The sequence below is a fragment of the Tachyglossus aculeatus genome, chromosome X2 (genome assembly GCF_015852505.1).
Source record: "Tachyglossus aculeatus isolate mTacAcu1 chromosome X2, mTacAcu1.pri, whole genome shotgun sequence".
In the NCBI taxonomy this organism is placed as follows: Eukaryota; Metazoa; Chordata; class Mammalia; order Monotremata; family Tachyglossidae; genus Tachyglossus; species Tachyglossus aculeatus.
In genome coordinates this window covers 1,355,503-1,495,946 of record NC_052100.1, presented here as the reverse complement: position 1 = coordinate 1,495,946, position 140,444 = coordinate 1,355,503, and the positions used below count along the sequence as shown (strand labels likewise).

General features: G+C 52.9%; 4 protein-coding genes and 1 long non-coding RNA gene across 10 annotated transcripts; 3 read left to right on the top strand and 2 right to left on the bottom strand.

The window, feature by feature from the left end:
• Nucleotides 1-11,019: 11,019 nt before the first annotated feature.
• On the bottom strand, nt 11,020-34,190 carry SH3TC2 (SH3 domain and tetratricopeptide repeats 2). The gene is made up of 16 exons (XM_038771249.1): nt 34,138-34,190; nt 27,574-27,663; nt 25,863-25,990; nt 24,327-24,432; nt 23,342-23,485; nt 21,879-22,080; nt 20,517-20,590; nt 19,845-20,040; nt 19,133-19,710; nt 17,018-18,697; nt 16,377-16,551; nt 15,708-15,858; nt 15,111-15,233; nt 13,376-13,526; nt 12,509-12,705; nt 11,020-12,025 (listed from the first exon to the last, which is right to left on the bottom strand). Exons 1-16 carry the CDS (start codon nt 34,142-34,144, stop codon nt 11,834-11,836), a joined length of 4,194 nt encoding a protein of 1,397 aa, XP_038627177.1. The 5' UTR covers nt 34,145-34,190; the 3' UTR covers nt 11,020-11,833.
• Nucleotides 34,191-45,455: 11,265 nt separating this feature from the next.
• On the top strand, nt 45,456-83,319 carry ABLIM3 (actin binding LIM protein family member 3). 6 transcript variants are annotated; one of them, XR_005457172.1, is made up of 23 exons: nt 45,456-45,735; nt 54,503-54,640; nt 56,919-57,102; nt 57,476-57,588; nt 59,876-60,002; nt 60,248-60,341; nt 62,723-62,810; nt 64,658-64,716; nt 67,141-67,212; nt 67,981-68,136; nt 68,777-68,806; nt 69,499-69,628; nt 70,591-70,689; nt 72,625-72,675; nt 74,124-74,243; nt 74,593-74,657; nt 75,367-75,514; nt 75,765-75,794; nt 76,365-76,423; nt 78,191-78,251; nt 78,724-78,731; nt 79,821-79,938; nt 82,118-82,136. XR_005457172.1 is itself a non-coding variant. In XM_038770620.1 (23 exons), the coding sequence occupies exons 1-23, from the start codon at nt 45,723-45,725 to the stop codon at nt 82,229-82,231; spliced, it is 2,007 nt and encodes a 668-aa protein (XP_038626548.1). In that variant the 5' UTR covers nt 45,456-45,722; the 3' UTR covers nt 82,232-83,319. The 6 variants fall into 6 exon arrangements, 5 of the variants coding, with proteins under 5 accessions (XP_038626548.1, XP_038626547.1, XP_038626549.1 ...); XM_038770620.1 differs by having other exon boundaries at nt 75,400-75,514; nt 79,858-79,938; nt 82,118-83,319; XM_038770619.1 differs by having other exon boundaries at nt 79,858-79,938; nt 82,118-83,319.
• A 5,509-nt stretch (nt 83,320-88,828) lies between these two features.
• Nucleotides 88,829-120,883, top strand: AFAP1L1 (actin filament associated protein 1 like 1). The gene is made up of 19 exons (XM_038771085.1): nt 88,829-88,895; nt 104,395-104,523; nt 105,840-105,923; nt 106,673-106,761; nt 107,932-108,043; nt 108,472-108,570; nt 109,144-109,355; nt 109,801-109,980; nt 110,594-110,683; nt 111,205-111,298; nt 112,202-112,354; nt 113,025-113,236; nt 114,261-114,406; nt 115,291-115,363; nt 115,670-115,781; nt 116,658-116,822; nt 117,424-117,602; nt 119,085-119,213; nt 120,608-120,883. The coding sequence occupies exons 1-19, from the start codon at nt 88,880-88,882 to the stop codon at nt 120,629-120,631; spliced, it is 2,298 nt and encodes a 765-aa protein (XP_038627013.1). The 5' UTR covers nt 88,829-88,879; the 3' UTR covers nt 120,632-120,883.
• Nucleotides 120,884-128,279: 7,396 nt separating this feature from the next.
• LOC119949683 lies at nt 128,280-131,457 on the top strand. Its single transcript, XR_005457239.1, has 3 exons — nt 128,280-128,736; nt 129,456-129,694; nt 131,182-131,457. It is a non-coding gene; the product is annotated as an uncharacterized LOC119949683 (long non-coding RNA).
• Nucleotides 131,458-133,128: 1,671 nt separating this feature from the next.
• On the bottom strand, nt 133,129-133,977 carry LOC119949199 (defensin-A4-like). The gene is made up of 2 exons (XM_038770749.1): nt 133,788-133,977; nt 133,129-133,238 (listed from the first exon to the last, which is right to left on the bottom strand). Exons 1-2 carry the CDS (start codon nt 133,975-133,977, stop codon nt 133,129-133,131), a joined length of 300 nt encoding a protein of 99 aa, XP_038626677.1.
• Nucleotides 133,978-140,444: the final 6,467 nt, after the last annotated feature.

Below are 140,444 nucleotides of genomic sequence, written 5' to 3'. Positions count from 1 at the left end.
ATGGCCCAGCCTCACAGCCCAGCTGATTCAGGGCCTTGGTTTCAACGGGGGCTCTGGGATGTAGGGAGGAACTGGTTGTTGGTCACCCTCCTGGACATCAACCAGAAATGGACTATCCTACACCCCTGCTTCTCCCTTTTCCATCCCTGATTCTCTCCCAGTGACCTAGCAGGGACCATCCCACACACCCTGGCTCTCCTCTCTCCATCCCTGACTCTCCCCCAGTGATCCAATACGGACCATCTCACACCCCTGATTCTCCTTTTTCCTTATCCCCCACCTCAGCGACCCAGCACAGATCATCCCATCTCCTTGACTCTCCCCTGTCCGTCACCAACTCTTCCTCTGGTGACTCAGTATGGACATTCATCTATAGACATGTCCAATTCCCTTTGGATTTGCTCTTGTTTCTGGCTCCAGGGGTGCTTATCACTCGCCTGGGGTCAAGATGGCATTATAATAGTAATGGAATTTGTTAATTGCTTACTCTGTACCAAAGCCTTTTCTAAGAGCTGGGATAGATATGTGATAAGCAGGTGGGACACAGAACCCGTCCCACATGGGTTCACAGTGTAACTAGGAAAGAAAACAGGAATTGACTCCCCATTTTACAGATGTTGGAAACTGAGGCTCAGAGAAGTTGTCACTTCTCCAAATTCACACAGCAGGGTGGGATAAGAACCTAGGTTCTCTGCATCCCAGGCCTGGTTTCTTTCCACTAGGCCACACGCGTAATAATGATAATAATAATAATAATGGTATTTGTTAAGCGCTTATGGTGGTGTTGCTAATTAACCAGTAATACTGACGGAGGGCTTACTGTGTGCAGAGCACTTTTCTGAGTGTTTGGGAGAGTGTATTAGCCACTGTAGACATGGTCTCTTTCCTCAAGGAGCTTATAGTCTAGCAGGGGAGTTACTCAAGTTGTTGCTAGCAGGGTAGTGCTGAAATGGCAGTTATGGGGAAACAGAACTGGGAGATGAGAGATTAATCAGGGAAGGCCCCCTGGAGGAGATGAGATTTCAGAAGGGCTTTGAAGATGGGGAGAGCTGTGTTATTGTTATTAGTAACAAAAACTAGAATTTATTGAGTGCCTGTGTGCAGAGAACTGTTCTAAGCACTTGAATAATAATGTCCTTACTCTGTATGTGTGACTGGGGGTAGAGGTGGAATAAGGAAGAGGTCTTCTCTTTTCCCCTTCCCCTTTCCATCGAGAATGGGGCTACATGCCCACCCTGCTCCTCCCCTACAGCCCTAAACAGCCATGGATCTCTTAGCTAGAGGGTGGATGTGGAACTATACTTCACGCTGCTGCCCGGATCATCTTTGTGCAGAAACGCTCTGGGCATGTTACTCCCCTCCTAAAAAATCTTCAGTGGCTGCCAGTCAACCTACACATCAAGCAAAAACTCCTCACTCTTGGCTTCAAGGCTGTCCATCACCTCTCCCCCTCCTACCTCACCTACCTTCTCTCCTTCTACAGCCCAGCCCACACCCTCCACTTCTCTGCCGCTAACCTCCTCACTGGGCCTCGTTCTCGTTCTCGCCTGTCCTGCCATCGACCCCCGGCCCACATCCTCCCCCTGGCCTGGAATGCCCTCCCTCTGCATATCCTCCAAGTTAGCTCTCTTCCTCCCTTCAAAGCCCTACTGAGAGCTCACCTCCTCCAGGGGGCCTTCCCAGACTGAGCCCCCTTTTTCCTCTCCTCCTCCCCATCCCCCCCACCCTACCTTCTTCCCCTCCCCACAGCACCTGTATATATGTTTGTACAGATTTATTACTCTATTTATTTTACTTGTACATATTTACTATTCTATTTATTTGGTTAATGATGTGCATCTAGCTTTATTTCTATTTATTCTGATGACTTAACACCTGTCCGCATGTTTTGTTTTGTTATCCGTCTCCCCCTTCTAGACTGTGAGCCCGTTGCTGGGTAGGGACCGTCTCTATATGTTGCCAACTTGTACTTCCCAAGCGCTTAGTACAGTGCTCTGCACACAGTAAGTGCTCAATAAATGCGATTGAATTGAATTGAAATGGAGCCTGGGGAGGAAGTGATGAAGCCAGGGATGGGGAAGAGGGAGCTGGAGGAGATTGAACCAGGGAGGATGTGCCGGAACTGGGTAGGAAGTGAAAGAACTGGAGAAGGGGTAATCCCGGCTCTGCCACTTGTCTGCTGTGTGACCTTGGGCAAGTCATTTAACTTCTCTGTGCCTCAGTTACCTCATCTGTAAAATGGGGATTAAAACTTTGAAGCCTGTGTGGGACAGGAACTGAGTTCAACCTGATTCTCTTGTATCTACCTCAGTGCTTAGTACAGTGTCTGGCACAAAGTAAATGCTTAACAAATACCACAATTACTATTATTATTATTATTAGCAGGAGAAGCAGAGTGGCCAAGCTAAAAGAGCAGTGGCCTGGGAATCAGAGGACCTGGGTTCTAATCCCTGCTCTGCCATTTGTCTGCTTTGACAAGTCACTTGGGCAAGTCCCTTAATTTCTTTGTGACTCAGTTATCTCATCTGTAAAATGGGGATTAATACTGTGAGCACCATGGGGGACATTGATTTTGCCCAACCTGATATCTTGCATCTATCCCAGCATTTAATACAGTGCCTGGCACATAGTAAGTGCTTAACAAATACCATAATAATAATAAAAACCTTAACTTTTCTGTGCCTCAATTAACTCGTCTGTAAAATGGGGATTGAGATGAGTGCCCCATGTGGAACAGGACCTGTGTCCGACCCGATTTACTTGTCTCCACCCCAGGTCTTAGTACAGTGCCTGGCACACAGTAAGTGCTTAACAAATGCCACAACTATTATTATTACTATAGTTTTGTTTTGTTATCTGTCTCCCCCTTCTAGGCTGTAAGCCCGTTGTTGGGTAGGGACTGTCTCTATATGTTGCCGACTTGTACTTCCCAAGCGCTTAGTACAGTGCTCTGCCCACAGTAAGCGCTCAATAAATATGATTGAATGAATGAATGAATATGTTAGTTATTATTTGTTTATATCAATGTCTATCTCCCCCTCTAGATTGTGAGCTCATTGTGGGCAGGAATGTGTCTGTTGTTATATTGTACTCTCCTAAGTACTTTAAACAGTGTTTTGCACACAGTAAGAGCTCAGTAAGTATGATTGAATGAATGAATGGTACGCAGTAAATGCTTACATGACCTGGGACAAGTCACTTTACTTCTCTGAGCCTCAGAACCCTCATCTGTCAAATGGGGATGGAGACTGTGAGCCCCACACGGGCCAGGGACTGTGTCCAACCCGATTTGCTTGTATCCATCACAGCTGTTAGTACAGCGCCTACCACATAGTAAGGGCTTAACAAATGCCTTAATTATTAGCAAATGCCACTGAAGGAAAAAAGAGGGGGAGGGAGGGAATGCAGGAGCCGGGCGGTTGTAAGGCTAGAGAAGAGGGAGGAGGCCAGTTGGCCGGCACTGAGTCAGCCGGGAGCTGCTGAAAGCGGGGGCGGGGGGGCCGTTAGACGGTTGGGGCGGGGGGGGGGGGGGGAGAAGGAAAGGGAGGGGCGAGGCGGGAGGTTCTGCCCAGCCGCGGCTCTAGAGACCAGCCAATGAGCAGCCTCCCTGGGCCCTTTTCAAATTTCCAAAAAGCTGCGCTCCCCATGGGGACCATCTCCTCAAAGCATCAACCTCCCCGGCCTAACGGGAAGCAGAGCTCCTGCCCAGGCCTGGCTCTTTGGGAGACCCCCAATCCTCCCTCTAGCCTCCCCCTCCCCTTGCACCAGTGTTTGGGGGCGGAGGGGAGGGTCCCCTATTTAATAATAATAATGTTGGTATTTGTTAAACGCTTACTATGCGTCAAGCACTGTTCTAAGCACTGGGGCAGATCCAAGGTAAACAGGTTGTCCCGCTTGGGGCTCACAGTCTTCATCCCCATTTTACAGATGAGGTCACTGAGGCATAGAGAAGTTACGTGATTTGCCCAAAGTCACACAGCTAAGTGGCGGAGTCGGAATTAGAACCCACTTCCTGTGACTCCCAAGCCCGGGCTCTTTCCACTAAGCCACGCTGCTTCTCTTAACGAAGCGTGACAATCCTTCCTCCACGCCAGTTGGCATGTAAAGGATGGATCAACTGATTTCTGTGTGCCGAGCACTCGACTGGCTTCTCCTACGTGCAGGGAAGCTGTACTGGCCGCTCAGGAGCCTGTCCAGGAGTAGGGGAAGACGGACCCTGACCTTCAGGTGCCGTCGGGGTAGTGGGGCGAAGGAGACAGTGCACACGTGTAAATGTGATTAATTGATTGGGAAAATGTAGATCAAGTGTGTCCGCTCTACACCTTCTCCCCCCACCCCCCATCATAGAGGTACGAACCCAGGTCCCCGCCCCTCCTTCAGCTCTCCCTTCCCCCATCCTTTGAGAAACAGCGTGGCCTAATGGATAGAGCACAGGCTTGGGAGTCAGAGGTCGTGGGTTCTAATCCTGACTCCGCCACTTGTCTGCTGTGTGACTTCGTTTCTCTGTGCCTCAGTTATCTCATCTGTAAATTGGAGGTTAAGACTGTGAGCCCCATGTGGGACATGGACTGCGTCCAGCCTGATTAGCTTGTATCTGCCCCCAGCGCTTAGTACAGTGCCTGGCACACAGTAAGCACTTAATACCATTAAAAAAAGCTCTCCCTTTTTCTCCCCCTGGCCCTTCCACCCCTCTTCCATTCCGAACTGCTAAGGGCAGGGAGACGGATGGGAAAGGTGTCTACGGGCTGGGAAGGGCAGACCCTGTTGCCTGTATGCTGGGAGAGTCCAAGCGGGTCCCGCCCCGTGCTGACCAGCCGGAGTCCGGTAGGTTGGGCCGGAGGGCGGCCGTTTCCGATGGTTGTTTCGATTGCTTTTGCAGGCGGGGATTCCGGTCGGGGCCTCTGGGTCCGGGATGGGGTGGCGAGCGTGGCGTGGGAAAGCGGCCGGTCCTGGGGTCGCTGGGCCTAGGCTTGTAGGATCCCAGTTTCGTTCCCCGGGATAGCCGGGAAAACATCCCCAGTTCCTCCCAGCCTCCGCCGTCTCCTTCCCCAAGCTCCCCTCTCTCCCCTCCACTTGATAAGCGCTTAACAAACACCATTATTATTATTGATTGGCTCACGAACTAACTGTGGCATTGGCGAAGCTCTGAGGCCCAGAGAGGGTAACGGACTTATCGGATGTCACAGAGCAGGCCAGGGGCAGAGCTGGGATTAATAATAATAATTGTTAAACACTTACTCTGGGCCAACCACTGAACTAAGCTCTGGGATGGTTACAAACAACGTGGCTCAGTGGAAAGAGCACGGGCTGTGGAGTCAGAGGTCATGAGTTCAAATCCCCGCTCCACCAACTGTCAGCTGTGTGACTTTGGGCAAGTCACTTCACTTCTCTGGGCTTGTTACCTCACTGTAAAATGGGGATGAAGACTGTGAGCCCCCTGTGGGACAACCTGTTCACCATGTAACCTCCCCAGTGCTTAGAACAGTGCTTTGCACATAGTAAGCACTGAATAAATGTCATCATTATTATTATTATTGAGAAGCAGCGTGGCTCAGTGGAAAGAGCATGGGCTTTGTAGCCAAAGGTCATGGGTTCAAGTCCCTGCTCCACCAATTGTCAGCTGTGTGACTTTGGGCAAGTCACTTAACTTCTCTGTGCCTCAGTGACCTCATCTGTAAAATGGGGATTAAGCCTGTGAGCCCCCCATGGGACAACCTGTTCACCATGTAACCTCCCCAGCGCTTAGAACAGTGCTTTGCACATAGTAAGTGCTTAATAAATGCTACTATTATTATTATTATTATCTGATCCCTGTCCCACATGAGGCAAACAGTCTCAGTCCCCATTTTAAAGTGACTTGTAAAAGCAGCATGGCCTAGTGGAAAGAGCGTGGGCTTGGGAGTCAGAGGATGTGGGTTCTAATCTTGGCTCTGCCACTTGTCTGCTGTGTATCCTTGGGCAAGCCGCTTCACTTCTGTGTGCCTCAGTGACCTCATCTGTAAAATGGGGATTAAGACTGTGAGCATCTCAATTACCTTGTATCTACCCCGGGGTTTAGAACAGTGCTTGGCACATAGTAAGCATTTAACAAATACTGTTGTATTACTTGCCCAAGGTCACACAGCAGACCTGTGGTGGAGCCGGGATTAGAACCCGTGATCTTCTGATTCCCAAACCCGCGCCCTATCCACAGGCCAAATCTGAACTCTTCTTCCCATATTTTATAACAATGGCATTCAGGAAGCGCTCTGCACACATCAGTGATCCAGTACAGTGCTCTGCACAGAGGACTCTAGGACCCTTCCCTCCCTGGTCCTGCTCAGGCCAAGCCTCCCCCCCCCCCCACAACCCCTTCAAGGTCCGGTTAGCCCGAAGCCCCTGACTCGCCCCCTCCTCCCCCTCCCCTCCCCTTAGTGCTCAAGACCAGAGAGCAAAGTCGGGGGAGACCGCGTTAATGGAGAGAGAGACCGCGTTAATGGAGAGACCGCAATGATTGAGCCCGCGGAGGAGGGGCGAGGCGGGGGCTCCTCCGTCCCAGAGCGGGAAGAGGAGAGCTCAGCCCCCTCAGTTGAGTTTTGGGCGGCCGGTACAGGGGCAGCTGAACAGGCCGAGGGGGGCCCTGCCTTTGTTCATCCCGAACGACATCTCAGACTCTGTCTCATCCTGGACTGAAGTGTCTTGGGTCGAGTCCTGATTCCCGGGGACGGCCTGCAGAAGGCTGCACATGGGAGGAGGGTCTGAGTCAGGCTGCATCCCCTCCCTCCCTCACCTCCCTTCACCCTCCCTCCTCTCCCCTCACCTTCCCTTCCTTCCACCCTTCCACCCCTCCCTCTATTAATCATAACTATGGTATTTGTTACTGTTTGTCAAACACTGTTATAAGCATTACTAAATAATTCTCTGGAAATATTTCAGTATTTATCTCCTCCTGTAAGCCGCTAGTGAGCAGGGATCATGACTGCTGTGGAACTGTGCTCTTCCAAGTGCTTAGTACAGAGCTCTGCACACAGTAAACACTAAGTGAATACAATTAATAATTGACTGACTCATTCTTCAGCACCTCAGACTCTCCTCTCCCTACCCCTGACTCTCCCACTGACCCAACTTAGACCCAACAACCATGACTTTTCCCCTCCATCCCTCACTCTTGCTGTTCCTCCAACCTGGAAATTTGCCCTCCACTCCAAACCCACCAAGACCACAGCTCTTCCTAATTTCAAAATGCCACCTCTCCTCTTAAGCGTTTCCCCATTAGTTCTCAGCATCCCTTAGCACATAGACATGTAGTATATATGAACTTTCACTTTTTAAAACATGGTATTTAAGTGCTTATTGGGTGTCAAAAACTGTTCTAAACATGGGGGTAAGTACAAGTTAATTAGGTGGGCCACTGCCACTGTTTCATAAGGGTTTCACAGTCCAAGTGGGAGGGAAAACAGGTATTGAATCCCCATGTTACAATTGAAGAAACTGAAGCATCAAGAAATTGAGTGATTTGCCCAAGGTCACACAACGAGCAATTGGCAGAGCCAGGATTAGAACTCAGGTCCACTGAGTCCTAAGCCTGTGCTATTTCCATTAGGCCATAGTGCCTCTCACTTATTTCTTCCATCTAGTCCATTTTACTGCTTCCACTTATTTTCTTGTTCCTCTCCAGCTCTATTTAGTTATTAATAATTTCTGCCTGTCTCTGTTCCCATTGTGTCCCCCTCACATTAGATGATAAGGTCTTTGAGGGCAGGAACTATTTCTGTTTCCTGTACTATGCTCTCCCAAGTGCCTGGTGCAGTGCTCCTTTGAGCACAGCAGATGCCCAGTAAATCTCCCGGATGGATAGAAGATGAATGGACAGATGGAAGGCAAGAAGGATGGATGGATGGACAGAGGGCCAGGGGGCATGGTTCTCACCTGGCCGCCAGGTCACCCTGGAATCCACCTTCCCGCCCTAAGGTTTCAGACACAGCCATCATGGTGCCCAGTGCAGAAGTGGCCTCACTGGTGTTAGTCCAGGACCCCAGAATGGGCCTCTGGGGCTGCATGATGGCCTTCACCAACACGGCAAGCAGCAGGACCAGGGCGGCCAGCAGCCACAACCACATCCCGCATGTCCACTGCTGAGGCTGGAGCAGGTACTCGTAGCTCTCCTGGACACTCATTGGGCTCGGCCATCTGCCCCCTCCCTCCTGGGGCCTCCCTCTTGCATTGTGACCCCATGTGACCTCACAAAGGGGCCCATGGAGAGTGGATAGGAGTGGGGCGCAGGGGTGACAGGACAGGGTGGAATTCCTGCTGGGTCCACCAATAATAATAATGATAGTGGTATTTTGTCAAGTATAGTGCCAAGCACTATACTAATTGCCAGGGTATACACAAGGTAATCAGTTCGGATAACAGCCCATGCCCCACAGAAGTTCCCAGTCCAAGGGGGAATGAGGACAGGTATTGCCCCCCATTAAACCGGGGCTGCCCCTCGAGGCGGGGCTTGGGAAATGGCCTTGGACACCCTCACCAAGGACACAACCTGCTTCCATAATAATAATAATGCTGGTATTTGTTAAGCACTTACTATGCACAAAGCACTGTTCTAAGCACTGGGGAGGATACAAGGTGATCACGTTGTCCCACATGGGGCTCACAGTCTTAATCTCCATTTTACAGATGAGGTAACTGAGGCACGGAGAAGTTAAGTGACTTGCCCAAAGTCACACAACTGACAGTTGGCAGAGCTGGGATTTGAACCCATGAACTCTGACTCCAAAGCCCGAGCTCTTTCCACTGAGCCATGCTGCTTCCATGCTTCCAGACCTTTTCAGGGAGAACTCGGTGATGGCGTCCTAAACAGGTCCCGGCCTGATGGTCCCAGCAGCTGGAGGAAAATTCGACCCTATATCAGTCAATCAATCTTATTTAGTGAGTGCTTACTGTGTGCAGTGCACTGCACTAAGCACTTGGGAGAGTACAAAGCAACAAAGTTGGTATCTCCAGGGCCAAGACGTTGCCCTCATCATCCTCTTCCAAAGAATTTATTGAGTGACCACGGTGTGCCAGCCACCTGTAGTGCCCAGGGCGCTGTGTCGGGTGTCCGCCACTTGTCAGCTGTGTGCCTTTGGGCAAGTCACTTAACTTCTCTGGGCCTCAGTTCCCTCATCTGTAAAATGGGGATGAAGATTGTGAGCCCCACGTGGGACAACCTGATCTCCTTGTATCCCCCCAGCGCTTAGAACAGTGCCTTGCACATAGTAAGCGCTTAAAATTATTATTATTATTATTATTATTATTATTATTATTATTATTATTTCTGTGTGCTGGGCGCCAAGCGTATTCTAAAGGCCGCGCACGATCCTTCACTGCCCTCTAGCGGTGAGAGGGGGCGGGGCTGGAGCTACTGAACTGCGAAAGGGGTCGTTCGGGTTTGGGTTCTAATCCCAACTGCCACTTTTCTGCTGCGAGACTTTGGCCAAATCACTTCATTTCTCTGGGCCCTTAGTTCCCTCATCTGCAAAATGGGGATTCAATACCCAATCTCCCTTTTACTTAGACTGTGAGCCCTATGCGGGACCTGATAATCCAGAGTTTAGTAATACTAATACTAATACTAATGGCATTACACGCTTACTATGTGCAAAGCACTGTTCTAAGCGCTGGGGAGGTTACAAGGTGATCAGGTTGTCCCACCTGGAGCTCACAGTCTTAATCTCCATTTTACAGATGAGGTCCCTGAAGCACAGAGAAGTTAAGTGACTTGCCCAAAGTCACACAGCTGACAATTGGCAGAGCTGGGGTTTGAACCCATGACCTCTGACTCCTTCTAATCCCTATTCTGCCACTTCTCTGCTGTGAGACTTTGGTCAAATCACTTCATTTCTCTGGGCCTCAGTTCCCTCATCTGCAAAATGGGGATTCAGTGCCCATTCTCCCTTTTACTTAGACTGTGAGCCCCATGTGGGACCTGATAATCCAGAGTTTAGTAATAATAATAATAATGGCATATATTAAGTGCTTACTATGTGCAAAGCACTGTTCTAAGCACTGGGGAGGTTTACAAGGTGATCAGGTTGTCCCACATGGGGCTCACAGTCTTAATCCCCATTTTACAGATGAGGGAACTGAGGCACAGAGAAGTTAAGTGACTTGCCCAAAGTCACACATCTGACAATTGGTGGAGCCGGTATTTGAACTCATGACCTCTGACTCCAGAGCCCTGGCTCTTTCCACTGAGCCACGCTGCTTCTCTCAAGTACAGTGCTTAGCACATAGTAAGTGCTTAACCATTCTTATTCTTACTGTCTGCTGTGTGACCTAGGGCAAGACATTTAACTTCTTTGTGCCTCAGTTACCTCATCTGTAAAATGGGGATAAAGACTGTGAGCTCCACGAGCCACAGGGACTATGTCCAACATGATTCGCTTGTATCTACCTCGATGCTTAGTACAATGCCTGACACATAGTAAGCACAAAACAAATATCGTTAAAAAAAAGAGTTGGTGTGTTGGATGGTCCATGTTGGGTCACTGGGGAGAGTCAGGGGTGTGGGATAGTCTGTGCTGGATCACTGGGGGAGATTAAGGGTGTTTTGGGTGGCCTATCCTGAGTCATAGTTCTGATGGCATTTATTAAATTCTTTCTATTTTCTAAAATAGATATTATGAGATTGGACATAGTCCCATGTCCACTTGGGGCTCACAATCTAATTTATCCACATTGCAGGCAAGGAGACTGAAACCTAAAGTGACTTGCCCAAAGGCACACAGCAGGCCAGTGGCAGACCCAGAACTCCATCTTGGTCTCCTGATTCTCTGCCCTGTGCCATTTCCATTAGGCTACAGTACCTCCAGGTGATTGAGGGCTGGAGGGCAACCAGTACATGAGTCCCCTTGGGTTTCGGTGGAGAGGGTCCATACCCCTCCTCAGACTCCCCAGTGACCCAATGGTTCGTATATCACGACCCCACTCCCAGCAAGCTTGAAGAACGTGAAACACAGACAATGGAGAGAGACAGTTATATTTTCCAGTCGTGTCTTGAGTTGCTCGTTTTAAAATCTTTACATGATTCTCTCCTCCTGGAGAGCCGAATGATCTCAGATTAAGAAAGTGGGCCGTGTTTTGATTCGCTAGAATGTGGCCCTACTACCAGCTTTCTTCAGGGCCCCCGGCCTCCCACCTCCTCCAATGAGCTTCCCCCGGCTAATCTCCCAGCAACCCCAAACCACATTCTTAAAACACACCAGAGCTAAGGAGGGGGTATGTGTCAGCTCAATTTACAACTCAAACTGTAAGCATTTTCATGTCTGTCTTCCCCTTTAGATTGTGGCGTATCTACCCTGGCACTTTGCATGCAGAGGGAATGAGTCACTTGCTTATTCTGTACTTTCCAAATGCCGAGTACAGTGCACCATACCAAGTGAACACTTAATGCTACTACTATTATTGCTGCTACTGCTACTATTACTAGTACTAATACCAGTTGCTGGCCTACCCCAGTGATCCTGCCCATCTTGGGCTATGAGGAGAGGACTCAGAGGGGCTTTTGTGGCCAGGGCTATGAGGCAGGGGGACGATCCAGCTTCCTTCACTCCTTTGACTTTGTCCGGAGGTGGTTGGGTTCCAACCTGGCTTCCCCAGGGAGGGGTTGGGGCTGGAGCCTGGGGACCCCCACCCTGAACTGACTTTCACACAGATTTGGAGTCAGGGATGGGGGCGAACAGGGGATCCTAGGGACCAGAAGGCATGGTGATGTCCATTCTGGTGGGGGTGTCTAGGCAGAAGGGGGAATCTATCCCGAGGAAGGGTCAGTGAATGCCGGGAAGACCCCAGGTGCTGGTGACTCCATGGCTCAGATAGCACGTCCTCCCTGGCTTAGCCATCTGGCCCGCTCGGCCGACCGTCCCCCGGAGGCCTCTTCCCACAGCGGAGATCTCTGGATGGCCCCCAGCCTGGCCCGGATGGCCGCCTGCAGCTCCTCATCCCCCAGCTCCATGGCAGCGGCCAGGGCCAACCAGAAGTAGCCAGCAGCATCATGGGCATCCTGACCAGGAGACGGGAAAAAAGAGGGACGAGGGTTATCCTTGGTCCTCTGGTGCGGGGAGCGGGGGAACGTTCCTAGTCTGAGCTAGTCAGAACGAGGAAGGCGAGGCAGTGGGCTGGTTGGTCTTGGTAGAAATGTGGGGGTCGAGGCCTAGGAATCACTGGAGGGTGGGGGTGGGGGGAGTGTCAGGGTCCTTGGCCCACCGCCAGAGGGAAGGGAAAGGAGGTCAGCATATGCAGAAGATAATGGAGTTGTCTTCTGACCCTAAAGCCCAAAGCCCAGGGAATGATGGAACCACAGACTCAGGGGCCCCCAGAGCCCGCGAGTGACAGCTGGTACAAGACCCCAACTCTCCCTAAAGACATCTGGGGACAAGCCCCCCATCACCCCCAGGGCCACCCCTTTCACTATCTGTCCAAATCCCCACCCACAAGGGCCAGTCACCCCCCGGGGGGCATGGGGAGTAGGGGGCAAGCTCTGTACCTTCAGCTGGTGATAGGTCAGTGTCCCCAGACGGCAGTACACTTTGGCGTAGAACATGGCCTCTTGGGCACCCTGCAGGATTGGGGGGCAGAGGGCCAGAGTTTTCAGGTAGCAATCCTCAGCCAGCTCATACATCTGCAGGAAATAGTACACTGTAGCCAGGCGGTGGAAGGCCACCAACTCCTGCTGCTGGTCCCCTAGGAAAGGAAGGGTCAACAGTGACATTGGGGTTGTGGGCGGACACCCTGGGATTGCCCCTCAATGCCTCCCACCCCTTCTGGATACGGGAGGACATTGTGTGGGCACATGGAGAGGGCAGGATTGGGAATCACAGAACCCGCCCCCAACTTGGGTTTGGGTGTCATGGAACCCCCAGGGAGTCGGGTTTCATGGACCATCTATTGAACTGGGTGTCATAGAATCCCCACTGAGTTTTTTTTAATGGTATTTATTTGATGCTTACTACGTGCCCGGCACTGTACTAAGTACTGTTAGATACAAAATAATCAGGTTGGGCATAGTCCATGTCCCACACGGGGCTCACGATCTTAATCCCCACTTTACAGATGAGGGAACTGAGGTACAGAGAAGTGAAGTGACGCCCAGGGTCACACATCATGCCTGTGGTGGAGCTGGAATTAGAACCCAGGTCCTCTGATTCCCAGGTCCTTGCTCTTTCCACTAGGCCATGCTGCCTCTCTGTGGGGTGGGTGTCAGGGAACCCCCAGGAGATTGGGTGTCACGGAGCCCCCATTGGGTTGAACATCTGGGGGGGCTGGTCCCCCATACGCCCTGTCCTCTCTATAGAGTTGTTTTCCCCCAACTTCCATCTCTCCCGCGGCCACCCCACTGGGTCCCCTCACTCACCTACGATGGTGCTGAGCCTGGCAGCCAGGGTGGCAACCTCCAGCGCCTTCTCGAAGGCCCCGAGGCTGATCTGTAGCTCTGTCAGCTTGTTGAAGAGCCGGAGTTCAGTGTTGGTGGCCTTAGCCCGGCGGGCTAATGGAACTGCCCCTTCCTGGAAAGGAGACCATGGGCATCAGAGTGCCCTTACTCCCACCATTGCCCTGAAAGTTCCACCACTTCCCTAGCCAGCTTCTGGCTTCAGTGGATTAGTATCCTTGCCAAGTGCTTTGCAAACTCGTCTCTGGCCTTGCCTAATTTCCTGATTATGCTTGGCTGTTCACAACATAGATTTTCCAGTTATCCACACTCCGATGAGCTCTCCTGGTAGAAACAATCTATCAGTAGTATTTATTGAGCACTTCCTGTGTGCAGAACACTGTACTAAGTGCTTGGAAAAGCCCAGTAGTGTCAGTAGGCACGATCCTTACCATCAGGTATCTAATAGTCTTCTGGGGAAGAGAGGCACTAAAATAATTAGTGAAATGATCTTATCCCTTTAGTGACCTCTTTAACCCTGCTGGTTAGCCCTGCAGGGTTTCGGATTGGCTACCTGTAGGTTTTTGCTGCTGTAGTGTGGCACATATAATAATAATAATAACAGTAATAATAATAATAATAATGGCATTTGTTAAGTGCTCACTATGTGCAAAGCACTGTTCTAAGCTCTGGGGAGGTTACAAGGTGATCAGGTTGTCCCTCATGGGGCTCACAATCTTCATCCCCATTTTACAGATGAGGTAACTGAGGCCCAGAGAAGTTAAGTGACTTGCCCAAAGTCACACAGCTGACAATTGGTGGAGCAGGGACTTGAACCCATGACCTCTGACTCCAAAGCCCGTGCTCTTTCCACCGAGCCACGCTGCTTCTCTGATATGTGACTTGAGTCTCCAAGATGGTGTTTAGAAAGGCCTCTGGGCTTCTAGAAAATGCCTTGTGACTGGAGCTAACCCTTTCAAATTCTTCCTAAGGAAGAACTGCTTTTCTGTTCCTACAATGGACTATCCTCATGCTGGTTCCTTTTGATGTCCTCTCTTTCCTTCTCCAGCAAGAAAATTAAATTTTAATGAGTCATGTTTTACTAATACAGAGTGTCCTTCCACCTTCTATCTTCTGCACAGGTCTGGCATACAGAAGACACCCAGTACAGTATTCTGCAAACAGAAGGTAAGGCGCTCTTTATACAGCAGGCCCCATATACCATTCTTTAATAATAGTAATAATAATAATAATAATAATAATGATGGTATTTGTTAAGCACTTATACTATGTGCCAAGCACTGTTCTAAGCACTGGGGGAGATACAAGTTAATCAGGTTGTCCCGCTTGGGGCTCACAGTCTTCATCCCCATTTTCCAGATGAGGTAACTGAGACACAGAGAAGTTAAATGACTTGTCCAAAGTCACACAGCTGACAAGTGGCAGAGCCAGAATTAGAACCCACGACCTCTGACTCCCAAGCCCATACTCTCTCCAGTAAGCCACGCTGTTTACCCCAGAAAGCACCCAGTACAGTGCTCAGGACAAAGGCAGGTACCCAGTACAGTGCTTTGCACACATCAGGCATCCAGTCTAGCACTCAGCACACAACGGGCACCCAAGATAATGCTCTGTATACAGCAGACACCCAATACAGTGTCCTGCACATAGCAGGCATCCGGCCTGTGCTACTGGGAGAGCAGGATGATCCAGTGGTTACCCGATAGAACTCTGCTGCTCGGTGCCGGTGGTGACACCCATCGAAGAAGACGTCTCCGGCCTCCTCATAGAGGTTCAGGATCAGGCCAGGCTCCTCAGTGGTCAGCGCTGTGCGGATGGCAGCCTGGTGGTGGGGGAAAGGGCAGGGAGGGGTGGAGCAGGGGAGGGGGCCAACCCTGGAGGGCAGAGCCTTAGCTCCTGGTGAGCCCCTCCTCAGGGAGAAACCCCAGGACCCTGGCCTGATCTGGGTCTGATAATTGTTATCATCATCATCATCACTGGTATTTATTGAGCACTAACTACATGCAGAGCACTATACTAAGCACTGGAGCACTGTACTGATCCATTGGCGGGGCAGAGGTGAGCGGTCGCTCCCTCCTCCTGCACCCATAACAGCAAGAAGGGATGTCCCCTAGGGAAGTTGGGGGGGAGTCTTCAGGGAGGAAGAGGCCGTTAATGGGGGGCAGTGTCCCCAAGGGAAGAGACTGGAATTGGGGGGAACAAGGGGAGGAAGCTGGGGTGGGGGTGTCCCTGGGGAGGAGGCCAGAGGAGGTGGGAAGGAGTGGCAGTCTAGTCAGAGAACTCGGCTGGCTCCTACCTGCAGGTACAGGTCGACCAGTTCATCATGGTGCAGGAGGTAGTGGAGCCGGCCGGCCGCTAGCCAGGCTCGGGCCGCCCCGGCCCGGTCCTCCAGATCGATGAGGATTTTGAGGCGCTGCTTTGTGAACCCCAGTGCGAGCTGCAGGGCCCTGGGGGATAACGGGGTAGGGGGGGGGCGGTGGGGACAACCAGAGTGGGAGGAGCCCAGAGCACTCATCTGCCCCTGCTCCCCGTCTTCCCTAAATTCAGTGCGTCCTGGCCCGGGGAAGTCTGAGCTGATGCTCCCCAGGGGTGGGCATTAGCTCTCCTTTCTTTGCGACTGATGGGCAGCACAGCTCAGCCTGGTGGAACAAACCCAGGCCTGGCAGTCATAAGATCTGGATTCTAGTCCTGCCTCCACAACAGTCCCACTGCGTGACTTGGGGTGAGTCACTTAACCTCCCTCCCTGAACCTTAGTTTCCTCCTCTGCCTGGGTGAAAAATTGGGAGGGAGAGGCTAGGACCCCAAAGGGGAGAGAAGGAGGATGAGTGAGAGGGATGGAGGACCCCGAGGACACAGAGACCCTCACCCTTGGCTTCCCGCCTTCCCACCAACCCTTCCAGGGGTGACCAGCCACGTGGCACAGGGCCTCCCACCCGCAGGGGGCTGGCAGGGGCTGGGCCTCACCTGGGGGAGCCCCAGCTTTGGTACAGCTGACTCAGGGTCCCGAGGACCTGTGCCTCCAGCCCCCGGTCCCCGAGCCGCCGGGCCACTACCAAACGGTGTTCATGGTAGACAGTCGGGGGGCCGGGGCCTGCAGCACCGGGCATCTCACAGAGGGATTCCACTGCCAGGAGCTGGGCTAGGGTGCAGGGAGGAGAAGATGGGCAGGGCTGGGGGTCCGAAGTCCCTTCCCCGGCCCCACTTTCCCAGACCCAGGCCCCACCAATGCCCTTCCTGGCATTGACACCACTTTCCCTAGTGACACCTGCACCCTCCCCAGCCCTGGCACTGCCTTCCCCACTCTGCCACCACCTTCCCTGACCACACCTCCACCCAGCCCCGGGCCCATCACCACCTTCCCTGGCCAAGTCTACACCTTCCCTGGTCCTGCCGCCACCTTTCCCGGCCACGTCTCAACCCTCCCCAGTCCTCACCCCACCTACACCCTCTAGGGCTCTGCCACTGCCTTCCTTGGCTATGTTTATACCCTCCCTGGTCATTCTTCTGCCCTCCCAGACCCGCCTTCTGCAGCCCCACTTCTATTCCCACAACCACCTCTGTCCTCTCCAGCCCCAATCCCGCCCTCTCCGGCCCACCCTGCTTACTCTCCAGGTGATCCGACTCCAGACCGAGGAGCAGTGCCATCTCATACCACATCCGGCCGGCAGCCAGCTGATGGCAGTCCACGAGGGCCCTGCCCAGCCACAACAAGACCCGCCCCGCCTCCGACCCGGCCCCGCCCGGGAGCCTGAGGAATCCCCGGGCGGCTCGCAGAAGAAAGTGGGTGGCCAAGCCCGGGGCCCGTCTGGTCAGTGCCAGGTGGCCGAGGTTAGCCAGGGCCACCGCCTGGTTTTCTCCATGTCCAGCCTCCTGGGCTGCACTCAGGGCCAGGGCAAAGTGACGACCTGCTGCCCGCACCTGCCCAGCCCGCTGCAGGGCCAGCGCCAGCAGGTTGAGCATCGCCCCATACTGGATGTGGCCGCCAGCCCCCTGTGGTGACCGAACAAGGGGCCCAAGGACATCCAGGGCCTGCCCCACCTGCCCAGCCATCACACAGGCCCAGCCCAGGCACAGCGTGGACTCGAACACTTCTGCCTCGCCCACCCTCTGGGCCAGCACCACAGCCTGAGACAGGCAGCGGAAGGCCCCTGATGGACAGCCATGCTGGAGGTGAGCCCGGGCCAGTGCCAGGCACAGTGTCCGCTGCCACCCTATGTCCTCCCGGGCCCGGGCATCTGCCAGAGCCCCCCGGAGGGCGGGGCATGCCAGGGGGGAGATGTGGCCCCATCCCGGGACCCCACGGGGGGCAGACAGCCTGGTGGTGCTGCGGAGAACCAGGCCAAGCCACCAGCCAGGCAGAGGGGCCACAGTGGGGCCTCGGGGCCGGGCAGCGGCCAGTGCCAGGTGTGGCAGGTACTTCCTGTCATAGAGGAGAGGCAGGGCTGTGGCGATGGGGTCACTGGGGGCTGGGGCGAGGGCGGGGGGCAGGCCGGGGGCAGGGGTAAGCAGCTGCAGCCGCTCTACGAAGGGCAAGGCCTCGTCCCCTCGGCCTAGCCGCACGAGGAGTCGGGCGGCCAGGAAGCAAGCGCGGCTCTCCAGGGGGGCACTGCCCGCCACAATGCCCTCCCGCAGGGCGTACATGATGACGGCCAGCTCGTCCTCGGCTCCGGGGCCCCCACAGACTGGCTGCCCCACCAGCAGGGCGGCGGCCTTCCCCAACAAGGCGGCACCCCTGGGTCCCACCTTCTGGCACAGGTAGACGGCAGCCAGGTGGGTGTGAAGGGCAGCAGCCAGGGGGAGGTCCGCGAATCCAGAGGGCAGCACCCTCAGGGCCTCCTCGAAATACACCCGGGCCTGGGACAGCTTGAGCCTGCTGCGGCTGAGCCGGCCCAGCAGGAAACAGAGCCGGGCACGAGCCCAGGGCAGGTGGTGGTGGGTGGCCCCGGCCCGGGCAGCCTCCAGGGCAGCGGTCAGCTCGCCCTCATCCGAGGCCCCAGGGAAGGCGGCCGGGAGGGCGCAGGCCGCAAGGTCATACAGGGCCCGGAAGGGCTCCGGGCCCCCGTCCTGGTTCAGGAAGGTCAAGACCGGGTCGAGGGAGCCGGCCGCCGGCACCACACGGGTCACACCCGCGTCCACCTCACCGAAGTCTTCGGGTAAGGGTAGACTGGCCGGGCGGTGTCGCTCCTCCGCTAGGCCGGTTGTGTCCGAGGAGCCAGACCTACTGGAGGTGAGGGTGGGGTCTTCATCCAAAGCCCCCCCGAGGAGGCTGTCGCTGGACCCTGGATCTGGGTGGGTGGGCAGAAGACAGGTCAAGTGTGAGACAGAGAAAACAAATTTGACTTCCCCAGCTCCCTGAGCCCATTGTCTGCAACCCATTTAAGGTGTCCACCCCCCTCCCCGAGTCCATGTCCCCAACAGTCTGTGACACCTGCCCCCAACCCCCCTCCTCAGCCCAGCCCAACCCTGAAACCAATCCCCCATCCCCTCCTCAACCTGCACGTGGCCCTCCACCTTCCCTCCATAAGCCAGTTAGGGCCCCTCTACCCCTCTTCCCTCCTCGACCCCCCGGAGCCCCCCACTTCCTCCCTTTTCTACTCATCCGGGGACCCCCACCCTCTCCCTCCTGAACCCGGCCGGGGTCTCCCCACCCACCCTGCTCCTCAACCTGGCTGGTGCCCTGGGCTGCCAATATCTCTCCTCAGTCCAGTGAAAGTCCTCACCATCCAGCATGGAACTCTGGGATCTTGGTCTTTGGGAGCTGGAACTCTGGCTCCGGAGTCTCTGACTCTGAGGTCTCTGACTCCGGGACCCCCGGCTTTGGGAGCTCTGGCTCCGGGGTCTCGGTGTCTGGAAGCTTGAGCTCTGGGTCTGGGGTCTCTGACTCTGAGGTCTCCTGCTTTGGGGGCTCTGGCTCTCGGGTCTTGGGCTCTGGGGTCTCAAGCTCCGTGATCTCTGGGTCTGGGAGCTCTGGCTCCAGGATCTCTGGCTCCGACTCCGGGGTCTCTGGCACCGGGGTCTCCGGCTCCGGGGTTTCCGTCTCCGGGGTCTCATCCTCTGGGAGCTCAGGCTCTGGGAGCTTTGGCTCCAGGATCTCCTGCTCCAGCTCTCAGGTCTCTGGCACTGGGGTCTCTGGATCTGGGGTTTTGGGGCTGAGAAAGGATCCAGGGGGCCGTCGCTGAGCCGGTAGACAGTGGCAATGTCAGTGTGGGTGAGGGCGCTCAGGTGGGCACTCCCATCATCCTCTCTGACCCCTGGGAAGAGGGGTTCATCCTCGCCAAGAAACATGGAGAGCTGACCCCTGGACCAAGCCAGAGAGAGCTGGTCACCCCAAGACCCAGCCCCTCCCTTCCCTTCCATCCCCAGAGCCCCCAATGCCTGTCCATGCCCACCCCCACAACCCCACCCTTGTGCAGATCGTGGCCATGTGCCTACAGTGGTTTGCAGGAGCTGAGGTCCACGTGCTCTGTGCGGACGAAGCCCACGTCCCCAGTGAGGCTGGATTTTCCCAGAAACCACTGCAGCCCAGGAACGAGCAGGCCAACGACCTGGATGGTGTCTCCCTGGCAGAAGCTCAGCTCGTCCGGACCTTCCCCTGGACAATCATCCACAGCCCGGCATTGCCCGCTCCCTGTGGACACAGACAAGCTGACACGCCCAGAGATGATCCCAGAGACACCAAGAGACAAAACCACACAGACAATGAGAGATAGAGATACCTACAGACCCTGAGACCCAGACACCAAAGGACAGGAACAGAGACACACGGAGAGAGACCCTTAGACAGAGAGATGCCCAAAGAGAGAGATCTCTGGGGACAGATACAGAAGCAGAGACCCAGTCAGAGACATTTGGATGAAGAGATAGTGACAAGTGAGACAATGGCAGAGAGAGGCCGGGGCCCTGAGGAGGCTGCTCACCCCTGTGAAACGGACTGTTGAACTGGGTGGACTCAAGACAGATATCACTTGGAGGTTCTGCCTGGCCCTCTGTCCTGTGGGATTCCAACCGACCCCAAGGCTCAGGTGACACAGAAATGGGGTGGTCAAGGAGGGCGCGGTTGGATACACTCCCCCCAAACCCCGCCCGACCTGGACTGTCACTCACGGATCTGTTGGGGCCCCACAGGCCCACCATGCCAGGCGACTCGACAGCTCACCGGGTGGGTCCTCAGAAACCACCTGCTGGCACAATACGAGGTCACACAGGGGCTCCTGGCCTGAGCATCTCCTTCCCCCTGAAACCAGCTGTGCCCCACCCCCGAGAGCTGTCCTGGAGGTGGGGGCAGGGGGCAACTTGAAGCAACTATCAGAGAAAGAGCAGGGCAGGAACCGTCATAGTGGATGTTGTTTGTGGGAAAGTTCCTCCTTTTTACAGTAGTTGTTAAGAACTTATGATGTGCCAGGTATTGTACTAAGTGCTTTGGTAGATATAATCAGGTTGGACAGTCTCTTGTTCCTGCTGTACTTCCCCAAGTGCTCAGTAAATACACTGCACCCAGTGAGGAGGGCTCAGTAGGTAGCATAATGGGTAATGACTCCCACTTCCTGCTGATGGGGTTTTGGGGAAGATGGCAATGGGCCAGTCATTGCAGGACTTCTTTACAGCAGTGCCAATCAACCGATCGGCCAATGGTATTTATTGAGTGTCCATTGAGTTAATAATAATAATAATAATGGTATTTGTGAAGCATTTACTATGTGCCAGGCACTGTTCAAAGTGCTGGGGTGGATACAAGCAAAATCGGGTTGAACACGGTCCCTGTCCCAGGTGGGGCTCACAGTCTCAATCCCCATTTTTCAGATGAGGTAACCGAGGCCCAGAGAAGTGAAGTGACTTGCCTACGGTCACCCAGCAGACAAGTGGTGCAGCCAGGACTAGAACCCATGATCTTCTGATTCTCAGGCCCAGGCTCTATTCACTATGCCGTGCTGCTTCAGAGAACTGAGTTCAGAGCACTGATCCTGCACACCCCAGAGCACAGCTGGACAGAGGTGAGAGCTTTTCACTGTGAGTACAGGGCTGGGAAGGGGGCAGGGATTTTAGGGACGGGGATGGGGAGGGGTCAGGCTTCAAAGAGCACCCAAGGCCAGAAGGCCACCATTTTGGACTTGGAGACTCTCAAGTGTGGTCAGAGAGCTGGGACAAACGAGCCCGGGGTTCCAGCTCCGACCACGTGGGACCAATTGCCCCCACCACCCCTGATAGATGCAAGGAGCTGGAGGCAGGGGAATTAAGGATGCAAGCAGTGATGAGGTGGGACGGGGGGAATGTGAGCCAGGGTACAGTGGGAGGGAGGACTAGACATTCCCCTGTATCCACCACAGTGTCTCCCCAGCTCCCCGTGTCCACGTGCTCTCTACTCTCAAAGCAGAAAGGCTTGACTGCTCTAAATTATGTATCCGAGCCAGCCTCACCCCTGACCCGTGGGACTTTCCCCTGCCCCTCCACTTCCCCATGGCTACTCACTGTTGAAATGGGTTGGGCAGTGGCTGGACCGCGCTCCTGGGCACCAGGCCCCGCCGCCCTGTGGACAAGGACACCACCTCCCACGTTGGCCCAGTACCCGGGCTCTGCACACAGACCATCTCCCCCGAGCGGAGCTCCAGACCCTCTGCTTCCTCCCCAGCAGCCGGGCGGATGGGGCCCAGTGCTCTGGCAAAGAAATGACCTATGGATGGAGAACAAAATGGACATCACTGCCTAGGGACCCAATTGGCTCCCCATGGAGGGTCTGGATGGGGAGAGAAGATGTTTGGAGGATCCCAGGAGGAAGAGAGAGGTACTGGGGGGGGAGGGGGCAGGAATCCTGGGGAGGTGGGGAAGGGTCTGGGGGCATGAAAGAGATCACAATAATAATAATAATTGTATTTAAGTGCTTACTATGTGCCAAGCACTGTTCTAGGCACTGGGGTAGCTACAAGGTTATCAGGTTGGACACAGTTCCTGTCCCACATGGGGCTCACAGTCTAGGTAGAAGGGAGTAGGATTTAATCCCCCTTTTACAGATGAGGAAACTGAAGCATATAGAAGTTAAGTGACTTGCCCAAATAATAATAATAATGGCATTTATTAAGTGCTTACTACGTGCAAAGCACTGTTCTAAGCACTGGGGAGGTTACAAGGTGATCAGGTTGTCCCACGTGGGGCTCACAGTCTTCATCCCCATTTTACAGATGAGGGAACTGAGGCCCAGAGAAGTTAAGTGACTTGCCCAAAGTCACACAGCTGACAATTGGTGGAGCCGGAATTTGAACCCAAGACCTCTGACTCCAAAGCCCGTGCTCTTTTCCACTGAGCCACGCTGATTCTCAAAGTCACCCAAAGTCTTCACCCATCAGACAGTGGTGGAGCTGGGATTAGAACCCAGGTCCTTTGACTCCCAGGCTCTTGATCTTTCCACTAGGCCATGCTGCTTCTCATGATAAGTAGTTAGGGAATGAGCCTGAGAGAAGGGGTACAGGGGGTTGGAAATAATAATAATAATGATGGTATTTGTTAAGTGCTTACTGTGTGCCAAGCATTGTTCTAAGCGCTGGGGAATATACAAGGTAATCAGGTTGTCCCATGTGGGGCTCACAGTCTTCATCCCCATTTTACATATGAGGTAACTGAGGCACAGAGAATTGAACTGACTTGCCCAAGTCACACAGCAGACAAGTGGTGGAGTCGGGATTAGAACCCTCATCCTCTGACTCCCAAGCCCGGGCTCTTTCCACTAAGCCAAGCTGCTTCTCATGGAATAGAGATGGTGAAGGATTAGAGGATTAGAGCGGTGAAGGGAGAGTGTGAGGGTCTTGAGGAAAGGGCCTAGGAGAGTGGGGAGAAAAGTTTTCAACCCAACCATTATCCTGAGCCCCTTCCCTTTACTCCAAGACTCAGAATAAGGGCTGGGCCAGGGGGATGGGTGGGGGGGATTCCCCATCACTCACCCTCCTGCAGCAGGAGGTCCAGGTACATGGCCGCCAGCTCCGCCTCCCCCACTTCCACCCGCACTTCGGTGTCGTCCACCAAGGCGGTGTCCAGCCAGAATGACCCATCCAGGAGCAGGTGCTCCAGACAGGAGGCCACGAGCCCTAAGATGGAAACTCCAGTCACAGTGGGCACCAGCAAAGACAGTTCCCCTTCTCATGTGCCCCTGCAGCCCGGGCCCGGTGAGCCCCATAGCCCACAAAGGGGAGAGAGAGTCTGACAACATCCTCACCATTCGCAGTCTGAGGCCAAAGCCCAGGGTAGCTCTGTGACCTGCCTGAGGTCAGATAGCCCGACCCAGTGGAATGAGTACAGGACTTGGAGACAGAAGACTCGGGTTCTAGTCCTGGCTCTACCACTGGCTTGCTGGGTGATATTGGGGAAGTCATTTACCCTCTCTGGGTATCAGTTTCCTCCTCTGTAAAACAGGATCCCTGTTCCTCTTTCCTTTTGAACTAGAAGTTCCATATGGAAACCAGGACCTCTTCCTCCCACTCCTCCCCATTCTCCTCCCTCCCTCTTTTCCTCCTCTCCCTTCTCCCTCTCCTCTACTCCTCCTCTTCCTCCTCCTCCCTCTCCTCTCCTCTTCTTTATCTCTCTTCCTTATCATTGTCCTTCTCGTTCCCTTCTCCTCTTCTTCTCCCCTCTTCCTCCTTCTCCTCCTTCTCCTTTTCCCTCTCCTTCCCTCCTCCTCTCCTCCTCCTCTTCCTTCTCCTCCTCTTCTCCCTTTCCTCCTCCTCCTCCTCTCCTTCTCTACTCTTCTTCCTCCTTATCCTTCTCTGCCTCCTCCTCTCCCTTCTCCTCCTCCCCTTCTCCTCTCTTTCTCCCCTCCTCCTCTTCCCCTCCTTCTCCTTCACATACTTCCCCTCCTCCTTTTCTCCTCTCCTTCTCTCCTCTTCCTTCTCCCACCCACGTATCATTTCCCTCCCTGCTGCAGGTATCTACCCAAATTCAAGTAGGTGGAAAACTTCCATATTTCATCAACAGTCTTGAAAGTGATGAGAAACTGGTCCTTCTGGGTCTGGATGGACAGCAGCCGGGCAGACAGCTCCTGGAGGAGGAGGCCGAGAGGAGTAGACAGGTCTTAAGGAAAGCTCTGGGGAAGAGAGGACAGGAGTAGAGAGAGACAGAGACAGGGAGATAAGGTGGGAGACATGCAGAAAGACGAGGCTGCAAAGAAGATCAGAAAGTGAGAAGCAGTGTGGCCTAGTCAAAAGATTACAGACTTTGGAGTCAGAAGGACCTGGGTTCTAATCCTGACCCTGCCACTTGTCTGCTGTGTGACCTTGGGCTAGTCACTTCACTTCTCTATGCCTCAGTTACCTCATCTGTAAAATGTAATTATCTTTAAATTACATTACCTGTGTATTTATCTTTAAATTATATATTATATTTATTCATACTAATGTTTATCTCCCCCCTCTAGACTGTAAACTTGTTATGGGCAGGAGATGTGTCTGCTAATTCTGTTGTACTATATTGCTGTATATATCTTAAGCACTCAATGAGTATGATTGATTGATTGATAAAATGGGGATTAAGACTGTGAGCCACTTGTCGGGCAGGGACTGTGTCCAACCTGTTTAGCTTGTATTCATTCATTCAATCGTATTTATTGAGCGCTTACTGTGTGCAGAGCACTGTACTAAGCGCTTGGGAAGTACAAGTTGGCAACATATAGAGACGGTCCCTACCCAACAACGGGCTCACAGTCTAGAAGGGGGAGACAGACAACAAAACAAAACATGTGGACAGGTGTCAAGTCATCAGAATAAATAGAAATAAAGCTAGATGCACATCATTAACAAAATAAATAGAATAGTAAATATGTACAAGTAAAATTAATAGAGTAATCTGTACAAACATATATACAGGTGCTGTGGGGAGGGGAAGGAGGTAAGGCAGGAGCATGGGGAGGGAGAGAGGAAGGAGGGGGCTCAGTCTGGGAAGGCCTCCTGGAGGAAGTGATCTCTCAGTAGGGCTTTGAAGGGAGGAAGAGAGCTAGCTTGGCAGATGTGCGGAGGGAGGGCATTCCAGGCCAGAGGGAGGATGTGGGCCAGGGTGTCGATGGCAGGACAGGCGAGAACGAGGCACAGTGAGGAGGTTAGCGGCAGAGGAGCGGAGGGTGCGGGCTGGGCTGTAGAAGGAAAGAAGGGAGGTGAGATAGGAGGGGGCGAGGTGATGGAGAGCCTTGAAGCCGAGAGTGAGAAGTTTTTGCCTGATGCGTAGGTTGACTGGTAGCCACTGGAGATTTTTGTTTCTATCCCAGATCCCAGAACAGTGCTTAGCACATAGTAAGCTCTTAACGAATACTATTAAAAAATGTCTGTACCATTGTTAGAGCCACCAGGGGATGAATTTGTTGAATGGGGTCCAGAGGGTGGTGGAAGAAAGAGGGAACCCAGAAGGAGGCAAGTATGATGGAGTGATCTTTTTGCTTTCCCACCACTCCACCCCAGAGCTGCATGGCAGGGCACTCACCTTGAACAGGATTTCCACCTCTTGGCTGTCATTCTCCAGGGACCACAGGCGAGTCCTCGCTGCCGCCTGCAACCTGTCATTGACACGGCCAGTCGAGCGGCTCTCCACTGAGAAGCCCAGGGCCACTCCTCCAGAAGGAATCAATCAGTGAATCAATCAGTGGTATTTATTGAGCGCTTAAAATGCAGAGCACTGTACTAAGCACTTGGAAGAGTTACAGTACAACAGAATTAGCAGATACGTTCCCTGCCCATAATAAGCTTACAGTCTACAGAAGAAGCAGAGACCTCAGCTATTGGGGGAGCGTGAATCTGGGGGAAGCTAAGTGAATCAAGCCCCTCACCCAGCTCTCCCCTTCTTGGCCTCTCCCTATGTGGCTCCTACCCCTGAAAAGTCACAGATCCGGGGTTCCAGAGGGGGATCTGAAGTCCAATGGAACTGGAGGGGGTGTAGGAAACCTATTCTTGCTGGACTGCTGCCCAGGAGCTACACTATCCAGAGCCTGGAGGACAATGGTTCCCAGAACCATTGGCTCTGGGAATGAGAGTCAATCAGCAGGGCAAGCCTTAAAATTCAGGAGAGGGGCCTGTTGCGGGGTCATCCTGCCAGCCGGGTCAAAACCTTGGAAGCTTTGCTAAATGTCCTATTCTCTGTGCTGTTGTTGTGTAGCTAAGGGGTTGTGCTGGTGTATTGTGGTAGTGTGTGTCTGTTTTGCATCTTGTGTAGTCAGTGTTGTGTGAGCCTTTGGCCTGGGGCATTCCCCCACATCCTAGAGCTTGAGCAGTGCCAGGAGGCCCCAAGACGGACCCTGGTTCCTTTACCCCTGCCCCTGGAAGACTGAAAGGAGCCAGTGGGAGAGTGATGGTCGACTTCTGGTCTGGAACCTGGGTCCAAGATGAAATTCATTCATTCCATCATATTTATTGAGCGCTTACTGTGTGCAGAGCACTATACTAAGTGCTTGGGAAGTACCAGTTGGCAACATATAGAGACGGTCCCTACCCAACAACGGGCTCACAGTCTAAAAGGCCCAATCAGAGGCCAGGGCCCAATCCCTGGATAACCCAGGGAGCATCACCCTAAACCCCACCAACAGGGGGGCTCCACTGCCACTCTCACAAGCAAGAAATGCGCCACCCCATTCACCCCAGTACAGGATTCTCCACCACCATCCCTGCAAGCATGAGATGCACCCCTCCACGCACTCCATTCATTCATTCAATCGTATTTATTGAGCGCTTACTGTGTGCAGAGCACTGTACTAAGAACTCCAGCAAGAGCTACTCCACTATCGTCCCGGGGAGCAGGAGATGTGCTCCTCTATCCATCCCAGCAGGGACCATCCTACTGAGCAGGAAATGCACCCCTCCGTCCTGCCACAGATCAGGCCCTCAGTGAGCATGCAACTCCTGCGAGATGTTTTCCCCTTGTTTCCTCTAGGGTGACTGCCTGGAAGGGGCAGAGCAGTGACCCTTCACCCTCACTGATGGGATCAAGACCCTGACTCCTCACTGGTGGGGTTGCGCCCCTTGGCTGGGGTGGTTGGGGGGAGCTGGACACCGGAAGCTTCCCAGGGGTCAGAGCGGATGGACTTTACTGGAGCGAACTAATGCTTCCGCCTCCAGTGGGGAGAGAGGTGGAGGCGACAGGATGGGAAATCGGATGTGGCTGGGGCATGTCCACACCCTGAGCAGCTCTGGATGTCCATTACCTGATGCCACGGCCGGCGAAGACAGCGTCTGGATACATTGTTCTGGGGCTTCAGCCGTGGATGTCGGGGCACAGGAAGGCGGGTCTTTACCTAAATGAGTGCAGTAGAAGGAGAACAAATTAGGAGGGGCAGGACTGGAATTGACTATCCAGCTGCCATCTGAGGATGATAACCCCTGAGCGATGCCCTCCCAGAGGGGAGGGAGACCCCAGCCGACCCAGACCAGGGCTCTATCTCCGAGCAACCGTATGGTGGTCGCCCTCCTGGAAATAGGCCCTCGTGATTAGGGATGGAGAGAAGAGAGTCAGGGTGACCGATGGTCCGTGCTGGGTCACTGAGGGAGAGACAGGGATGGAGAGGGGGAGGGTCAGGGATATTGGGTGGTCTGTCCTAACCTTGAGGGTGGGTGCTCAGGAGGGTGACCAGCACATGGACCCCTCCAGCGTCCTGGTTGTCCTTGTTGCCCCATCGGAGACAGAGTCCTGGGCTGGATGGGCCTTGGGGACCGACCCCAGGAATCTGTGGCAAACCCCAAATCAGCTCCAACCCCAGGAACACCTGAATCTAGGCTAAAGCTGGTTTTATCTTCATGGCCTCACACCCTCTGATCCCTTTTCTATCTAAGCCAAGCCAGGTCTCTCCAGCCTATATCTCCAGACCCCCGTCTAAGCCAGGCCCAGGTCTCTCCAGCAGAGACCTCCAGACCCCCGCCAACCTCTTCACCTCCTGGACTTCTGCTAGCCGAAGGGCCGCGCGGGGAGGGGCATTGCCTCCCGCGGGGGGTCTCGGGGGATACTCACCCGAGCACTTGCACAGCTTCCTCACCTGGGGTATGCAGAAACAGCAACCCATGGATCCCCGGAGTCTCCCAGACCTGCAGCCCCTCTCGCCCCCCGCGGCCCCAGCTCTCTCCTCCCGGACCGGGGACTCTGAGCCGGCCGGACACAATGCTCCCTTTGATGTCCGGCATCGGGGGCGGGGCCGGGGAAGGGGCCCCCTTTAGCCTGGGGAGGCCCCTGCCCATTGCCGGCCAGCCGTGTTTGTGGCCCGGCGTCCCTGCCCACCCTCTCGCTGGATTACTCGCAGGGCTCGCCAGCAGAGACACATTCTTCGCATTCTGGGCTCTGGGCAAGACGACCCACCCGTGCCCCGGGGAGGGAGGTGGCGGGAAAGCAAGTGAATGAGTCCTCTATCTGCCCCCCAGCAGCCCTTGCCCACATACGCTCACACACATGACCCCTGGGCCTCAGTTTCCTCATCCGTACAATGGGGAGAATGATCAACCCCTGCCCCTCTCTGCCTCCAGTCAACCAATCAAGCAATAGTATTTACTGAGTGCTTAATGTGTGCAGAGCACTGTATCAAGTGCTTGTGAGTGAACAATATAACACAGTTGGTAGACTTGATCTCTGCCCATAAGGACCTTACAGTAATAATGATGGTATTTGTTAAGCACTTACTAAGTGCCAAGCACCGCTGGGGTGGATACAAGGTAATCAGGTTGCCTCAGGTGGGGCTCACAGTCTTAATCCCTATTTTCCAGATGAGGTAACTGAGGCACAGAGAAGTTAAGTGTCTTGCCCAAGTTCACACAGCAAACAAGTGGCCTAGTGGGGATTAGAACCCACTTCCCCTGACTCCCAAGCCTGTGCTCTTTATACTGGGAGACATTCGTTAGAATACATTACAGATATGGACGTAAGTGTTGAGGGAATGGGGATGGGAGTGAATATCAAGTGCTTAAAGGGTTTAGATATTTGTCCATAGGTGACACAGAAGGGAGAGGGAGTAGTAGAAAAGAGGGCTTAGCCAGGGAAGGCCTCTGGGAGGAGATGTCATTTTAGGAGGCTTTGAATATGGGGAGAATGGTGGACTGTCAGATATGAAGGGGGAGGGAATTCCAGGCAAGAGGGAAAACATAGGCAAGGCTTCAGTGGAGAGATGGATGAAATAGAGGAATCGGAGGAGTGAAGTGTGAGGGCTGGGTAGGATTTTGTAGAAAACCAGCAAGGAAAAATGGAAGGGGAGAGCTGATTGATTTTAAGGGCCTTAAAGTCAATGGTAAGGAGTTTCTGTTGGATGTGGAGGTGAATAGGTAGCCACTGGAGCTTCTGGAGGATAGGGGAGACCTAGACTGAATTTTTTTTAGAAAAATGATCCAGACAACAGAATGAAGTGAGAACTGACTTGGAGAGTGGGCAGAGAGGTCAGCAAGGAGGCTGATACAGTCGTCAAGGTGGGACATGATAAATGCTTGGGTATCCAATCTGTTTACCTTGCACCTTGGATAAACCACGGGCCTGGGAATCAGATGGATCTGGGTTCTAATCCCAGCTCTGCCACTTGTCTGCTGTTTGACCTTGGGCAAGTCACTTAACTTCTCTGGGCCTCAGTTCCCTCATCTGTAAAATGGGGATTAAGACAGTGAGCCCTGTGTGGGACAGGGCTCCAACCCGATTATCTTGTATCTACCCCAGTGCTTAGAACAGTGCTTGGCACATAGTAAGTGCTTAACAAATAGCATTATTATTATTAATATTATTACCCTCTGCCTCCACTTCCTCTCCTCCAGTTCTCTACTTGACCCCCTGCAATCTGGATTCTGTCCCTTTCACTACACAGAAACAGCCCTCTTTAAAGTCACTGATGACTTCCCTTTTGCCAAATCCAACACCCTTTACTCCATCCTAATCCTCCTTGTCCTTTCAGCCACCTTCGACACTGTTGACCACTCCCTTCTCCGGGAAACAATACCCAACCTCGGCTTCACTGATGCCATACTCTCCCAGTTCTCTCTCCTATCTTTCTGGCTGCTCCTTCTCAGTCTCTTTCAAGGGCTCCTCCTCTGTGTTCCATTCCCTAACTGTAGAAGTCCCTCAAGGCTCAGTTCTGAATCCCGTTCTAATTCTCCATCTACACCCCTCATCCTTGGAGAACAAATTTGCTCCCATGCCTTCAACTCCCATCTGTATGTGAATGATTCCCAAATCTACCGAAGCTGCATGGCTTAGCGGAAAGAACACGGACTTGAGAGTCAGAGGTCGTGGGTTCTAATCCCGGCTCCGCCACTTGTCTGCTGTGTGACCTTGGGCAAGCCACTTAACTTCTCTGTGCCTCAGTTACCTCATCTGTAAAACGAGGAGTAAAACTGTAAGCCCTACACAGGACAACCTGATTACCTTGTCTTTACCCCAGCAATTAGAACAGTGCTTGGCACATAGAAAGTGTTTAACAAATACCATAATAATTATTATTATTATTACAGCTCCAGCCCTGACTTCCTTCTCTGCAGTCTTGCGTTTCCTGTTGCCTTCAGGACATCTCTACTTGGATCTCTGGGGCTCAAAGGCAGGAAGTGTGAGCCAGGGTATGAGGAAAAATCAAAGAGCCGAGACATAGCTACAGTCCGATTACACTTACAACCAAGGCCTGGAGTGTCTGCTCCAGGGGAAAGTAAATGCCTGAGAGGCTTCAGTGTACCCTAATGGAAAGAGCTCAGACCCGGGCGTCAGATGGGCCTGGGTTCTAATCCCTGCTGCTTCTCTTCCCTGCTGTGTGGCCTTGGGCAAGTCAGTTAACTTCTCTGTGCCCCAGTCAACCATTCAGTCAATCAATGGTATTGACCGAGTGCTTTCTGTGTGCAGAGCACTGTACTAAGTGCTTGGGAGAGTCCAGTAGAGTTGGTAGACATGATCCCTGCCCACAAGGCCAGAAGGAAGAGTTTACAGTAAATGGGAATTCAATACCTGTTCTTCCTTTGCCTTAAGACTATGAGCACTATGTGGGAGAGGGATTCTGTCTGATTTGATTATCCTGTGTTCACCCCTGCACTGAGCACAGTGCTTAGCATGTAGCAAGTGCTTAATGAATACCATCATTATGATTATTATCATTATTATTATCGTGCTTTACAGTTCCTAAGTACCAAGGGAACTTTTCTCTGCCCTTATCACAGGAGGAGGGGGGAGAGGAAGGTGGACAAGGGATGGGTGGGACCCCACCCCAGATATCAAAGGCAATTTCTAGAGCCTGGCCTCCCCCCATCTCCCTCCCTCTGCATCCCCCTACGCCAGCCCCTCATTCTGGAGGGCGGGAATGGCCCGGGGGGTGGGGAGGGGGCAATTATGCTTGTTCTCAAGTTTCAGGCCGTGGGGGTCCCCCCTGCAGGGGGGGGGGTGGTTTTGGAGGGGGCATCCACAATTTCTCAGGGACTTCCAGCCAGGGTGGGAAATTTCCTAGGAGTGGGGTTCTGGTTGAAGCTGGCCCTCCCCTTCCTCATTTGTCCTCCCCTCCTCTCCTTTCCCATCTCCAAATCACCTCCAGCTAGCCCTGCCTCTCATCCCCCTCCCCATTATCGAATGGAGCAGAGACTGGGGGTGAGCATTGGAGGGGAGGGGGAGATAAAAATCACCTGATAAGTCTTTGGGTCTCTAATTCTGTCTCGGATCTCTGCCAGAGTCTCTTTGGGTCTCTCGATCTTTTTTTTATGTCTGTCTCTAGATCTGTTTGTCTCAGTCTCTCTAGGAGTCTGTCTATATCCCTGTGTGTTTCTGTCTCTGTCTCATTCTCCGTTTCTGTCCATCTTCTCTATCTGCCTTTCTTTGCCTTTCTCTGTTCCTCTGCCTCTTTGCTTCTGTCTCTCTGACTACTCCTTTCCTTGGTATTTCGGTCTCTGCTCTCTCCATCTCTGACTCTGTCTCTGTAGCTCGGTATCTCTGTCTCTGCCCCACTCTGTATCTACTCATTACTCAGTACTAAGCCCTTGGGAAGTACTCCATCTCTGTCCCTCAGGATCTCTGTCTCTGGGTGCTCTCTCTCTCTCTCTCTCTCTCTCTCTCTCTCTCTCTCTCCCCCCCCCCCCCATCAAGATGTCTATCTCTACTCTCTCTGACACTGTCTCTGTTCCTCTGTCTGCCTTTACCTCTCTCTCTGACTCAATCTCTTTCCCTCAGTCTATCCGTGTCTGTCTCTGACTAGGCTGTGACGGAGGGGACTGAATCGGTTCCTTGAAGCCAGATTGTTCTCCTTTCTGTTCCCCCTGGGCCTCCCCCCAGACCTTTGCGGAGCATCTGACGTCCGACATCCATCCTCCGCACACGCGGTTTTGGGGTGCTGGAGCCCGACCTCAAGACCGGGGGGTGGCTGCATCTCAGGTCTCCATCGCTGGCGCCCCCATCCCGACTTCTGGGGGTGAAGGGGCTCCCGCAACGGACTCGGCTGGAAAGAGCACGGGCTTGGGAGTCAGAGGATGTGGGTTCTAATCCTGCAATGCCACTTATAGCTGTGTGACCTTGGACAAACCACGTAACTTCTCTGTGCCTGTTACCTCATCTGTAAAATGGGGATTAAGACTGTGAGCACCATGTAGGACACCTGATTACCTTGTATCTACCCCAGCGCTGAGAACAGTGCTTGGCAAATAGTAAGTGCTTAACAAATACCATCAGTATTCTTATCCTTCCTCCTCCCCATCCCCCCCGCCCTAACTCCTTCCCCTCCCCACAGCACTTGTATATATATTTGTACAGATTTATTACCCTATTTATTTTACTTGTACATATTTACTATTCTATTTATTTTGTTAATGATGTGCATATAGCTTTAATTCTATTTGTTCTGACGACTTTGACACCTGTCTACATGTTTTGTTTTGTTGTCTGTCTCCCCCTTCTAGACTGTGAGCCCGTTTTTGGGTAGGGACCGTATTTATATGTTGCCAACTTGTACTTCCCAAGCGCTTAGTACAGTGCTCTGCACACAGTAAGCGCTCAATAAATACAGTTGAATGAATGAACGGAGCCCCCTGATTCCCAGTGTCCCTGTGCCGCTGTTTGTGGCCGCCAGGGGGCGACGGCGACCGCGAAGGGCCTAAGCCCGGCCGACTCGCCCGGAGAAAGAAAGGGGCGTCCACACAGCTGACGACATCGCGGCGAAGGTTGTTTTATCGAGCTCCATGGGGGCTTGTGGAGGGCGAGTCGGGGGCCAGAGATCAAAGTTGGGCCCCGGAAGAGCTCAGGGTCAGAGATGGAGAAGGGAGAATCAGGTGTTTGGGATGGTCCGGGCTGGGCCATTAGGGAAAGTCAGGGATGGAGAGGGGGAGAGTCAGTGGGGTTGGATGATCCGTGCTGGGTCACTGGGGAGAGTGAGGGATGGAGAGGGGACAGTCAGATGTGTGGGATGGTCCCTGCTGGATCACTGGGGAGAGTCTGGGATTCATTCATTCATTCAATAGTATTTATTGAGCGCTTACTGTGTGCAGAGCACTGTACTAAGCGCTTGGGAGATACAAGTTGGCAACATATAGAGACAGTCCCTACCCAACAGTGGGCTCACAGAGGGATGCAGAGGGGAGAGTCAGGGGTGTCTGATGGTCCATGCTGGGTCACTGGGGAGAGTCAGGGATGTAAAGGGGAGAGTCAGGGGTGTGGGATGGTCCTGGCTGAGTCCCTGGAGGAAGGCGCTGGCCCCGAAGATGGTCCGGGTTTCCCAACCCTCCAGCCCAGCAGAGACACAAGTGACTCCAAGGTGACAAGTCCCATAGAACAGGAGCGCTTAGCCACTTACCCGTCATTGGGGCCTCCAGGCCCGTCGACAGGGTGGGCCCGGTTGCCCCGGCTCTGCAGGCCAGGGAGCTCGGATCCATTAGCCCCCAGACCCGTGATTCCTGCCCGCCATGTCCACGGAAGTCGAGGAGGGGCAGCTCACCAGAAAAGATGGGGAAGTGGGAGTGAAACAGGAGCTTCGAGCCTCGGTCACGTGCTGCACGGGGTAGATGTCACTGTCACCCTGACAGGGCTGGTGGGTCCTGAGACCTCAGATCTGCAATCTGCACTGCGCCTTGGGATGTGGCCTAAAAACAACTTCGTGGATCACTGTCATCCTCATCAATGTGAATCGGGGGCTGTACTGGGAGTCTACTCTGTGCAAAGCACTGAGCCGGGCACCTACAGTGTGCACAGGAGCGATAGGGTTCAGCAATAATAATACTGATAATTGTGGTATTGTTAAGCACTCACTATGCTTAAAAGCAACATGGCTCAGTGGAAAGAGCACAGGCTTTGGAGTCAGTGGTCATAGGTTCAAATCCCTGCTCCACCAATTGTCAGCTGTGTGACTTTGGGCAAGTCACTTAACTTCTCTGTGCCTCAGTTACCTCATCTGCAAAATGGGGATTGACTGTGAGCCCCCGTGGGACAATCTGATCACCTTGTATCCCCCCAGTGCTTAGAACAGTGCTTTGCACATAGTAAGTGCTTAATAAATGCCATTATTATTATTATTATTATTATTATTATTATTATTATTATTATTATGTACTAGGCACTGTGGTAGATACAAGCTAATCAGGTTGGACACAGTCCATATTCATTCATTCATTCAATTGTATTTATTGAGTGCTTACTGTGTGCAAAGCACTGTACTAAGCACTTGGGAAGTAAAAGTTTGCAACATATAGAGGCAGTCCCTACCCAACAGCAGGCTCACAGTCTAGAAGGGGGAGACAGACAACAAAACAAAACATATAAACCAAATAAAATAAATAGAATAAATATGTACAAGTAAATAAATAGAGTAATAATACATATATACAGGTGCCATGGGGAGGGGAAGGAGGTAAGGCGGGGGGGATGGGGAGGGGGAGAAAGGGGAGAGGAAGGAGGGGGCTCAGTCTGGGAAGGCCTCCTGGAGGAGGTGAGCTCTCAGTAGGGCTTTGAAGGGAGGAAGAGAGCTAGCTTGGCGGATGTGCGGAGAGAGGGCATTCCAGGCCAGGGCGAGGACGTGGGCCGGGGGTCGATGGTGGGGCAGGCGAGAACGAGTCCCGGTGAGGAGATTAGCGGCAGAGGAGCGGAGGGTGCGGGCTGGGCTGGAGAAGGAGAGAAGGGAGGTGAGGTAGGAGGGGGCGAGGTGATGGAGAGCCTTGAAGCCGAGGGTGAGGAGTTTTTGCCTGATGCGTAGGTTGATTGGTAGCCACTGGAGATTTTTCAGGAGGGGAGTAACATGCCCAGAGCGTTTCTGCACAAAGACGATCCGGGCAGCGGCATGAAGTACGGATTGAAGTGGGGAGAGACAGGAGGATGGGAGATCGGAGAGGAGGCTGATGCAGTAATCCAGTCGGGATAGGTTGAGAGATTCAATCTTAATCCCCACTTTACAGATGAGGTAACTGGGGCATAGAGAAGTGAAGTGACTTGCCTAAGGTCACACGGCAGACAAGTGGCAGAGTTAGGATTAGAACCCAGGTCTTTCTGACTACCAGGCCTGAGCTCTAACCATTAGGCCATGCTGCTTCTGAAGGCCAGACAGGGGATGAGAATCTGGGTGGTGGGGGCAGATGGGTCAGAGGTTGCCTACGAAGAGAGAAAGAAGGGAATCTGTGCCACAATGTGGACGGACGCAGCCCCCCCCCGGGGGGGGGGGGGGGGGGACCTTGGGGCGACGGTGTCCACGAGGAGGGTTCTCAGTCATGACCCCCACCGAGGGATGGAACATGGTGATGGCAGGTCAACGGGAAGTGCCACCACCAGCTAATTATTATTATTATTATGGCATTTGTTAAGCGCTTACTATGTGCCAGGCACTGTACTAAGCACTGGGGTAGATACAAGCAAATCGGGTTGGATGCAGTCCCTGTCCCATGTGGGGGTCACAATCTCAATCCCCATTATACAGATGACATAACAGGCACAGTGCCTGGCACATAGTAAGCACTTAACAAACACCATTATTATTATTATTATTAACAAATATCCTAGGGTGACACCCTGAAGTCCCTCTAGCCCCAGATTGAGCCCCCCCTTTTTCCTCTCCTCTTCCCCTCCACATTGCACCCCCGCCCTACCCCCTTCCCCTCCCCGCAGCACTTGTCTGTATTTGTACATATTTATTACTCTATTTATTTTATTAATGATGTGTATATAGCTATAATTCTATTTCTTCCGATGGTATTGATGCCTGTTTACTTATTTTGTTTTGTTGTCTGCCACCCCCTTCTAGACTGTGAGCCCGTTGTTGGGTAGGGACCGTCTCTACATGTTGCCGATTTGTACTTCTCAAGCGCTTAGTACAGTGCTCTGCCCACAGTAAGCGCTCAATAAATACGACTGAATAAATGAATACCATCATCATCATCATCCCATCCTACCCCCCGGTTGGCCCTACCCACAGATGCTAGCCCCGCCCACGGCTGCCTCCCGACTCCTCCCACCTTATCCCATATTCCTATCCCGCTCCCAGTCCCTCCCACATCTCCTCCCCCGACACCCTCCCGGCTAGCCCTGCCCACGTTCCTTCAATCATTCAATCGTATTTATTGAACTCCTCCTGGGTGCAAAGCACTGTACTAAGCGCTTGGGACAGTACAATATAACAAGAAACAGACACATTCCTGCCCACAACGAGCTCACAGTCTAGAAGGGGGAGGCGTTTATAGAAAATAAATAAAGAAAGAAATAATACAGAGCCCCCAGCTCTCCCCCGGCTCCTCCCACCCCATCCCTCCCTCCCCGCCCACCGCAGCTGGTCCCTCCCACAGGAACCCCTTTGATTCTGGTTCGGGCCGGAGGTTCTCACAGAACAATGTGAGGAACAGGAGGAAGACGGAGGTGGTGGATAAACAGGGCTGCAGCCAGAAACGCGTCCAGGCCTAATGGCTTTGGCTGGCTGCACCCTTGGGGCTGGGCGGGGTCCGGTCGGGGAAGGGAAAGCCGGGTTTCTGTCCCGGCCAGAGCAGCCCGTGGGTGGGCGGGGGACCCTCCCTGCTTTGGAATCCAGACCCCCTTCAGTCCGATGCCGGCCAAAATCTGCGTCCCTTTCCAAATAGCTCCTCCTCGCCCCCGCCTCGGAGTCGCAGCTGGTCCTTCTAATAATAATAATAACGATGGTATCTGTTAAGCGCTTACTATGTGCCAAGCACTGTTCTGAGCGCTGGGGTAGGCACAAGGTAATCAGGTTGTCCCACGTGGGGTTTACAGTCTTAATCCCCATGTGTAATTGAGGCATAGAGAAGTTAAGTGGCATGCCCGAAGTCACACAGCTGACAAGTGGCAGAGCTGGGATTAGAACCCATGACCTCTGACTCCCAAACCCATGCTCTTTCCACTAATCCACGCTGCTTCTCAAAGGTAGAAGCTGCCCCCGTCTCCCACCCTCCCCACCTTTCTTGCCTGTTGGTCCTGGAGAGGAGGGAGTGTTTATATTGGTTAAGCGCTTACTTATGCGCCAGGCACTGTTCTAAACGCTGGGGTAAGTACAAGTTAATTAGGTAGGACACAGACCCTATCCCGTGGTTCTGAGCTGCCCTGTTCTGTGGGACACCCCTGGAGCTCCGAAGACAAGGGTCCTGCTTTGCTGCCGGCCGGCTCTACAACCCGAGGCAAGTCAACCACTATCTCTAAGGGTGAGGGTATAATAGTAATAATAATAATAGCATTCGTTAACGTTTACTATGTGCCAAGCACTGTTGTAAGCGCTGCGGTAGATACAAGGTAATAAGGTTGTCCAACGTGGGGCTCACAGTCTTAATCCTCATGTGTAACTGAGACACAGAGAAGTTAAGTGACTTGCCCAAAGTCACCCAGCTGACAAGTGGCGGGGCTGGGATTAGAATCGAAGACCTCTGACTCCCAAGCCCCGGACCAGGGGGAGAAGGATCCCAGACTTAAAGGCGTTTAGGGCCGGGTCTCCCCCATCCCCTCCCGCCCCCAGACCCATTTGTGGCCTCGGCTCCGTGTCCGGCCCCCCGGAGCTCAGCACCGCTTCCGGCCGTTAAAGTCCGGTCCCCGCGGCTCTGATGGATTCCGCAGGCCCGGGCGTCGCTCTCCAGGCTTCCTGCCCCGGCTGAGCCGTCGTCACCGCCACCGGGGATTGTTCTGAGCATAGCCCCCCACCCCCTTCTCTTCCCGCTTCCCTAGAGGCCTCCCCCGCCTCCAATGTCCCTACCTGCCCCGTGACCCCCATCCCCCCCCCCACCAGGCTTCCCTCTCCCCTAGAAGCCCCCCATCACCCCCACTCCCCCTGGTTTCCAGCTTCTCCCCTCTCCTAGCGGTCTCGGGCCCTCCAGCACCCCCCCAGTCCATATTTATTAATAATAATAATGGTATTTGTTAAGCGCTTACTATGTGTCAAGCACTGTTCTTAGCACTGGGATAGATACAAGGTAGTCAACTTGTCCGTGGGGCTCACAGTCTTAATCCCCATTTTACAGATGAAGTAACTGAGGCACAGAGAAGTGAAGTGGCCTGCTCAAGGTCACACAGCAGACAAGAGGCAGAGCCAGGATTAGAACCCATGTCCTCTGACTCCCAAGCCCAGGCTCTTTCCACCAAGTCACTCTGCCTCTCTGTCACCCTTTAGCTCCCTGAGCCTCCCCATCTCCCCCTACATCCCATCCCGATCCCCAAGTGTTAAACCATCTCAATGCCCCACGGCCCCCACCCCCCGCCATGCCCTTTCTCTCCCAATCCCAGTCCTCCCGGACCCACACAGCCCCCCTTAAGCCCCCCTATCATGTGCCTCCTAGCGCCCAGCATACACTCACCCCAGTGCCTGCTAAGCTTCCCCTGCCCCCAGCCCCTCCAGGCCAGCCTGACAACATCTACCCTCTCCCCAACCCCAAAGCCCCCTCAGTGCCCTCCCACCACCACCCCACCTTCCCCATTTCCCAGAGCTCCCACCCAAATTCCAGGCCCTCCCTTGGCCCTTCCCCAACCCCAGCCTGCTCTGGAGCCCTTTACCAATGGCTGAGCTCCAGACCCTCCCTAAACCCCCCACCCCAGTCTCCTCAAGAACACCCTAGCCTTGGCCAAGGTCTGGGTCCTTCCTCAGGCCTCACAGTGCCTTCTGACCTCTTCTGGAGCCCCCTAACTCCTACCCAACCATCTCTCACTACCCCATGGTGCCTCCTTCTCTATCTGGGACCTGGGGGGCAGCTCGGTACTTTGTTTGGCAATGATAGTGCCTTAAGGAGGTCAAAGAGAGCGGAGACCCCCTGCACTGGTGTGTACTTTGTGCTGAGCACTGAGCTGGGGTGTCTGCTGGGTGTGGAGTACTGAGCTGAGAAGTACTGGGCAATTGTTGTGTGCAGAGTGCTGTATAAGACTACTTCATGAAGACACTACACAGGGCTCCTACCGTATGCAAAGCGCCATAGTTGGCACTTACTGTGTGCAGAGAGCTGTACTGGACACCTATTGCATGTAGAGAGCTGTACTGGATGCTTTCTGCATGCAGAGCACTCTACTGGGCACCTACTGTTTGCTGAGTGCTGTACTGGATTCCTACTGTGTACACAGCACTGGGTTGGGAGCTCTGAGAGTTCCATACAAGTAGGAAAAATGGTCCTGGCCCGTGAAAAGCTTCCAAACTAATGGGCGGATACAATCCAGCAAATGTTTACTCATATAAACTTGTTGTGGGCAGGGAATGTGTCTACCAACTCAGTTGTATTCCCCCCCAGTGCTCACTACAGTGCTCTGCACATAGTAAGTGCTCAGTAAATACTATCGATTGATTGATATCCATGAGTGGGAATGAAAGAGAAGGAATAGGTATGACTGGTCACAACAGAAGTCCCCCACAACTGAACAAGTTAACCAGAAAATGGGAAAAATAAACTGATTTAGAGTGGCTGAGGGAAGCCATGACCAGGGAGGGGGTTCAGCGAAGACCTCCTGGAGGAGGTGACCGAGGGAAGCCATGACCAGAGGGTTCAGGGAAGGCCTTCTGGAGGAGGTGGGCTTTTAAGATGTTCCAACAATTTGCAGTGGTGGGAGTTCCAGACTCCTGGGTTGGGGCGGGAGAGGCCAGAGGGAGGCATGGTGAAGAAGTGGGAGGGGAGGGGGGGAAGAGTGCAGCTGGGGTATGGTGGGTTCAGAGAGCCGATAGAGAATGGGGATGGTGAAGAGGAGTGCAGTCTCTGGAGGGTCTTGAGGAAAGTTCGGCCCTTCTTGGCTAAAGTTATGGTGGAGTCCAAGAGCCCACGCAAAGAGACACTTCCCAGCCTCCCCCCAACACCCACCTGCGCATCTGGCCCAGACCCTTGGTTCCTCTCTTGGCCCAGAGCAAGCTGAGCCTATGCCCTCTGTGTCCATTGATCAAAGGGAGAAAAATACGGGCTACAGGGTCATGGACTCCACAAGGGTGGTGAAGGGCAGGTCTGCCCAGAGGTGGGGGCATGGATGGAATGAACTCCTTCAACACAAGGCGCCTGGCCACTGAGCAAAGGCGGTGCAGAGTGGGAGCTGTGTTGTGTCTGAGCCAAACAGGGATGGGACTTGGAACGGCTGAGCCAGAGCACAGAATGTGAGCTGGACAAGGCACAGTGTGTACAAAGCACAGGAAAAAACGTTTGGTGAGCACTGAACTGTGTCGAAGGGGAGCGGGCTTGCCGGCCAGAGGGTGAGGGGGATGGCGGTGGGATTCTGTCCCTCTGGTGGCAGGGCCGGAGTCTGAGAACTCTGTGGGCCTGGGTGACCTTGGCTTCTAATCTTTTTTTATGTGTGTGGTATTTGTTAAGTGCTTACTATGTTTCAGGCACTGTACTAAGTGCTGAGATAGATACAAATTAGGTTGGACACAGTCCCTATTATGCACATGTCTCACAGACTCAATCCCCATTTTGCAGATGAGGTAACTGAGGCACAGAGAAGTGAAGTGACTTGCCTAAGATCACACAGCCAACAAATGGTTCTCCCCCACTCTAGACTGTAAGCTTGTTGTGGGTAGGGAATGTTACTGTTTATTGTTGTATGATACTTTCCCAAGCACTTAGTTCAAGGCTCTGCACACAGTAAGCACTCAATAAATGTGATTAAATGAATGAATGAAATGGCAGAGCTGGGATTAGAACCCAGGTCCTTCTGACTCCCAAGCCCAGGCTCTATCCACTGGTCATGCTACTTCTTCCAGGCAGCGGGGGGTTCCTGTACAAATCAGGGCAGAAACTCCAGGACCAAGTTGCAGAGAAGGGCTTAATGTTGCATTATTGGGGTTCCCACCCAGCTCTGCCCCGGGCCTGCTTTGTGACCTTGGGCAAGTCTCCTACCCTCTCCGGACCTCAGTCTTTGTTAATGTCTTAATCATTCATTCACTCATTGTCATATTTATTGAGCACTTAACTGCATGCAGAGCACTGAACCAAGTGCTTGGGATAGTACAATATAACAATAAACAGACATTCCCTCAATCGTATTTATTGTGTGCAGAGCACTGTACTAAGCGCTTGGGAGAATACAGTGTAACAATATAACAGTCACATTCCCTGCCCACAGTGAGTTTATAGTCTAGATGGGGAGACAGACAATATAAATAAATGAATTAGCCCTGAGGAGGCCTTTTCTGCCTCAGCGGGCCCTGCCTAGCCCTCCTCTATGCTGACTCTTTGCCCTGCCCTACGCTTTGGGGGTCCAGGTCAGGCCGTCCTTGGCTCGGCCAGTCTGGCCGCTGATCCTCAGGATGCAGGCCAGCCTCTCCCTAGCTCATGCAGAAGGAGTTCCCCAGCTGTTTGCTTCTGTTTGCGACCCTCCTGTCGTCCTATTTCTCGGTCCCCCGATCCCTCACCCCATGGTCTCGCCTAGACTGTGGGCTCTTCGAGGGCAGAGACCACTTTCTGGGGCTTCTGTAGCCCCCTGGGAGCTGTGCTTAATGGGGTCTCGGCTAGGACCATTGTCTGACTGGTTTTTTGACCCCAGATAGCTTGGATGCATCACCTCTGGGGTGGTGTTTCTACCCTTCCAGGCCAGACCATGCTCCTATCTCTGTTTCTGAGGCAGTGTGGTGCACTTGGAGACCAAAGTAGAGGAGATATGGGGGCCCGAGGTCATGGCCTGTGTGACTGGGGGACACAGACCCCCTCCTTTTTATGGTATTTAAGTGCTTACTATGTGTCAAATACTGTTCTAAGCACTGGGGTAGGTACAGTTAATGAGGTCGGACACAGTTCTTTGTCAAAAGAACTGACAAGAACTCATCTTACAGTTTTGCCTCTCCGGTGGTGTGGGGACCCACTCCATTCCCCAAACTCTGATCCCCTTAGTGAGTCAGTGGGTGGGGGTTGGGGAGCCCCTAGTTCACCCTTCCTATCCCCCACAGGACACCCAGAGGAACCCCAGAGGCCTGGCAGGAGGAGGAAGGCAAGGAGTAGAAGGGCAAGGATTTCACGGCAGTGTTCATGGGCAGATCTTGGCAGGGGGCTCCAAGTCTCCCCCCACCCCCGGTTCTTGAATTGGGTGGGATGGAATCTAACTCCCCTCAGGACCTAGTGGGATGTTGGGTGAAACAGCTGCCTCTCTGGGGTGGGGTGGGCTGCATTGGCTGGATTCCTGCAGTGGGAGCTTCTGAGAAATTCTTCCTCTGGACACCAGGAACTCCAGGAAAAGGCCCACAGCGGGGACTTGAGAGGGAGGGGGACATCTCTAGATATCCCCTGCCCTGCAAAAAAAAAACCCGTGCTTGGAAAATAGAATAGAGGAAGGAGGGAAAGGGAGGGAGGGAGATGGGACATTCATAGGGCTTTGTGGGAAACAGCATGGGAGACCAATGTTATTGATAATTTAGTTATTAACTAATCAGTCAGTCATGTTGACTGAGCCATTAAGCACTTGGAAGAGAACAGTAGTTGGTAGACGTTCTCTTTTCCCTTGAGGAGCTTGCAGTCTATGGTGTCTAGCGTGCTGTACTGAACGTTTGGGAAGGTTCAATAGAGTTAGTAGACATCAAGGAGCTTCACTCTAGCAGGGATGATAGACACTAGAAGGGGCGATCTGTATCTTTGCACTCTGTGTCAGTGCTGATAATAGACTACTCGCTATTGTTGGAGCACTCTGTATTCTGAAAGTGCTTTTACATCCATTTTCCCGCTTTACTCTCACCACACACCCTGGGAGGGAAGGGTTATTTTCCCCAGTTTACAGATAAGGACCTTGGGGCTCAGAGAGGCTCAATGACCTGTGGGTGGAAAGAAGAGGAGGAGGAGAGAAGATAAAGTCACAAGCCGTGTTTCCTTGTGGAAAGAGCACAGACCTGGGAGTCATAGGACCTGGATTCTAAACCTGGCTTGGCCACCTGCCTGCTGGATGACCTTGGGCAAGTCGCTTAATTTTTCTGTCTCAGTTTCCTCAACTGTAAAATGGGGATTTAATGCCTGTCCTCCCTCCTACATAAAAATTGTGACCCGACTGACCTGATTTATTTGTACTTAGAACAGTGCTTGACACTTAGTTAACACTTAACAGTTACCATAATTAATAATTAAAGCGGGATTACAAGAGGAAGGAATTTTTATTCATTCAATCATATTTGTTGAGCGCTTACTGTGTGCAGAGCACTGTACTAAGCGCTTGGGAAGTACAAGTTAGCAACATATAAAGACGGTCCCTACCCAACAACGGGCTCACAGTCTAGAAGGGGGAGACAGACAACAAAACATTATGGTATTCGCTAAGCATTCACTATGTGTCAAACACTATTCTAAGCGATGGGGTAGATATGAGCTACTTAGGTTGGACACAGTCCCTATCCTGCATGGGGCTAATAGTCTAAGAGGGAGAACAGGTTTTATTGGTAGGGAATAAATCTGACAATGAATCACTGGAGAAGCAGTCTGGCTTAGTGGAAAGAGCACAGGCCTCGGAGTCAGAAGGCTTGGGTTCTAATCCCAGCTTTGCCACTTGCCCGCTGTGCGATCTCATGCTTGACTTCTCTGTGCCTCGATTTCCTTCTCTGTAAAATGGGGATTAACTATCTACTCCTCCCCCAGTGAGTCCCGTGCGGGGCAGGGACCATGTCCGACCTGATTCTCCTGTATCTGCCCCAGCGCTTGGCAAGTAGTAAACGCTTAAAAATGCCGCAGCGATTTACGTGACTCAGTGGAAAGAGCACTCAGTGGAAAGAGCACGGACTTGGGAGCCAGAGGCCATGGGTTCTAATCCCGGCTCTGCCACATGTCTGCTGTGTGACCCTGGGCAAGCCACTTAATTTCTCTGGGCCTCAGTTACCTCATCTGTAAAATGGGGATGAAGAATGTGAGCCCCACGTGGGACAACCTCATTACCTTGTATCTACCCCAGAGCTTAGAACGGTGCTTGGCACATAGTAATGGCTTAACAAATACTCATTATTCACCTGCCTACTTGTTCTGTTTTGCTGTCTGTCTCCCCCCTTCTAGACTGTGAGCCGGTTGTTGGGTAGGGACTGTATATGTTGCCGAATTGTGCTTTCCAAGCCCTTAGTACAGTGCTCGGCACACAGTAAGCGCTCAATAAATAGGATTGAATGAATCATCATTATTATTATTATTAGTGATTAATAGAGCTTGCCTGTGGATGGATGCTGAGGGGAGAGGTGCTCCCGAGGGGAGGGGAAGGAATCTGGATTCTCCTGGGGGGGAGGGGGGAGGTCTGGGATATGACCCCCACCCTCCGGCCGCTAATCCCTGCCCCCAGCGCGCTGTCCGGAGCCCGACGCGGCCGGTGTGCGGGCGCATTGTCTGCAGCGCGCCGACCCCGGCGCGTCCAGCAGGGGGCGCCCGGCTGAAGGATCCCGGCTCCCACCAACACCGAAGAGCCAATCAAACGACGCCCCCGCCTCCCCCCCTCTCCCTCCCAACCCTGATCGCCCCCTCCCCACCTCTCGACGCCCCCCGGGGGGTCATCCTTCCCGGTTGTGCCCCCCTCCCCCCCCCCAAGCCCCGACCACCATTCCCGGACCCAGGAGCCCAGGCCCCCCGAGGACCCCCCTGCCCCGGGCCGTGGGAGGCAGGTTGAGATAAACCGGCTCCATCCCCACCGCCCCCTCCCCTTCGTGGTCCCCACCCCCGGAGCTATAAGAGCAGCTCGGCCGGACCGGTCGCTGCTGCATTGCTCCGTTGCCAGCCGCCCCCACCCGCCCATCAGCTGCTGCCCGGAGACTCCGGGCCTGGAACCAAGAAGAGCCCCCCTCCCCTCTCCTTCCCAATCCCCCTGCCCCGGCCTCCAGCCTCGCCCATCCCAAGGCCTCCTCCTCCTCCTCTTCCTCCTCCTCTTCGGCGAGATTCCGCCCCAGCGAGGGGAGGGGAGGGGAGGGGGAGCCGCAGCGCACTGGGCAGACCGACTGACCGCACCTCCCGCTCCCCTCCCGGCGTTGGCGGCGAGCCCCGGAGGCAGGGCGGCGAAGCCATGAGCACCAGGGGTAAGTCCACGCCCGAGCCCCGGGAGACGGCGGGGGTGGGGGGCTTTTCTTCCCCCAAACAGTCGGTCACGGGCGACCAGCTGGCTCTGCCCATCTAGAAGACCCTTCACCCTCTCCTGTTCTTGTTCCCCCTTCCCCCTAGACTGGGACCCCCCAGGCCGGGCAGGGCCTGTGTCTGATCTGGTGGTTGGATCTACCCCAGTGCTCATCACAGCGCTTGGAACATAGTAAGCCCTTAACCGGCACATAGTAAGCCCACGGCACTTATGTATGTATCTTTAAATGGTGCAATATAAATTATATTAAGGACTCTCTCCTCCTCTAGACTGTAAACTCGTTGTGGGGAGGAAATGTCTTCTGCCCATGCCCGCTCGCCCGCCGGAGGGAAGGGGTGGTGAGAGGGGAGATTGGGCCTCGGGGGCTCAGAAGCGGGGGGCTGCAGGGAGAGGGGAGGTGCGAGGAACCCCAGGGAGGTTGGGCGGGGAGAGAGGAGGCAGACAGATAACCCCCAGCTTCCCCCCGACGTCTTTCTGCCGCGGATCCGGACGCTTCTTTCCCCGCCGAATTCCGGGGAGGTGGAGGGGCGGGGGGGTCAATCGATCAATCGGATTTATTGAGAGCTTACTATGTGCAGAGTACTGTACTAAGCGCTTGAGGGAGTACAATACAACAGAACCAGCAAGACACGTTCCCTGCCCAAAACAGGTCGGGGCCGGCGGTTTTAGGGACCCTCACTCAAATCAACACTCCTCACCCAAATCAACGCCTGGTTCTATCACGGATCCAGTGCGGGGTTGAAGGACCCGTCTTCCCTAGTTGCTGACCAGGCCTGGATTCTGCGGCTAGGGGGTGGACAGCTCTTCTCCGGCTCCCAATTTATTTTTCTCTCTCTCTCTTTCCAAGGGACCCCTGACCCCCCCCCGCCAAAAAAAAAAAAAACCTCCCGCAGGCCGAAACGAGTCCTGGACTGTCCACCTCTCTGGGGTTATCTAGGCCTGTCCGAACATAGGGAACTTGCGGTTGGACGTGGAGGGGTTCTGGTGTGGGGTGGGGAGAGAATAATTCGGGGTGTTGAATTGGTCCGTGTTGGGTCACTGTAAGTGAGTCAGGGAAAGAGAGGGGACAGTCAGGGGGCCGTGCTGGGTCACTGGGGGGAGAGTCAAGGAAGGAAAGGGGAGGGTCAGGGGTGTGGGGTGGTTTCCGTTCTGGGTCACCGGGGAAGAGTCAGGGGTGTGGGATGGTCCGTTTTAAAGTCACGTGGGGAGAGTTGGGGATGGAGAGGGGAGAGTCAGGGGGCGCGGGTCGGGCCATCCCTAACCAACACCCACTTCCTCCAAGCTGTCAGGCTGGACAGGGCAAGGAGTTTCCCCCAGAAGGGTGGGCGACACTTAGGTGGCTCATGAAGAGAAGCAGTGTGGCTCAGTGGAAAGAGCCCGGGCTTGGGAGTCAGAGGTCAGGGGTTCGAATCCCAACTCCGCCACTTGTCAGCTGTGTGACCTTGGGCAAGTCACTTAACTTCTCTGGACCTCAGTTCCCTCATCTGTGAAATGGGGACTAAGACTGTGAGCCCCACGTGGGACAACCTTGGTCACCTTGTATTACCCCCCCACCCCCAAAGCTTAGAACAGTGCTTGGCACATAGTAAGCGCTTAACAAATGCCACCATTAGTATTATTATTACTATTTGGAAATGCCTACCCCGCCCACCCCCCAGGAGTCCTGGGAGGAAGGGGAGAGGGGAGAGAGAGTGTGTGTGCCCAATCGCCCCTGCGCAGCCTCCATGGGGGCGAAGTCCAGCCACCGGGCGGTGGGGGCAAAGTCCCTGGAGTCAGGGGCCGAGCGGTGGCCGCAGTGGCCCCGACAGTTCTGCGACCTCCAGGGTTCATTGTGCCCATGCAGGAGCCGACTTGCCAGCCTGTCCATAGAGGTGGCAGGCCCCGGTGGGCAGCAGGGCGTCCTTTGCCCAACAAAGCATGGCCGGGCCCAGCCAGATCAGGACTCTGACTCTGACACCAGGAACCTGTGAGGAGCCAAGTGCTGGCCACTCCCCTGGACGCTTGCCCTCATGATTAGAGATGGACCATCCCACACCACTGACTCATTCATTCACTCATTCATTCAATCATATTTCTTGAGCGCTTACTGTGTGCAGAGCACTGTACTATATGCTTGAAAAGTACAATTTGGCAACATACATAGTCCCTACCCAACAACCCGCTCACAGTCTAGAAGGGGGAGACAGACAGCAAAACAGAACAAGCAATAATGATGGCATTTGTTAGCAGTTACTGTGTGCCAAGCACTGTTGTAAGCTCTGGGGCAGATACAAGGTAATGAGGTTGTCCCACGCGGGGCTCACAGTCTTAATCCCCATTTTACAGATGAGGTAACTGAGGCCCAGAGAAGTTAAGTGGCTTGTCCAAAGTCACACAGCTGCACACAGTAAGCGCTCAATAAATACGATCGAATGAATGATAAGTGGCGGAGCCAGGATTAGAACCCATGCCCTCTGACTCCGAAGCCCATGCTCTTTCCACTAAGAAGCGCTGCTTAATTACTCTCCCCAGTGACGCAGCACGGACCATCCAACACCTCTGACACTGTTCCCTCTCCATCCCTGACTCTTCCCAGCGACCCAGCATGGACCATCCCACAACCTTGACTCTCCCCTCTCCATCCCCGACACTTTCCCCCAGTGCCCCAGCACGGACGATCATCCATGAATCTGTCCAAACCTCTCTGGACCTGCTGGGGTTCCTAGCTGCCCAGTTTTCTATGGAAAGGGATTCCCTGCACTCACCCCCACTGGGGGAAGAAGTTTCTTGCTGTTTATTTCTGATCCCCCTTCCTTCAATCCCTAGTTGGAACCCCCTGGCTCCTGGGAGTTTGATATGGAGAATGGCATTTATATATTCACCCCCTTCCTGGTTCTAAAAACTTCAGCCCTGGCCCTTTAATCTATATCTGTCCATCCTGTAGAGCCCCGGCCCTTCTGGTCTCTCCATCTGAGGAACCTCTAAGCACTCAATAAATACGATTGAATGAATGAATGAATTCATTCAATCGTATTTATTAAGCACTTACTGTGTGCAGAGCATTGTACTAAGCACTTGGGAAGTACAAGTCAGCAACATATAGAGACGGTCCCTCCCCAACAGTGGGCTCACAGTCTAGAAGACACTTCACCCTCTCATGTTCTTGTTCCCCTTCCCCCTTAGACTGGGACCCCCCAGGCCGGGCAGGGCCTGTGTCTGATTTGCTGGTTGGATCTACCCCAGTGCTCAGCACAACGCTTGGAACATAGTAAGCCCTTAACAAGCACGTAGTAAGCCCACAGCACTTATGTATCCTTAAATGGTGCATTATAAATTATTTATATTAATGTCTCTCCCTCTAGACTGTAAGCTCATTGTGGGGAGGAAATGTCTGTCGACTTGATTATATTGTACTCTACCAAGTGCTTAATTCAGCATCCTGCACATAGTAAGTGCTCAGTAAATGCCCAAGATGATGATGAATATACTATCATTATTATTATAAGTCATTCATACTATGAGATTTATTGAGGGCCTCCTGCAGGTACAGCACTGTATTATACACTTGGGAGGGTCCAATATAAAACACAGGGACTGCCTTCAAGCATACTATTTTAATGAGGGAGTCGAGCAGATAGGAATGATTTCTGAGTAGTGGAAGAAGTAGACAGTATGTAGCTATAACTAGTGTCAGCTAGAGGATGGAAAATGAGCAAATGAATAAATAAGTAGAGAATGTGATTTGATGTAGACAGAAATGCTGAGGGCAGCTGTTGGGATGAGATGAATGGGGTGGGAATTAACATTGCTTCTGGGATACTCCCCTAAACACAGTGTTCTGCACATAGAAGGCACCCAGCTATTCTGCACCCAGTAGGTGCCCAGGAGAGCACTCTAAACCCAGTCATTGTAATAGTTATGGTACTTAAGTGCTTACTGTGTGCCAAGCACTGTGCTATGTTCAAATCAGTTTGGGGACAGTCCCTGTCCCACATGAAGCTCACAGTTTAAGTGTGGCGAGGGTTGGGGGCGGAGAAATAGGTTTTAATCTTCATTTTACAGATAAGAAAATAGGGGCACAAAAAAGTTAAGTATCTTGTCCAAGGTCACACAACAAACAGGTGGCAGATAAAACCTCATTGTGGGCAGGGAATATGTCTTTCTGTTGTTGTATTATACTCTCCTGAGTGCTTGGTGCAGTGCTCTGCACTCATGTACAATTGAATGAATGATGAATGAAAACCCTGGTCCCCTGACTCTTTCCATTAGGCCATGCTGCTTCCCGTATATACCCAGTAGTACTCCAGGCACAGGTGTTCAGTACAGCAGTCTGAACACAGTAGGCACCCAGTACAGCACTCTGCAGCAGGTAGTAGATACCCAATATAGACATTCCTTTGGGATGCAGTGCAATGCTCTACACACAGTAGTCACTGTGTGCACTGCACACTCTAAGCACTTACTAAATGCCACTGATTGATTAACTGATTGATTAATCTTTTCAGGATGCTGGAAAGTCTTAGGGTAGAGGTTTAGGTTTTGGCCTGGGGATTAAGTAGGGGTAAGTACTAACAATGGTTGTGTTGACAAGTTGCCAAATATTTGGATGGCCCTTCTTGGGAAGACTGAGAGAAGGGGAGTTTTTAGGTTAGTCAGTCAGTCACATTTATTGAGAGCTTACTATGTGCAGAACATTGTACTAAGTTCACTCATTCATTCAATCATATGTATTGAGCACTTACTGTGTGCAGAACACTGTACTAAGTGCTTGGGAGAGTACAATGTAACAGACACATTCCCTGCCCATAACAGTCTCACAGTCTAGAGGAAGGAAGATAGACATTAATATCAATAAATGACAGATGTGGACATAAGTGCCCTGGGGCTGGGAGGGGGAGATGAATAAAGGAAGCAAGTCAGGTGAGGCAGAAAGGAGTGGGAGAAGAGGAAGGAGGGCTTAGTCAGGGAAGGCCTCTTGGAGGAGATGTGCCTTCAGTAGGGCTTTGAAATTAGGGAGAGTCGTTGTTTGTTGGGTATGAGGAAGGAGTGTGAGTGAGGTGGCTCGTCCTGAGTTTCTGTGCTTGGGGTTCCGAGCTGGCCCTTGGGGAGGGGATTATATGTAGGGCAGGGGGGTGGGGGGAAGGGTTTGAGTTGACTGCTCAGGACGAGGTGGAACTGACAGCCCCTTTCACCACATCCACACTGACAACCCAGCCAGTCTAAGAACTTCTCCGTGTCATATCCAATGCTAACACTCTCAGTTTTACAGATGAGGTAGCTGAGACACAGAGAAATGAAGTGACTTGCCCAAGATCACACAGCAGACAGGTGGCGGAGGCGGGATTAGAACCCACGACCTCTGATTCCCAAGCCCGTGCTGTTGCCACTAGAATACAGCACAGTGGGCTCTGCACAAAAGTGGAATCTGGTCCTGAACTCTGTACCCAGGAGGGGCAAAGTTCAGTGCTCTGAAAGCAGTGGAAAGCATGGCCTTGGGAGTCAGAGAACGTGGGTTCTAATCCCGGCTCTGCATTAGTCTGCTGTGTTACCTTAAGCAAGTCACTTAACTTCTCTGTGCCTCAGTTACCTCATCTGTAAAATGGGGATTAAAACTGTGAGCCCCACGTGGGACAACCTGATTACCCTGTATCTACCCCAGCGCTTAGAACAGTGCTTGGCACATAGTAAGCGCTTAACAAATACCATAATTAGTATTACAGTGCTCTGCACACAGCAATCAGCAGGATCAGTGCTCTGCACTGTGCTGGGGTCTTCTTCCTTTGCCCATCTCCTCAGCTTGTTACCTGGGGCCTGCGCTCTGGTGATAAGTCAAACCCTGAGCCCAGACAATTAATTATTGCTAATGAGAGCAGCCCCGGGAATCAGGGGAGGGGAGGCGGGGGCTGTCTTGAGAATAAAGGATCGATTCTCTGAGGATGCGACCTCACCGTTGCCCTGACAGGACCCCGGCTTGAGCTGGGAGGACACTGGTTCGGTCTGGCCTGGGCCAAGCCTGCATTCCTCAGGGAGGGAGGCTTGGGGACAAATTCTTGGTTAGGAAATGCCCCCCCACGCCTGTGAGGCTCTGTTCCCCAACTCCTCACTGTTTCTTGCCGGTAATAGGAGCTGATGACTGACTTTAAGGCTTTCTGTGTTCAGAGTACTGTGCTGGGAGCCTGCTGTGTGCAGAGCTCTGTTCTAGGCTGTTGAGAATAATAATAATAATAATGATGGTATTTGTTAAATGCTTACTATGTGCCGGGTGATGTACTAAGCGCCGGAGTGGATACAAGCAAAATGGATTGGACACAGTCCTTTGGCCCCCGTGGGGCTCACGGTCTCAATCACCATTTTACAGATGAGGTAACTGAGACGCGGAGAAGTGAAATGACTTGCTCAAGGTCACAAAGCAGATGTGGCAGAGCTGAGATTAGAACCCACGTCCTCTGACTCCAAAGACCAGGCTCTCGCCATTAAGCCACGCTGCTCTTCTGGTAGACGAGGTTCCTGCTCACGAGTAGTTTATAGTCTAGAGGGGGAGAAAGACATTAACGTAAATAAATGTACATCAATCAAATATAGATAGTATGGCAGCCCCGCCCCCGTCCCTCCGAGATTGCAGGCAGATGCGGCCAGAGTTTGTCAATTCTGTTCAACGCGGCCGGTCACCATAGCAACCACTAAACAGAGGGACCGCTGCTTCTTCCTGTTTGTCTGGGTTGTCCCTGGGTGCAGGATGGGGTGGCAGAGACAATATCCTCTCCAGGCCTCTGCCGGAGCCTTTTGCAGACAGGACTGCTGGACTGTCTTGCACACGTGTGTACACCGAGCTCCCATGTGTGCTCGAAGGAGACACTTTTGATGGTGAAAAGTCCCGTGGGAGCTTGTGGGGCTGGGCTGAACATTGTGGGATCCACCCAGCAGGCAGCCAATATAGTGCTCTGCACACAACAGGTGCCCAGTAGACCATTCTCCCTCCTCCATTCTTGACTGTCCTTCAGAGACCCAGCACTGACCATCCAACACCCCTGACTCTCCCCTCTCCATCCCTGACTATCCCCCAGTGACCCAGCATGGAAGTTTGTCTGTGGATCTGTCAAATCCCGCTGGATCTGCTGGTGTTCCCAGCTGCACAGCCCTCTGGGGGAACCAATTCCCATGTTCACCCCAGACTGGGGGAAGAAGTCTTTCCTGCTGTTGGTTCTGAACCTGCCCCGTCCAGCCCCAGTGGGGGCTCCTCGCCCTGAAGTTGGGGGAGGATTTCTGATTCCACTCCCTTGGCACATTAGTCAGAACATATAATAATAATTAATAATTATGGTACTTGTTAAGCACTTATGTGGCAAGCCCTGTTCTAAGTGCTGGGGTAGATACAAGGTAATCAGGTTGGACACAGTCCTCTGTCCATCATGAGGCTCACACTCTTATCTCCATTTTAGAGATGAAGTAACTGAGGCCCAGAAATGTGAAGTGCCTTGCCCAATGTCACCCAGAAGACATATGCCAGAGTCGGAATTAGAATCCAAGTCTTTCTGGTTCCCAGGCCTGTGCTGTATCCACTTAACTGAGTCAAGCTGCTTCTCAAGAGTTAGAGGGGGCATTGAGGTGGGGGAGGTTGGGGTGTGTGTGATGGGATTGAAGGGCTGTTTTGACTCTAGAATTAACAATAACGTCTCTCAAGCGCCTACTGTGTGCGCAGAGCTGTACTAAGCACTGGGAAAAATACAAGTTTGCACACTAAATTGGGCCCCCAGGGGTACGTGACGGGAAGGGGAGGAGGTGGGGGAGGATCCAGAAGTCCCAGCAGGGCCAACCACCTCAGCGGTATCGAGCCCGATCCGGGTCTCCCTGGGCCAGGACTTCCTGTTGGAAATCCGGGAAAGGGCTGTGAGGAAGCCACACAGCCCGGCTGCCCTGCCCGAACCCACAGAGATGCCCAGAAGTGACCTTTCACACTCTCTCCAGCCTGGCTGGGACCAGAAGCCTGGAATGGAGGTTGGAGGGAACTGGGACCGGATTCTGACAGTGTTGGGGTTGGGGCTGGACCCACGAGGCCTGTGGGGTGAGGACCCCGTGGGATCCCCCCTACCTCAGTCTTGGGTGTTCCAGTCCCAGAACTTCAGCAGGCCCTGGGGCGATGGCTCAGGGCCTGCTTCAGTGGTCCATGGACTTGTGGAGGTATTTGAGGTCCAGCAGGAGGGATCAAAGCCTCCAAAACCTATTGATTTCTCCTTTTTTGGGAGGAAGAGCCCTGGGACTAAAATGTGTGTGCATGACTCGTGCATATGTGTGTGGTGTGCATGATAGGAATGGATGTGCGCACTTATGTGCGCTTGTGCATGTATATGGTGTGTGCACAGTGGGAATGGATGTGTGTACTTATGTGGTGTGTACACATGCAAGTGTGTGGTATGTGCACTGAATACATATGCATATGTGTGTAGTGTACGTGAGAATGAATGTGTGCATTTGTATGTACATGCATACCTGTCCATGGGCATGGCATAAGCACAATGGAAATGAATTTGTGCTCCTAGGCACACCTGCATCCAGGTCTGCAGATGTGTGCTGTTCACTGTGTGCCAGTGCCAAAGTTCCCAGCAATATCCTTTCCTCCCTTCTTCTGTGCCAGCCGTTTTCTGAAGCTCACACCACTTCATCCATCTCTCTCCTTCTCTCTCTTTCTCTCTCTCTCTCTCCCCCCCACCCTTCTCCTCCTTGCATCCCTGCAGCCCCCTACCAACAGAACCTGTACAACCCCGGCAGCGGGTCCCCGGCCATCCAGTGCTATCGCTGTGGAGACACCTGTAAGGGAGAGGTCGTGCGAGTTCAGAACAATCACTTCCACATACGCTGCTTCACCTGCCAAGGTAGCGGATCCTTGCGCCCCTGGGGCTCCCAACCTCACTCCCCTCAGGGCCCCGCGAACATCCGACCCAAGACTCTCCACCTTCACACCCCGCAGATGAGTGTCCAGCCCCAGACAAGCCCGTCCTGTTCCTGCCTTTGCCCTGGAATCAATCAATCAATCAATTATATTTATTGAGCACTTACTATGTGCAGAGCACTATACTAAGTGCTTGGGAGAGGACCATACAACAGAAGTAGCAGACACGTTCCCTGCCTATAAGGAGCCCCAAACCCCTCCGGAACCACAGGGCCCCAGCCTGGATGCCCCTTTCCCTCCCGGGAAGTGAGAACCTGGCCTTGAATGTCTTTGCTATCCACTGACAGTTGGGGAAGGGATTAGGGATGCGAGAGGGGTAGGGGACATGCTAGGATTTGGGATCACTCTTTGGTCTGGGCAAATCCCCAGGAGAAGCAAGACCAGAGTCCAGCCCAGGCAGCTCTGGGGGAGACAATAGCATCACCCCACAGGTGGACACTTCACCCCACACCCCTCCTCCTACTAACCCCACAGAGTGAATGCCTGTGGTCATCAGGACCGGTTTAATGGAGCTGACCCTTGGTCATCCACCCCCTCACTGCCTGCCATTGTGGACTGGTGCCAGGCCTGGCATGGGGCGGAGGGGACCATTGCAGGTCTCCACGGGCTGGGGGAGGGGGAGGGGGAGCAGGGCCTGGGCAGTGAGTTAACATCCAATCCCCTGCCCCCCACTTCATCCCACGGAGGCTCTCAGTGGACGCCTGCAGTGTTGGTCAGCGGTGGTGGCCAACGCCTTTCCCTGATAAGAAGAGTACAGGCCGTTCCCAGAGTCAGCGGCCGGTGGCTGGGCTTGGGGGGGGGGGGGGGGGGGAACAGGAGGCCAGAGGGGAATGGGAGCGAGGGGCAGAAACAATTCTGTCCTCCCCAACCCCTGTTCGGCAGAGCCAGTGATTGCAGGTAGTTGTGAGGGGCAGGAGGAGCTGTGGTGAGGGGTTACCCGTGGGACTTCCCCATGTAGCTCTGCCAGCTACAGTGGGTGGTCAGGGAAGGACAACAGTGTGGGTGGGTGACAGGAGGTGCTGAGAATTGGAGCATCCTGGATGCCCCCAGGGGGGAGGAAGAATCCCTAGAAAATGGGGAAAAGACCCCAACACAAAACTTCCCTGATATGCAAGGAAAGCAGCCACCACCATTGTTCTCTCTCTCTTTATATATACACATAGTATTTGCTAAACACTTATGTGCCAGGCACTGAACTAAACACTGGGTAGGTACAAACTAATTCATTCTTTCTTTCAGTCTTTTCTAAGGGCTTACTCTGTGCAGAGCACTGTACTGAGAGCTTGGGAGACGACAATATAATAATAAACATACACATTCCCTGCCCACAATAAGATTACAGTATAGAGATAATTATGGTACTTGTTAAGCACTTCCTATGTGCCAAGCACTGTTCTAAGCACTAGGGTGGATACAAGTTAATCAGGTTGGACACAGTCCGTGTCCCACATAGGGCTCACACTCTTAATCCCCATTTTCCAGATGAGATAACTGAGTCCCAGAGAAGTTAAGTGACTTGTCTAAGGTCACACAGTCGACTTGTCATGGAGCGGGGGTTAGACCCAGGTCCTGCTGACTCCTAGGGCCGTGCTCTTTCCATTAGACCACGCTGCTTCTTAAGCTGCTCTTTTCTTCCTCTTCCCCTCCTCCTCCTCCTTTGTCCCTCAGTAGGCACCTAGAGTTCCACACACAGTGTCCAACTGTTGGACTGTGTCCAAACTGATAAACTCGTGTGTACTCCAATGCTTAGAACAGTGCTTGTCACATATTAAGTGCTTAACAAATAGTATTTTTAAAAAAAGCCTCCCAGTATAGGAAGGTGGAAAGATGAGAGCTGCTATTTTTTCTAGTGGTATTTATTAAATGCTTACTATGGGCCAAGCACTGAGTGCTGTGGTAGATACAGGTTAGGCTGGACACAGTCCCTGTCTCACTTGGGGCTCACAGTCTAAGTAGGAGGGAAAACAGGTTTTGAATCCCCATTTGACAAATGAGGGAACTGAGGTGCAGAGAAGTTAAGTGCCTTGACCAAGGTCACACAGCAGAGCAGGGATTAGAGCCCAGGTTCTCTGACTGTCCATGCTCCTTCCTCTAGCCCACGCTGCTCCTCATGGTGATAAAAACTCAGAACACTCAGGGAGATTTCCCCGCCCTGTCCTCAGACCTCCAGTGCTGACCCTGTCCCCTACTCCCACCCACAGTGTGCGGCTGTGACCTGGCCCAGTCGGGTTTCTTCTTCAAGAACCGGGAATATATCTGCACCCAAGACTACCAGCAGCTCTATGGCACTCGATGCGACAGCTGCCGTGACTTCATCACCGGCGAGGTCATCTCCGCCCTCGGCCGCACCTATCATCCCAAGTGCTTCGTGTGCACCGTTTGCCGGTCAGCGGGGACTGGGGGAGGGCGAGAAGAAAAAGGATGGGGCGGTGGGAGGAATCGGAGGAGCAGTCAAAGGTGTCAGATGCTTCATGCTGGACCTCTGCGGGGAATGTCAAAGATGGAGGGGGGAGAGTCAGGGGTGTTGGGTGGTCCAAGGGAAGGGTCTGGAATGGACATCGCTGCCTCTCTCTGGGAAGAACAGGCCTGGCTCTCCAGCCTGGGAAGAGGGCAGAACGTGGGAGAACTAAGAGATTTTTAAACCTCACGATCAAATTCACCATCCAGCCATGGTTTAAGTTCATCTTGGGGTAGCTAGGCCGAGACCTGGCGTTCCTTCAACCTCCCCCTCCACCACCTCCTCTGTCTCCGGCTCCAGGCAACCCTTCCCCATCGGGGACAAGGTGACGTTCCGGGGAAAGGAGTGCGTCTGCCAGACCTGCAGCCTCTCACTGGTCAGCGCCAAACCCGTCAAGGTCCTCGGGCCCAGCCGTACGTCCACCCTCCCCCCTCCCCATCCTCTGCCCCTCATTCCGTGGGCTGTCTTCCCCCACCCCTAACACCCTGTGGCTGCCCCCATTGGCTCCTATGATAGTAATTGTATGTGTTAAGCGCTTACTATGTGCCAAGCACTGTACTAAGCACTGGGGTGGATACTGCTGGGGAAGCAGCTTTGCTCAGTGGAAAGAGCGTGGGCTTGGGAGTCAGAGGTCATGGGTTCGAATCCCGGCTCCGCCACCTGTCAGCTGTGTGAACTTGGGCAAGCCACTTAACTTCTCTGTGCCTCAGTTACCTCATCTGTAAAATGGGGATTGACTGTGAGCCCCAAGTGGAACAACCTGATCACCTCGTATCCCCCCCAGCACTTAGAACAGTGCTTTGCACATAGTAAGCGCTTAACAAACACCACATTATTATTATTATTATTATTATTATTATTATTACAAGCATAGTCTCTGTCTCATGTGAGGCTCACAGTCTCAATCCCCATTTTACAGATGAGATAACTGAGGCACAGAGAAGTGAAAAGACTTGACCAAGGTCACACACAGCAGACAAGTAGTACAGTCAGGATTAGAACCCATGACCTTCCAACTCCCAGGCCCCTGCTCTATCCACCATGCTGCTTCCCATGGGGTCTCCGACCCCGCCCTAGTAATGGCAATGGGGTGTCCTGAGCGCCCCCTAGCGGAGGCGCCCCTGTAGTGGACTCTTGGGAAACTACAACAGAAAGTCCAGACCGGTTCCCTCCCCACTGGAGCGATTGACATAAGATTATTTACCAGGCGAGGAATCAGAAAAAGCATCATTGAATGTACTCATGAGTATAAAGATGGGCACAAATGCAAATAGTATATAAAGTGCTACTTAGCCAATCCTACTTTTCCACGTTCATATGTCATTAGCCCCCATCTTACACTCTTCAAGCCAATCTACTCACTGTGCCTCATTCTCCTGTCTCCTGTCTCTGTTTCACCTCCTCCCCGCTGCTTGGAATTCCTTCCCCCTTCACATCTGGCAGACCACTACTCTCCACGTCTTCAAAGCCCTACTCAAATCGCATCTCCTCCAGGAGACCTACCCTGATTAATCTCTCACTCCCCACCCTATTTTCCCCCAAAATGTCTTTTAGCAATTTTGCGTTACCCTTCTCCCACAACCCTAGCACCTCAGTAGTACTGACGTACACATTTTTATATCCTATTGCTTCCTCTGAACTGTAACTTATTTTAGTGTCCATCTCCCCTGCTGTATGGTAAATTCCTTGAGAGCAGGAATCGTGTCTACTAACTCTCTTGTATTTTCCCAAGCATTCAGCACAACGTTCTGCATTGGTAGGGATTCAATAAATTCTATTTATAGTTGTGCTAATGGATTCAGCTTACTATGTGCCAAGCACATAGCTCAGCACTATGTGCTGAGTGTTTGGTGGAGACAAGATAATCAGGTTGGACACAGTGCCTATCCCACACAGGGCTCCCAGTCTAAGAGGGAGGGAGAACAGGAATCTTATCCCCATTATACATATGTGGAAGTTGAGGCTCAGTGAGATTTAAGTGTCCTGCCTGAGGTGGACTGGGAAAGAGCGATGAGTAGAACTTCCATTTCCTGGCTCCCAGCCACATGCTTGCTCCTCCCCAAATGCCCTGGGAAAGATATGTTTTCCCTCCATCCATCCGGGCCAGGGACCACTGCCCTGGCTTGGTGGGCTTCTGCATCTGACCTGGCCTGAGGAGATTCATTCATTCAATTGTATTTATTGAGTGCTTACTGTGTGTAGAGTACTGTACTGAGCTGTTGGGAGAGTACAGTATAACAGTAAACAGACACATCCCCTGCCCACAACAAGCTTACAGGCTAAAGGTTGGAGGAGACAGTGGGGAGGGGGCAGTGGGGATGGGAAAGGCTTGGTATGGGAAAGGCTTGGTAAGGGGTTCCCTTGCCTCCCAAGACTGCACAGCTATTGGGGAAGGGGTCTGGCTCAGTAGTGGGCATGGCGGGGGGGTCTCCCCAGAATGCACCAGCTAGGAGGGAGCTGGCTTAGCAGTGGGGGCATTTTCTTGGCTCTTCAGTTCGTGCTAGTTGTGGAGGGAGGCTGACTCAGCGGTATATGTTTTTTGGGGGGGTCTTCTTGGATCTCTAGACTGCACCAGTTGTGGCGAGGAGCTGGCTCAGTGGTGGAGGAGGGTCTCCTTGGCTGTCTGGACTGTCCAGCTTGCTGGGGGAGGTGCAGGGGGGCATTGGCTCAGCAATGGGGGTCTTCTCCTTGGCTCTCCAGACTGTGCCGGTTGCTCAGAGGAAATCAAACACGGACAGTCCCTGCTGGCGTTGGACAAACAATGGCATGTCAGCTGCTTCAAGTGCCAGACCTGTGGGGTCATCCTGACCGGAGAATACATCAGCAAGTGAGGGTCCTCGTGCAACCCTGGGAGCCCCCATTGTGCCGGGGTTGGGGGTAGGGGGCATCCTCCGGGCAGGCCTTCCCCCAGGACCCCTCCCAGCCCAAGCTCTTCTCCCCTTCCTGGGGGAGGGGGCGGTGCACCTGTACACGTTGAGCACTGCGTTCGCCCTACCCCGGGATGCTCGGCTGCTACCTTACTGACCGTGGAGCCGACCGACGGACGGAAGGACTGATGGTCGACCCCGGCAGGGACGGTGTCCCCTACTGCGAGGCCGATTATCATGCCCAGTTCGGCATCAAGTGTGAAACCTGCAGCCGTTACATCAGTGGCCGCGTCCTGGAGGTGTGTGGGGGTCACACTCCGCCCCGGGGTTGGCGGGGGGGCCGGGAGCTGGAGACCCGGGTGTTGGCAGAGTGGGGGAGATAGAGAAGCAGCATGTCTTAGTGGCAAGAGCATTCATTCATTCATTCAGTCGTATTTATTGAGTGCTTACTGTGTGCAGAGCACTGTACTAAGCACTTGGGAAATCCAAGTCGGCAACATATAGAGACGGTCCCTACCCAACAACGGGCTCACAGTCTAGAAGGGGGAAACAGACAACAAAACAAAACATGTGGAAAGGTGTCAAATCATCAATAATAGTGATGGCATTTATTAAGCACTATGTGCCAAGCACCGTTCTAAATGCTGGGGAGGTTACAAGGTGATCAGGTTGTCCCAAGGGGGGCTCACAGCCTTAATCCCCATTTTACAGATGAGCAAACTGAGGCACAGAGAAGTGAAGTGACTTGCCCAAAGTCACACAGCTGACAATTGGCAGAGCTGGAATTTGAACCCATGACCTCTGGCTCCCAACCCGGGCTTTTCCCACTGAGCCACACTACTTCTGGGCTTGGGAGTCAGGGGATGTGGGTTCTAATCCCAGCTCCATCACTTATCTGCTGTGGGACCTCGGGCAGAGCGGCTTAACTTCTCTGTGCCTCAATTACCTCATCTTAAAATGAGGAATAAGACTGAGGGACAACCTAGTTACCTTGTATCTATCTCAGCGCTTAGAACAGTGCTTGGCATATAGTAAGCGCTTAACAAATACCATATTAATAATAATAATAATAATAATTACTAGTGCCAGCCCTTCCCCGCTGCCCAGCCTCAGCCCCTGGCACGTGAGTGGCGTCACCCTGGCCCCCCGGCTAAGATGCTTCCAGCCTTGGTGACCCCTGGCCACCCTCCCATCATGCTCCCCCTACTCCGTGTGGTCTGTTACCATGGAAACACTTCCATCAGCACTACTGGTCCTGCGGTTGTTGCGGAAGGAGGGATCTTGGCTTTACCACCCTGGACTTGCCCAGATTCCATCCTTGTGCCAGGCGGGCTTTGTCTAGGCTGCCCTCCGCTGAGCCCGAGGAGCTCCTGCCCTCCTTCCCGGGCCCCGGCAGGGAAAATTGCAGGAAGGACCTCCCCCGCCACATCTCGTAAGAATAATAATAATAATAATAATAATAATAATGGTACTTGTTAAGCACTTACTATGTGCAAAGCACTGTTCTAAGCATTGGGGAGGTTACAAAGTGATCAGGTTGTCCCATGTGGGGCTCACATTCTTACAGATGAGGTAACTGAGGCACAGAGAAGTTAAATGACTTGCCCAAAGTCACACAGCTGACAAGTGGCAGCGTCAGGATTTGAACCCATGACTTCTGACTCCAAAGACTGTGCTCTTTCCACTGAGATACGCTTGCGCCCACTTATTGCACGCCCTACCCCTGGATTCATCTAGGTGGGAGGGAGTGGGGTGCCGGGAAGCCCCCGGAGAGACACTGGCTTGCGGCAGGGAGCCAGGACTCAGTTTTGCCTGGCCTCACTGGCCCGGGTTGCGGAACGTGGTCTGTAATCGAGAAGTTCCCAGACGTCAGAGAGGAAACAAGGCCTCAATTAAGCCTGTTCCCCTAGTCGGCGCGTGCGGCTCCCAACCCCCGCGCGCCAAGGAAAATAGTACGTTGCTATTTTCAAAGTTTGGCCGTCCGTGACTCTGACAGCGCTGAAGAGAATTTCTTCATGGGGGAGCTGGAGGTGGGGGGCAGGGAGAAGAGCCACGCAAGGAGCAAACTCCAAACTGCCTAGAAGCGTAGGGTTTCATCTCCTGGGGTGACACTGAGGACGCTTTGCGAATTCCTAGAAAGAAAAGTGCCTCTGGGTGCTGGGTGCTGTACTGAGTATCATCTGGGTGCAGAGCACCTTACTTGTCCGAGATTAGAACCCATGTTTCTGACTCCCAGGCAGGTGCTCTTTCTGCTAGGCCTTGATGCTTCCCAAATTTCCTGAGAGCAGAGATTTTGTCTACCAACTCCATTGTAACGTCCTCTCCCAAGTGGTCAGTACAGTGCTCTGTACACAATAAGCGTTCCGTCAATACCCTTGTTTGATTGATTGAGTTCTGGGCCAGATGGGCCATGGGGTTGACCCCCAGGGGTGACCCTGCCCATCCTCTACTTTCTCTGCTCACCCTTTCCCCTCCCACCCACATCTCTCTGCCACTTTCAACGTTGAGTCCTGTGATGATGCTCTGTGTCTGGACCACTGAGTGCCCTGTGGCACTGTTCCTCCTACCACCCAGCCAGTTGGCAATGCCCCCGTGTCTGGACAGTACAGGGTGGCAGGTGGTAGTTGGGCCTATAGCCAGGCTGGTGATGACCCCATAAACCTCTTCTCTCCCCTTCCAGGCTGGAGGGAAGCATTATCATCCAGGCTGTGCCAGATGTGTCCGCTGCCACCAAATGTTCACCGAAGGCGAGGAAATGTACCTGACAGGTAGGTGCGGAGGGGACGACCAAGTCACTCATCCAGAAGTCGTGGTGATGCAGGCTCATGGGGTAGCTATCCTGGCAGAAGTGGAACAATCATCATTTTAAAATTTACTAGTTGCTTATTATGTGCTCATTGCTTGGAGAGACATAGGCCAGTCAGGTCAGACACAGTTCCTGCGCCACACGGGGCCCACTGTCCAAGAGAGAGGAAGAACAGGGATAATAATGATGGTGGTATTTGTTAATAATTAGAATAATAACAATAATAATAATAGTATCGGTTAAGGCCTTGCTATGTCCCAAGCACTTTGTGAAGCGCTGGAGTAGATACAAGATAATCAGGTTGAACACACTCCCTGTCTCACATGGGGCTCACAGACTAAAGGGAGAGAACAGGTATTTCGCCCCACTTTTAGAGAGTAAGAAATAGGCCCAGACAGTAAGTGTCTTGCTTGAAGTTACACAGCAGGCCCATGGCAGAGCTGGGACTAGAAACCCAAGGTTCCCCGGTCTCAGTCTGAGATGTTACTGCTTGACCCTGGTGCCCCAAAACCCCATCCCAGTGTCAGCTCCAGGGGGGCCTTTCTCGGGGGTCCAGGAGATGCTAATAAGCAGAACTCCTACTCCAAGGTCAGGGACAAAGAAGACTTGTGGAGAATTCAGCCAGCCCCTCCCCCTCTCCTCTTGTTCCATCTCCTCCCCGACAGCTTGGCCCATAACTGCCAGCCCCGTCCACTCCCCCTGACGGCCCCAATCCTCTGCCCTGCTACATCTAAAGCAGTTTGAAGGTTGCCAAGTTGGTACAGCACTACAAGTTTTAGAAGCTGTGGCCCCGGCCGCCCCCTCCTACTTAACCAGGGAGAGCAGCATGGAAGTGGTGTGTTCCCATCAGAGGCACAGGGGGGAATGCAACTTCCAACGCACCCCCTTGTGTAATTAGGGAGGGCTCTACCCTGCGGCCTCTATAATTACTCGGGGAAGGGGGATGTAATTGCAGGCTGAGTGCCCCCCCGAACCGCCCGCGCCCGCCAGATGGCAGGGTGAGCTCCTCCCACGGGGGCATGGCTCTAACGGGGAGGAGCCAGGCCACCCCCAGCCCTGGCACCATTCCCGGGCTCCAGCAGGAACCCCCCTGGCTCCAGAGACGCGAGAAAGGGCGTGAGGGGGCATTTCACCTTTCATTCATCGTGGAACTGCTATTCCCCCAATTCCCCTCTGCCCCCGGGACCCATCCTCCAGAGCGAGGGGGTCCCCCACTGAGGCTGGATGATGGGGCAGACTCAGAACAAACAGCAGGAAACACTTCCTCCCTCAGCGGGGTCGAGCACAAGGAATCTGCTTGCCAAGGAGCCTTGCCCCTGGGAACACCAGAGGGTCCAGAGGGGTTTGGCACGAAAGAATGTCCCTGCTGGGTCCCTAGGGGAGAGTCAGGCATTTGGGATGGTCCAGGCTGGGTCACTGGGGGAGAGTCAGGGTTGTTGCATGGTCTGTGCTGGTTCACTGGGTGAGAGTCAGGGATGGAGAGGGAAGAGTCAGCGGTGTGGGATGCTCCATCCCCAGCCATGAGGGTGGAGGTGTAGGAGGGCAGAGGCCAGCAGTCCCTGTTAGCATCCTAATGCCGCCATCGGAGGTTGGTCGTTGACAGGGCCCGGAGCCAACCTTGGGGCCTTTGCTTAGGATCGGATGGACAGTGTGGAAGTCTGGAAAGTCCTTGCTGTACTTTCCTTCTGCCAGGCTGGACATTCAGCTGCCCTCTACATGGGCGGGGCAGGACCACATCCACATAGGACCACAACCCTCCAGATTTGAACTTGAGCTCTCTAACCCTTTGCTCTTCTTTCTTGCTCCCAGGCTCCGAGGTCTGGCACCCTACCTGTAAGCAGGCTGCCCGGGCAGAGAAGAAGCTGAAGGTGAGCAGGGCTTTTGGGGGCTCCCCAAGCCAGGGGCCCTGGGGGTTCAGAGGGCTAGAGTTGGCTGGAGTAAGCAGTTCCAGGCTTTGATCTATTAATCAATCAATTCTATTGATCCAGTCCTTTCTCTGTGCAGAGCATGATAACAAGCACTTGGGAGAATACAGTGCCGTGGTGTATATGATCCCACTCCTCAAGAAACTGACAGTCTACTGTGTTTAGAGCACAGTACTATGTGTTTTTAGAAAAAATCCCTGTCCTCAAGGAGCTGGTAGTCTACTCCTGTGCAGAGCACTGTCCTGAGTGCTTTGGGAGAGTTAATAGACACTACCCCTTCCCTCAAGGAGCTTACAGTTTATTGAGTGCAGAGCACTGTAATATTCATTCATTCAATCATATTTATTGAGTGCTTACTGTGTGCAGAGCACTGTACTTAGCACTTGGGAAGTACAGTTCAGCAACAGAGAGAGACAAACCTTGCCCACGACAAGCTCACAGTCTAGAATATGCACTTGGAGGAATACAGTAGAGACAGTAGACATGATCCCTGCCCTCAAGGAGCTTACAGTGCAGCCAGGAGAGACAGATACTACATAAAATTACATATAGGGCAGACAGTAGGAAATAATTGTGTAAAGATCTGTACACAAGCATTATTGTGGTGTGCGTTGGGGCTGAGATCAATCATTTATTGAGCACTTAATATGTGCAGAGAACTCTACTAACACATGGGAGAGCATAGTATAAGAGAGTTGTTAGATACGTTCCCTGCCCACAATGAGCTCACAGTCTAGAGAGGGTTACAGACATTAAAATAAATAAATGCATTATGGGTATAATAATAATGATAATAATAATGGCATTTATTAAGTGCTTACTATGTGCAAAGCACTGTTCTAAACCCTGGGGAGGTTACAAGATCAGGATGTCCCCCGGGGGGCTCACAGTCTTAATCCCCATTTTACAGATGATGTAACTGAGGCACAGAGAAGTTAAATGACTTGCCCAAGGTCACACAGCTGACACTTGGCGGAGCTGGGATTTGAACCCATGACCTCTGACTCCAAAACCCATGCTCTTTCCACTGAGCCACGCTACTTCTCCAACAGTACAAAAGTGCTGTGGGGCTAGGGAGGGGTGAATAAAGGATGCAAATTCAAGTGCAAAGGGGCTGCAGAATGGGCTAGGAGAAGAGGAAATGAGGACTTAGTCTGGGAAGGCCTCTTGGAGATGTGCTTTTCTTTGAAGGTAGGGAGAGTGATCATCTGTTGCATATGTCGAAGACTTCCAAAGTGCTGAAGTGTCTGTTGAGGGGGTTGGGGGAGAGGGAAAGAGATGAGATATCAATCAGGGAAGACTTTCCAGAGGAGATCTGATTTTAGGAGGACTTTAACATGATCTGTTGGATGTGAAAGGGGAGGGAGTTCCAGTCAGGAGTGACAACATGAGCAAGAGGTGGGTGGTGGGAGGCAGGGAATGAGTCACTTAGCTTGATCCATCTCGGTCCCTGATTTGGAAGGTAAAAAGCCCAACTACTATGAAAACAATAATAATAGTAGATATTAAGTCCTCACTAACTTCCCTGCCCTATACTTTGTGGTGGAGTAGTTACGGGATATTCTTATCAGACACAGCCCCCGTTCCATATGGTGCTCACAGTCTTAGAGGGTGGGAAATGAGGGCATCTTCTCCCCATTTTACAGAGGAGGCAGCTGAGGCCCAGAGAGGTTCAAGGACTTGCCTGTGGTCACAGAGCAGGCCAGGGGCCCAGCTGGGACTTAGACCCAGCTCTTCTGACTCCCAGCCCTGTGCTCTTTCCATTGACATACTTTATGTCCCACTCAAATGTTTTGAAATTGAAATGCAGTTTGCACCCAGGTAAAAGGAAGATGAACCAAATAATTATCCCCTGATCAGCCCCAATAAGAGCCTTCTTAATAGGGTTCTTGTACATTCTGCTTTAGCTTCCAGCTGTCCTCCAACCCCATGGTCAGATACCTCAGACAATGTGGCCATCTGGGTCCAGATTGGGGGGGGGGGGGGGGGTGTCCAGTGACCAACCATGCAGAAGTGGCAGCAACAGGATTTGAGGGTTACTTTGCTGCCAGGGGCCTGACCATGGGGTGTCAGACAAGTTCTTTGGATGCCCACTTTTGTTTTTTAAATGGTATTTGTTAAGTGCTCACTGTGTGCCAGGCATTAACTATGTGCCAAGCACTGTACTACTCAGGTTGAACCAAGTCCATGTCCCATATGGGGCTCACCATCTTCCTGAGGCACAGATAGGTGAAGTGTCTTGCCCAAGGTTACACAGCCAACAATTTTAGAACCCAGGTCCTTATGACTCCCGAGCCTATGCTCTATCCATTAGACCATGCTGCTTCTCAGGCCACTCTGCTTTCCCCCCACCTTCTTTCCTCACAGCTGAGGAGAATGTCCGAGACGTCCATCTCCCCGCCAGGGTCCAGCATTGGCTCTCCCAACCGTGTCATCTGTGTACGTATCCCTGGTCAGGGCCAGGGGTGGGGGCGGCTCAGGGAGGGGCTGGGCTCTGGGATGTTTGACACAGACTGTCAGTTTGGATGAGGGTAAGGTCAGCGTATCCCCATCTCATCGGCCCTGTCCCCCTCCTCTTCCATTCTGCCAGTCAGCCCAGGGCTGGAGGGGAGAGCTGTTCCTTCTCTGTGCAGTCAATCAAAAAGTGTTATTTATTGAACTCTTCCTATGTGCAGGGTGCTGTACTAGGTGCCTCCTGAGTGTTTAGCCCTATGCAAGGCTCCTAATGTGTCAGTGTTCTGTGTTGCATGCCTATCATGCACACAGCTCTGTGCTGGGCCCTTACAGTGTTCAGAGTGCTGTGCTGTGAGTCTACAGTGTGCTAAGCACTGTGTTAAGCGTACGTATTCCCTGCTCCCTAAGGGCTTACAATTTAATGGGGGAGACACAGACAAAAGTGATTTACCAATATGGGAGCAGGGGGGTAAGACACACACTCCCTGCCTTCAAGGAGCACACAAAATGCAGGGCGTGCAGCAACTCACCAAATCAGCTACTGTGTGGACACCCAATGTTCTATTTAAAGGCAACCCAAGTTCAGTGATTCTGACCAATTCAGTCTCTCCACCTCCCGAACTTGTGCTATTTCCTTCCTTTCTGGGCTGATACTTTTCTTCCGGGTGGGGCGGGGCTATCTCTGCCTCACCTTCCCTCTACCCTTTCCCTCTTTCCCACTCTGCCTCTCCGCCTCCGCCCCACTCCCCTCAGGCTAAGGTGGACCACGAGATCCTTAATTACAGAGACCTGGCAGCCCTGCCCAAGGTCAAGGGCCTCTACGAGGTCCAGCACCCTGACCTCTCCTCCTACGAGCCCTATCCTCGCTACACCTCGGACGAGATGCTGGCCCGCTGGAGCTGTGGGGAGGTACCAGGCGGAGCGGGAGCCCAGGTCTGCCCAGGGCAGGCTAGGCTGCAGCCCAGTCACTGGTTCTGCTCGGTGGGCACTGGAGGCTGGGGAGCCTACTGGGGGTGTGATCAGTATTTTGTTGTTAGCCTGGAATTGATAGGCTTGGAACTCGGAACCTTGGTGCCTGTGAGGTGCCAGACTATGTCTTTGACACCTCTAGGTAAATCAGACCATTGCCCAGGCACCTTTTGGTTAACCAGACCATAGCCCTAGCTCCTCTGGGCCTGCCAGGCCATAACCCTGGCACCTCTGTGATAGTCAGTTTACCTGCAAACAGTCCTTGCTCATCTACGATTGGCATCTCATAGCCCATATATAACTCAGTTTATGGCATTAGCACTTTGGGCCTTGCAGGCGAATAACCCTGGCCCCTCTGATGGGCAGCCTATAGCTCAGATGGGCTGGGGTGGGAGGGACTGAGGGCTGAGGTGGGCACGGGTCGGGTGCCAGAGATTCAGCAGTGTGATGTAGGGCAGGGCTTGGCCACGCACATCTCCCTGTTGATTTTATAATCTCGCTCTCTCACTCCTCTCTGCCGCTGATTCTGCCTCTGCCTTGGTTTCTGTCTGTCTGTCTGCTCTGTTCCATGGCTCTTCAGTCGCTGGGAACGCTGTCTCCGTATTCCCAGGTAATGGGAATATTCCGTCGTGTATGTGTGTATGGGGAGGGGTGTCTCTGTTCTACCTTTTATCACCCATCAGTCAATCACTGAATCATTTACTGAGTGCCTGCTGTGTGCAGGGCGCTGTGCTGGACACCTACTCTGTGCAGACCATTGTACTGGGCACCTACCGGGTGCAGTGTGCTGTACTGGAGGGCCTTCTGTGTACAGAACACTGTACTGGACAACTACGGTGTGCAGAGCGCAGTATTGAACACCAACTGTATGCAGACCACTAGACTTGGCATCTACTGGGCTCAGAGCACTGAATTGGACACTCACAGTGTGCAAAGCACTGTACTCTTGAATGAGAAGAGTTTGCAGGAATAGATTTCCCAGATTCTGATAGCAATGCCCCCGCCGTGGGCCCTGCCATCAACTGATGCAGCTTCCCTCCCCCTTTAATCCCACCCCCTATCATTCCCATTCCGCTTCTCCCCCATCCTCCCCCATCCTGCCTCTCCCCTCTTCTCCCCAATCCACCCTTCCTCTCCCCATCTCATCCTGCCTCTCTCTCTCCCCCCCCCCCGCATCCCACCCCTCCTCTTTCTCCATCCCGCCCCTCTTCAACCCACAACCCGCCCCCTTCTCTTTCCATCCCGTCCCTCTTCTCTCTCCACCCCGCCCCCCTTCTCCCCCCCGATTCCGCCCCGATGCAGGACATTCACGAGGGCTTGGACCTGCGGCAGAGACGCGCTTCCAGCCCAGGTTACATCGACTCCCCCACTTACAGTCGGCACGGAATGTCCCCCACCACCCCCCGCTCACCTCACCACTACTACCGCTCGGGTGAGGACAGAGGGAGCCCCATGGGCCCCCCGAGGAGGAGAGGGACACCCCGGTGAGGCCTTGCCCATCCCCACCCCGAGGGCCCAAGAGCAAAGCTCAGAGTCTCCCCGCTCCTCCCTCACCCTTCTGCCCCGTTGCTGGGCTGAGGTCCAATCTAGGGAACTAGCAATGTGGGGAACCGCTAGGGGCCCTCTGGCAGGTGGCTCTTCCAGGAAGGATGCATAGGGAGGGGTGGAAGAGGGGCTTCTACCCCCATAGACACCCCGGGGTTGTTGGGCAGGGGTCGATGCCCTGACTCAGCCCCAGCTTCCAGGACTCCTGTCCTTCCCCTCCCAACTCATCCTCGGCTCAGTCCGCTGCTTGGATGTCTCACTAACCCCAGCTGGCTTCTGACACCCCCTGCCTCTGTCCCTGGCCCCTCCTGGCCCTGCCCCCTCTGCCCCTGGTCCCTCCTGGCCCTGCCCGCTCTGCCCCTGGTCCCTCCTTGCCCTTCACTCTCTGCCCATTGTCCCTCCTGGCCCTGCCCCCTCTGCCCCTTGTCCCTCCTGGCAATGCCCCCTCTGCCCCTGGTCCCTCCTGGCCCTGCCCCCTCTGCCCCTGGCCCTGTCCCCTCTGCCCTTGGTCCCTCCTGGCCCTGCCCCTCTGCCCCTTGTCCCTCCTGGCCCTGCCCCCTCTGCCCCTGGTCCCTCCTGGCCCTTCACTCTCTGCCCCTTGACCCTCTTGGCTCTGCCCCTGTTCCCTCCTGGCCCTGCCCCCTCTGCCCTGGTCCCTCCTGGCCCTTCCCTCTCTGCCCCTGTCCCCTCCTGGCCCTGCCCTCTCTGCCCCTTCCCCTGATTATCTCCTGGAGCTGCCCCCTCTGCCCCAGTCCCTCTCCTCCCATGCCCTGCCTCCTTCATGCCTGGTCTCTCTTGTGTCACGCCTGGCCTGGCCCCCCCACCCCCCAACGTTGGTCCGTGCTGCAGGCTCGGAGAGTGGGAGGAGCTCCCCATTCCATAGCCAGTTGGACGTGCGCTCCCCCACACCCACCGCCTACCAGGCACCCAAGCACTTCCACATCCCAGGTAGGCTCCGCGCCCCCTCGGGCCCGGGCCACTCGGCCGCTGCATGCGTGTGTCTGTGGCATGAACCATCCCCTCCCCTCTCCCCCATTCAGTGTCCACCCTTGCACAGGTCTGTGGGCGTGGACCGCCCTGCGTGGCCCAGGCATCTCGCTGTTGCGTTCATCCCTGCTCCTATCTGCTTTTTGCCGGGAGGGTGGGAAGCCCCAGCTTCTCTAGGACGGCTCTTCCCCACAGCCCAGGCTGAAAGTCAGGCAAGCATTTCAATCACCAACCACCATTCAGTCATTCAATTGTATTTATCGAGCGCTTACTGTGTGCAGAGCACTGTACCATCATCATCATCACCCCCATCCTCACTATTGATTGAGGTCCTAAAACTGTTCTGAGCCTCTCACTTTTGCAGGGCACTAAACTAAGCGCTATGGTGGGGGCCTGTGGTGTGCAGGGCACTGTATTGGGTGACTCCTAGTAGTAACAGTATTGTTGAGCACCTGCTATTTGGAGAGTACTTTCCAAGGCTGTTTGGAGAGTAAAGTAGGGGTAGGAGACATGCTCCCTGCTTTTTGGGATCTACTGGGGATAATCAGGCCTTGTAAGCAACAGAGACAGGATGGGAACCAGAGGGATTCCTTGATCTGGCAAGGGACCACAGTGCCTTCTCTTCTTCCCTGTTCCCGTCCCCTTTTCCTTCCTGCCCCCTCCCCTGTCCCATTTCCTTTCTGCCTTCTCTGTGTGAGCGAGTGCTAACACAGCACTGGGCTGAAGGCTTGAGGAGTTTGTCACTGAAATGCACTCTTCATTTTTCCCCAAGTGTTTTCTCATCTATTTCATCTTCATAATATCCCTGAGGAGTAAAGGAAGGCAAGGATTAGCCTCTCCATTTTACAGATGAGGAAACCAAGGCTCAGAAACTGAGGCTCAGAGAGGTTAAATCACCTGCCCGAGGTCACACAGGAGGACGGAGACAGAGTTGGGATGTAGACCCAGGTTTCCTGGGGCCTATTTTCTTTCCATGGCCTTGGGAGAGTCTGGAGGCTGGGCTCAAAGCGATGCAGAGAGGTTAAGCGTCTCCTCCAAGGTCACACAGCAAGGCAGTGGCAGAACTGGGGCAAGAACCCGGTTCTTCATACAACCAGCCCCTTGTCTGCCCACTAGCCAAGCTGGAGGCAGATCGATACCATCCACGGCACTTATGTCCATATCTTTAAATTATATATAATAAATTACTTATTCACATTAATGTCTGTCTCCCCCTCTAGACAGTAAGCTCATTAATGGGCAGGGAATGTGCCTGCCAATTCTGTTGCACCGTACTCTCCCAAGCACTTAGTACACCTCCAAGTTCAGTCAATCTATCAGTGGAATTTACTGAGTACTTACCGTGTGCAGAGCACTTGGGAGAGTCCAACACCACAGAGTAGGTAGACATGCTCCCTGCCCACAGAAAGCTTACAGTTTAGGGAAGTTCAGGGATGCTTCTGGTGGTTCCCCGCTCCCACCCCTCTTCAGGGACCCAGGGATCTGAGATGAATGAGGGACGGGAGAGCTGGCAACCCCTGAACCTGGGTCCCCAGGTTTGGGGGTCACACCCTGGCCTTAATGGGGTTTCGGCATTCTCTGGGAGTCTGGACCAGGTGAGGCTGTGGACACTTCAGAGAGCTTGTGGCGGCACATGCCTCACTGTTAACCCTATCTTTGCTTGGGGAATGTTCTGAGCATGCTCACTTCACACCCCGGCCCCCAGACAGCCCAGCCCCCAGCAGCCTCGAGGGATCGAGTTTGGAAGTTTCATTAGGAGACAGCTCAGTGTCTGAGATGGGGGACAGGGCAGCCCAAGTGATGGGTGAGTCCAAGAAACTGACCACCCTCTCGCTTTGTCCACTCTCCACCTCTTCCCTCTGGCCACTCACGTCCTCCCGCCCGGCCCACGGGTAGCCGCAGGAGAGAGTAGCATTTATCGGAGGCCTCCCATCTACAAACGGCATGGTATGGGCGGTCCGCGGCTGGCGGGGGTGGGGGTGGTAAGGCGGGGGTCTTGTTGAAGTCTAAGGGGATCGGGGGGAGGGGGAGGGAAAGGCTGCAGGACCCCCAGATTGTCCCCTTTCTTGGGGGGCCCACAAAGTCTCCAAGTCTCATTTCAGTGTAGGGGCGAGCCAGTGCAGCCTCTCAGCTAATCAGTATTGATCGGGTGCCTACTCTGTGCAGAGCATTGGACTGAGAACTTGGGACTAGAGCACTGGACTAGAGAACTAACTCTACTAGAGTTAGTAGACATGAACCCTGCCCTTAAGGAGTTTATAAACTACTGTGTGCAGAGCACTGAACTCAGTACTTGGGAGGGTTCAACAGAATTAGCAGACGTGATCCCTGCCCTCAAAGAGTTGACAGTTTACTGTGCGCAGAGCACTGTATTATGCACTTGGGAGAGTATAGTAGAGTTATAAGAGGCGGTTCCTGCCCCCGAGGATTTTAGAGTCTAGCTAAGATGCCGGGATTAGGGAGCTGATGAGGGGTCCCACTCCTCCCCCCACAGACAAGGTGATCGAGGGGAGGGAGCAGAAATGCACTGATGTCCTGGGGACGAGCTAACTTCGTGTCTCCTTTCTCTTTCTGGTGGTGTCCCCGCTGCACCGCCCTACCACCCGGGCCCGGCCGGCCCTCCCCGGCGCGTCCGCGTAAGTAATAGTAATTATGGCTTTTGTTAAGTGCATACCATGTGCCAGACACTGTACTAAGTGCCAGAAAGTAATTGTGGTATTTGTTAAGTGCTTACTATGTGCCAGGCACTGTTCTAAGCGCTGGTTTAGATACAAGGTAATCACATTGGACACAGTTCATGTTCCCCATGGGGCTCACAATCTTGATCCCCATTTTACAGATGAGGCTGGTGGTCCTAGTGCTCAGCTGTGAGGGACGATGGGGTCGGGAGATGGGGGTCCCCAAGTCCTTGTGGCCCCCGGGCTCTGGAGTTGCTATGGCATTCCCCCACCGGGGGTCACCGGGTGGAGAGCCCAAAGGGTATAATAATAATAATAATGGCATTTGTTAAGCGCTTAGTATGTGCAAAGCACTTTTCTAAGTGCTGGGGGGGATACAAGGTGATCAGGTTGTCCAACGTGGGGCTCACAGCCTTAATCCCCATTTTACAGATGAGGTAACTGAGGCTCAGAGAAGTTAAGTGACTTGCCCAAGACAGCAGACATGTGGCAGAGTCAGGATTAGAACCCATGACCTCTGACTCCCAGGCCTGTGCTCTTTCCACTGAGCCATGCTGCTTCTCATCCCCTATCATCCCCTCCCACCCCCCAAATCTCTGGGCCCCTTTCCGGTGTCCCACCGGCCCATCCAGTCAGAGCAGTCATCGAGGGGGGCGAGGGGGTGGCTCTGTTCCCAATGCCACCTGGGGCCTCTTGCAGGCACCTGCTCGCCTGCAGCCACGAAGAGCAAAACCAGCGAGGACATCCGGCAGGCCTCCGAGTTCCTCCCCGCTGGCTCCCCCGACCCCTACTGCCACTTCGAGTCTGACTTCTGGACCCACCAGGGGTCCCCCAAAGGTGAGGAGGGGCCCAAGGAGGGGAGGAGGTGGGATCATCCCAGCTCCAGCTCCCCGCACCCGCGGGCACACAAACATACACACACACATATACAGAGGTATGCACAAACACACATACCACCATGCTGTGCACACAAACGCAATCACGATCCCTCCAAATGACCCCTCAGCATCTCACATGCACATACACACACACATTGCACACACAACACAATCATAATCCTTCCAAATCACCTCTGCATTCTTACACACGCACACACATTACCAGCATCACCTGTGCCCTAGCCCTGTTCGCATGTATAGTCTACATTCTGCCCACCCCGAAACTGAGCGGACTTGTCTCCTGGCAGTACCCCGAGCACGGCGATTCTCTGCAGGGGGAGAAGAGGATGACTATGACCGGAGCATGCACAAAGTGAGCAACCCCACACCTGCCAAGACCCCGTCCCGGGCCCTGCCTCCTCAGAGCCCCCAGCAGGGTCGGGAGGCAGCCTCTGCTATTGTTATTATTAATATCATTATTAATCGCATTTATTGAGCACTTACTGTGCACAAAGCACTGTACTAAGCGCTTGGGAGAGAACAATATAACATCAAACACATTCTCTGCCCACGAGCTCACAGTCCAGAGGACAAGGTCACAGTCTAGAGACGCAGAGAAGCAGTATGACCCAGTGGCAGGAGCACACTTGTCTGCTGTGACCTTGGGCAAATCACTCCACTTCTCTGTGCCTGTTACCTCATCTGTAAAATGGGGATTAAGACTGTGAGCCCCACGTGGGACAACCTGATTAACTTGTATCTACCCCAGCGCTTAGAGCAGTGCTTGGTGCATAGTAAGCGATCGTTATTATTATTATTATTATTAGGTGGGGCGACTCTCCATCCAGGCGAGGGTCCAGCCCCTCCCTGCACTAGTCCCCTCTGTCTGGACCCCACAGCTCCTCCCCTTCCCCATCATCTATCATCGTCACCGCAGCATGCTTGGGGTGCCTGCTGCAAGCAGAGCACTGTACTGGACAACCCCTGTGTGCAAAGCGAGGTTGTAGAAACATGCGGACGAAGAAGGAGGCCCCTGGCCTCGAGGAGCTTGCACTTGAACGGGGATATTGCCCGTGACCCAGATTGAGAGCGGAATTGGCCGGTTGATCCTGAAGGAGGAGATGAAGGCGCGATCCCATTCGTACGCCGACCCCTGGACCCCGCCACGCAGCTCCACCGGCAGCCGAGAGGCCTTGTACACGACTAGCTACGAGGCGTCTCTCAACGGCTGTAAGGACGCCCCGGAGGCCGGTGGGGTCCCCGATGACCACGGCCAGTTTTGGGGGGAGGAGGGGCAGGATGGTTACAGAGCCTGGTGTGACACCACGGACCCTTGCTGGGGAGAACCGGCCGGAGGATTCCGGTTTTGACAAGGAAAGGATGGGGGAGACGGGGAGAGGGAGAGAATCTCTGCCCCTTTGGGTGGGCTCTGAGCAGCTGCCGCTGCCCCTGCTGAGCCCCCACCTTCATCTCTTCACAGCACCTCGATCCCACTACCTGGCAGACAGCGGTTCGTGAGTCTACCCTGCCCTTCCCTCCACCCAGCCCCCTCCCCAAGCCACGCAACAGCATCCGTGGCATCAGAGGCCGAGAGCCGGCGGTCGGCACGTCCGCAGGGCCAGGAGAGTCCCTCCCATCCTCGCCCACCCCCGGGACCCCCTCTTCGTGGGGGCCCCACTCGCCACTCTGGGTCACTGGGGGAGAGTCGTGGATGGAGAAAGAAGAGTTAGGGGTGTTGGATGGTCCATGCTGGGTCACTGGGGGAGAGTCAGGGATGGAGAGGGGAGAGTCGGGGGAGTTAGATGGTCAGTGCTGGGTCACTGGGGGAGAGTTAGGGATGGAGAGAGGAGAGTCAGGGGTGTTGGCTGGTCCACACTGGATCCTTGGGGAGAGTCTGGGGTGCTGGGTGGTCTGTGCTGGGTTCCTGGGGGAGAGTCCGGGGTTTGGGATGGTCTCTGCTGAGTCGCTGGAGGGAGAGACTTGGTCTCTTCCTCCCCTCGGCGCTCACGGCCCAGGGCTTGGCCGCTGTCTCAGCCGAGTGGGGCCCGCGGTGACGCCGTCGGCTTCTCCCCTTCGCCAGATCCCTTCATTTCCAAATCCGCCTCCCTGCCTGCTTACCGGAGGAACGGGCTGCACCGAGTAAGTTGCACCACCAGGGGGCGACTTTTCTCCGCGGAACTGGGCCCCGGGTGCCGGCTGTCTGGGCTGGACTCTAAGCCTCAGCCACCCCGGGGCTCCGACCAAACCCCGGAGCTTTCGACCCCAAATCCCTTAGCTCCCCTCCTACTCCCAAATGCTCGGGCCCTCCCCCAATAAAACATTGCCCCGTGGTGAAGGTTGTTGAGGATGAGGAAAACTGTTGGGCTAATAATAACAACACATAATTATGGTATTTGTTAAGGGCTTACTATGTGCCAAGCACGGTTCTAAACACTGGGGTAGATACAAGGTAATCAGGTTGTCCCGCGTGGGGCTCACAGCCTCAATCCCCATTTTACAGACGAGGGAACTGAGGCACAGAGAAGTGAAGTGACTTGTCCGAGGTCACACAGCAGACGTGTGGCAGAGCTACGATTAGAACCCATGTCCTCTGATTCCCAAGTCCATGCTCTTGCCACTAGGCCATGCTGCTTCTCTAAGGGGTAGGAGAGCAAATCCAGAATAGAGAGAAATTAATTAATCAACCATATTTATTGAGCACTTAATGTGCATAGGGTACTGTACTAAGCGCTTGGGAGAATACAACACAACAATATGACAGACACATTCCCTCCCCACAGTGAGCTTACAGTCTAGGGGGGAGACAGATATTGATATAATTACAGATATGCACATAAGTGTTGTGGGTTTTGGGGGTGGCTGGTAAATAAAGGGAAGCACTCAATAAGTACGATTATTAGTACTCAGCACTCAATAAGTAAGCTCAGTAAGTACTCAACAAGTACGATTGAATGAATGAATAAATGATTAAACTGGTAGCAGTTTGGATGGAGACGAAAGGATGGATTTTGGTAATGTAGTGATCGTTGATCGACAGGATTTAATAATAGACTGAGTATGAATGAGAGAAAAGAGTCAAGGATAACGCCAACATTAAGGACTTGTGAGATGGGAAGAATGGTGGTGCGGTCTACAGTGATGGGAAAGTCAGGGAGAGGACAGGGTTTGGGTGGGGAGATAAGGAGTTCTGCTTTGGACGTTAAGTTTGAGGAGACAGTAGGACATCCAAGTAGACGTGTCTTGATGGCAGGAGGGAAATGTGAGGCTACAGATAGGAAGAGAGATCAGGGCTGGAGATGTAGATTTGGGAAGGGTCTCCGGGCTAGGGGAGGAGTCTCTCTGTTCCTGGGAACTAAAGGCAGGCAGAATCCCACCTGTGCACGAGCGTTTATGTGTGTCTGTGAAATGGTACATAATCTTGTCCCCAGAATTGTGGCAGCCAAGGCTCCCGAGAGCTAGGACACAGAGGTGCTCTGTGAGACCTCCAAGGGAACTCAGTTCAGGTGAAAAGCAGCATGGCCTAGTGGTAAGAGCTCGGGCTTGGAAGTCAGAAGACATGGGTTCTAATCCCCGCTCCACCACTTATCTGCTGTGTGACCTTGGGCGAGTCGCTTAACTTCTCTGTGCCTGTTACCACATCTGTAAAATGGGGATTAAGACTGTGAGCCCCATGAGGAACAACGTGATTACCTTGTATCTACCCTAGCGCTTAGAAGAATGTTTGGCACATAAGCGCTTAACAAATGCCATAATTATGATGATGATGGAGAGTCGCCTCCCCCATTCCTCCCACTGATAGGTTGAAATCCTGTTTCAGCCCGGAGTGGGGATGAGGGGGAGGGTCGTAGGTTTAGTAGGGGTGGGAGGAGGGGGGGGCTCTCAAACCCCAATCGATCTCCTTTCCAGGCGCCGAGCTCAGAGCTCTTCCACTACGACAGCATGAACGCAGTCAACTGGGGCATGCGTGGTAAGTGGGGGTCCCGTACCGACCCCTCCCCTGCCCCCCGGAGAGCTCTGGACCTTCTTGCATGTGTGTGGGGTGGAGTCGGTGGGAATGGGCTGTGACCGGTCATCGAGGGGCGACCTTGTCCACACTCCCTACCCTGTGAGCGTCCACATTTCTCCCACCCTCGCAGCACCCTGGGACCCCTCTACCGAGTTTCTGTGAACGTCAGAGGGTGGGAGTCGCTTTCCCCCCACCCGGTTTGCCCCCACCCCTCTCTCGGCCTTAAGGAGGCCCCGCGTGGGCAGGGTCTCTGAAAGGGAAAATGAATATTCTAGCCGACAGCCCCTCGCGGGGACAGAAGCCCCTGGAACAGCTTCCCATGGGTAGGGGGTCGGGGCTTGGGAAGGTGAAGGGAGGAAAAAGGACACAACTGATTGGTCTTCACGTGTTTGTGTGTGTGTGTGTGTGTGTCTGTCTCTCTGCCGTCTCCTAGAGTACAAGGTAAGATCCCGCCCCACCTTTTCCTCCCTTCCCCTTCTCTCCCCTTCCCTCTGCCCTTTCCTCCCCTTCCTCTGTTCTTCCCTCCCCTTCCTTTTCCAACCCATCCCCTTCCCACGCTCTCCCTCCACCCTCCTTCAGCCCTGTCCCGTGGCCCCCAGCATCTGATGATCCACAGTCACCCTGTCAGGGACCACCCAATCCCCTTCCCCCAACCTCTTGGACGCCACCTCATGGGATCAGATGGGGGGTGGGGGGGGGGGGGGTCTCAACCGCTCCTGTCCAGGTTCCTCCACCCTCTGATTCTTCCTTCAGATTGAGACCCCCATTGGGGACAGGGGCCGTGTTTGACCTAATTATCTTGTACCTACCCCAGCGCTTAGCATAGTACTTGGCACATAGTAAGCGCTTAACATAATAATAATAATTTTGGTATTTGTTAAGCGCAAATGTGCCAAGAACTGTTCTAAGCGCTGGGGAGGATACAAGGTGATCAGGTTGTCCCATGTGGGGCTCACAATCTTAATCCCCATTTTACAGATGAGGTAACTGAGGCCCAGAGAAGTGACTTGCCCAAAGCCACCCAGCTGACAAGCGGCGGAGCCGGGATTTGAACCCCTGACCTCTGACATGCCACAATGATGATGAAGCAGCATGACGTAGTGGATAGAGCATGGGCCTGGGAGTCCGAAGGCCATGGGTTCTAATCCCGGCTCGGTCACTTGTCTGCTTTGTGTCCTTGGGCAAGTCACTTCACTTCTCTGTGCCTCGGTTACTTCATCTGTAAAACGGGGATCGAGACTGTGAGCCCCACGTGGGACGAGGACTTGTGTCCAACCCAGTTTGCTTGCCCAGCGCGTAGTACAGGGCCTGGAACGTAGTAAGCGCTTAACAAGTACTATTATTCTTGTTATTATTAGCAGGGACTTCTGGTGAGTACCCCAGGGTGAGAGGCTCGGGGGCGGGGAGGGCTGGGCACCTCGATGTTGCTGCTCAGCCTCTTTTTTCCCCCTTCGCCTCCCGCATGCACAGCCCCTAACCCTGCTCCCAATCACTCGCCCCCCGGCTTGCCTCCTCCTCCTCCTCCGCCAGCTTTGCTGGCCCTCTCTGTGATCCCGTTGCCCCTTAGATCTACCCCTACGAACTGCTGCTGGTGACCACCAGGGGGCGCAATCAGCTGCCCAAGGATGTGGACAGGACCCGGTTGGAGGTAAGAGGACCAGGGGCATTTCACCCACTTCTGATGGGGCCCGGAGAGGAGGTGGAGCATTTCTGACCCTGCTAAAGTCAAAGAAGGAGGAGGAGGGCGACCACTTCGAGCCCAAAGGGCCCCCCTCCCCCAGCCTCTCAGCCCACCCCAAGGGCCACAGTTAATAATAATAATACTAATAATGATGATGGCATTTATTAAGCGCTTACTATGTGCAAAGCACTGTTCTAAGCGCTGGGGAATTTACAAGGTGATCAGGTTGTCCCATGTGGGGCTCACAGTCTTAATCCCCATTTTACAGAGGAGGTAGCTGAGGCCCAGAGAAGTGAAGTGACTTGCCCAAAGTCACACAGCTGACTAGTGGCAGAGCCGGGATTTGAACCGATGACCTCTGACTTCAAAGCCCGAGCTCTTTCCCCTGAGCCACGCTGCTTCCCTACTTCCCAAGCGCTTAGGACAGTGCTCTGCACCCAGTAAGCGCTCGGTAAATACGACAGAATGAATGAAGCACTGTTCTAAGCGCTGGGGGGTTACAAGGTGATCAGGTTGCCCCTCACGGGGCTCACAGTCTTCATCCCCGTTTTACAGAGGAGGTAACTGAGGCCCAGAGAAGTGAAGTGACTTACCCAAAGTCACACAGCTGACAAGTGAGTCCACCAGTGCCCACAACAGAGCAGAAGGGCCTGCTTTCTGGGGCCCCCTGAAGTGCCCAGAGATGGCTTTGCAGGCCAGCCACTCACTAATAATAATAATAATGGCATTTATTAAGCACTTACTATGTGCAAAGCACTGTTCTAAGCGCTGGGGAGGTTACAAGGTGATCAGGTTGTCCTAAGGGGGGCTCACAGTGTTAATCCCCATTTTACAGATGAGGTCACTGAGGCACAGAGAAGTGAAGTGACTTGCCCAAAAATCACACAGCTGACAAGTGGCAGAATCAAGATTTGAACCCATGACCTCTGACTCCAAAGCCTGGGCTCTTTCTGCTGAGCCACAAGCAAGGTCCAGGGGCAGTGAGGATTGAGGAAAGGGGGAATCTAGGGGCAGCACTTACTCTACCAAGTGATGAAGTATAGTGGTCTGTGCAAAGTAGAAATCAGGTACAATGCCCTGCCACAGCAGGCGTCCAGTACAGCGCCCTGCAAGCAGCAAGAGTCCAAGTCAGCATGCTGCACAAGGTAGGTGCCCAGCAGAAAATTCTATACATGGTAGGCACCCAGTACAGAACTCCTCCAAAGTAGGTGCCCAAAGTTGTCTGCACAAAGCAGGCCCCCAGCCCAATGGTCTTCACACAGTAAGTACCCACTATAGAAGTAGTGTGCCCCAGTGGAAAGGGCCTGGGTTTGGGAGCCAGAGGATTTGCATCCCAAACCCAGCTCCACTGCTTGCTGTTTGGCTCTGGGCAAATCGCTTAACTTTTCTGGGCCTCAATTTCCTCATCTGTGAAATGTAGAAAATAAAACACATGTAGTCCCTCTCCCGTAGACTGTGAACACCCCATGTGGGACGGGGACTGTGTCCGACCTAACTATATGAAATCTAGCGTGGCACATGGCATAGACTATGCCCTTAACAAATACCATAATTATTATCATCATTATTATTGTTAGTGGTATTTAACAAATAATAATAATAATAATAATGATAATTATGGTATTTGTTAAGCGCTTACTATATGCCAGGCACTGTTCTAAGCCCTGGGGTGGATAAAAGCAAATCGGGTTGGACACAGTCCCTGTCCCACGTGGGGCTCACAGTCTCGATATTATTATTATCGTCATTATTGTTACAGAGTTCTGTCCCAAATAGGTACCCAAATCAAGCTCTGGATCATAGATATGTATAGGTACGGAGCTCTGGATACTATATGTATGATCCAGAGCTCTAAGGTAGGTATATACATATATATAGTCCTTTATACTTGGAAACACCGGATTCTGTACCCAGTGGGCGATCAATAAATCCTGCTGACAAAGATGGGATGAAAATTATGATGATCCCCTGCCCTGGAGAACGGACCCCCGACCCAAGCTGGAGCCTCTCCTCCTCCATCTCTCCCTCCACATCCCCGGGCCCCACCTCATTCACCGGGCCTGAGTCCTCCTCCCTCCCCTCCCTCTTCCCCGGCTGGTCCTCGCCGTCCAGCTCTCCTCATCCCGCCCTCCCCCCTGCCTTCCAGCGCCACCTGTCCCCGGAGGAATTCCGCCACATCTTCGGCATGGCCATGTCCGAGTTTGACCGGCTGGCTCTCTGGAAGAGGAACGAACTGAAGAAACAAGCCCGGCTGTTCTAGAGCCTCGGCCTTCTGGCCCCCTGGAAGGTTATAGAAATAGAGTATGCTATCTATAGACAGAGAGCTAGATAAATATATGTATGAGAGAAAGAAGAGAGGTACGTACAAACCTATAGAGTTTGGAAGGACCTCTCTCCTGAAGCTCTGAGTGAACTCTCATGTGCAATAGGGGCCGCAGCCTGCAGTGGGTGGGGGTATCTGAACCCCTCCCCCGCCTCCCCAATTTGCCAGAGCAAGGGGAAGGTAGAGGGGTGGGAGGGGTGGGTTTGGAGTCGCCCTTCTCGCACGAGCGTCGTTTTTTATACCAAATCTTACTCCCGCCCCTTCCTGGGGTCTACTATGAGCAGAGTCTCTTCCTCTCCAGGGAACCTGTCCCCCAACCCCGACGTCTCCACTTTCTCCGCCCCCCTGCAGCCCTCCGGAACGGGGGAAGGATGGGGGGGCTCCCCTAACTGCTGCCCCCCCAGGCCGGATCTAGACGGGGGAGAGCCTGCCTGAGGTCCCAGCAGACCCAAGCTGCTGGGTTTTTCAGGCAGGTGTAGACCTCCCCCCACCACCACAAGTGCAATCAAACCAGCCCCACTGCCGGCCCCCGGGCCCGGGCACATCTCTTCCCCGCCCCAGGAGGGTCGCCCACCCCGCAATGTCCGACCTATGTGCCTAGAATACCGAGGGCCGAAGCCACTGTCCAGGCCGGCCGGCCACTAGCCCCCGTCCAGCTTCTGGGCGGGCCGACTCAGCCCTCCCCCTCTGCTCCCGCCCCCACCCCCGCCGTGCCCACAATGCCAGGGAAACTGAGGCCGGGATGGAACTGTTACCTTTGCTGGCTATGCCCCCGCCCTCGGAATCTCACGAGGAGAATGGTCCGGCAGAAACAGCCTCGGGTTCAGAACCCGGGTTCGAGGCCAGGCTCCTCTCTCCCATCCACCCCCCAGCCAGCCACCTCCCCTCTCCGGGCCTCAGTTTCCCCACCTGTAGAATTGGGGTGCTCGGACCCGCCTCTCTCTACCTCGCAGGGCTGTTGTGAGGAGAACAGAGGATGCGTGTCATGTGAAAAGCGCTTTGGAAAATAAAAAAAAAGCCACCCACGTCCTCCTGATTCCTGAGGTTTCACCTTATCGCGGGGCTGCATCTCGAGGGGTCTCCCCGGATGTGGGGGTCGGCAGGGAGACGCCTTGGGGCTCTGAGCGGAATCTAGATGCTTTTCTCCACTTGCACCATCCCCATAGCTTGCCTCTAGCCTGCTACCCAGGTGACAGGAAAGGAGGTGAAGTGATCTGGAGAAGCAGCGTGGCTCAGTGGAAAGAGCCCGGGCTTTAGAGTCACAGGTCATGGGTTCAAATCCCGGGTCTGCCAATTGTCAGCTGTGAGACTTTGGGCAAGTCACTTAACTTCCCTGTGCCTCAGTTCCCTCAACTGTAAAATGGGGGTTAATACCGTGAGCCCCCTGTGGGACAACCTGATCGCTTTGTAACCTCCCCGGTGCGTAGAACAGTGCTTTGCACATAGTAAGCGTTCAATAAATGTCATTTTTATTATTATTATCTGAGAACCCCAAGATGGGGTGGGCGGAGGAGGAAGAAGGGAGACCCCTCCCAGGTCCCGGGGACGATGAAACTTGGAGAGCCTGGCCCGGCTGAGTCGAGGCTGGGTCAGGTGGCAAATTCACTATTTATCTCGGGCTCTAAGGAGTCAGGGTGGCTGCGGGGCTGGAGCTGGGGGAGGAACACCCCCTGTTACAAGGCGCAGGGAAGGGGAGGAGGGTCCTGGGGGGCAGCGCAGGGTGGGGGCAGGACACAGACGAGTTATCTGTTGGCTGGATCCTTCTGCTTCCCATTTTTGGACGCTTTTCAGCCGGGAATTTCTGCACTGAGCCCCCTCAGGACGATCTCATCATCATCATCATCATCAATCGCATTTATTGAGCGCTTACTATGTGCAGAGCACTGTACTAAGCGCTTGGGAAGTATAAATTGGCAACATATAGAGACAGTCCCTACCCAACAGTGGGCTCACAGTCTAAAAGGGGGAGACAGAGAAGAAAACCAAACATACTAACAAAATAAAATAAATAGAATAGATATGCACAAGTAAAATAAATAGAGTAATAAATATGTACAAACATATATACATATATACAGGTGCTGTGGGGAAGGGAAGGAGGTAAAATGGGACACGAGCCTCGCCTCCTCCCTCCACCCACCACCCCGAAACACCCCTTATCCCCGCGTCTCTGGGACCTGCGAGAGATTCTGGCCTAGTGGCAAGAGCACAGGTTTGGGAGTCGGAGGACGTGCGTCCTAACCCCAGCTCTACCACTTGTCTGCTATGCGACCTTGGGTAAGTCACTTCACTCCTCTGTGCCTGTTACCTCATCCGTGAAATGGGGATGAAGACTGTGAGCCCCACGTGGGGCAACCTGATTACTTTGTATCTACCCTCGGTGCTTAGAACAGTGCTTGGCACATAGTAAGCACTTAACAAATACCAGTATTATTATTATTCCAGGTTCTTTGGTTTTTACAGATAGAAATCATACTGTTTCAACCAGAGAGAGAGGCTGGACCACTGGAAGATGTTTGAGGGGTTAGGGGAGCTGGGGCAGAGGGTTCTACCATCCACATGGGTCGACATAATAATAATAATAATAATGGTATTTGTTAAGCACTTACTACATACCAAGCACTGTTCTAAACCCTGGGGTAGATACAAGATAATCTCATGTTTGCCAACATGAGGCTCACAGTCTTAATCCCCATTTTACAGATGAGGTCACTGAGGCACAGAGAAGTTAAGTGACTTGTCCAAGGTCACACAGCAGACAAGTGGCAGAGCAGGGATTAGAACTCAGGTGCTCTGACTCCTAAACCCTTGCTCTTGCTACTAGGCTATGCTGCTTCCCTAATAATAACTACAGTGTGTGGCACACAGTAAGCGAATACCATCATTATCATTACAATTGTAGTAATCACTGTGGTGTTGATTAAGCACTTACTATATGCCAAGGACTGTGAGTCCCATGTGAGAAAGTACTGGGTCCAACCTGATAAACTTGTATCTACTCCAGCATTTAGCACAGTGCTTGATGCATAGAAAGCACTTAAATCCCATCAGAAAAATGCAGCTAAGTGCTTTGGGGGGCGGGGGGGAATTACAAAACAGACAGATCAGAAGACCCAATCGTCTATACCCCCAGGGATTCCCAGTCTAAAGGGGAGAACAGATACTGAATCCCTGTTTTATAGGTGAGGAAATCCATAGGACACACAGGAGATAACTGGAGCTGGGATTAGAGCCCAGATCCTCTGACCCCCAGGCCCGGGCTTTTTCCGTTAGGCCTCGCTGCTTCTCCACGGGAAGGGACTTGGGGGAAGGGGAGGAAAGGAAGAGTCCTAAAAAATTTCCAGATCTCTGAACCGGACCGAGGAATTGACCATCATCCCCGAACCCCGCCGACCTGGGGGTGGAATGTGGGGGGCCTGGGGTCTGAGGCGGAATTCTGGGGAGGGGGTTTCCACCCAGGCTCCCCACGCCCAGTGCCAGCCGGCCGCCGGGCCGTTCCCGGGGAGGGGGGCAGGGGGCTCTGGGCGTCACTTCCCCAGAGCGGGGAGATAACAGCCGCATTGTGCGGGCCCGAACAAGGAGCGTTTTACACGGCCCCGCAGCGAGGAGGGAAAATATGGGCGGGGATGGGGGAGCGGGAGGCGGGGAGGGGCAGAGAGCCCGGATACCTTCAGGGAGCCGGCTCGGGTCTAGGGTGAGATGTGACATTGGAAGCCCAAAGGGGACGAGCCCCTCGGGCCCCCGGGGTGCCTTTGTGGGGATAAAGAGAGGCGGTGTGGCCTCATGGTTTGCGCACCGGGCTGGGAGTCTGGAGACCCGGGTTCTGATCCCGGCTCTGCCCCTGGTCCGCTGTGTGACCTCAGGCAAATCACTTTTCCTCTCTGGGCCCCAATTCCTCAGCTGTAAACTGGAGATAAACTATACTGGGAGGTCCATGTTGGGTGAGGACTGTGTTCGATCTGATTATCCTGTCCTGACCAATCCATCAATAGCAGATATTGAGCCTATTATATGCCCTTATTTCTCTACATCCTCCCCTCTGTGAACTAGTAACTGTTCCCTTTAGGCATTTACTATTCACCCCACCCTCAGACCCACAGCACTTATGTCCATATCCTTACACTTCCCCATTTCCTCTGATTTATATTTCATTTTAATGTCAGCCTTTCTTTCTGGACTGTAAGCCCCTTGAGGGCAGGGATCTACTACTACTACTGACAATTATTCTCTCCCATTTTCAAAGCCTTATTCATTCATTCAGTCGTTGTTATTGAGCACTTACTGTGTGCAGAGCACTGTACTAAGCGCTTGGAAAGTATAAATCGGCAACCTATAGAGACGGTCCCTACAGTCTAGAAGGCACATCTCATCCAAGAGGCCTTCCCTGACAAAGTCCTCCTTTCTTCTTCTCCCACTCCCTTCTGCGTTGCCCTGACTTGCTCCCTTTATTCTCCCCTCCCCTCTCCCCCCCAGCTCCACAGCACTTAGGTATATATCTGTAATTTATTTATTCGTGTTAATGTCCGTCTCCCCCTTTAGACTGTAAGCTCGCTGTGGTCAGGGAATGCATCTGTTTATTGTTATATTGTACTCTCCCAAGGGTTTAGTGTTCTGCACACAGTAAGCGCTCAATAAATGTGATTGAATGAATGAATGGATACTACTACTACTACTATTTATTAAGAGGTTACTATTTGACAAGTACTTTACTAAGTGCTGCAGTAGAATACAAAATAAAGAGGTTGGACATAATCCCTGTCCCTCATGGGGAAGTAGGATTTCCCCCTCATTTTACGGATGAAGAAACTGAGGCACAGAGAAGTTAAGTGACTTGCCCAAAGTCACACAGCAGAAATAAGGCTGAACTGGGATTAGAACCCAGGTCTCTTGATTCCCAGGCCAGATTACACTGCCTTTATTGTATTGTGCTTTCCTAGGTTCTTAGTACTGTTTTCTGCACACAGTAAGTGATGAATAAATATCAATCAATTGACTGATTGTAGTCTCTTTGAGGTCAGCGATTGTGTCTACTAACCCTATTTTGCTCTCCTAATGGGGTTCTGACTAGAGTAAGTGCTCAATAAATATTACTGATTGATTGTCAACTTGGTACAGAGCACTGTGCTGGGTGCATACTGTGTGCTGAGTAATGTACTGGGTGCCTACTGGGCATACAGCACTGCTCTGAGAGCCTACTAAGTGTAGAGCACTGTCCTGGGTGTAAAGTACTGTGCTAGGTGTCTACTGAGAAGCAGCATGGCCTAGTGTCTAAAGTACTGGCTTGGGAGTCAGAGGACATGGGTTCAAATCCCGACTCCGCACTTGTCTGCTGTGTGATCTTGGGCAAGACACTTCACTTCTCTGCGCCTCAGTTCCCTCAACTGTAAAATGGGGATGAAGACTGTGAGCCCCACGTGGGACAACCTGATTACCTTGCATCTACCCCAGCGCTTTGATCAGTGCTTGGCACATAGTAAGCGCTTCACAAATACCGTCATTATTATTACCAAGTTCTATGAGGTGCTAGGCTGTTCTTGGCCTGGAAGAGTTGCAGGGCAAAAGGGGTGAATAGATGGGTGGAGAGAAGCAGTTGTGGGACCCACGGTCCAGCGGTAGGCCTCGCCCATTCAGGCCATGCAGTAGCTACCATTTAATAATAACGATGGTATTTGTTAACTGCTTACTATGTGCCAAGCACTGTTCCAAGCGCTGGGGTAGATCCAAGGGAATCAGGTTGTCCCTCGTGGGGCTTACCATCTTCATCCCCCTTTTATAGATGAGATAACTGAGTCACAGAGAAGTAAAGTGTCTTGCCCAAAGTCACACAGCTGCTAAGTGGTGGAGGCGGGATTAGAACCCAGATCTCTGACTCCCAAGCCCGGGCACTTTCCACTGAGCCACGCTGCTTCTCATTTGCCCTTTAGCTCCTAGTTCATGGGGGCATGGAGGAGTCCGGGGCGAGGGGGTCCGGAGAGGGGTGCGATGGACCCTTCAATTTCCCCCGCGATGTTTCCCTTCGGTCCCCTCTATCCAAGAAGGCCCTCTTAATAATAATAATAATAATAATAATAATAGCATTTGTTAAGCGCTTACTATGTGCAAAGCACTGTTCTAAGCGCTGTGGGGGGAATACAAGGTGATCAGGTTGTCCCGCGTGGGGCTCACAGTCATCATCCCCATTTCACAGATGAGGTCACTGAGGCTTCGAGAAGTGAAGTGACTTGCCCAAGGTCACACAGCAGACATGTGGCGGAGTCGGGATTCAAACCCACAACCTCTGACTCCAAAGCCCGGGCTCTTTCCGCCGAGCCACGCTGCTTCCTGTTTTACAGACGAAGCCTGGAGGGGTTCCGGGGCTGAGCCTAGGTCCCCCAGAGGGCCTTCGGCAGAGGTGGGGCTAGAGCCTGGGTCCCCCGGCTCCCAGCCCTCTGGGGGCTGGGGGGCGGAGGAGGGGGAGGGGGCGGGCGCTAAGACCCGGCTTCAGCCGGTCCGGAGGAAGCGGCGGGGAAGTTACGCCCGGCAGCCGCGCTGCAAGGTGGAAGGAGCCCAGCGGCCGGACGCCCTCGCCCCCCGCGACCCCCGACCATGGACAGGACGAGCGGTGAGTGCTGGACCCGGGGACGGGGAGGGGTACAGGGGGAGGGTCCCCGTCGGACGTGGGGGTCCCCCTTCGCCCCGGGGTTCACCTCCCTCCCCAAGCAAGACAGCGCCGTCTTGGGGGGAGGGTCTCACGAGGCCGGAGGGGTCTCCCCCGCAGCCCCCCAAAGTGTCAGCCCGCTCCGGGGGTCCGGGAGGGGGTGGAGCGGACCCCTGGGGAGGGCGGGATGAAGAGGGGGGGGCCTCTGAACGGCAAGAGGGTCTGGCTTCTCACGAGGTCCCCAGAGCTGGACTCCGGGGTCCGCGAAGTGTCCCGGAGTTCGGACACCCCCACTCCCCGCGGCCTGGGGGCAAGGACGCCAGAATCCCGGACCAGGTCCAGCTTTAATAATAATAATAATAATAGCATTTGTTAAGCGCTCAATAAATATGATTGATGATGATGTGTGCGAAGCACTGTTCTAAGCGCCGGGGTGGGTACAAGGTGATCAGGTTGTCCCACGTGGGGCTCACAGTCAATCCCCATTTTACAGATGAGGGAACTGAGGCACAGAGAAGTGAAGTGACTTCCCCAAAGTCACGCAGCTGACAAGCGGCGGAGCCGGGATTAGAACCCATGACCTCTGACTCCCAAGCTTGGGTTCTTTCCACTGAGCAACGCTGCATTTCTAGTCCTTTGGGTGTGGAGAGGTCACAGCCCTGTGACTTTCTCCGTGAAAGTTTCCCGCACGGAGCCGGGCTCCGCTAGCTCTCCGTGACCCCCACGGGCAAAATGGGACCCCCCACCCCCCGGACACGGTTTCTGCAGGGGCAGGGGGCTCTGAGGCGTTCGGGTTGGCAGGAGTGTCTCCGCCCGGATGGACGGGGGGCACGGGACCCAGAAAAGAAGGGCTGGCATGAGTGGAGTCATGGGGTCAGAGGTAGGAGCTGGGGCTCTTTGAGAAGAAATCTGGGCTGGGAGGAAGCTTGGGGTTCGTGTATTGAGGGGGGTGAGATGGGAGGGGCATGGAAGTTGCAGGGAAAGAGGGATTTGAATAAGTGAGGTGCCTGGATAGCAAAGTTCAGTATTCCCATCCCCACCTGCCCTATCTCCTTCCCCTCCCCACAGCACTTGTATATATTTGTACAGATTTATTACTCTATTTATTTTACTTGTGCATATTTACTATTCTATTTATTTTGTTAATGATGTGCTTATAGCTATACTTCTATTTGTCCTGACGCTTTTGACACCTGTCTACATGTTTTATTGTCTGTCTCCCCCCACTAGACTGTGAGCCCATTGTTGGGTAGGGGCCGTCTCTATATGTTGCCAACTTGTACTTTCCAAGCGCTTAGTGCTTCCAGAGAAGCAGCGTGGCTCAGTGGAAAGAGCCCAGGCTTTGGAGTCAGAGGTCATGGGTTCGAATCCTGACTCCACCACAAGTCTGCTGTGTGACCTTGGGCAAGTCACTTAACTTCTCTGAGCCTCAGTTACCTCATCTGTAAAAATGGGGATTAAGACTGTGAGCCCCACGTGGGACAACTTGATCACATTGTATCCACCCCAGCGCTTAGAACAGTGCTTTGCACATAGTAAGCGCTTAACAAATGCCATTATTATTAGTAGTAGTAGTAGTACAGTGCTCTGCACACAGTAAGCACTCAGTAAATACGATTGGATGAATGAATGAATGCAAGTATCTCTGCCCTCTCCATCAGGTCTCTTCCCAACCCCACCTGATCTCTCTTCCCCCACCCACCCTCAATCTCCCTTCTGCCTCCTCCAACTTCTGCGTGGAACTCCCTCCCCCTTCGTGTCCGATAGGCCAACACTCTCCCCAGTTTCAAAGCCCTTGGAAAGCCCATCTCCCCCAGGAAGCCTTCCATGACTCACCTCTCATCACCCCATCCTGTCTCCCCCCAACTGCCACTTCAGTACTTTCGCTTTAAACCCTTGGATATTTACTCCACCAACCCTGTAGCACTCCTATCCATATCTTTCCACGTGGCTTAGTGGAATTAGTAAGGGCTTGGGAGTCAGAGGTCGTGGGTTCTAATTCCGGCTCCGCCACTTGTCAGCTGTGTGACTTTGGGCAAGTCACTTAACTTCTCTGTGCCTCAGTTACCTCATCTATAAAATGGGGATTAAGATTGTGAGCCCCATGAGGGACAACCCAATTACCTTGTACCAACTCCAGTGCTTAGAACAGTGCTTGGCACATAGTAAGTGCTTAACAAATACCATTATTATTATTATTATTATTCATTTCCATGTCTGTCTGCCCCACTGGACTGGAAGCTCTTTGTGGGCAGGGCTTATGTCCAAATCTATAACAATGGTAGCAATAATAACAACCATTTATTAAGTGTTTACTAAGTGTCAAGCACAGCTCTAAGTGTTGGGAAGATACAAGTTATTATTCCATTTATTAAGTGCTTACTATGTGTCAAGCCCTGTTCTAAGGGCTGGGGTACATACAAATTAATCAGGTTGGTCATAATCCCTGTCCCACGTGGGGTTCACAGAGTATTATACTCTTCCAAGCTTTCAGTGGAGTGTTCTACACGCAGTAGGTACTCAGTACCATTAACTGATCTAATGTAAGTTCCTTGTGGTCAGGGATCATATGCACTAGCTCTAGTCAACTGACCCTCGGCTTCAAGGCTCTCCATCACCTCGCGCCCTCCTACCTCTCCTCCCTTCTCTCCTTCTCCAGCCCAGCCCACACCCTCCACTCCTCTGCCGCTAAACTCCTCACCGTGCCTCATTCTCGCCTGTCCCACCGTCGACCCCCGGCCCATGTCATCCCCCTGGCCTGGAATGCCCTCCCTCCCCACATCCGCCAAGCTAGCTCTCTTCCTCCCTTCAAGGCCCTACTGAGAGCTCACCTCCTCCAGGAGGCCTTTCCAGACTGAGCCCCCTCCTTCCTCTCCCCCTCCTCCCCCTCTCCATCCCCTCCTCCTTACCTCCTTCCCTTCCCCACAGCACCTGTATATATGTATATATGTTTGCACGTATTTATTACTCTATTTATTTTACTTGTACATATTTATTCTATTTATTTTATTTTGTTAATATGTTTTGTTTTGTTCTCTGTCTTCCCCTGCTAGACTGTGAGCCCACTGTTGGATAGGGACCGTCTCTATATGTTGCCAACTTGTACTTCCCAAGCGCTTAGTACAGTGCTCTGCAAACAGGTGGTGCTCAGTAGATGTGGTAGATTGATGGATCTGTCTGGTCTGTGGTGGGCCTGCCTGATCTGTGGCTGATCTCTCTGGCCAGGGCCGGCTCTCTCAAGCTGTCCTGGGGCCTCCCTGCCTCTCTTCTCATCCTGTCCTTCCCCATCTCCCCTCCACCAAAATTTCTAGCCAATCACCACCCTGGAGCTCTCTGTGAGCCAATCAGAGTGCAGAGATGGGGGGCAGTTCATTCATTCATTCAATAGTATTTATTGAGCACTTACTGTGTGGCAGTTGACCCAGTCGGAGGTGGCTGCTTTCGCATAGGGCATCTCTGGCCACAAGGGCAGGGCCTTGACCCAGCCACTTGGTCTGGGGCTGCCTGGACATCAGTCTGGCCGGAAGCTCGTGGTTGGGGGCCCCAGCGCCCCCTCCTCCCCCCTGCCTCGGTCCCGACTCTGGGAATTCCCGGAAGAGGAGGTGCTTCCTCTGTCCTCTGCAGCCCGGTTTGGGGCCAATAACTGCTCCTCCCGGGAGAGGCCTGGCTCCCAGCCACAGAAGGCCTTGTTCCCAGTGGGAGCCGGGAGGGGGGTTTCTCAGAAGACTCCCCCCCATCCAACAGAGAGACAGCAGCCCACTGAGAGTCTGAGCTGGGTCCTCAAGGGGATGTGGCTTAACTTAACTCACCTGTATATATGTTTGTACATATTTATTACTCTATTTATTTTACTTGTACATGTTTATTCTATTTATTGTATTTGATTTCTATGTTTTGTTTTGTTGTCTGTCTCCCCCTTCTAGACTGTGAGCCCACTGTTGGGTAGGGACCATCTCTATATGTTGCAAACTTGTACTTCCCAAGCACTTAGTACAGTGCTCTGCACACTGTAAGCGCTCAATGAATACGATTAATGAATGAATGAACTTGCAGAGTGACTAGGGCAGATACAACCGATTCCCATCTCTCTGGGCAAGCTCAGACATTCTCAGATCTGGATAGATTCCTGGGTGGGAATGAGGATGGGGTCATTCAGTCGTTAATCACAGCTGTGGGGGAGTCACTTGCCTCTTCGTCCCCAGAGTTGGGACCCGGGGACACCATCACCCCCACACCTGGAAGCAGGGACACCGGCCCCATCGCCCCCACAACCAGAACCTGGGGGCACTGGCCCCATCACCCCAACACCAGGCCCTCAGTGACACCATCCCTACTGCCCACTTGTTCTTCAGCAGGGAGACTGGGTGAAAGCCCAGTTCCCTTTTGCTGGCATCAGTGAAGGCTCCTTGAGTTGCATGATTAAGAAGTTAAAGTGCTGACCACTTCTAGATTGTAAACTCATTGTGGGCAGGGAATGTGTCTGCCAACTCAATTGTATTTGTACTCTCCCAAGTGATTAGTACAGTGCTAAACTCTTAGTGCAGTGCTGTGCACACAGAAAGCACTCAATACGATTGAATGCTCAGCACACAGTAAGTGCTCAATAATACCATTGATTGATTGAGAAGCAGTGTGGATTAGTGGATAGAGTACAGGCCTAGGAATCAGAAGGACCTGGTTTTTAATCCCAACTTTGCCACCTGCATGCTGTGTGACCTTGGGCAAGTCACTTCTCTGGGCCTCATTTACCTTATCTGAAAAATGGGGATTAAGACTGTGAGCCCCATGTGGGACAGGGACTGTGTCCAACCTGATTAATTTATATCTACACTAGTGCTTGGCACAGAGTAAGCACTTAACAAGTACCACAATTTTAAGCGCTTAGTACAGTGCTCTGCACACAGTAAGTGCTCAATAAATACGACTGAATGAATGATTGATTCCATTCATCATGGGACAGGCCTTCAAAATTCCCAGCGTTTTCTGCAGTCAAGCTGGCAGTGGTATTTACTGAGGATTGACTTTGTGCAGAGTACTGTAGAATTAGTAGACATGATCCCTGCCCTCAAGGAGTTAATAATAACAGTGGGATTTGGTAAGCGCTTACTATGTGCCAAGCACTGTTCTAAGTGCTGGGGTACATACAAGGTAATCAGGTTGTGCCACGTGGGGCTCACAGTCCTCATCCCCATTTTACAGATGAGGTAACTGAGTCACAGAGAAGTTAAGTGACTTGCCCAAAGTCACACAGTGACAGAGTCAGATCGACCTCAGATTCCCAAGCCCGTGCTCTTTCCACTAAGCCACGCTGCTTCTCTAGATGGGGTGAAAGAGATACTCAAATATCATCATGGATGGGGGGAAGAGGGGCTTTTCCTCTCTCTCTATCCACCCCTCTTTGACCACTCTGCCTTCTGTCCTGCAACTAGAAAAGAAGAGCTTTTGAGGCAGAGGAGAGGGAGGGGTCTACCGGAGATGGGAGTCTGGGTCACCTCCGCGTCACCTCCATCCCCACCCAAGCAGTCATGGTGCCTCCTCACCAGTGGGCTGAGGTGGGGGTCTGTGATTGAGTCAGTGGGTGAGCTTCCCCCCCATCCACCCGGGTCAAACAGAGGAGGCTTTGTATGGGAAGCAGCATGGCCTAGTGGGTAGAGCCCGGGCCTGGAAGTCAGAAAGTCGTGGGTTCTAATTCCGACTCCGCCCCCTTGTCTGCCGTGTGACTTTGGGCAAGTCACTTAACTTCTCTGTGCCTCAGTTCCCTCATCTGTAAAATGGGGATTAAGACTGTGAGCCCCCCATGGGACAACCTGATCACCTTGTAACCTCCCCAGCGCTTAGAACAGTGCTTTGCACCTAGTAAGTGCTTAATAAATGCCACCATTATTACTATTATTATTAAGTCACTCCACTTCTCTGGGCCTCAGTTACCTCGACTATAAAAAGGGGATTGAGACTGTGACGTGGGACAGGGACTGCCTCCATCTCGATTTGCTGGTGTGCCCTCACCGGCGCTTAGTACAGTACCTACACTTAGCGCTTAATACCAGAATTATTATCAAAGCCTCGGTGAGGTGAGGGAGCAATTGAGGGCCTGCCCGGGGCTAACACGGTTAACCCTTGCTGCGCCCAACAGGCCCTGCCTCGCCCCCGCCGCGCCCCGACTGTATCATGCTGGGACCTGCTGTCAGGCGTGCGGCTGCTTGGGAAAACGGCCTGGGCTGGACCCCAGCCATTTCCTGATCAGAGAGGCGTGCCCACGGCCCACCCCCCAGCCCCGCAGCGACGGCATACGAGGGCACTGAGGGGCTGATGATAATAACAATAATAATAATGGTATTAAACGCTTATTATGTGCCAGGCACTGTACTAACCGCCGGGGTGGATACAGGCAAATCGGGTTGGACGTAGTCCCTGTCCCACGTGGGGCTCACAATCTCCATCCCCATTTTACAGATGAGGGAACTGAGGCCCAGAGAAGCAAAGCGATGTGCAAAAGGTCAAGTAGCGGAGTCGGGATTAGAACCCACAACTTTCTGAGTCCCAGGCCCGGGCTCTGTGCTGCTTCTTCCCAATCTGCTGCCCCCGACCTTGGGGTTGGGGCGCACTCCTGTCCCATCCCTGCTCCGCCTCCCTAAAGGAATTTCATTCATTCAATAGTATTTATTGAGCGCTTACTGTGTGCAGAGCACTGTAGTAAGGCGTCGGGGGCGAGGTATCAAAGCAGGAGGGGTTGGAAAAGATGTTTGGGGATCCTGGCCTTAATCCCCGCCCAGAGCCTTGGGTCGCCTCTCCCTAGCCAGGGCCAGTGGGAAAACCCAGAGCCCCAGCGCTTGGCGCAGTGTCCGGCGCAGAGTGAGCGCTTCCTAAATCCCAGAAGGGATTGCTGTTTGAGAGGTTTTCTCGGCTCCCTTCGCCCCCGCAGGGGCTGAGGTCAATGCTGCCGCCGCCGCCCCACATTCCCGGCCCTTCCCCAGGGCGGGGGAGAGGAGGGGAGGGGGCTCAGCTGTCGGACCCCAGCCCGGGCCGTCCGGTTGGGCGGGTGGGAGAAAGCATGACAGGCATTCCTGCTGGACTGGATCGCCGCTCGGGGCTTTTTATAGCCCAGGCTGGGCTGGACAGGGAGCTGGTTTTGGAGGCCGGCTGGGGGGTGGGGCGGGGGGAGAGAAGGGAGGGGTGGAGGTGGGGTTGTCTGACCCCACCTCGATCTGCAGCCGAGGACAGCCCCTCCTACCCAGCAGGGTCGGGGGGTGAGGCTGTGGGGGCTCCAGCAGGGAGGGGCCAGTCCAGCTGCAGAGAGCCCAGTAAGGCCGGAGATCCTCAGGACGAAGCCCCTTCCCAAACTGAGCGCCTTCCTTCCTCTCCCCCTCGTCCCCCTCTCCATCCCCCATCTTACCTCCTTCCCTTCCCCACAGCACCTGTATATATGTATATATGTTTGTACACATTTATTACTCTATTTATTTTACTTGTACATATCTATTCTATTTATTTTATTTTGTTAGTGTGTTTGGTTTTGTTCTCTGTCTCCCCCTTTTAGACTGTGAGCCCAATGTTGGGTAGGGACTGTCTCTATATGTTGCCAATTTGTACTTCCCAAGCGCTTAGTACAGTGCTCTGCACATAGTAAGCGCTCAATAAATACGATTGATGATGATGATGATGATGGGCGACTTTGGCCCCCACCCTCCAGGTCCCCGCAAACAAAGTAACAGGGCTCAGTGCTTAGAACAGTGCTTGGCACACAGTAAGCGCTTAACAAATACCATCATTGTTATCATTATTAACAATAACAGTGATGGTATTTGGGGCAGTTGCACTATTCATTCATTCAATCGTATTTATTGAGCACTTACTGTGTGCCGAGCACTGTACTAAGCACTTGGAAAGTACAATTGGGCTATAGATAGAGACAATCCCTATCCAACAACGGTCTCACAGTCTAAAAGGGCGGAGGCAGACAACAAAAAACAGAACAAGTAAACAGGCATGTATTAGGGCTGTGGGACGGAGGATGGGGTGAATTATCAAGTGCTTAAAAGGTAATAATAATAATGATGGCATTTGTTAAGTGCTTACTGTGTGCAAAGCACTGTTCTAAGGTACAGATCTAAGTGCATAGGTGACGCAAAAAGGAGAGGGAGTAGGGGAGATGAGCATTTAGTTGGGGAAAGCCTCTTGGAGGAGATGTGATTTTTAATAAGGCTTTGAAGGTGGGGCTTAATCCGGGAAGGCCTCTTGGAGGAGATGTGACCCTCAGGATGCCTACCTTCAAGGAGTTTATAATCTAGGTGGTGGCTGTGTGGGAAAGTGGTGAGACAGATACTAAAGTCACACGTAGGGGGAAACCATGGTGTACAGATGGACATAAGAGCTTGGTCCTGGTGAAGACTCACCTGCTTAGGTGATGTGGAAGTTGGGGTGCCAGTTGGAGGGCTAAAATAAGGAAGGGGAGATTGAAAGATTAATCAGGGAACGCTTCCTGGAAGAGGTATGGTTCCAGAAGGGATTTAAGATGGAGAGGGTGGTGGTCCTTGGGCTGTGAAAGGGGAGAGAGTTCCAGGGAGGAAGGAGGGTTGACCTCAGAAATCCAGCGCTTATAGAACAGTGCTTGGCATATAGTAAGCACTTAATAAATGCTATTGTAATAATAAATCTCTCCTATTTCATATCCGACAGGCCACCACCATTCTCCCCAGCTTCAAAGCCCTAAAATCACATCTCCTTAGAGAAGCTTTCCTAGACTAACCCCTCATTTCCCCACCCTATTCACCCTCCCTTATCCACTCCCCTGCTCTCTCCCCCTTCTCCTCCTCTCCCACCCCCTCCTCTCTTTGCCCCCATTGCTCTACCCCCCCCCCCCCCAACCAGGCTACCTAAACGGTCTGGCTAGTCTGCCCCAGGACTTGGGGGGGTGGAGGTGGAGGGGTGAGGTCCTCTACAGGGAGGGAGATGGAGTGCAGCTGTGCTATCCTGGGCAGAGGGGGGTCTGGAACCCCCAAACTGGCCACCTGTTCCCAATACTGGGCCCTCATGTGCCCCGGGTGAAGGGGGTAGGAGTGGGCATAGTGGAGAGGCAGTAACGGAGGATGGGCAATAGAGATCACCCCCTTCCTTGTCCTATAAACTCTAGCCCTGCCCCTTCCTGGCAGAAGGGCCCTGAGCCTTCCCGTCTCTCCCTGACCGGAAGCTGCTCCCTCTCCTGAGCTTCCTGGTGGCCTTCTCCACTCTGTCCTGCCCTACCTCCCTCAGCTAGGCCCACTGTGGGCAGCAAAGGCAGTTCTAGGAGGACCCAATCCTCCCCCAGGGCCCTGTGGATGAGGTCAGTACCACCTGTGCCCTGGGCCTTCAGTGTCCACAGCACCCCGCTGCTGCTTCCCCCACCCCCAACTTCTCCCTTCCCAACTGCTTCCCTCCCATGACTGCTTCTCCACAACTGCTCTCTCTCCCCCCAGGCTAGCTCCTCTGCTCCCCTTTCTTGCTCCTCCACCCCCACAACTCTCCCTCCCTCTCCTCTGCCCACGTCTTCTAGCCCTCTGTGTGCCAGCCCCCAAGAAGCCACCAGGACTAAAAATATTTTTGTTTACGGCCCCCTCCCCGCCCCCTTCCCATTCTTTAGTGTCCCTAGCCACTGTGGCAGGAAGAGGCTATTTTGGCCATAAACAATGACCTCCCTCTCCCCCTCCCGCCCCCACCCCCAGGCTTCCATCTTCTACCCCAGAGATAGGCTGGGGAAGGAAGTGGGGGGGCTCCGGGGGCTGCAGGTGGTGGGCTTGTGATGGAAGGGGATGGGGAGCAATGGTGGCTTTGCATTTGGAGAGCTTGTGGTGGGAGGGGGTTAGTAATCACTGCCCTGTCTGGGATCCCACCCACTGCTGATGGGGAAATGAGGAGCCCAGGGAGCCTGGAATGTAATTATCAGGGAAAAAGCAACAGTGTCAACTGACCACTAAAATACCCATTGGCTCGAGCCTGGGGGTGCTGGCAGACTGGACAGGACAGGGGGGAAAAAGAGGGACATAAGAGCTGGAGTGAATGACCTTAATACCCAGGAGATAAGATGCCCGGTTACTGCAGCGGTGCTACCAAAACCAATGGTCAGTCGATCGCATTTATTGAGCACTTACTGTGTGCAGAACACTGCACTAAACACTTGGGAGAATACACTGTAACAGACATATTCCGTGCCCACAGCGAGCTTGCAGTCTACAGTCTATAGGTTTAAGGTCCCTTAATGAAGCAAGGTGAGGGAGGTTTCTAGCTGATGTTTCCATTTGAGTTTAGCATAATAAGTTAGAATGTTGTCATTTTTATCACCTCTGACAACTTTGAGGTGGGTATCCTCAGATCAAAAAGTTGTTACCCAGCCCAATCATACAACACATTTAGGGGCCTACCTTTCAGTAGGAATTGTACACATATTCCTCATATTTGCTGGCAGATAAATCAGTCAGTTGATAAACATACAGTCCTCTAGACCGTAAGTTTGCTGTGGGCAGGGAATGTGTCTGGCAATTCTGCTGTATTGTACTCTCCCAAGCGCTAAGTACAGTGCTCTGCACATAGTAAATTCAGTAAAGATCATTGATCAATTAAACACGAGACAGACAGGATGGTGTGAGTGGGAAAGGGAGGGTCAATCAGGGAAGATCTTCTGGGGAACATGGCTTTTAGGGGGCTTTGTTTTGGGGAATTGTGGGTGTCCTGAGATGGGGGCCCCCAGGAAGAGTTTCCTGCTGCTGGGGTCTTCTTGAATTGTGAAGAAAATCTCCTGTCCAGAGGGGATCGAGTGCCTGTGTGCAGAGCCCTGGTGTGTGCAAAGCACTGTATTGAGCCCTTCTGCATGCAGAGTGTTGTAGGGAAGCAGTGTGGCCTAGTGGATAGAGCACAGGCCTGGGAGTCAGAAGGACCTGGGTTTCAATCCTGGCTCTGCCACTTGCTTGCTGTGTTACCTTGGGCAAGGCACCTCACTTTTCTGTGCTTCAGTGACCTAATCTGTAAAATGGGGATTGTGTGGATCATGGACTGTCTCCAACACAGTTTCCTTATATCTACCCCAGTGCTCAGCACAGTGCCTGGAATATAGTAAGAGTTTAACAAATACCAGAATTATTATTATTACTGGGCTCCTGGCATGTGCGGGGCATGGTGCTTGTCACCTAGTGTCTGCAGAGTGCTGTGGTAGGCATCAGGTGCCTGCAGGGCAATGAACTGGATGCCTGGTACACACAGGGTGCTGTGCTGGGTACCCAGTGCATGCAAGGCAATCTGGGGGGTGCTTGGGAGAGCCTCATAGGAGGTGGGGAGCTGTCTTCGCTCTTCTCTAGTCCAACCTGTCAGCCTGCCTTGTCCCCCCCATCCTTGTCCCCTGTGGCAGGGATCACCCACTTTCCCCTGGGGCAGGTGAGCTCCCACCCTGGGTACCCAGAGGCCCCCTCAGGCCTGCCCCCTGCATCGGGCCTTGGGCCCTGCCTTGGGTCAGTCCCTGGGGATCTTGTCTCCCCTGAGGGACACTTAGGGCTTCCATCCGGGGTCGGAAAAGTTCAGCCTCCTCCCCTCCTTCCTCTCCCGTTCCCCTCTGTTCACATACAACACTGGCTTTGTGGCTCCGAGCCCCTCCCCGGCTGCCTGTGCCTGCTGGGCACCGAGTCGGAAGTGGGCGGGAGTGTCTTGCACACCGGAAGGTACACTGCCCTGAGTCCAGACCTCCAGCCTCAGCCTGTGCCTGGGTGGCCATGCCCAGGCCATGGGGCCAGACTGCCAGGGAGGGAGAAGATCCTATCCCTCCCTCGGCCCCCAGCCCTGCCCTATCATAGTGGGGGAATCATCGTCTACTGGGGGAGTACTGGAGGGGACAGTATTAACAGTGTTGGTATGTACTGACAACCTACAGAGCACTGTACCAAGCAAATAAGAGGCTTAGCAGGTTTCTGCCTTCTAGGAGCTTGCCTTCTAATAGGGAAGATAGAGGAGTGGGAGGAAGCAGGAGGTGGGGTGGGAGTGAGGAGCTAAGTGTCGCAGGAAAGAGGTTGAGGGAGCACAATCTCTTCCGCTAAATCATAAGATCCTCAAGGCCAGGGACCGGGTCGTCTATCTCTGTTGCTCTCTCCTCAGTGCTCTGTGCAGTGCTCTGCACAAGGCAGACATTCCATCCAAAAGAAGCAGCATGGCTCAGTGGAAAGAGCCCGGGCTTGGGAGTCAGAGGTCATGGGTTCTAATGCCAGCTCCGCCGCTTGTCAGCTGTGTGACTTTGGGCAAGTCACTTCACTTCTCTGGGCCTCAGTGACCTCATCTATAAAATGGGGATTAAGACTGTGAGCCCCACATGGGACAACCTGATCGCTTTGTAGTCATTCATTTATTCAATTGTATTTGTTGAGCGCCTACTGTGTGCGGAGCACTGTACTAAGCGCTTGGGAAGTACAAGTTGGCAATATACAGAGACGGTCCCTACCCAACAGTGGGCTCACAGTCTAGAAGGGGGGAGACAGAGAACAAAACAAAGCATATTAACAAAATAAAATAAATAGAATAAATATGTACAAATAAAATAAATAAATAAATAGAGTAATAAATTCGTACAAATATATATACATATATACAGGTGCTGTGGGGAGGGGTGGGGGAGGAGGGGGAGAGAAAGGAGGGGGCTCAGTCTGGGAAGGCCTTCTGGAGGAGGTGAGCTCTTGTATCCCCCCCCAGTGCTTAGAACAGTGCTTTGCACATAGTGCTTAACAAATACCATCATTATTATAAGAGTGATTGATAGGAGGCCTGCTGGGTGGCCTTGGGCAAGTCACTTAACTTCCCTGGACCTTATTCACTTCATCTGTACCATGAAGAGAATGCATCCAGAGATTAGGGTAAGATCCCGGGACCCCCCCCCCCCCCCCAGCCCCGATCCGTGAGTAATTGAGTAAGTTTGCCCCCTCAAAGCCCGAACGTGATTTGTTCCTCGGTAGCTAATAAAGCGTGCAGCTGGGAAGGCATTCCACCAATAGTGGAATTCTGTTTCTGGTGGCCTCTGCCAGGCAGACGAGGCACGTGCAGCTGCTGAGGCCCCGGACCAAGTCTGAACTGAGGTGTGGTGGCGCCCCCTGTGGGCCCAGGGAGGCCATGGCGAAGCAGCGTGGCTCAGTGGAAAGAGCTCGGGCTTGGGAATCAGAGGTCATGGGTTCGAATCCCGCCTCCGCCACTTATCAGCTGTGTGACTTTGGTCGAGTCACCTCACTTCTCTGTGCCTCAGTTCCCTCATCTGTAAAATGGGGTTTAAGACTGTGAGCCCCATGTGGGGCAACCTGATTACCTTGTATCTCCCCCAGCGCTTAGAACAGTGCTTGGCACATAGTAAGCGCTTAACAAATACCAAAATAATAATAATAATTATTATTATTATTATTTTTATCCCTTTCCCGTCTCTACAGCTGATGTCGATGCCCCCCTGTGGCTGAGAGGGGAGGTGGGTCCGGGTTCTTCCCTGCAGCCTTTTCCACAGGGACAAGAGCCGTCTCTGGGGAGAGGGGGTGAGGGAAGTTCCCGGGACTCCTATGAGTCTCGCCCCCTTTGCGGATTCCTGCAGAGAAGTCTAGGAGCACACCCCCCCCCCCCCCGCCCAACCCCCGGGAAAAAGAACCAGGGTAACCAGGGGCTTAGTGGGAGGAGGCTCAGCTTCTGGGCAAGGAGAGGCCGCAGGCCAGACAGACACAGGCAGAGAGGGGACAGGGCTGGAATTTACAGAACCAGGGTGGACTGGGCCGACCTGGAAGTGTTGTTCCCCAAATCCCACCCCACAGGCCGAGGGGCCCCACTGGGGTGGGAAGGGGCAGGTTTAGAGCAAACAAAAGGAAACTTCAATCAGTGAGTCAATGATATTTATTGAGCGCTGTGCACAAAGCACTAAACTAAGTGCTAACATGGAGGGAGGGTGGAACAATACAATAAAATGCATCTAGCCCGGGGTGAGCACAGGGAATCCGTTCCTACAGAGAACTGTGCAACGGGGAATCCCAGCAGGTCCAGAGGAGTTTGGACAAATCCATGGACAAGTGTCCATGTTGGGTCACTAGGGGAAAGTCAGGAGTGTTGGGATGGTCAGCTCTGGGAGGAGAGTCAGGGATGGAGAGGGGAGAGTTAAGGGTGTTGATGGTCCATGCTGGGTCACTGGGGAAGGGTCAGGAGTGTTGATGGCCTATCCTTAGCCATGAAGGTTGATGTCCAGGAGGGTGACTAGCAGGAGAGCCCTCCAAACACCACTTTGGGAGTCCAAGTCTTGGTCTAGACTGGACAAGGGCTGCCCCGAGGTGACCAAGGCCCCGGGCCGAGTGGAGGGCTGACCAGCACACTGGGGGTTAACAGTGGCCGGGGAAGAGGATGAGGAGGAAGAGGGGAGGAGGAAACAGGAGGTCCCACCGATAGCGGGACGTCCGCTGGGAAGCAGGGCCGCTCACATCCTGTCCACGTCCCGGAGTCCGGGCTGGGCGGCGCCTGCTGCCGCAACGGGAGGAAGGAAGAAGCAGCAATGGGGGGCAGGGAGGGAGGCCCGGTTCTAGCCCAGGATGGGGGTCTTTCCCCCAGAGTCACACATCCCCAGATCGTTCCCCCTCTCCGGGTGCTTCCCACGGCTCTGCAAATCTTTGGTGTCCAAGGATCCCTCGGACATACTCGCTCCTTCCTCCTTCTCCTCCCCAGTTCAGGGCCCCCCACCTCCCGCCCTCCCTCCTCCCCCACCCCCAAACCTGTCCCTTCTCAGCTTTTCCAGACCCCATCCCATCCCTTCTTCAAAGCCTCCCAAAGGGATTTCTTCACTCGATCCTAAGCAATTATTTATTCAGCAGCTCATTATTCCCTTTCATTCAATCGTATTTATTGAGAGCTGACTGTATGCAGAGCACTGTATTAAGCGCTTGGAAAATACAGTTCAGCAGCAGACACTCTACACAGCGCTGTGCATGCATCAGGCATCCAGTATAGCGCTCTGCACACAGCAGGCTCTCAGCACAGGGCTCTGCCCACAGTTGGCACCTCGCACAGTGCTTTGCTTACCGCAAACACCCGGTACAGATCCCTGAGCGTAGTAGGGGCTCAGAGAGGCTCTGGAGGGGCTGCTCCTTCAGACAGAATAATAGTAATAATTATTAGGCACTTACTGTATGCCAGGCACTATATTAGGCACTGGGGTGAATACAAGCAGATCAGGTTGGACACAGTCCCTGTCCCACGTGGGGCTCACAGTCTCAATCCCCATTTTACAGATGAGATGACTGAGGCCCAGAGAAGTGAAGTGATTTACCCAGGGTCACACAGCAGACAAGTGGCAGAGCCAGGATTAAAGCCCGCTCTCTATTCACTATGCCATGCTGGGCATGGCTGGAGGTGGGGGTGGGGAGGTCCAGGTGGGAGAGTCCCGGTTGGGGGGCGGGCAGTGACCCCAGCAGTGACCCCATCCCCTCTGCCACCCCCCTTGCAGTGCTGGAGCTCCTCCTCCCGGAACTCGGACTACTGCTCCAGCTGCTGGACGGTGAGGACCTGAGCCCCGCGGCCTTGGAGAAGAAGGCGGCTGTGTCTGCCATTCTACAGAGGACGCAGCCTCTACCTGGTTGGTGCCCCCCCACCCCCAGATTCCCCTCGCCCTGTGGGAAGCCTCCCACCCACCCCACAACTATCACCCTGGGGCAGTCAGCCCTGGCCAGGTGGGGCCGGAGCAACCTGAGGGTGGGATCCACTGGGGCCTGGGGATATGGTCAGTCCATAGCTGCCCCCTCCCCCCCTTCCCTTCCCTCCCATCCTTCCATTGGCCGGAAAATAGGGGCCCTGGGCCCAGGCTGGACATGCGGAATCCTGGGGGAGAGACCGGATATCCTTAGAGGAACTGGGCTCACACCTGTTCAAGCCCCTGGGAAACTGAGTCTGCCCGCAGATCCGCCGAGACCCCTGTATTCCCACATTTCTGGTCTCACATGCCATTGCACGCCCCCCTTCCCCCACCCCATCCATAGGCAGCGGGCCAGCCTAGCCCTCTTCCCGTTCACCCCCGTGGACTCTGAACCCAGAGAGGCTCCACGACTTGCCCAAGGTTGCACAGCGGAGCTGGTACAGGACTCCCAGTGTCTGGCGGCTCTGCACCCTGTCTCCCCGGTCCCCCAAGGCCAATGGGGATAGTGTGGTCACTGGGGACTAGAGCTGGCCAGGAGTCTGGCCAATAATAATAATGATGGCATTTGTTAAGCGCTTACTATGTGCACTGGGGTAGATTCAAGGTAATCAGGTTGTCCCACGTGAGGCTCACAGTCTTAATCTCCATTTTCCAGATGAGATAATTGAGGTCCAGAGAAGTTAAGTGGCCCAAGGTCACACGGGAGACCAAGTGGTGGAGCGGGGATTAGAACCCACGTCCTCTGACTCCCAAGCCCGTGCTCTTTCTACTAAGCCATGCTGCTTCTCAAGGGGGATATCTGGAGAAGGGGGTACCTTCTGAAGGGGAGAAGCCCTCCCTGCTGTGTCCCGGGGTCGCCTCTGTGGCCAGTGTCTTCTGCCCTTTCCCAGGACTTGCGTGTGCGGACAGCTGCTTCCGCTCCCCCGGGGCCAGGAGTGGGCTGAAGCGGGGCGGGGGGGGGGGTTGGTGGGGGAGCAGGCCCCTCTCCTCTTCCTGCCTTCGTCTGGCCTCCAGCCCTCTCCCTCAGCCTCTACTTCCCCTGCCGGCCATCATCCCCGGCTGCCCAGCTCACGGGGGTCAACAGTCCTCCTCCGGCCGTTGACCTGGGGAGGAAGCCAAGGCGAGGGTCAGCCAGGGCGGGGGGCTATGGGGGCCAGGGGAGGATGGGCAGGGAGTCAGTGAACCAGCTCAGATATGGGCAGGGAGTCAGTGAACCAGCTCAGAAGTGACGATGTCTCTCTCCCCACACCCGGTCCCAGGGAAGGAGAGCGCTCATCTGTACCTGAACACTGCAGACCTGCACAATGGCCCCAGCTTCGTGGAGTCCCTGTTTGACGAGTTTGGTAATGGAACCCCTCAAACAGCATCGAGCATTAAACCATGGATCAGAGCTATGGCGACCATAATTCTTGGCCGTGATAAACTAATAATAGCCCCCCGCCTGCACATTGGGACTTTGTAGGAAGGCCAGGGACATAGCTCCATCCCAACTTGCACATCCTAGAGGATGCGGGGACATTTCATTGCCCGCCCGCCCAGCTCCTACAACAGGTGGGCACACTCCTGACATGCCCAGATCAAGCTTCCGTGAGCGCTAGCCCTGACATGTCAACCTTACAGAACCTGAGACCGAGGACTTGAGTGAGAAATGGTCACCCCTGTTTGGCTCCTTGAGGGTAGAGTCTTCTAAATCTATTGTACTCTCCCAAGTGCTTAGTATAGCACTCACATGCAGCAAACATCCAGTGCAGCACTCTGCCCATAGTGCTGTTTCTGTGATTTCTTGGCTCTCAGGAGCAGGGGTGAAGAGGTGGGGAAGGGAGAGAAGGGAGGTGGGAAATAGGGGAGGGCCCTTTACTCTCCCCCATCATCATCATTAGAGATACTTACTGAGCACCTATTGAGTGCAGGGCACTGTACTGAGTGCTTGGGAGGGTACAATATGAGAGAGATGGTAGACTTGTTCCCTGTACTCTGGGAGCTGAATCTACCTTGATCCACTGGAGACCAGTGTTAGTAGGAGTGACTGGGGTGGGAAAGATGCAGGGGGAGGGTCTGGACCTCACATGTGAGAGATCTCGACTCCTTCCAGACTGTGACCTGGGAGATCTCCGGGACACGCCCGAAGATGACGGCGAAGAAACGAACTCCGAGTCAGCAAAGAGCCATGAGCTCAGAAATGTAAGTCTGACGCTGGACTGGCTATTACCTCCTGTCAGTCCATCTCCCTGTCCTCCTGGGCTGGCTGTCCCCAGGTGGGGTTAGCTGGAAGAAAGCCCGTGCTGAACAACATTCCGGGAATGGCACTGGCCTGGAAATGCTCTGTGTCCATAATTCTGAGTCCACAGATGCATCACGGTTATGGGTGCTCATTACCAGGTAAGGTCAGGGTGGCCGAGCTTGGGCTGGAAGGGGACTTGGGGTGGGCTTTGAAATGCACTTTACAATGATAATGATAATTGCTCTGTCCATGAGACCATATTGCTTAACCCCAAACTACTGCCTGGTGCGGGGGCTTTGTAATCGGTTCTGGGAGGCAGTGTGACTTAGTTGAAAGAGCACAGGACTGGGGGTCAGGAGACCTGGGTTCTAATCCTAGCTCCCCCCTTGCCTTCCACATATAACCCTGGGCGAGTCACATCCTTGTGCCACAGTTTCCTCATAGGTAAAATGGGGATTAAATGCCTGATCTCTCTCCTGGTTAAACTGTGGGTCAGGGATTGGGTCTGATCTACTTAGGGTATATCTACCCCAGCATTTAGTACAGTGCTTGACACATGGTAAGCATTTAACAGATGTCACAGTTATTACTTTCTTTTATGGTATTTGTTAAGCACTTACTATGTGTCTAACACGGTTCCAAGTGATGAGATAGATACAAGTTAATTAGGTTGGACACAGTCCCTGTCCTGCATGGGGCCCACAATTTAAATAAGAGGGAGAAGAGAGGCCCAGAGCACTTAGTACACTGTTTGGCACGTAGTAAATGCTTAACAAATACCGTAATAATTATTATTATAATATAATAATAATAATAGTATTGACTTGCCCAAGATCACACAATAGGCAGTTGGCAGAGCCAGAATTGGAACTCATGTCCTCCTACTTCTAGGACCATGTTCTTTCCACTAGACCACCCTGCTTCTCAACTGGTCTTATAATTATGAGCTGAGCCATCTCCTCCTCTGCTAATCCCTTTCCCCTGAGAGGAAGCTGTGGGTGATGGATTTCAATCCTGGACCAATTTGGAGAGCTGGGCTGGTCGTCAGCACTGACCTCCGTGTCCCGTGGGTCAGCCGGGGGCCTCTGACTTGCCTCAAGAGATTTCCAAACCCCTCTCCTTCCATGTAGGTGTCCCGGGAGCCCCCACCGCCCCTCCCCACGACGCCCCCACCCGAAGACTACTATGAGGAAGCCCTCCCGCTGGGCCCCGGCAAAGCTCCCGAGTACATCACTGCCCAGAGTAAGTGGGGGGCCCTATCCCCTTTTTACAAAACGAGGTGACCGGGGCCCAGAGATGGAGAGCCTTGGGGACAGAGAATATGTCTACCAACTCTGTTGGTACTCTCCTAAGCCCTTAGCACATCCTCTGGACACATTAAGCTCTCAGTAAATACCACTGATTGACTTGTCCCAGGCTGTCCAGCATGCTGGGCATGGAGGATGAGATGAGAGTCTGGGCCTCCTTGCTAAGTCCTGCTCTGTTTCCCTCTATGTCCCCGCTCTGAGTCCCCACTCTGCGTCCCTCCTCTGCATCCTTTCCTGGGTCCCACTCTGAATCCCCCCCTCTGTGTCCCCATTCTGGGGTCTCCCTCACCACCCCTCCGAGTCCCTCTCTGGGTTCTTGCTCTGCATCCCCTCTGGGTTCTGCTGACTAGGACTTCCCTGCAGATGGCATGAGCCCCCCCAACTCGCTCGAGGATGGATACTATGAAGATGCAGACAGCAACTACCCGGGAACCCAGATGAATGGGGAGCCGAAAAGCTCGTGTAAGTTCCAGGAGAGACAACAACGATTAGGAGGACAATAATAATTGTGCTGTTTATTAAGTGCTTACTGTGTGCCTAGCACTGCACTGAGCTCTGGAGTTGATACAAAATAATCAGGTTGGACACAGTCCCTGTTCAACATGAGGCTCACAGTCAAAAGGGGAGGGAAAGCAGGTTTAGAATTCCCATTTTGCAGATGAGGAAACTGAGGCCCAGAGATGTTAAGTGACTTGTCCAAAGGCACACAGCAGGCAAGTGGCAGAGCTGGGGTAAGAAGTCAGGTCCTGTGATTCCCAGGCCTGGGCTCTTTCCACTAGGCCATGCTGCTTATCTAGTGGACAGAACACTGGACTGGGAGGCTAGAGAAGAGTGCTCTAGACCCAGCTCTGCCTCTTACCTGCTGTGAGACCTGGGGTGGAGGATTTAACCTCTCTGGGCCTCAGCCTCCTTATCTGAGGAAAGGGCAGAAGGCCAGAAATGATTGAGACCAAGGTGGGGTGGGCTTGGGGGGTTAGAACGATTGGAAGCACCAGACAGACGAGGGGCCTGTCAGTGAGTGACTGTCCCCTGTAGACAATGACTCGGACGCGATGAGCAGCTCCTACGAATCGTACGATGACGAGGAGGAGGAGGACAAGGGTCGGCAGCCAGCCCACCAGTGGCCGTCAGAGGAGGCCTCCCTGCACCTGGTGAAGGACAGCAGGATATGTGCCTTCCTGCTGCGGAAAAAGCGCTTTGGGCAGTGGGCCAGGCAGCTGGCTGTCATCAGGGAAGACAAGCTGATGGTAAGAAGGGAGAAGGGAGGAGCCCAGGGGTAGGGGTCTGGGAGGGAGAGACTGGGGGATTCAGGAATGGAGAAGGGAGAGTCAGGGGTGTTGGCTGGCCTATGCTGGGTCACTAGGAGAGAGTAAGGTCCTGCTGGGTCACTGGGGAGAGTCAGCTATGTAATATGGTCCATGCTGTCACTGGGGGACAGTCAGGGTGGAGAGATGAGAGGGGTGTTGGTTGGGGAGTGGTGGTCTGTTCAGGGTCAATGTGGGAGAGTCGGGTTTGGGATGGTCCCCAAAGGCAGGTGTCCAAGAAGACAACCAGCAGACAATTCCTTCCAGTCTGCTGGTACCACTGAATCAGAATCCGGCGGGCGCCCTGTTCTGATCTTCTCCCTGGGAAGTCCCAGCCCCTCTGGGACCTCCTGTCTAGCCCGGTGGGGTGCTCTCTCTCTCCGCCCAGTGTTACAAGAGCTCCAAGGACCGCCGGCCGCACCTGGAGCTGGCTCTGGGCACCTGCAATGTCCTCTACGTCCCCAAGGATGGGCGCCGCAAGAGGCATGAACTTCGCTTCTCCCCGCCAGGCGCTGAGGCCCTGGTCCTCGCCGTGCAGAGCAAGGAGCAGGCCGACGAGTGGCTCAAGGTACCGTCCACTCCGGAGCCCTGGGCTGGGGTGTCCACGGCCAGAGTGGAGCCATCAAAGAGGGTCTGGATTGGTAACTCCTTGAGGCTGTGGGTGACATCTTTGAACTCCAGCATTTGTTCCCAAATGCCAATCCAGCACTCTGCCCACAGTGGGCACCCATTCTAGTGCTCTTCCCATCCTGGCCACCCAGTCCAGTGCTCCACGCGTGGTGGGCACCCAGTCCAGCGCTCTGCCCAAGTTGGATGCCCAACCCAGCGCTCTGCCCATGATGAGCACCCAGTCTAGTGATCTGCCCATGGTGGGTGCCCAGTCTAGCGCTCTGCCAACAGCGGGCACCTGGTACAGCATTAGTGATGCTGAGCTGATCTTCCCACGTCACCTTTCCACTTCCAGATCCTTCTGGGGAAGCCAAGTCCTCACCTGTCCTGGGGCAGTCTCTGTCCCCGACTCGGGCAAAGGAGGAGGAGGAGGAGAAATACTGCCATGGACTGGATGGCATGGCATGGCTGCTCCCCAAGCCCCTTTTTGCCCTGTGCCCCCGTCCAGCTCCCGGGAAAGAGGTGGGGGCATCTCTTCTCTGACCCGAAGCCCCCTGCCCTGTCCCCTGCAGGTGATCAGGGAAGTGAGCAGCCCTGGAGGAGCCGGGGGGTCCGAGTCGCCTTCGTCCCCACTGCTGCCCTGCAGGCTGGATGCAGACAAGGTACAACTGCACCCCCCTCCAGGCCATGCCAGGCACCACCACCCCCAGCCCCCAAACGTGGGATGCCAAAGTCAATCTCAGCGGCTCAGGGGGTACAAGCTGGCATTGGTGGGCAGGAACAGCAGCCTAGCAGCAAGGGGAGAGGAGGGAACAGCAGAGCTCCTGGTCTGGTCAGCTCTACCCCAATCTCGTCCAGTTGGGCAACGTGGTGATGACCAGGAGAGGGTGGGCACCGGCCCCTAAGCCAGGCGTGAAGGAAGGGGGGCAGGAAGCATCAGGGGGCATGCGGGAGGGGTGGTCAAGGAGGTAAGAGGGTGGTCATGGGGGTGGGGACAGGCTCCTAGGGGTGGGGGGTTGTCAAGGGTATTTGGGTCAGAGGTGGGGGGATGGGTGGGGGTCAGAGGTCGTGGGGATGGGGTGGTCAAAGGGATGGGGGTCAGGTCGTGCGATGGGGTCATGGGGTTCAGAGGGAAGGAGGAGAAACGGGGTGATTGGCTGGATCTGTGTCTCCCTCATGGCAGCGGCTCTCCCAGGAGAGACAGACCTCGGATTCAGACAGCGTCGGTGTAGGGGATGGCTGTTCCCCAGTCAGCTGGAGAGAGACGGGAGAGCACGGTGAGACCCCCAACTCATCCTAGGCTCATCAGCCGCTGCGGGGCTGCTACCACAGCCCAGGAGTCCAGGGAGCCTGGTGTGAAGCTGCCGGGATGGTCCTTGTCCCCCCCCAAGTCCAGCTTCCATCTGGTCCAGGTGTGCTGGGCGCCTCTGTGTCCGGAGTCTGGCTTCCCTCCACTGCCGAGGCCCGAGGCTCGGACGCAGCAACAGTGTTAGCAGCGGCTGGGGCTGGGAGTGTTGTTGGGGGACGCAAAGGCTCTGGAGCGAGGGGGTGACACCGGGGGTCCCCAAGGACACACTCTTAGAAAAGCACTGTGGCTTACTGGAAAGAGCACGGTTCTAATTCTGACTCCGCCATTTGCCAGCTGGGCAAGTCACAACTTCTCTATGCCTCAGTTACCTCATTTGTAAAATGGGGATTAATAATAATAATAATAATAATGACATTTATTAAAGCACTTACTATGTGCCAAGCACTATTCTAAGCACTGGGGAGGTTACAAGGTGATCATGTTGTTCCCACGGGGGGCTCACAGTCTTAATCCCCGTTTTACAGATGAGGTAAAACTGTGAGCCCCTCATGGGACAACCAGATTACCTGATATCTACCCCAGCACTTAGAACAGTGCTTGGCACATAGTAAGTGCTTAACAAATGCCATAATTATTATTATACCACCACTTAAAATAGTGCTTGGCACATAGTAAGCACTTTAACAAATATAATTATTCTTATTATTGTATCAGGTGGGCTTCGACAGATTTGCCAATTTAGGGGGCGGCTCCTGGCCAGGAGGGGTAATGGGGTGGGGGGGGGGGGTCCTTCCTGCTCTCTCCCTGCCCCCCCACCGCCGGGACCCCCCCATCCTCACCCGCGTATCCCCCGCCCGGCCCATTCCCGCAGCCAGGGGGAAGAAGAGCGGTCTGGCAGAGCTGAAGGGGTCGGTGAGTAGGGCTGCGGGAAGAAAGATCAACCGCATCATCAGCTTCTCCAAGAAGAAGCCGCCGGCAGAAGGCACGCACACCTCATCCGCGGAGGAGGACCTGCTGGGCTGCGGTGGGTCTGGGGGACCCAGACGGGGGGAAGGGAGACTAGGAAAGGGGCCCCAGGGGATAGCTAAGAAGGGGAGTCGGGGGGCGGGGGGTAAACAAGACAAGGGGGAGACCCTGGTGAGGCAGGGAACTGGGCAAGAGGATGCCCGGGGGAAGGGTGACTGGTCCAGACCGGAGGACGGTGGAGGGAGAACTGGTGCGAGGATGGAGTCACCCTCTCTGCTTCTCTGTTTCCCCCTCAGCAGCTCAATCTCCTCTTCAGTTCCTCAGTCTCCCTCTCTGTGTCTCAGTCTCTCTCTCTGTGTCTCAGTCTCTCCTTTGGCACTTCAGTCTCTCCTTCAGTGCCTCAGTCTCCCTCTCCGTGCCTCAGTCTCTCTGTGCCTCAGTCTCTCTCTCTGCACCTCAGCCTCCCTCTCTGCCCCTCTGTGTCCCCCTCTGGTCCTCATTTCTCCTGTCCACGCTTCTCTCCTCTCCATGCCAATGTGTCCCCTTCCATGCTCAGTTTCCCCTCTGTACAAGGAGGACCAGATCCTTACCCCACCTCCCTCTTAGCCTGTGAGCCCGGCGTGGGCCAAGACCCGATGATCCAGAGTGCCCCCCAGCTCCAAGCACAGCGTTTGGCCCAGTGTGGGCGGGCACTCGGGGGCTGACTAGGCGGCGGGCCCTCCCCGCAGGCTCCCTGCGCGTGCTGTCCCGTCAGTGCTGGCGGGAGCGCTGGTGCCGCATCCAAGCTCACACCCTCTTCGTGCACAAGGACCGGGCGGACCTGCGGAGCCCCCTGGACACCCTGGATCTGCGCGGCTGCCGGCTCGCCCCGGGCTTCGGCCACCAGCATCCGTTTGCCTTCCGCATCCTCCGTGGCCAGCGGGAGCTCGCCGTGCTGGAGGTGGGAGGCCCGGGGCTGGGGCCGGGATGAGCTGGGCGCTGCCCGCCAATGGGTGGGGTGGACCCTCGGGTGGGGGCTCTTGGAGAAGCAGTGTGGCTCAGTGGAAAGAGCCCAGGCTTTGGAGTCAGAGGTCATGGATTCAAATCCTGGCTCCACCAACTGTCAGCTGTGTGACTTTGGGAAAGTCACTTAACTTCTCTGGGCCTCAGTTACCTCATCTGGAAAATGGGGATTAAAACTGTGAGCCCCCGGTGGGACAACCTGATCACTTTGTAACCTCCCCAGTGCTTAGAATTGTGCTTTGCACATAGTAAGCACTTAACAAATACTATCATTATTATTATTATTATTATTATTGTTATTATTAGGGGGATGGGACAAGTGGGAAGGCCTGTAGAGCTGCAGCAGCGGTGATGGGTACTGTCGCACCATCCCCACAACCTCCTCTGACGCCCCCCCGCCCCCCCAGTCCCATGGCCATCTACCTGTATGGTTGACTGGGAAAGGGTCTTCTCCCCCTCATTCAATCATATTTACTGAGCCCTTACTGTGTGCGAAGTGCTGTGTACTAGATCACTTAAATTCTCTGGGCCTCAGTTCTCTCATTTGTAAAATGGGGATTAAGACTGTGAGCCCTATGTGGGACAGGGACTGCGTCCAACCCGATTATCTTGTATCACCCCTGGCACTTAGAACAGTGCCTGGCACATAATAACAATAATAATAATAATAATAGCATTTATTAAGCCCTTACTGTGTGCAAAGCACTGTTCTAAGCACTGGGGAGGTTACAAGGTGATGAGGTTGTCCCACAGGGGGCTCACAGTCTGAATCCCCATTTTACAGATGAGAGAGAATTGAGGCCCAGAGAAGTGAAGTGACTTGCCCAAAGTCACACAGCTGACAAGTGGCGGAGCCGGGATTTGAACCCACGACCTCTAACTCCAAAGCCCATGCTCTTTCCACTGCGCCACGCTGCTTCTCGGTGATGATGATGATGTTGACGATGATTATTCTGAACCAGGCAAACAGCTCAGAGGACATGGGCCGCTGGCTGGGGCTGCTGCTGGTAGCGACGGGCTCCCCGGAGACCCCCGAGGCCCTGCACTACGACTACGTGGATGTGGAGACCCTAGCCAGCATCGTCACTGCCAGCCGCCACTCCTTCCTGTGAGGACCCCTTGCCTCTCCCGGGGATCCGGGGTGGGAGGGGGAGGTCCCGTTCGGGCCATGTTCGGAGGGGTGGGAGAGTGTGAGAGGCTCGTCTGATGGGATATCCTAAGCATAGAAGCCCCCCACAGGGCCCTGGCCAGGGGGGTGCATAGAAGCAGGATGGGGAAAGATGGGTGAGGAGGAAATGGGGTCTCTAACAGGCTACAGATAATAATTAATGATAATAATAATTGTGGTAATTGTTAAGTGCTTATTATGTGGCAGGCACTGTACTTAGCACCGAGATAGATACAAAATAATCGGGGTAGATACAAGGTAATGGGGTAAATATAAGATAACAGTCCCTGTCCCACATAATAATAATAATAATTCATTCATTCAGCCAATTGTATTTATTGAGCGCCTACTGTGTGCAAAGCATTGTACTAGGTGCTTGGGAGAGTACAATATGACAACAAACAGACACATTCCTGCCCGCAACATAATCACGGTATTTAAGTGCTTACTATGTGCCAGGCAGTGTACTAAGTGCAGGGGTGGATATAAACAAATTGGGTTGGACATAGTCCCTGTCCCACATGAAGCTCACAGCCTCGAGCCCAATTTTATAGATGAGCAAACTGAGGCCCAGAGAAGTTAAGTGTCTTGCCCAAGGTCACACAGCAGACAAGTGGTGGAGCTGGGATTAAAACCCATGATCTTCTGACACACAGGCCTTTGCTCTATGCACTACGCCATGACATGGGGCACCCAATCTAAGTAGGAGGGAGAAGAGGCATTGAGTCCCCATTTTACAGATCAGAAAACTGAGGCCCAGTGAAGTTGTGACTTGCTTATGCTTACACGATGTGCCCTTCATCCGCATACATTCTTTCCCCCAGGTTTGCCAGCTCCTGCCCGGATAGGTGGGTTGAACCCCGAGTCTATGATGAAGTTCCCTATGAGAAACTGCAGGTTTGTGGCCAGCCAGGACCTCTCCCTCCTGAGGAGATAACCCTCTCCTTGTCCCCCTCCCTCCCACCCCCTACCCGAACTCCTCCACCCGGAGTTTCCCTTCCCAGAGGATGTCCCCAATGCTTCATCTTGGTCCCCAGCTTGGGTCTCCTAGCAACCGGAGGTCCTGTTGCCAGGTGATGGGCTCCATCCTCAAGGCTCCGGGCCAGTTCTGGAGGGAAGAGAACCCCCGTTGAGGGTTGAGGGGTTCAGTGTCTGTCCAGGGGCTGAATGGCTGTCCCTCCCCTCCTTGGCCCCCCTCCCCAGGCGGAGGACCCGCAGCGCCCAGCAGGGGCCCAGGTGAAGAGACACGCCTCCTCCTGCAGTGAGAAGTCACGCCGGGTGGATCCCCAGGTCAAGGTCAAACGTCATGCTTCCAGTAGGTTGCCGGGACCCGGTCGCGTCTCCCCCTCCCACAAAGAACCTTCAAGTCCTTCCCAGTCCGGTGGCCCCAAAGTCCCCCACCCCAACCTGAGGGTATGGCTGGGCCACATATACCACCTGGAAGTGACCTAGCCCAGACTATCAACATCCTTGATTTTCCCCCAATGACCCGGCCCAGCCCATCACTATTACTGACTCACCTCTCTCCAACCCTGACTCTCCCCTCTCCATTCCTAACTCTCCTCTCTCCACCCCATTTCTCCCCTTTCCATTCCTTTCCCCCAGTGACCCAGCACAGACCATCAATATCACTGACTCACCTCTCTCCATCCCTGACTCTCCCCCTCTCCATTCCTGACTCTCCCCTCTCCACCCCATTTCTCCCCTTTCCATTCCTTTCCCCGAGTGACCCAGCACAGACCATCCCACAACCCTAACTGTCCCCTCTCCATTCCTAACTCTCCCCAGAGACCCAGCACAGACCCTCCTACACACTTGACTCTCTCCTTTCCATCTCTGACTCTCCCAGTGACACAACATGGACGCTCGTCCCTACATCTATTATACCTTAGGTTTATCTGGTGCCGTTATTTTCCCCAAAAGGCTTCGTTCATTTGTCATGATCTCATTTTGTCTTCCCATCATCCCTGTGAGCTAGGGAGGCCTGGGGACTGTTGTCCCCATTTTACAGAGGAGGAAACAGAAGCCAGATAGGGTCTGTGACTCCCCCAAGGCCTCTCAGCAGGCCAGGGGCAGAGGAAAGCCCCGAAACCCAGTCTCCTGAGTCCCGGCCCTGACTGCCTCCCCCGGGGATGCCAGTTCTGCCCGTGGCCCAGTGCCATTCTGTAACATTTTTGGGCCCTTATGTCAGGCGCTCAGCAGTATCGTTACGGCAAGAACCGGGCCGAGGAGGACGCTCGCCGCTTCCTGGTGGAGAAGGAGAAGCTGGAAGGGGAGAAGCGATCGATCCGGGATGAACTGGGGTCGCTGCGGAGGGAGAAGCGGGAGGTGAAGGAGGCCATGAAGACCAGCTCAGGTACCCCGTCCCCATCCTGATTTCTGGTGCCGAGCTCCCGGTAAATGCCTGCAGTTCAACCCCCTTGCTCGGTGACCTCACCAAGGTGGGCTGAGCGCATTCAGGGTGATGAGCTTTGTATCGCGGTCCTGCTTGGTGCAGAGTGCCGTACTGGTCACCTCCCGTGGGCAGAATGTTGTCCCGGGGACCTGCTGGATGCAAAAAGCTGTACTGGGTGACCCCTGTGTACAGAGCACTGTACTGTGGACTTGGAGGGTGCAGAACTTTATATTCATTCATTCAATCATATTGATTGAGCACTTACTGTGTGCAGAGCACTGTACTAAGTGGAAAGTACAATTTGGGTGCCACCTGTATGCGGAGCACCATACTGGGCCTTTGGGCACAGAGCACTGTACTGGACATCCCTTGTGTGCAGAGGGCTATATTGTGTGGCCCCTGTATGCAGAGCATTATGTTGGGCACCCCTGTGGGCAGACTGCTGTTTTGGGAACCTGCTGGGTGCTGGCATCTGTGCTGTGCTGCTCGGAGGTCACCCCCGTCCCCCACCACCAGTTGGGACACTGAGCTCGCCTCCCACCCTTCACCCTCTGCCTTACAGGGAAGAGGCTGGAAACGTTGGAGCAGCGGGCGGCGGCGTTGGAGGCCGAATGTCGGGAGCGGGAGGAGAGACGCATCGACCTGGAACTGCGGCTGACCGCCGTCAAGGAAAGCCTCAAGCAGAGCCTGGCCGGAGGCCCCGCCCTGGGCCTGGCGGTCACCGGGAAGGCCAAGAGCTCGGTAAGCAACCCCCCACCCCACAGTCCCTCCCCAACCCCACCCCGCAGTGGCAGAGCAGAGAGCACGTTCCCCCGTGATTATTCATTTTTTAATGGTATTTGGTAAGCACTATGTGCCAGGCACTGTACTATCTGCTGGGTGGTAGATACAAGATAATCGAGTTGGGCACAGTCCCTGTCCTACATAGGGCTCACGGCCTTAATTCCCATTTTAGAGATGAGGTAACTGTTGTCTGTCTCCCCCTTCTAGACTGTGAGCCCGCTGTTGGGTAGGGACTGTCTCCATATTTTGCCAACTTGTACTTCCCAAGAGCTTAGTACAGTGCTCTGCACACAGTAAGTGCTCAATAAATACGATTGAATGAATGAATGAATGAGGCACAAAGAAGCCAAGTGACTTGCCCAAGGTCACTCAGCTGGACAAGGGGCAGAGCCGGGATTAGAAGCCAGGTCCTTTGACTCCCAGGCTCGGACTTTTTCCACTAGGCCACACGGCTTCTCATCTGAGCTGACTCGGTTCTCAGGGATCCATGTTGGGGGACAGGGGTTTGACATCTCCCGGACGACTGGCAGAGGGATGCGGGTTTGCTTCCCCTGGTATTTGAGTGGGGCAGCACTGATTGATTCCCCGTAATGGTCTGACACTGGGAAAATGATAATAATAATAATAATTTTGGTATTTGTTAAACACAATGTGTCAGACACTATACTAAGCACTGGGGTGGATACAAGCAAATCAGGTTGGACACAGTCCCTGCCCCACATGGGGCTCACAGTCTTAATCCCCATTTTCGAGATGAGGGAACCGAGGCACAGAGAAGTTAAGTGACCTAGTACACAGTGCTTTGTACACAGTAAACACTCAGTAAATACAACTGAATGGATGAGTTGCCCAAGGTCACACAGCAGACAAGTGGCAGCCGGGATTAGAACCCCAATTGTGTCCAATCAAATTTGCCTGGATCCACCCCAGTGCTTAGTACTTTGACGGGTACATAGTAGTAATAATAATAATAATAATTGCATTTGTTAAGCACTTACTATGTGCAAAGCACTGTTCTCAGCGCTGAGGGGATACAAGGTGATCACATTGTCCCAGGTGGGGCTCACAGTCTTGATCCTCATTTTACAGATGAGGTAACTGAGGCTCAGAGAAGTTAAGTGACTTGCCCAAGGTCACACAGCAGACAAGTTGGGGAGCCGGGATTAGAACCTATGACCTCTGAGTCCCAAACCCGGGCTCTTTCCACTGAGCCACGCTGCTTAACAAATACCACAATTATTAATATTGTTATTAGCAGCCACTGGTCGTGGAGAAGAGTAACGCTGATCAGAGCCCTCCCTTGTCCTGGCCCAGGAACACTGGTTAGCACCTCCGGGTGGACTGACAGGTCAGAGCTTCCCCGTCCCGTCTCTGGACCCCTGGAGGGTTCTGGAGCCAGGAGAGGCAGTGTTGCCGGCTGATTGAGTTTTCCCTCTCCAGGATGCCGGGAGCAAGCCCAGCTGCGGCTCCAGTGAACCAGCAGTCCCGGTCAACTGTGCTTCCGAGCTGAGGAAGAGGAGGCCGTCCATTGCAGCCGCCAGCAAAGGGAAAGTCTTGCAGAGAGCAAAGGTACTTCCCGCTTTAATCCCCCAACATGGGGCTCCAACGCTAATCTGTAATGGCTGGGTTTGGGATGGTTAGCCGGGATCATTCGTGAGCATAGCAATCAATCCATCAACAGCATTTTGTGAGCACTTACTGTGTGTGGAGCAGTGTACTAAGGGCTTGGGAGAGTGCAATACAGTAGAGTTAGTAGACATTATACGCCCCTTCAAAACCTTACTGAAGGCACATCTTCTCCAAGAGGCCTTCTCTGACTAATCCCTTTTCCTTTTCTTCCACTTTCTTCTGTGTTGCCCTGTCTTGCTTCCTTTATTCATCCCACCCCCACCCCTGGCCCCAGCCCCACAGCACTTTCATACATATCTGTAATTTTTTCACTTACGTTAATGTCTGTCTCCCCCTCTAGACTGTAAGCTTATTGTGGACAGGGAAGGTGTCTATTATATTGTTATATTGTACACTGCATTTAGTACAGTGTTCTAAGGTTTGTTGAGAAGCAGCGTGGCTCAGTGGAAAGAGCACGGGCTTTGGAGTCAGAGGTCATGGGTTCAAATCCCGGCTCTGCCACATGTCTGCTGTGTGACCTTGGACAAGTCACTTAACTTCTCTGAGCCTCAGTTACCTCATCTGTAAAATGAGGATTAAGACTGTCAGCCCCATGTGGGACAACTTGATCCCATTGTATCTCCCCAGCACTTAGAACAGTGCTTTGCACATGGTAAGTGCTTAACAAATGCCATTATTATTGTTATTATTATTATTATTATTATTATTATTATTATTATTCTGCACCCAGTAGGCACTCAATTAATGCAACTGATTGATTAATTGATTGATGATTCTCTGCCCTCAAGATGCTTAGTCTACTGTGTGGAAAGCACTGTACTAAACACTTGGAAAAGTACAATACCATATAGTTAGTAGCATCTTCTCTGCCCTCACGTTGTTCAGTCTACTGTATGTATCCACTGTATGTAGAGCACTGTACTGAGGGTTTGGGAGAGTACATTAGAGTTAGTAGAAACGATCCCTAATCTCAAGGAGTTTACAGTAAACAGTTTACAGTGCAGAGCACTGTTCTAAGCACTTGGGACAGTACAATAAATACAATAAATAGACACATTCCCTGCCCACAATGAGCTTACTGTCTAGAGGGGGGAGACAGATACTAACATAAATACATAACAGATTTATGGGATTAGGGGAGTACCATAGAGTATTCGTAACAATTAACATTAAGGCTTGCCACCCATCACAATTAATAATTCAACTAGGAATTGCAGACTGTGTTGGTCAATAATATGAATCCATCATAATTGTGTTTGTGACCATGACAACGATGACTCATGATTGTGACAGCAGTGACCACTGCTCATAGACCCTCTCTTTCTGTCCCACAGGAGTGGGAGATGAAGAAAACCTAATTGGATGTTTTCCAGCACTCGCCCTCCGAAGAGACCCCCCACTCCATCACCTGCCCCCTGCTTGGAGATGTTGGAGAGACTGGACACTCCCTGGAGATGGGGCAGAGCACAGATCCTAACTCCACTCATATACATGCACTCACACACACACACACACACGCTCCTCCAACACCCCCTCTCAGGGACTACGAGGGCCTATCAGGGGCTATCGGGGTGTGGTCTGGGGGAGACAGGCTTGGGAGAGGAGGGAGCTTACAGTGGGGGGATCCAGGAGGAGACTCAGAGCTCTGGGGTGGTGGGGGTCGAGGGGATGGTGGGAATAAGGGGGGGAGGACTCTAGGATTCTTCTCATCCTCTTCCGACTGTACCTCCACCTCCAGCTGGGTCTTGAGAGAAGAGAGATGGGGCACGGGGTAGTTGAGGTAGAATGTCACTGGAGAAATAGGGCTGCAGCGTGGTTTGTGCATCATCTCACTTGGGGGTACAAAGATGCAGGGTGTTCTGTGCAATGTTTCACAGGGAGACATAACGCGGCAGGATGGTCTGTGCAACCTTTCATAGGGAGACCTAAAATGGCGGGGTGGTTTGAGCAGCAGTCCACTTGGAGACATAAGTCAGCGGGTTGGTTTGAAACTCTTTTCACTTGGAGATATAAGGAAGCGGAGTGGTTTGTGCATCCTTTCAACTGGAGAAATATGACGGCAGAGTGGTTTGTACATTTCAACTGGAGAATGAAGGGATGTGGGAGGGATGGGGCAACTTTCTATGGTAGAAACAGGGACGCAGGTTGACTTGTTGGTGCTAAACCTGCCGAAAAGTATAGTGGGGGAAGAGGGGGGAGGGCAACCCACTTACTGGGCGATGAATGGTCTGTGGGGCCTCTTGAACGGTCTTTGCCATTTCCCCTCCAATAAAGATAGAACTATGTCATCACTCAGAGGGCCATGATTTCTCCCCACCCACTCCCAACCCGCTGTGGTGGCAACAGGGGTGGGAAACAGGCAGCAGATACAAGGCTCAACACAAGATCCCCACCCTAGCAGATACCCCAGGCCTCCAAGATCCTGTGCCTGAAATGGGTGCCCTAGCCCCCGGTGAAGGGGCGAGGGAGCATACAACCCCTTTTCTTCCTGACTCGCTTGTCTGGGGATTTTGACCAGACCTAGAAGTTGCCATTCAGAGTTGCAGAGATCCAAGATGCAGAGATCCAAGCTTCTGGGGCTATTCAGAATAACTGCAGTCTCTATTGAACACTTACTATATGCCAAGTGTGAGGTAGGTACAGAATTAGCTCCTTGAAGCCTGGCCCCTTTTGGCTTCTGCCCTGACAGTGAGAAGCTGGTACTTGTGTACACAGAGACCCCCTTCCTAGCCATGACCCCGGCCTGATCGATGTTGGCTGGTGGCAGCTGGGGTCGTTGGATGGGGCTTGTGTCTGGCCTCTGGCAAAGAGGGAGAAGGACTTACCTTTCTGCTCCCCTGGTCCTGATGGCCCCACAGAGGGGACTCATGGTGAGGGTCTCCTGGTCACATAATACACTCCGAAGTGGGGAATATGGGTTGTGTCGGGGCAAGGAAATGTACCCTTCAAAGGTTGGCTTTCTGCTTTGTTACTCAGATGTCGTTGTAGTGTGTGTGGAGCGCTGTATTGGACACCCATGTGTGCAAAGCACTGTGCTGGGAGCCTATTGGATTCAGAAAGCTAATTCACATGCCCTGCCATGTGCAGGGCTCTGTACCGGGCACCCCACCGTATGAAGAGTGCTGGACTAAGCTTGAACTATGTGTAGAGTGCTGTGCTGGGCATCCTACTGTGAGCAGTACACTGTACTGAAATCTCTACTATGTGCAGAGCCCTGTATGAGGCATATAGAGAAGCAGTGTGGCCCAGTGGAAAGAGCACAGGCTTCGGAGTCAGAGGTCATGGATTCAAATCTTGGCTCCACCGATTGTCAGCTGTGTGACTTTGGGAAAGTCACTTAACTTCTCTGTGCCTCAGTTACCTCACCTGTAAAATGGGGATTAAGACTGTGAGCCTCCCGTGGGACAACCTGATCACCTTGTAAACCTCCCCAGCGCTTAGAACAGTGCGTTCCACATAGTAAGTGCCATTATTATTATTATGTAATGGATACAGAATGCTGAACTGGGCACCATATTGTGTGCAGAGCACTGTACTGAGCAACTACTGTGTGTAGGGCACTGTATTGAATACCACACTGCTTACAGGGTGTTGAACTGAGCGTCTATTGTGTGCAGAGCACTTTACTGAGCACCTACTGTTTGCAGAGTACTGTACTGAATACCCCACTGTGTACAGAATGCTGAACTAAGCACCTACCTTATGCAGAGCACTGTACTGAGCAACTACTGTGTGCAGTCTACTGTACTGGGCGCCAAAGCCCTGAATGTCCAGTTGTCCTAGAATGTAGCATATGTAGTTTCAATTTCAGGAAAACCTGCACCGCCACACACACATTCCTGTGCACACATGACATCTTAGACACTACAGCAGTCCCAGCCTAGAGCAGCTTAATGCGCTCAGACTAAAGCTTCTTCCACTGCTCCAGCATGCTAACTGGAACCTACAGAGCTGAACTGTGCTTGTCTAGGGAAACATGACTTCCTTGTCCTGCAACAAGAAGGGCTCAGGTTCTGTCTCCTGTCTTTGCCCCATGGCCTCATGGGAAACTCCCGGGGTCAGGGGTAGCCTAGGATGGAGACACACCCAGATGCAGTAATACACACACAAACACGGATCTGATGCAGTTCTGTATTTGGGTCAGAGACACAGTTGTGGAGGGTTAAGGATAGCGAGCAAGATGGAGTTTTCGTAGGGGATGGGAACTCATAGAGACGCCTCATGAGAGCCTTCTGCAGCAAAGCTTATAGGTGCGACCTGGTTTCTGGCAAGTCCCGGAATTCCTCTCCAAAAAGTAGCAAAGTGATCTGCAGTTGCAGTTGAGGATGGCTCTTTGTTTGGGGTCTGTGGAAAGAGGAGATGCTCTGATTATCTGTTTCGCCCCTGCTCTTTGAGTAGAGAAGGGTTTGCCTTCTATTTGCTCTGATGTGGTTTTGTCTGCTGTCACCTCTCCCCTCCAGGGGTCCGGGGCCAGCTGCCTCTAACCGGGCAAGGGGAGAATTGGGCAGCTGTCCAAAAGGCAATCCTGACTCTTCTAAACTTGACCCCTCCGCTGTTCTCCACTCTCTCGGTTTTCCTTCAAGAGCTCTGACTGCTTCAGGGGTTTGAGCCCCTCCATGCCCTCTGACCTCCCCCCTCCCACATTTGCAACTGTCCCTATCCCTCTCTGGACCCTTGCCCCCTGCATCTCCCATGGCTGTTCCCTATACACGGCTCAGTCCAGCCACCCCAACCCTCCTGCCCCCCATCGTCCTCTCCCTCCTGTCTCTGTCCAGGCCTCAAGTCCTGGGAGGACTGGTTCCCCAGCTCCCTGTCCAGGCTCCAGACCCAGCAGTCAGGGCCGGCTCATCTCCAGGTTGTGGGCGCCGGCTCTCAGACCTCAGGGCCCTCCCACCCCTACCTGAAATGGCAATATCTGTGACTTCATCAGCCATCAGGTTGGTGTCTGGATCCTGGTCCTCTGTGGTCTCTAGTTCCTGGGTTGCACCCTCTTCTGCCCCCTCCCCTACAGGCAGGGCCAGATTCTGGGCAGCCAGGAAGAGGAGGGCCAGCAGCAGGCTGAGGGTCCGCATGGTGGCTAGTAAGCTGTGATCTCACGTTCCTGGGAGAGGCAGAGGGGAGCTGGGAGCTCTGGCGGAGAGGACGGGGAGACTCAGAATTTATACTGGGGTGGAGGGGTGGGGCTGGAGGGCTGTGGGGTGAGATGTGGTGACTGCCACAGTTGGGGGCCACTCTGAAGACATTTCAAAGGCCCCTGCCCTCTTTGATGTCCCCTCTGATGTCTCTCACCTGGGTCAGAACCCCCTCCAGCAGCTGGTCCTCCTTGTTTACTCTCGGTTCTTTCATTCAGTGGCAATAACCCTCCCTGCCGCCCAGCTGCCGGCCTGCCTGTCTAAGGTGGGGACGGCTGAGGGAACAGAAGCCCCTTTCAGAGAAGCAGAGTGACCTAGGAGATCTAATGAGTTCTAATGCCAGCTTGGCCACTTCTCTGCTGTGTGACTTTGGGCAAATCACTTAACTTCTCAGTGTCTTGGTCACCTCATCTGTCAAGTGGGGATTAAGACTGTGAGCCCCATGTGGAACAGGGACTGCGACCAACCCAATTTACTTGAATCCACCCAAGCGCTTAGAACAGTGCCTGGCACATAGTATTATTATCAAGTGCCATCGAGTCTTTTTCGTTTCATAGCAACTCTATGGATGTATTTTCTATAAAACATCCTGTCTTCTGCCACAATCCGTAACCTTTCTAATGGTTCTTCTATTATCGTTGTGGTGGACTCTGTCAATCTAGCTTCTGGTCTGCCTCTTCCACGTTTTCCGTGGACTTTCCCTAATGTCTTCTCCAGAGAATTAGAATTAGTCCTCCTGATTATGTGTCCAAAATATGCTAATCTAAATCAAGTCATTTGACCTTTCAAAGACCACTTCAGTTTAATTTGCTCCAAAATCCATTTGTTTGTTTTTTGTTCAGTCCATGGTACTCACAAAAGACTTCTCCAGCCCCACTCTTTAAAACATTTTGAAGCTCTTTCTATCCTGTTTTTTCACTGTCCAGCTTTCGGATCTATACATTGTCACTGGAAACACCATAGAATTGACAATTTGTATTTTTGTGGCAATTGTTACATCAGCATATTTCATGACTTTTTCCAGACTCTTCAAAGCAAATCTTCCTAATATTAATCTTTGGTGTTTTTCTTGACTACTAGTTCATTTATTATTGATTATCAATTCCAGAAGAGAAAAACTGTCATAGTGGTAATTGTGACAGAGAAAACTGCTAAGACAGTTATCAGATATAATGCTGTCAATGACCAATTGATTTATGTTAGATTCAGAGGAAAACCATTCAGTATGGCAATACTTCAGGTGTACACCCCAACAATGGTTGCAGAGCAAGAAGAAATAGGTTTTCTGATGAAATGCAGAGAAAGACTGAAAAAGCTGCAAGTAAGATGTGTTACTTATCACTGGGGATTGGAATGCCAAAGTTGGTAATGGAATGGAAATGAAGGTGGTTGGAAAATATGGCCTTGGAAATTGGAATCAAGCCAGAGACTGACTTATTGATTTCCGTGAATCAAATGACTTTTATTGCCAACACCTTCTTTACCCAACCTAAACGATGACTGTACACATGGACTTCACCAGATGGACAATATAGAAATCAAATAGACTATATTATTTGTAGAAAGAGATGGATGGCAGCAAAAACATGGCTCAGACCTAACTGTGGAGCAGATCATGAGCTTTTAATGTGGTAAACTCAGGCTAAAACTTAGAAAGATCAATCATGCCTTACAGCAGCCCAAATATGACCTGACGAATATTCCCCCTGTGTTTAAGGATCATGTAAAAAATACATTTGAGGTGCTTAATCTCACAGACAAGGAAGAAGAGAAAATGTGGATGGCAATTAAAACTGTAATCAAGGAAGAAAGCGATCTAGTATTGCCAAAGGTCAGATACATAGTAAGCACTTAGCAAATACCACTATTATTATTATTATTATTATTTTTAGTCTCCCTGTCATGCCAGGATTGACTGCAACAATAAGCCCTGCTGCACCGGGCAGTGAGAACTCCCTCCTCCCCCTCCCTCAGCCGGGACCTCTCTCCTACAACCCAGCATGCACATTCAACTGTTCCAGTGGGATGGGGTCAGGAGGGGCAGCAGTGCAAGGGAAGCGGGAGGAACAGAGCCCTCCACGCAGCTGAGAGATAAAAATAATAATAATAATGGCATTTATTAAGCACTTACTACGTGCAAAGCACTGTTCTAAGCGCTGGGGAGGTTACAAGGTGAACAGGTTGTCCCACGGGGGGCTCACAGTCTTAATCCCCATTTTACAGATGAGGTAACTGAAGCACAGGGAAGTTAGGTGACTTGCCCAAAGTCACACAGCTGACAATTGGCGGAGCCAAGATTTGAACCCATGATCTCTGACTCCAAAGCCCAGGCTCTTTTCCACTAAGCCATGCTGCTTCTCTACCTCCCACCCCCTTCTCCCTCACCTGTCCTAGCCTGGGCCCCACCCAGAGAGACCCCCATACTTGTGAATGGGGGAGACCCTTGCTCACCTCCCACCCTTCTATCACCCTCCTGCCCGGCTGGTGGGCCCAGATGTGTGCACACACAGGACACCCTACAAGTCAAAACCATCAGACCCAAGGCCTGGCAGGCCCTGCGGGAGTCAAAAAGGCCCAGAGCCTGCATTCGGGCCCTGAGAACCTGCCCCATCACTGTCGGCAGAACTGAGACTGGACAGGAGCGGGTTAGGCCAGAACCCCTTGGGTGGCCCGAGGCCAAGAATGAGTGACCCACACCATTGTCTCTTGGAGCAGATGGCAGCTGTCCAATCAAATGCAGCTGTCGCTATCAGCCCTCTTGATGACCAGGTTAGGCGAGCAGGGGCTGGAGCAGAAGGAACAAAGTTTGCCGCAACTGCTGAGAAAGCCCTACAGCAACGAAGGCTCCTCCACCCTCCCTCCATTCAAACCTTTCCCAGCACCAAGGCCCAGCATCATTTTTTCCTTCCACCAAAATTGAGCTGACCTCGGGCCCCTGAGCCTGGTCAGATAGTCCCGTGGCAATCCATATCCAGATGACCTGCAGTTCCAGGAGATGCTCCCTGCCTGCAGAACCCGGCCCTCTTAATAGAGACCTAATTCCCACCCCTATCCCCTCCCACCTTGGGCCGGCTAATTGACCAAGCTCCTGTCCTAAGCGGTTGGGAGGTCCCTGCCCTCAGAGGAGCTGACACTCTAAAGGGGACAGACCAACAGATGGACCAGTCATTAACAAAAAGGGAAGGTGGAAGAAGGAGGAAGGCTAGGCCTGGCAGTTGTCCCGATAGGTCAGGATTAGAAATGGCTGAACAGAGACCTGAATGGACAAATAAATGTGCAAAGCAACAGATGAACAAATAGGAAAATGCCTCCATTCAGAAGTCCCGAGGAGAGGGAGGAAATCGGTAGGAGTTTGGGGAGGTGCTGGGCTGATGTGGTGGAACTAGGATTAGACTGGTAGCAGGGCCTGGATTAGAATGTAGATCCTTCTGATTCCCAAGCCCGTGCTTTATCCACTAGACCACACTGCTTATCCCCCGGCCCACCTCATCGCCCTGGCCTGGAATGCCCTCCCTCTGCCCATCCACCAAGCTAGCTCTCTTCCTCCCTTCAAAGCCCTACTGAGAGCTCACCTCCTCCAGGAGGCCTTCCCAGACTGAGCCCCCTCCTTCATCTCCCCCTCCCCATCCCCCCACCATACCTCCTTCCCCGCCCCACAGCACCTGTATATATGTATATATGTTTGTACATATTTATTACTCGATTTATTTTATTTGTACATATTTATTCTATTTATTTTATTTTGTTAATATGTTTTGTTCTCTGTCTCCCCCTTCTAGACTGTGAGCACACTGTTGGGTAGGGACCGTCTCTATATGTTGCCAACTTGTACTTCCCAAGCGCTTAGTACAATGCTCTGCACACAGTAAGCACTCAATAAATACGATTGAATGAATGAATGAATGAATAGATAATGCTTGGCCCATCAGGTTGGGCTTGGGTATATCCGGATATAAGAGGTCAGCAGACAGAGGGCAGGAGAGGTTGTCACCGACCTGTCCAGGTCACTGCTGGTGCCGCCCCAGGGGGTGGATCACATCGGCATCAGAGGAATGACGGGGCCACTTCCACCACCCGACCAGGCTCTGCCTACATGCCCCTCCAGGCTTTCCCGGGAAAAATCTGGACCCCCTCTGTCCTCCTGCCCTCCTGCTCCACAGATCATCAGCCTCCTGCTGCCTCTCTGATGCCCGGGAGAACCCGGCCCAGGTGCCAACTGGGGACTGAAGTCAAGTAAGAGCTCCCAGCCCAGGACAGACAGGAGAACACGACTGGGCCCATGGGGCTGACCAGCTGATGCTGAATGCTGCTTTCCTAGACCACTTCTCTAGGTAAGAGTGGGACAGGTCCTTGGGGCAGGGAAGCTGGGGGACAGCGAATGTGAACTTGAGTGAATGGGGGCAGGGGGTCTGGGAAGCCCCTTGTGAGTGCTGGGGAACGGTGGAATGCAGGTAATCTGCAGTTGCTACTGACTGTCTCCTGTCTCACGAGACCCTGCTTCCTGGTTCCCCTTTCCTATCTCCAAGACTCCTCTGCACTTACCTTGGCTTCTGCTGAGAAGGCAGATTTCTCTCTGGGGCTAACCAGGCCTCAGAGAGAAGCAGCATTGCCTAGTGGATAGGGCATGGGCCTAGAAGCCAGAAGGACTTGGGTTCTAATCCCGGCTCCACCACGCTGTTTGAAGAAGTAGATGGCTCCTCTGGGGTCTGGCCCCAAGAGAGAGTCAGAACTCTAAGCAGGTCATCCAATCCATCCCTCAGCCTTTTGAGGGCATCAACCTTGTTCTTCAAAATCTCCTAGGAAGGAGAGGGCACAGTTTCCCAGTGTAAGAAATAGGAAGAGTAAGCACAGTAATGGCATTTACTGAGCACTCACTGGGGCGGGCTCTGTACTGAGTGCTAGGAAATGCACAACAGAAGGTGGAAGCGCATTCCCTGCCCAAACAGATTGGGACAGAGGTAGGACCTTTTTGGATTGACCCTCCTGTGACCCCTCACTGGGTAATTTAGAGCCTTCGAGAAAGTGTCCGCAAACATCTTCTCTCTTGCAGGTTGAGCGAGGAAATGCCAATGTGTTTTGTGAAGGAGGATGGCTGGAATGTGGGCTGGAGGACTCGTCTGCTGTGAGTGCTGAAGGCTGGGAAAAGACAAGGTGGAAATCTGGTCCTTGACAACTGCGTCTTCCTGGCCCAGTGACTTGTTCCCAATACAACTCAGGTGTCGAGATACTTGTGTCCTTATTCATGTCACTTCCAGGATGTTCCTGCCTCCTCTTGGACATATTGGGTCTGTGAGTGTTCTCAGACTGAGCCCCCCTTTTCCTTTGCTCCTCCTCCCCTCCCCATCGCCTTAACTTGCTCCCTCTGCTCTACCCTCATCTCTGCACCACAGCACTTGTGTATATATGTACATACTTATTATTCTATTTATTTTAGTAATGATATGTATAGATCCATAATTCTATTTATTCATATTGATGCCATTGATGCCTGTTTAGTTGTTTTGATGTCTGTCTTCTAGACTGTAAGCCTGTTGTTGGGCAGGGACTGTCTCTATTTGTTGCTGAATTGTACTTTCCAAGCACTTAGTACTGTGCTCTGCACACAGTAAGCGCTCAATAAATATGATTAAATGAATTGAATGAATGAATGAATGAATGAGTGTGCCCTTGGGTGTGAGCATCGGTGGGAGAGAATTCCTTGCACACGTGCCAGCTGTGTCTGAGTGTGTCCACTAGTGTGAGCATTGGTGAGAGAGAATCCCTCGCACACATGCATACTGTGTTTAGGAGTGTGTCCATGAGTATGAGCACACCCTCACCCACATGTACGCTGTGTCTACGAGTGTGAGTGTAGGTGAGAGAATCCTTTGCCCACGTGCACACTGTGCCTGTGAGTGTGTCCAAATAATCAGTCAATCGATGGTATTTAGTGAGTGCTTACTTATTTGCAGAGCACTGTACGAAGTGCTTGGGAGAGTAAAATGCAACAGAATTATCAGACACGTTCTCTCCCCATAACTAGCTTACAGTCTAGAGTGAGGGGTGGGGGTTAGGGTTAGTGTTAGCGTCAGTGAGAGAGACTCCCTCACACACTAGTACGCTGTCTTTGAGTGTGCCCACGAGTGGGAGCCGGAACTTCATTCCTGGATCAGGAAGAAGGTCTGGTGTTCCCTAGCTCTGTAGGGAACGTGAATTACTAATGTCCAGCTCGTGACAGAAAACAGTAGCACTAAACGCTCTAGGAAAGCAGTAGGGGGAGTGCTGACTCCTTAAACAATGTGTCCCATTAATAAACCGGCGGTATTTATTGAGCCCTTAGTATATGCAGAGCACTGTACTATAAGCACTTGATGTCCACATTCCCAACAGGAGGGCACACCCCTAGACTAGAGAGGGAGGCGGGAAGGGAAAAGGTTGGAAGAACTGCCATGCCCCAACCCTTAACCCAAACCCAACTTCTACCCAAAAGATGTACCCCATTCTCAAGACCAGGATTCTGTCTCCAAAGGGGGCACCAGGACACTGGGAGGAGATGGTTAGAGATGGACCATCCCACACCCCTGACTCCCCCATCACCATAACTTACTCTCTCTTAGTGACCCAGGACAAACCATCCCACACCCCTAATGCTCCCCTCTCCATCCCTGATTCTCCCCCACTGACCCAATGTGGACCATCCCACACTCCTGATTCTCCCCTCTCCACCCTTTGCTCCTCCAGTGAACAGCATGAACAATCCCACCTCTCTGATTCTTCCCTCTCCATCTCCATTCCAGGCTGCACAACTTCCTGTGGGAACAGACACCCAACCCTTGGGGGAAAGAAGTGTTTCCTGCTGTTTGTTCTGAATCTGCTGCTCTCCAGCTTCATTGGGGCTGTTCCTTCACCCTGTCAGGGTGGAATTTGGGAAACAACAATTTGCATTTGCCCTATCCTTCCACTTTATGGTTTATACATGTCAATCCTGTCTTTCTGTCAGGCTGGAGATACTAGGGCTCATTCTTGCCAACCCTTGCCATAAACGAAGCCCAGGGATTTGTTTGTATCCACCTCAAGAGCTTAATACAGTGCCTAGCATATAGTAAGCACTTAATAAATACCATTATAATTATCATTATTATTATTGTTGTTAGTAATCAATCAATCGTATTTATTGAGTTCATTCTATGTGCAGAGCAGTGTTTGAAGTGCTTGGGAGAGTACAATAAGCAGGATGGCATAGTAGATAGAGTATGAACCTGGAAGCCAGAAGATCATGGGTTCTAATCCCACCTCCATCACTTGTCTGCTTTGTGACCTTGGGCAAGTCACTTCACTTCTCTGTACCTCAGCTACTTCATCTGTAAAACGGGGATTGAGAATGTGACCCCACATGGGGCAAGAACTGTGTCTGACTTAATTTGCTTATATCTACCCCAGCGCTTAATACAGTGCCTGGCAAACAGTAAGTGATTAATAAATACCATAATAATAATATTAATGATAATAATCATCATATTTATTGAGTTCTTACTATGTGCACAGCAGTATACTAAGTGCTTGGAGAGTACAGTACAGCAGAATTAGTGGACACATTCCCCTCCTAGGAATTCATGCTTCCTCTATTTTAGCTTGCTGCGTACTTCTTTTTTTATTTATAGTATTTGTTAAGCACTTACTATGTGCCAGGCATTGTTCTGAGTACTGGGGTAGATGCAAGATAATCAGGTGGGACATAGTCCCTGTCCCACAGAGGTTTCACAGTCTTAAACCCCATTTTACAGATGAGGTAACTGAGGCCCAGAGAAGTTTTGTGATTTGCCCAAGGTCACAAAGGAGACAAGTGGTGGAGCCAGAATTTGAATCCAGGTCCTTCTGACTCCCAGGATCGTGGGCTATCCACTAGCCCACGCTGCTTCACAACTTCCTTCTAAACTGCTGCAAATGCATTTGTATTTGTACAGAATGCTAGATTGCAATCTGTAAGCTCCTTGAAGGCAGTGATCATGTACTCTCCCAAGTGCTTTGCATAGAATAAGAGCTCACGTAACCTATCTGTGCCTCAGTTTCCACATCTGCAAAAATGAGAATTCATTGCCTGTTCTTCTCACCACAGGTGGTGAGCCCTGTGTGGGATAGAGACTGTGTCCAATCTGATTAACCTGTATCTACCCCAGTATTTAGTACAGTTCTTAGCACGTAGTAAGCAGTTAGTAATTTTTATGGTATTTGTTAAGTGCTTACTATGTTCCAGGTGCTGTACTAAGCGTGGAGGTGGATACAAGATAATCAGGTTGGACACAGTCTTGTCCCAGGTGGGGCTCACAGTCCACAGTCTTCATCCCCATCTTACAGACAAGTTAACAGAGAGAGAGAAGCTAAATGACATGCTCAGGGTCAGACAGCATACAAGAATGGTGGAGTCAGAATTGGAACCCAGGTCTTTTTGACACTTAAACCTGTGCATTACCCATTAGACCACAACACTTCTCTACTACCACAGTTGTTGTTATTGTTTTTATTAAATGACAGATTCACAGAGGCGGGTGGGAACAGAGTGGAGGAGCATCTAAAACCACAGGGAAAGAACACAATACTTCTGGGAGTCCGAGAGGGCAGAGACCTCAATCTTTTGCAATCCCAGGGCTTGAGGTTAGATCTGTGTCTAATAGTAGAAATACAGCAAGGAAAGGAGGGTGATTCCATTGGAGGTCCGGAAGTGGCCGTTGGTTGATGTAACAGGCTCAGCACTCACAGCAGAGGCGTCTATTACTGCTGCAGGTCCCCATCTGGGCTTCTGGATCTGAGCAGTTTGGCTTACAGAAGCAGAAACAACTCCTCGCCCCATGGTCACCTGCCAAAAGGAAAATCCACGGGCCCCGGTTGGCTGCTCAGCTAGTCCTCAACCCGTGGATCCCAGCCCAGCCAGGGCACCAGCTGGAGAAGCCAACCACTGACTGCCCACCTGCCCAACTGGCACAGAGGGGTCAGCATCCAAACTGTGCACTGGGGACTAGGGATGGGGGCTCTCAAATCAAATAGGGACTACAGACAGGACTGCACTACTCTCCTTCCCCTCAGATGATGGGGGAGAGGAGGAGGAGGAGATTAACAGCAGAAAGAAGACCAGAAGGAGGAGAAGAAGAGGAGGAAAAGATGGGTGGGAGGAGGAAGAGGAGGAGGAAAAGGAAGAAGGGGAGGAGGAGCAAGAGGGGACAGTGTTCCAGAGAGTGTTAATCAGGGGTTGGCATGGTATTGAGAAAATTGAGAGTGTAGTGGACACTGCAGGGTGTCTTTACTGGACCCTATGAGAAAGCACCCCAGACTCTGCCCCCATGGAAGCTCCCCATTCCCCCTCCCTGGCCTCCAACTTCCCCGTCCCCAGGACTTGGTCCACTCTTACCTAGAGAGGGGGTCTTGAGCACGAAGCTCTGAGGGGCATCGGCATTTAACAACAGCTGGTCAGCCCCAGCGACCCTGGGCATGTCCACCTGTCCATCCTTGACCAGGAACTCTTCTCTGACCTCAGCCCCCTGGACCTGGGTCCAGGTGACCAGGCAGAGGACAGAGCAGAGCAAGTGGAGGATCTTCATCTTAGGGATGGCAGGAAACTGACGATCTCTGGAGCGGGAGGTCTGAGCGGGCCCGGATTTATCCTGGGGTGGCTTAGAGGGGCCCAGGGGCGGAGTCTGGGTGGGCGGTGTCCTTGGGGACCGGGAAATGTCCCAAACATCCCTCTGATGTCGCTGTGATCACCAGGTCTGATCTGGACTGCTCAGTGATGACCTCTCCCACCTTCAATATGCCTACCCCTTATCTGCAGAGATCACCAGCCCTACTGACTTCCCATCATCCCCCTGGGTGCGGCAGACTTCCAGACATGTGGCCTGTCTGTCTATGTGTGACTAGGAATTTAGGGATCTCTTCCATTCTGCAGCCCGGAATGGAGATGGAGAAGGAAAAATCAGGGGTGTGGGATTGTCAGATGTTCAAAGGTGAACTGGACCTCTGAGAAACAGTCCCCTCCAGAACCATGAAAGATGTTCAGATGGCTGATAAACTCTGGGTGGGGTTGAGCTTACTGCCCCTTGAAACATGAGGAGGAGGGGTAGGTGGAGGAAGAAGAGGAAGAGGACGATCCTTTAAGAAGGCGGTGGAGGAGGAGGAAGGGGAGGATTAGGAAGAGAAGATGGAGGAGGAGAAAGAAGAGGAGAAAGAAGAGGAAGAGGAGGAGAAAGAGGAAGAGGAGAAAGTGAAGGGAAAACCAGGACTGCAGTTGTCCTGGGCCCTCTGGGGGTCAGACAGTCAGTCATTCAATCATATTTATTGAGTGCTTTCTGTGTTCTGAGCACTGGACTAAGTGCTTGGGAGAGTACAATACAACAATATACAGACACATTCCCTGCCCACACTGAGCTTACGGTCTGGTCCCATATCTGGCCACTGCCACAGTCACCCTCGAGAGGGGACAGAGAGAATGCTCTAGGTTGGGTGAGAGCCATGTCATCCAGTATCCCACTGTCCATCTTCCCTGATCTGGCCCCTCTTCACTGGCTGGAGATTAACCAGGTTTAAAGGCCTCAGGTGGGTAATCACTGGAGGTTCTTGAGGAGCGGGGGGATGTGGATTGAGGAGTTATTTAAAAAAATGATCCGAGCAGCAGAGTGAAGTATGGACTGGAGTGGGGAGAGACAGGAGGCAGGAAGTTCATTGAGGAGGCTGATGCAGTACAGAAGTCAAAGTGGGAAATGATAAGTGCTTGGATCAATGTGGTAGCAGTTTGGAAGGAGAGCAAAAGGCGGATTCTAGAGATGTTCTTGAGGGAGGATAAGGAGGTGGTAGAGGTGGATGAGAAGAGGAGCAGAAGGGGGAGGTGGAGGAGAGGAAGAACAGTGGTCTGCACACAGTAAGCACTCAATAAATATGATTGAATGAATGAATGAAAGGAGGATGATCGGGAGCGGAAGGATTAACCGGGGGTTGGCATGGCACTTAGAAAACCGAGTGCAGTCCATACTGCGGAGAGCCTTTCCTGGACTCTACTGGAAGGCAACCCAGAATCTGTCCCCACCAATGCAGCTCTACATTCCACCCCCATGCCCAGGCCCCACCTCCCCCTGCCCCCACCTCCCCCAACCCCAGGACTTGGCCCTCTTTTACCTAGAGAGTGGGCCTCGAGCACAAAACTCTGGGGGGGCATCAGCGTTTAGCATCAGCTAGTCGGCCCCAGGGCCCCGGCCACATCCACCTGTCCATCCTGGTCTGGGAGCTCTTCCCTGACTTCAGCCCCCTGGGCAAAAGATGGAGAAGAGTAAGCAGAGGGTCCCCATATTGGCAGCTGAGCAGGGATCTCCTGGGCACCGGAGGGGTGGCAGGAGGTTGACGATCTGTGGATCGAGAGATTGGAGTGGGCCCGGATTTATTCCGAGGTAGCCTAGAGAGGCCCAGAGGTGGGGCCTAGGCAGGCAATATTCTCAGGGACCAGGAAGTGACCCTGAAATCCCTTTGTTGCTTCTGTGATCCACCCATTGGGGTGGCACCAGTTGTGACCGGGACAGGTCGGTGATTTATTTCGTTAATGATGTGCATCTAGCTTTACTTCTATTTATTCTGATGACAACTGTTCACATGTTTTGTTTTGTTGTCTGTCTCCCCCTTCTAGACTGTGAGCCCGTTGTTGGGTAGGAACCGTCTCTATATGGTGCCAACTTGTACTTCCCAAGCGCTTACTACAGTGCTCTGCACACAGTAAGCGCTCAATAAATACGATTGAATGAATGAACTCTTCCACCTGCCATCTGCCAACTGCTTATCTCCAGAGATCACTGGCCCCGCTCACCTCCCATCATCCCTCTGGGTGGGGCAGACTTCCAAGCCCTTGACCTGTCATCCATGTGTGATGCTCTCCTTTCTCATATCCGACAGACAATGACTCTTCCCCTCTTCAAAGCCTCACTGAAGTCACATCACCTCCAAGAGGTCTTCCCAGACTAAGCCCACCTTTTCTCTTTTCCCATTCCCTTCTGCATTCCCCCTCCCCACAGCACTTATGTACACATTTATAACTTATTTATATTAATGCTTGTCTCCTCTAATAATAATAATAATGGCACTCATTAAGCACTTACTATGTACTGATCACTGTTCTAAGTGCTGGGGAAGATACAAATTAATCAGGTTGGACACAGTCCCTTGCCCCACATGAGGCTCACACTCTTAACCCCCATTTTTTAAAATGAGGTAACTGAGGCCCAGAGAAGTTAAGTGATTTGCCCAAGGTCATAGAGCAGACAGATGGCAGAGCTGGGATTATAATAATAATGGTATTTTTTAAGCACTTACTATGTGCCAAGCACTGTTCTAAGCACTAGGGTAGATACCAGGTAATCAGGTTGTCCCACGTGGGGCTCACGGACTTAATCCCCATTTTACAGAAGAGGAAACTGAGGCACAGAGAAGTTAAGTGATTTGCCCACGGTCACACAGCTGCTAAGTGGCAGAGCTGGGAATAGAACCCACAACCTCTGACTCCCGAGCCCCTGTTCTTTCCACTAAGCCATGCTGCTTCTCTAATCTGTGAGCACAGAATGCATCTGTTTATTGTTGTATTCTCCCAAGTGCTTAGTATAGTGCTGTATGCACGGTAAGTGCTCAATAAATATGATTGACTGACTGACTAAGAATCTAGGGATCTTTTCCTTTGGGGTCAGAGGGTTAAAGGTGAACTGGATTTAAGGGAAACCCCCCCACCACCACCGCCCAAAAAAGAAACATGGAAGATTCTCAGAGGAATAGGAAACACCAGGTGAATTGAATCTCCCTGCCAAACCTGTCACCTGAAACCTTTTAGAGGAGAAGATTAGGAGGCTTGGGAGAGCAGGAACACAAAGGAAGACACATGCATTAAGGCAGACAATGGGGACTAATCACAGGGCTTTAGCTTCCTAGACACTGAGGCACACAGGTATTGTTTTCTTATGTATATATGTTTGTACATATTTATTACTCTAATTATTTATTTATTTTACTTGTACGTATCTATTCTATTTATTTTATTTTGTTAGTATGTTTGGTTTTGTTCTCTGTCTCCCCCTTTTAGACTGTGAGCCCACTGCTGGGTAGGGACTGTCTCTATATGTTGCCAACTTGTACTTCCCAAACGCTTAGTACAGTGCTCTGCACACAGTAAGCGCTCAATAAATACAATTGATTGATTGATTTTACTACTTGCTATTCTTCTTGGCTGCTGATACTCCTTAAGAAGGTGATGGTTTCTGGGGTGCACATCCTGCTATATTGTACACTCCCAAGAGCTTAGTACAGTGCTCTATATACAATAAACCCTCAATAAATACAACTGACTGATAGATATTGTATTTTCCCAAACGCTTACTCATAGTAAGTACGTGATGAATTCCACTGATAGATTGATCCCATGTCTAGCTCCCCCTTTAGAGCAGATGTTCCTTGTTCCTAATATCCCAGTGTTTTTAACCCTGTCTGAAAAGATATTCATAAAAATAATTTGATTATCAAATAGTAAAGTAAATATGTATTGATTAGAAAGGTTTTGAAGAAGATTCTTCCTGTGTGCATATTTAATCTTCAAAGTGTTATGCTTACTAGTTTGTTCAGAATTGATAGCCTGTGCAAATGGAATACAGGTCTAGCCTCTGTTAAAGGTCAAGCAGCTGGGAAACGGGTTTTTTAAACTCTCTATTCAAGTAGGTTTCAAAGGGAGATGCTGAGATAATCTAGAACAGACTGCAAAGTCAGAGGGCTATGAAACAAGAGCGTTTTGTTAGGAGGCACAGACACTTCTATCGGATTGTTGTATTGTACTCTCCCAAGAGCACAGTACAGTGTTTAGGACTGCGTCTTTAATTGTGTCCATGAGTACGGAGAGTGCTTAGTGTATACCACTGATTAATGGATTGGGATGTTGAGAGAGAGCCCTAATGAAAACTGCAATTCTTCTGAGCTGCTGTGTGACCTCAGACAGGTCTCTCAAGTTCTCTGGGCCTGTTTCTTGCTCTGTACCATGGGGCTATAATTGCCGATCTTTCTGACATTCAGACTGTGAGCCTCATGTGGGCTGGATCTGGTTTGACTTGACACGGAGTAAGCACTTAATCATTATCAATGATCATTAATAATTAGAGTATTAAGCAATTACTCTGTACCAAGCACTGTACTCTCCCAAGTGCTTAGTGCAGTAGTCTGCATGTAGTGATTGCTCAATAAAGACAACTGATTGATCAACTGAAACATTGTACTAAATGCTGGGGAAAATACGATTTAATCCAATTTAATCCAGCTGGGCAGCCTCTGCCCTACCTCTACATGGATGACTCCCAAATTCACCTTTCCAACTCTTACCTCCTTCCTCCATACTCCTGCAAAGCAAAGGACAATGGAGAAGGAAGCTGGAGAAGAGGAAATGAGGAAATCTGGGAAGGCTTCTTGGAGGAGATATGGTTTTTTTGAAAGTCTTTGAAGATGGCGAGCGTGACCATCTGTCGGATGTGAAGGAGGGTGTCCAATCCAGAGGCAGGATGTGGGTACCAGGCAAGTGTAGAGACAGCCACCCTTAGGCTTTTGTATTGGAGCCATAATACTACAGTAGCAGTAACCGGCCAACTGACATACTAGACCAGATACATTTCATCTCAGCTGTTCCTTCTCATGTTGCTGGATTTTTCCTAGCACTTAGTGCAGGGTCTCGCATCCAGTGGGAGCTCAGTAAGTGACACTACTGCTATTACTGCTTTGTCCCGGAAGTGTCTTGTGCTTATTGGTACTGTCCAATCACATGGACAGTTGGGATGTTTGGCACATGGACTTTTGGGATGATTGGCCACATGGACTGTTGAGACAATTGGCACATTGTGACAGTTGAAAAGTTTGTTCCCCCCCTCCCCCGGGGCCTGTTGGACTTAGGGGGCACCTGTTCCGTGAGGGTGAAGAGGATGCTGGACCCCGCTAGGCTCACTCACCCCAGCTCTCAGATCCCATCTGGGAATTTCCATTCAGGACTGACCAGGCCCAAAATGGTGGCTTCCTCATCTGTTGGCTCTTTGAATCGTGCCGCCTCCGAGTTCCCACCTCTCCTGCTACAATTCCCACCCCATTTCTGCCTGCCCATTCACAGCAAAGATTTGGCTCAACTGTGGGCAGAGAATGTGTCTACCAGCTCTGTTATATTGTGCTTCCCCAAGTGCTTAGTACAGTGCTTTGCATATGGCAACTGCTCAATAAATATGATTTATTAATTGGTCCACCCAGTTGACCTCTGGACTGTCCTAAACTGTACTGACTGAACACAGCTCTTTTCTCTGGAGCACTCAGTACTGCTTTTCTTGTGGTGCTGGTTTTCTTGTGTTATCTTGCCAACTTGGTCCTTTCACGCTCCCCTTATCTGTCCATTGCAATCCCCCTTTTCCCCTTTCCAATTTGCTCTCGGATTGTGAGCTCCCTGGAGAACATCCTGGTGTTCTTCCCCAGCACTTAGCACAGTGCCATGCACACAGGAGGCTTCCAGTACAGCACCATGCACACAGTTGTCACCAATACAACGCTCTGCACAGAGTAAGCATCCAATGCCACACCCTGTACACAGTAAGCACCATTTTACAATGCTCTATATACACAGTAGGAGCTCAATAAGTACTTTTGAGTAAATGAATGAGTGAAAAAGGAATCAGGATCTCAATGAAGGAAACAATGAGAGTTCCCACAGAGTCACTAATAAATCAATAAATAATACTGATTGAGAATTTACTATGTTCAGAGCACTGTAGAGAGCACTTGGGTGAGTACCATACAATTAGAAATAACTTCTAGATAAGCGGAATAATTGCACAAATAGTAGAGTGTGAAAATCAATTTGTACAAAAGTGAGATGAGAGGTTGTGAGTCCCCAGCTGCTGAGTTGATAGAAGGGAGGAGATATAGGGGAGAAGACAGATTAGTTGAAGAAAGCCTACTGGAGGAGGACATACTAGGAGGGCTTTGGGGGTGATCTGTCAAATTTTAAATGAGAGGAAGTTCTCAGCAAGAG

Bases quoted from the DNA above. Each gene is read 5' to 3' on its own strand.
- LOC119949199 (XM_038770749.1), bottom strand. From the start codon at position 133,977: ATGAAGATCCTCCACTTGCTCTGCTCTGTCCTCTGCCTGGTCACCTGG. The intron at 133,239-133,787 runs GTAAGAGTGGAC...TCCTTTTGGCAG, and splicing joins GCTCAAGACCCCCTCTCTAG to GTGACCATGGGGCGAGGAGT.
- AFAP1L1 (XM_038771085.1), top strand. The intron at 104,524-105,839 runs GTTGGTGCCCCC...ACCCGGTCCCAG, and splicing joins GAGGACGCAGCCTCTACCTG to GGAAGGAGAGCGCTCATCTG. The intron at 115,782-116,657 runs GTAGGTTGCCGG...CCCTTATGTCAG, and splicing joins GGTCAAACGTCATGCTTCCA to GCGCTCAGCAGTATCGTTAC.
- ABLIM3 (XM_038770619.1), top strand. The intron at 69,629-70,590 runs GTGAGGACAGAG...TCCGTGCTGCAG, and splicing joins TCACCACTACTACCGCTCGG to GCTCGGAGAGTGGGAGGAGC. The intron at 75,795-76,364 runs GTTCGTGAGTCT...CCCCTTCGCCAG, and splicing joins CCACTACCTGGCAGACAGCG to ATCCCTTCATTTCCAAATCC.
- SH3TC2 (XM_038771249.1), bottom strand. The intron at 16,552-17,017 runs GTAAGCAGGGTG...CCTGCACCCTAG, and splicing joins GGAGTCGGATCACCTGGAGA to CCCAGCTCCTGGCAGTGGAA. The intron at 15,859-16,376 runs GTGAGGCCCAGC...GTTATCCCCCAG, and splicing joins CAAAGCTGGGGCTCCCCCAG to GGCCCTGCAGCTCGCACTGG.